The sequence below is a fragment of the Rhinolophus ferrumequinum genome, chromosome 24 (assembly GCF_004115265.2).
Source record: "Rhinolophus ferrumequinum isolate MPI-CBG mRhiFer1 chromosome 24, mRhiFer1_v1.p, whole genome shotgun sequence".
Classification (NCBI taxonomy): domain Eukaryota; kingdom Metazoa; phylum Chordata; class Mammalia; order Chiroptera; family Rhinolophidae; genus Rhinolophus; species Rhinolophus ferrumequinum.
Window position 1 is genome coordinate 39,202,470 of NC_046307.1, and position 121,896 is coordinate 39,324,365.

At 42.7% G+C, this 121,896-nt stretch overlaps 1 protein-coding gene across 4 annotated transcripts; it reads left to right on the plus strand.

The window, feature by feature from the left end:
• Nucleotides 1-60,132: 60,132 nt before the first annotated feature.
• On the plus strand, nucleotides 60,133-120,401 carry CPEB4 (cytoplasmic polyadenylation element binding protein 4). 4 transcript variants are annotated; one of them, XM_033097042.1, is made up of 10 exons: nucleotides 60,133-62,669; nucleotides 78,579-78,660; nucleotides 96,847-96,897; nucleotides 104,346-104,369; nucleotides 106,112-106,285; nucleotides 110,839-110,928; nucleotides 111,300-111,418; nucleotides 111,941-112,055; nucleotides 113,233-113,414; nucleotides 115,969-120,401. In XM_033097042.1, exons 1-10 carry the CDS (start codon nucleotides 61,545-61,547, stop codon nucleotides 116,194-116,196), a joined length of 2,190 nt encoding a protein of 729 aa, XP_032952933.1. In that variant the 5' UTR covers nucleotides 60,133-61,544; the 3' UTR covers nucleotides 116,197-120,401. The 4 variants fall into 4 exon arrangements, with proteins under 4 accessions (XP_032952933.1, XP_032952936.1, XP_032952934.1 ...); XM_033097045.1 differs by lacking the exon at nucleotides 96,847-96,897; XM_033097043.1 differs by lacking the exon at nucleotides 104,346-104,369 and having other exon boundaries at nucleotides 115,969-117,811.
• Nucleotides 120,402-121,896: the final 1,495 nt, after the last annotated feature.

Sequence of the window (121,896 nt, forward strand, 5' to 3'; positions counted from 1 at the left end):
GAGTTTGCATTAGGGAAGAGCTCCCAGGAGCAGTGGCCTGCAGGAGGGCATGGCACTCAGCTGGGTGGGGAGGCGCAGGAGGGCATCACAGGTCAAGGGAACCGCTCCCCGTGCAAAGGTGCAGAGGAAGGAAAACATGCGGAATCAGGCAGCCAGACCTGCGTGGCTGGATGGAATGGGTGGAATCTGGGTGCTCAGGTGGCTGGGGTTGGGCAGCAGACGCCAGCAGGCTGCACACTTCCTGCAGCCTAGGATTCCAGGCTGTTGACAGGACAAGGCTGTGACACCACTGAACTCCCAGGCTCGAGGAGGAGCCTGGAAGGTGGGGTGCTGGGACGGCCAGTGATGGCTCCCCTCCATGCCCAGCAGGCTTCCTGCCTCCTAGGATAGGACGTAAGAGAGGACGAGAACTGCTTTCTGAAGCAGCCTCTGTCTCTTGTTCACTGTGTGACTTCAAATTGGTCGCTGTGTTTCTCAGAGCCTTGGTTTCTAAACGTGTAAAATTGGAGAGACTGGCCCAGAGCACGTCACTTGCCTTTCCAGCTCTGGGATTCTAGAATCCTCTCGTTGTGGATTCCAGACACAAGTGTCGTTGCAAACCTACCCAGTCAATTTCTTGAAATGGGTCTTCAGGGCGATCTTCCAGCCCCAGCTACTGTGTTTCCCTGAAAATAAGACCTAGCCAGATCATCAGCTCTAATGCGTCTTTTGGAGCAAAAATTAGTATAAGATCCGGTCTTATTTTACTATACTTATTTTATTTATAGTAAAATAAGACCGGGTCTTATATAACATCACATCACATCACATCATATAATATAATATAAGACCGGGTCTTATATAATATAATATAATATAAGACCCGGTCTTATATTAATTTTTGCTCCAAAAGACGCATTAGAGCTGATGGTCCGGCTAGGTCTTATTTTCAGGGAAATAGTGTACTGTTGATCTGCTTCTGCGCCTCCTGCCTGGCCCCCTCAAAAAAGGCATCATGCTACTGCTAGGCCAGACTCCAGCCTCCCTAAGTTAATGTGCCACCCAGCCATTCCCACTGACCCTGCCGGCTGCCACCCCTTTCCAAGTGGTGGGGAACCTCCCCTCTGTCTCATTGCACTCAAAGGCTCTTGGCTGTCTCACTCTTCCCTGCAGCGTAATAACCTCAAGTTCAGGCTTTTGAAACATAAAAGCCAGGGAGGCAGCCTGTCATTGAGCATCTTCTATTCACAGCACAGGCTACCTGTGAGCACTGGAGAAAGGAAGAGTGAATATAGGAGCACAAAGCACGGAGTCCCACCCCGCTCGGTTATCTTGACTCCGCTAGTACGTGTCCCTGATGGCTGTGGCACCCACTGCTTCTGGCGACCACCTCCCGTCCCCAGGGGGGCCCAGTGGCCACGGTGCCCAGGCCCTCTACTCGCCTCTGGGTGAGTTCCCGATGCCGACAGCACAGGACCTGCTTGCTTGGAGTGCTGAGAGGTGGAGTAGCAGCCTCGGGTCCTGCTCCAGCCCACCTTCCTTGCGTGGCAGATGTGGGTCAGAGTGGGGACCCCGCAGGCTCCCCGTGGGTTGTTACTTCCTGAGAAACAGCTCCCAGAGACCCCTTTTCCCAGCCCAGGCCACTGCCATTTCTCTTGATTCTTCCTCTAAATGTACTTTTATTGGAGATGCAAATGTCCCTTTGCTTAAGCTCAAGTTGGACCTTCTCTTTCTTTGTTTAAAACTCCCAGCCGTGGGCTGAATCCCACGCTCCTCAGCTCAGGATTCCCAGACTCTCAAGCCCTCGTGCCACCTGGTCCTCGCTCTGCTGTCTAGACTCCGTCCCCACCAGCCTTGCCCTCTTCTTATCACTCTGTGCCCCACGGGCACACACACACTCACCCTCTCTTCCCCAGGCACGTGGTTGGACTGTGTTCTCTGCCTGGGACAGTCTCCCCAACGGCCTGGCTGGCCGTCCTTCAGCATCCGGGAGCAGGATCCAGCCGGCTTGGCCAGACCATGGGGAGCAAGTGGGCTGAGACCACACGGGAGGTGTGAGCACAAGTGGCAGCATGTGGCACCTCGGATGCCAGGGTGGGGGTGTGACTTTTATTCTAAGAGCAGTGGGAAATGAAACGATTGTAGCTGTGGGAGTGACATAGTCAAACTTACGCTTTTGAAGGACCACTCGGGGTACTGTGTGGCACAGATTGCCAGGGGACGCCGAGGGAGAGGGGGAAGCTGATGTGGCAGTCCCCACAAGAGGTGAGGCCCGTCCCCTTACACAGCTCAGCCCCTGACCACCTCACCCCCTACTGCATTATGGGGCCAGCGGGTCACGTGTTGGCAAAGGAAGATGAGGAAATCAGTGTTGAAATCTGCCGGTGTCTGTGTCATGGAAGAAAGGCTGTGTGCTGCTGGGACGGGGCGTGACCCAGGTGGCCCTCTGTAAGCCCGATTCACCCAGCTGGCCAGAGGAGGGCAAGGCCCAGCCATCTGAGTACAGGGGCTGAGGGCAGGCGGGCAGTGGTGTCCAGCAGAGCTGGCTCGACTCCAACCCTTCCACCAGCTGCATACCTTGGGCAAATGGGCTTACCCGCCCTCAGCCTGCTTCCTCATTTGTAAAGGCAGGATAGCAGTAGTACTTACATCGCAAGTTGTTGCAAGGATTCAATACGATAAAGTGTGTTAAGCTATTAGCACAGTGGCTGACGCAGGGCAAACATCATCATCACCATGAACTTGCTACTGAAGGTCTAAAACATTTATTCCGTCTGCTCTGGGTTCATGAAGAGACTTCCCCATCTGAAGGTTATAAGTGGAGTCCCACTGATTAATAAGGTTGGCTACTTGTTTATACTCTGTGAGCAGCTCAGGAGGCAGGGTCTGGATCTCCTTCATCTTTTTTCCTACCTTTGGTTCACACAGTAGACTGTCGCATCTGTGTCCCCTAACACCCTGGTCTTACACACTCAGAACACCTGGAATTATGTGTTCAGTGTGTGTGTTCCCTGCTAGATCTGCTCCATGAAGATGGGACCACCCTGCCCCAGGCATCGCCATGTCAGGAGGGTTAAGAATTCAGACTTCCTGTTTATATCCAAAATAAGTGAAGAAATAGACTCGCACAGCCAGGTTCACAGCAGCAGTACGCACAGCAGCCAAGAAGTGGAAGCAACCGTGTCCCCTGATGAATGAATGGATAAAACAACATGGGGTATATACAAACCATGGAATATTATTCAGCTGTGAAAAGAGGGACATTCGGACACATGCCACAACACGCATAAACTTGAGGACATTATGTTAAGTGAACTGAGCCAGTCACAAAAAGACAAATACTGTGTGGTTTCACTTACACGAGGTTCCTAGAGGAGTCAGAGTCACAGAGACGGAGAGGAGAGTGGCAGTTGCCACCAGCTCAGGGAGGAGGAAATGGGGAGTTGTTCTTTAATGGGTGCAGAGTTTCAGTTTTGTAAGATGAAGAACGTCTGGATGTCTGTTGCACAACAATGTGAGTGGGCTTAGCACTACTGAACGCTATACTTAAAGACGGTTACCATGGTCAATTGTTCTCGGTTTAAATCTTGCATCAGTTTCAGGTATATAGTACTGTGGTTGGGCATTTATATAATCTATGAAGTGATTCCCCTGATAAATCCAGTACCTATCTGACACCCTTTCCAACATGGTTGACTATATTGCCCGTACTGTATTTCACATCCCCGGGACTATTTTGTGACTGCCCATTGGTACTTCGTAGTCCCTTCACCTTTCTCATCCAACCCCCATTCCCTCCCATCTAGCAACCATCAGTTTGTTCTCTGTATCTATGAGTCTATTTCTGTTTTGTTTGCTTGTTTATTCTGCTCTTTAGAATCCACATGTAAGTGAGATCATATGGTATTTGTCTTTCTCAGTCTGACTTATGTCACTTAGCATAATATCCTCTAGATCAATTCATGTTGTTGCAAATGGTAAGATTTCTTTCTTGTTTATGGAAGAGTAATGCTCTACAACGGTAAATTTGATGTAATGTGTTTTTTGTTTGTTTGTTTATTTTTTTATCACAATTGGAAAAAAAAGACTTGGGCTTCGGAGGAGAGAGGCTTAGGTTACCACCTGGACGCCAACATAAATGGGAATAACAGTTGATTGATCTCTTAGGGTGCAAGTGAGTATTACAGGAGATGTTTGTGTAAAATCCACTGCCTGGCACATGGTATGTGCTTAACAACGGTTATTAGGTTGGTGCAAAAGTGATTGCAGTTTAAAAGGTTAATAATTGCAAAAACCGCAGTTACTTTTGCACCAACCTAATATCTTCACTTTTATTATCACAGGTGATCCAGCATCTGCTGGAATGAATGAATGAAAGAGCAAATGTTAGAAGAGGAGGCAACTCTTACTCTTCCCAAGGTGATGGTGTTTGGAGCCACTGTTGGTCTGCTCCCTGCTTGGTGACATCGCCTCCCTCATCCCAGGGTGGCCTCCGCATTTTGCTAAATCCAACGGTCCCATTTTGATTGTCAGTGGCACTTGTCACGGTTGATCATTCTTTCCTTCCTGAAGCACTTTCTTCGCCTGGCTCAGGGACACCACTCAATGTCTTAGTCTTCTTTGCAGATTTCTCCTCATCCTCCTGACCTCTTGCTAATATATCCAGAACCCAGTGATTGCTTCTCTTTTCTATCTTACACTCACTCCCAAAGGGACCTCAACCAGCCCTGTGGCTTCACTACCATTAATACATTGATGACTCCACCCTGGACCTCTCCCCTGAAATCCAGAATCACATATTGTTCTCCCTATTTGTTGCTTCCACATAGATGATGTCTAACTCTATATTGTGGTGAGCAAACAGAAGAGATCCCATTTAATATGTCCAAAATAAACATCTCATCTCAGCAAACGACAATTCCACGGGCCCACTCTGCTCTGGGCTTTCTGGCCTTCCTGCAGTTCTTCGAACACGTTTAGTAGGCCCCTGCCCCAGGGCCTTTGCACTTGCCTTCCCTCGGACTGGAACCCTCTTGCTGCTGCTATCTCTATGGTGTGCTCTCTCCATTGTTTCAGATCTCTACTCATAGGTCATCTTGTCAATAAGGCCTTCTTTATAAGGAGTAACATCTCTCCTTCCATCTTCCACTTCCCTCTATGCCTTTTACTTTGCTGTATTTTTCTCCCTAGTGTCGATCGCCATCTGACATGCTACATATCTCACTTATTAATCTTTCTCATTGTCAGTACCCCCGAAACATCAGCTCTATGAGGGCAGGGATCCCGCTGGACTCATACACTGCTGTCGTCCCAGAGCCCAGGCTCCAGCACAGGGAAGGTCCTCTGTAAATATGTCCCGAATGAATGAATGAATGAATGAATGAATGGACTCGGTGTGCCCATGTGTAAGAGGCGGTGAATAATGGTTGCGATTCACTGTGCTGTGAATTTCCTAGAAGAAAAAGCATTGGTGTCTTAATCCCCTCAAGACCAAGCTCTGGGCGAGTTTACTGGGCAATCCCGTGGTCCCACTCAAACTAAGAATGAGACTTACTGGGTTTTCTCCCCATTTCTGCAATGACCTCAAGTCCCTGTCCAACAGTCGGCCCCTCCAGCAGGCGCCTGTTCTAACGGGGATGCTGTTTGCCCAGAGTACTGGGGGGGAACTCCTGGGTCCTCTGGGAAAAGAGCAGGAGAAATGCAAATGCTTGTCCCCAGGAGGCTGGGTTTGCCAGTCGCATGCAGCAGAATGAACGGCAATCTCTTTACAAGCAGAGCACATACCTCTCTGCCAAGCTGGGATTTTTCCTTCCTGTGCATACTGGTGAGGCTGCCCTGGCCCTGGCATCTGGCAACATTTCCCTGATTCCCTGGCTTTGCCTGCACGTTGCCACAGAAATGGGGCCCTGGCACTCCAGAAAGACGTTTTCCAGTGACGTTCACTCACACATCCGGTTATCCTCATTGGGGCCCTAAACACACACACACACACACACACACACACACACACACACACACTGATCTTGGGGCAGTCGCTCCAACTGCCCTGTGACACCACAGACCTGAGAGTGAGTGAGTCACATGGCAGGTTTAAGACTCACATGGGCTGCTCACAGGGCTCATGTGCAAAGATGTGGGGAAATAACCTCAGTTCACAAATGCGATAATCTCTGCAGGAATCCGGCTCTCTCCCTCTTGATTCAGGCAAGAGGCAAAACCAGGAGAGGGGCTTCTTGCTTGAAGCAAATGAAATCATTTTTCTAGGTCTCCTGTTAGGGAGGGAAGACACTCCTTGCTCTCCTGCCGGGCCCTGTGGTCACCGTGGGCCTGTCACCAGGATGCATCTCCCATCGGGGTGCTCACGGCCCACACTCTCGCCTTAGGCGTCTTCGGCTTTCCAGAGAGGCCCGCCAGGTTGTGGAGGGAGCCTCGTGTGCTGGAGCAAGTAGGGTCACAGGAGAGCTGATGGTTTGGCGTTTACGGATGAGATGTGTGCACTTGCAGACAGCACACACACGTGTGCAAGCAGACACCATGGGGCCACCTACAGACCATTTCCCACACCGCACACACAGGCGTATGCCCGTGTGCCTGTGTGCAGCTGCACGTACTCTCTGCACGCACGGCACACCCACATACAAGGACCTTCTTCCACTGTAACACACCTACCAAGCACATACCTGTGTAGGTAGCACTTTTATGTAGCAATTTACCCAAATGGGACGCTTTCTACAATAACGTTACAGAGATCTCACCAAGCTGAGAGTTAGCAATGGGGTCGCCTGTTCTCCACTCACTGCAGTGAGGAGCGATACTCGGCCTACACAGAACTGACCCAGGTGGGGGGCAGAATCTAGCTCTCCTGCCCTGTGCCCCACCCCCACCTGAGGTATAAAAGTGTCGAGGTTGTAGAGGTTGAGAGGAAAGGCGGTCTTGGGAAATGGTGGAATGCTCCGGCATTCTCTCTTGGACTCCCCTCCAGGTAGGAGATGGGAACACTTCCTTCTCATCTTAAGCCTGTGGTCGGAGGCCAGAGGACCACTGGGAGAATGTGGCCCATGTGGCTGGAGTTTGAGGAATATGTGGGACTGGGGTTTGTCCCCCATCTGAGAGGTGTACAGAAGAGGCGGGGCTGAGGAGAAGGGAGGAGAGGAGAGCTGAGCTGGGAAGAGCCAGCGCTGCGGCATTTGCTGGGCTAGAAAATACACGAGCATTTTCCATGGAGGTGTGGACCATGCAGAAGAGACAGCTGATTGGAGGCTTTACGTGGAAAGGCCAACATGCAGTCACCCCAGTGATGAGTCCAGGGGCCAGGGAGCTGGTACACAGCCCGCCCGCAGAGACCACCCTGCCCACAGGAATCGCAGATGGGAGACCTCCAGTGACAACGGTTTCTGAGAACCCACAGAGTACCCAGGAGAAAAAGAGTCAGGCTTAAACCAGGCAAAGACAGAGGCAACCAAAGCCAGGGACCATGGGTGCCAGGGAGAAGGCCTCTCCCCAGCCCACCCTCCATTTCACCTGCAGGAGCCAGAGGAGGCTTAGGCAGTGGTCCTAGCCCTAAGCAGGCCTCAGCTTTAAATAAAATTGGGAGTTTCTTCAATTACCCAGACTGGAAATTTTAATTATGGAAATGAGACTATTCCTGGGACTACCATTGTCTAGGGAGGATTTGTTGTTATATAAGATGAGTGACCAAAGAAATTATAGCTGAGTTTCCACCACGCGAAGATTTCATCCAAGATGGCAGGGAGGAAGCAGTCTCACCAGAAGTTTACAAGGGAAGTCATAAAGGAAAACAAAGTTCCTTGCTTGGTGCATGGAACCTAAGGGGCTGGGCTTTTCTACCAAGGGCAACACCTCCAGACAGAGGCAGCCTGATGGAAAGATCCAGCAATGCGCTTTCTGTTTCTAACCCACACTCCCACCAACTCACATACTCTCTTTGTGACTTTGGGAGACACAGTGATTTGATTTCTTCACCTAAACCTCTCTCTTTCTCTCTCTCTCTCCCACCATTAACACTATAGTTTTGCTGCAAACTGACCACAGCAACCTAGAAAGAGGTTCAGTAACCACTATAAAAATACACCTTTTATTCCCTTTTAGATTCAAGGATAACATGTGAAAAAAAACAGCGTCTTTGAGACCCCAGATGATGATGTCTTATTTTTTAACATTTTATATCTTTGGCCAAAGAGTGAGTGGCAAGAGTGACCTTAGGCCCTAGATTAGGTTGAGCCATGGAAATTGCAATGACCCACAGAACTATTTCATATGTTTTGATCTCTTATTGTATCTTTTTGAGATTCTGTGTATAAATGAGAAGAATAATTCGTACCTAGCAGGGCTGCTATGGAGGTTCAATGGACAACAAATGCCATTTGGCTACAACCTGCAGCCAAACCCACCGGTTTTCAAATGCCTTCCCACATATTGGTAGGAACGACACGCCCTGCGGCCAAAGCTCGTTACCTGGTTTTCCGGTGTGTTACCTTCCTCGACTTCTGGGAGGGCAAAGGAACCTAGACTTTATTTGATTCCCTCTTTTCACAAGGGCACTTTCTTACTCTCTTACCTTTCATTTTTATAGACTTTTATCTTAGGGGCACTTCTCTCTTTCCGAGGATATTGTTGTGGTTGTTCTCCTTGTGCCTTGGCAATTTTCCTCTGCCCTCAGCATCACCTCCATCACCTTTGGGTGCCCTCTTTTCTGTTTGTTTTGTTCTAGAGTCTCTGACTGGTTGTCTAGTGGCTTTGGCTGGTGTTCATATTTAAGAGCTGAAAAGTTATTTGGAAGCTCACTGGTGAGGCTGGTGAGCTTTACTGTTGTGTAAAAAGTGGTGAATTGGTTTTCTCTCAGGCTGGTCAGCTTCCCTAGAAAGTAGTCAGTCTTCCAGTCCCCTCCTGGGGGCTGTTACCCGGCATCTCTGTATTCAGGATGGAGACTTTCATTTAATACCTCTGTAAACGAAAGTCTTTTGCTCCTATCCTGATCAGGGATAGTCTCTCCAGTTCATCTTACCCCAAAGAAAACCATCCAGGCTTTTGTTGTGATAAAGGAGGGACATTTGTCTGGTTCACTGGGTGAGGGAGGGAGGGGTGTGGGATGGTGATGGTGGTGATGGTGGTGATGGTGGTGATAGTGGTGATGGTACTTCCTGTCTCCTGCTTCTTTGGCCATTCATTCTGTTTCCAGCTCTACCCCTCAGCCTGCCTGGGATGTTCTGTCGCCCTCCAGCTTGTCTCTTGTAGCTCAGGTTAAAGCTTTCTCTAGTTGGCAAAGCTGATTATTATTCGCCCATCTGTTTTCCTTTTTCATAAAATTGACCTATCTGAGCTCCTAGTCTTTCTCTTTGTAAACGTATACCTTTTTTTATTCCGTTTTCATTTAGTGGTATTTAAGGAAGAAACCCATAAAAATGACTGGAATTGATCTGCATTTTAAAGTAGAAGTTCCATGCTGCCCTTTTAAAAACCTAGATTTTTGCTTCTTTTCATAGTATTTTCTGCCTTTTCCCTGTTTATTTTTTTCGATTTGAAGAATAGGTTCCATTTGCAAGCCCACTGAACACTCCAAAATGTGCCAAGAGCTATGTGCTTGTCTCTAGCCCATACAAGCTTAGACACCAGACGTCTGGATTTCTCAGGGAATAAAACAAGCCTGGACCACTTCAGTTTTTTTTTTTCCAGCTTTTGAGTATATTTTTTAGAAAGTAAGACATGCTGAAACAAAATTTAGGAAAATTGAGATATATTTTAAACATTTGCATTTACCAAATTAATGCCTTCAACACTGAAAGAAATTACAAAGCAATGTAATTATGCTATTCAGAAGATAATTACAGGATTTATTAAAAATATTAATTCACAACACACAGGCAGAGTGTATGCTTCCATCATCCACACATCCCAGCACACCCCCAGCCCGTACCCCACGTGATGAGATACAGTCTGGAACATGACTTATGCAGTTTCCCCCACAGGCAGTGAGCACCCAGGGGCAGGAGTGACAAGCAGACACTTGCCCCAAACTTGCCCTGTGCAGTGGGCCAGGTGGGCCAGGCTGGGCCAGCAGCATACCACGGTGCAGCGGCACTCCTACCCTGGCACTAGTCACAGGCCCACGTCTTGCACAGGACATCTCTCTGGAACTGAGTGTCCCCTGGGCCCTGACAGGTAAACAGAAAAGAACGTAACTGACCAATGCGGTTTGCTTCCCTTTAAGATATTCAGGCGACCCGGGTTCCACCCCAGAAGGGCTTGGACTCTTGGGTGGAGTCCTCTCTTTCCAGCCCACCTGCCCCCACACTTAAAAAACCTGTATACAAAACAGGAAAAAAAAATCACACACCGACTCACTGGTCGTCAGCCAAGTCAATCATCCATTTTTACTATTCCTTGATTTCTTCTTATTTATCTATATCTACACACACACACACACACACACACGTATCTCTTGAAATAAACAGAACACTGGCTCGGAAGTCAGAGCTGAACTCACATGCTGTCTCCCCTCTCTACCAAATGCGCGGTCTTGGGCTGTGACCACGCCTCTGAATTCGTTTCTCATCTGTCCCAAGGGGATAATAATAGTATTAACTTAGAAGATTATTTCAGAGTAAAATAATGTGAGATAATACATGAGAACTGCCGCTCACAATGCCTGCCACATAGTAGGTGCTCAGGAAACAGTAGCCAAAATTATTGTCACTTTCATTCAATCAACAATTTATGAAGCATTTAATCAATTTATTAAGCATTTATTAAGTGCCAAGCAGCGGGGAGAAATAAAACAGAGTGCCTGTCCATCCAAATCCATCATCTAGGGCCACGGGTGAGCATGTAGAGTCCAAAAACATCCATTTCATGTACGCCGGCGCCAAGGAGTCCTGCATTGGGCGGGATCAGGAAGGTGGGGAGCAAAGACCAGGCTGGTCAGGACTGGGTTAACACAGGCTGAGGGGTCTGGCAGACCTTGCAGAGACAGTTTGGTATTCTGCCTTTTTATACTGAACATCAAATTATAAGTACTTCTGAGCTTGCTGCATAATCTTCTCATTTTTAATGACTGCATAATATTACACTGCATCGAGGTACTGTGTGTTTTCTTTCACCTTTTCCCCTGTCATTTGGTTTTGAGGTTACCAATTTGGAGCTCTTCGAGCTATCACCACAATGAACGTGCACGTGACAGTTTTTCCTTTCAGGACTTGTTTCTGTCGGATAAATTGTAGGTCAAAGGGTACGACATTTTCTAACAGCTCATGCAACTCACTGCCAAGTTTTTGTCAAAGGATTCATGCACAGGATATTAGCATAACTTTATGTGTTTTGTCAGCGTAGGTAAACCGGGTACTTCGATGCTGTTTTAATTTCCATTTATTTGATGGGTTGTTTGGTGGCGGAGGAAATTGAATGAAAATGAATATGTAAGATGGATCTAGGGGAAGGAAGGTGCAGGCAGTTGAGACTGCAGGTTTGGGAGGCGGCCTTCCGCCCTGCCTCAGTGAGGTGCAGGAGAGGGGGCTCACCTGCTGACACAAATTACATTTCTTAATTGCACTGTTTGTATTTTACCTCTCTTCCGTGGCTTACTGAGTGAGTAATTAACATCATAATACTCACCACTGAGTGTATGTAGCAGGGGACAAAATGTCATTTCTAACCCTGACTGCCTGTTCAGGAAGGTGGTGACTGTCAAGGAGCCTTTCCGTGCTGAACACTTTGAAAGGTTTGGAAAAGCAATTGACACCAGGATGGTATCTGTGGATCTGCCATTATTGATTGGCAAGTTGTTGGGGTGGTTGTTATCTGGCTGTTGCCTGTCCATCATGGCCTTAGGAAAGGGGCAGAGTGAAGGCTGAGGCCACCCCAGGATAGAGGAGAGGATTAGACTTCCATGAAGTCCTGCCTGAGCTGAAGGAGGCGTGGAAGGGGAAGCCTGCTTCTTCTCCCTTGTGATTGTTCCTCAAAGAAAATGGCAGTGGCCAGATAGACGTGTGTCTGCTTCTGCCAGATCGGAGAGGATCTGAAAGGAGGGCATGGTGGACACATGGCTACGTAGGTGTATCCCCAGAAGTCTAGCCCTCATCCCTCCACAGGTCCGCAATGACAATCGTACAGGCTGTGCACAGAGCAAGGGCATCCAGCTTCAACTTCAAGGGCAAATGGAGCTGAAATCCCTAGACAAGATCCTTTTCCTAATATGTGTGTGGTCCAGCCCTTAGTGGGTTTGGCGGCGTGGGGTAAACGGGTATCTGGCCTGTTGGCTTTAGCCTTGAGCACTCACCTAGCTGTTTGCCCCAGGATGTTATTATCTAAGCGTGATAATTTCCTACATTCCCTGTGTCTTGACAACGTCTGGGAAGCCTTACTCTAGTGCTGCACTGTCCAATTCAGTAGCCTCTAGAAATATGTGTCTGGTACAAGTTGAGATGTGGTGTTAAGTGTACAATACACGCTAGATTGCGAAAATGAGAACAACGATAAGAAACTCATTAATAATTTGTTTTATGTTGATTACATGCTGAAATGTTAGTATTTTGAACATATTAAATATGCTACTAAAATTATTTTCACTACTTTCTTTTGACTTTTTAAATGTGGCTGTGAGAAAAAATTAAATTTCATATGTGGCTGCCATTATATGTATGGACAGTACTGCCCTAAAAAGAAAGTTAACATTTTGCAGAAACTGTAGGGAGTTTGGTCTGTCTGGAAGGGTGGCACGTGCGTGTGTGTGTGTGTGTGTGTGTGTGTGTGTGTGTGTGTAGTTGAGCCACTGAGGGGAGGCAGAGCAGACCCAGTGGTGAGCCAAGTACTTGGACTTGATTCTGTAGGAGGCAGAGAGTGATGAAGAAGCTATGAGAGGCAGATTGACCTGATCACATGGTTTAGAATGGCACCCGGAAGCAGCGTGGAGAAGGCCTTGGAGGTCTCACAAAAAAACCAAGCCCTGACAAGCAGTGCAGTAGAACTGAGAGAGAAGGAGCCAGCCGGCTATATACGGCCCACGTTCACACCCAGCGGTATTCACGTTCAGGGTAGCCTCGTGGTTGCCACTATGGGTTTTGGAGCCAGACTGCTGCGTTTGAATCCTAGCCCTTCTGCTGCGTGACCTCGAGCAAGTTACTGAACTTGGCTGTCTCTGAGTTTGTTCATCTGTAAACAGGGTTAGGTTGTTGATAACTACTGTATCGCGGGGTTGTCCCAAGGCATACTTGTAAGTGTGTTCATAGATGCAGAGTGCTTTAAACAGTGTTGGATCCGGCCTGCTTGGTCACATGCTCCTTTCTCCTTTTGCCAGGAGGACATGGTCTTATGATTGGATTGCCTGGGTCTCGTGCCCAGCCCAGGTGGACAGGCAGCTGGGTTTGTTATCCCAAGAACGGGGAGAGGCAGGGATGTGTGCCAGCACATACAGCAGCTTCCCCCCACGCCCTCTACTCCACCCTCTTGGCTCTGTGACCTTGGGCGAGTGACTCAATGGGTCAGAAGTCCAGCCTCCACTTCTGTACTGTAAAACCTGCCTAGAGACAGTGTGAGGATGACGCAGTCCTGCCCCACGGAAGGTGACCAGTAACTAATTTGAGGCAACGCTGCCTGCTGTCATTGGCTGTAAAGACCTGACTTTGGGGTGGGTGGGGCCAGACGGTCATCCGAATTTGGGAGCTGTCCTCTCTGAGGGTCAGATCATACCTCAAACTCTCCGATCAGTGCCGAGAGAGACTTTGGGACTGAGACTTGCGGGGTGGGCCCTGGCCCGAGTTTGTTTAATACACACCCCTGCCTCTGCGACGGCTTCCTTCACTCGCTCCGCAGTTTTGGTCCAACCTGTTCTTTTGTAGCTGGGTTTTGTAAGAGGCCAAATTCCAGCTGGGTCGGGATAAACACCATCACATGGCTAATGATTGGAGAGTAGGCCTAGAAGGCAATTTACTGCAGATTTCAGTTTGTCACCCCCTAGACAGTTGACAGAGAGGTTGTTGAAGCAGAAAGGGGGTCCCAGGCTCTGCAGGGTGGCTGCTTGGCCTCTTCCTCTGCCCTTCTTTAAGGAACGGAGGCACCTGCTACCGACTGGGAATTTTCCATCTGCTTTTCAAAGAAATACAAGCCTCATGGCCAAAAGCCTTAGATTTATCTAACACTTTGAGGCTTAACAAAAGATTCTCCATTCTCCCACCACTCCAGTTTTGCAGGTGGGAAAATTAGAGCTCAGAGAGGGGAAGTGAATTGCCCAAGGACACACAGAGAGGAAGTGGGAGGACCAGGTTTTAAAAGTCTTCCACAAAGCAAATCAGGCAACAACAGTGTTTATGTTCACTCTTCTCAGTCCACTTCCCTCTGTGGGGGGACACTTAATTTGAATACAACCTGGGGGTGAGGCGGGTGAGAGGGTTCCTTGTCCCACTGTGAGTAACGTCGCAGTGGGGAAAGATTTTTCCTTTTACCTCGCTCAGAATCTTAGAAATCTGCATCCTTGACCTCCCACTGTCCCCCTCAGTTCCAACATAGCCCCAGCCTCTCCTACCCAACTCTGGTGCCCACCCCATTTCTAAAGGTGGCCAGGTGATAGGAGGATATCTGAGTTTAGTTCCTAGCTTGGCCGCAACCCTGTTGCCTGGCCTTAGGCAAATCACTGACTCTTTCTGGACCTCAGTTTTCTTATCTGAAAAAGGGGTGTGAAAAGTCTAGATGAGCTCCATCCGTGTTTCTAAATCTTCTAGTCTGGCCCCTGCCTGCAGCTCTGCCACAGAGGAGCTGGGGCTCTGAGAAACGTCTGGCGCTTTCCCGCACCTTGATGCCCTGTCCTATTGGGGACATCCGTGAGTCTCCCAGGTCTCCCATGGATGGCCCTGGCTGCCTTCTCTGGAGATGTAAGGGCAGCATTCGTGAGAACTGATGGCGGAGATGAAGATAGACAGCGAAATGAGTGTCTGCCTCTGCCGCCATGTAGCCATCTCCCTCAAGGCAGCTTCAGACCCGTCCGGGGGAGGACTGGTTGCCATCCCAGAATGAGCAAAGCTCCGGGTGGGCAGGTTCCATTAGCTCATTCTCCTGATTTTTTTCTGGCTGGTTATTGTTTCTCCTGATTAATTTCCAATTAGCACAGGGGAGCCTCGCTTGGGTTTGATTCTGCCAGTTTCTGGAGCCAATATTCAGCTATTTCTGGCTTAGCCAGATGCAGGACCTTCCTGCTTGCATGCTAGCTGCCATTTGGGGAGAGTGTCCTGGGCGCTTACACCACGCTGCCACCCTCACCACCACCCTCTGAACTTGGTCTCACTGTCACCATTTTACAAACGTGGAAACTGAGGCTCAGTGAGGTGAAGTGACCGGCCCAGGTTCCCAGCAGTGAAGATGCATGCTGCCTTACTGAGTTTCAAACTCGGGGGCATTTTAGTAAAATCGTGGTTTCCATGCTCTTCTGTTATTGTACTTAACCCCACTGCCTCGCCACTGCTATACCTGAATCATTTAGAAACAGCTAATCCACAAATAAACTTCAGGCCTTGGCTTTCCAACTGGACACCCAGACGCTGGGACATTCGGGCCATTTGTAAGCTAGCCAGGAAATCTCCTGGTCGTATCAGGACTAAGCAATTTGGATTTTAATAACATGGTGAGAAAATAGTGTGACTTTCAAGTCTTTATTAGCCCTGGAATGCCTTTTCCAAAGCAGGAATTAGCTGACACAGGCAGAGTGTCAGCTGGAAAAACAAGGCCTGGGGTAGGTGGCCCAGAAAAAAACCTGCTTTGGTGCCGAGAGCCGCCCATTGATTTCAATTGCTGGTTAGCACAGGCCAGCAGAACAATTGTCCCACCAGCGAATGTGCCATTAGGAATGACCCCACACAGCTAATGGGGCTCTAATACTGGCTTGCCTGGCCCTTGGTATGGTTCCTATTCTCTGTTTTAGTAAGAAAATTACCCATCTGTCATTCCCTTTAAACTTGTACAGTAATAATTAGCCAGCCCCAAAGGGAAGCTTGTTACCCTTAACCTTGGCTAGATGAGAGATCAGTGACCCTTCAAGTCTAGGGAGTCATTTGACTCTGGCCGGCTGGGGAAGCAATGTGTGGATATTTGGTAGAAACATGGTTCTAATAACTCACATTTGTTCATCACTTTACAGTCTTCAGAACTCAGGCTAACCTTGAGGCCATGAGCGAGGATTCTCTCTTAGGGCTCAGTAAACCACAGCCCAATGGTCGAACCTGGCCCTTCCCATGTTTTTGCAAATAAAGTTTTATTGGAGTACCTCTGTGCCCGTTCATTTGCATATTGTCTGTGGCTGCTTTTGCATGACCACAGCAGGGCTGAGTGGTTGCAACAGAGACTGTAGGGCTTGCAAAGCCTAAAATGGTCACTAGCTGACCCTTGACAGGACATTTGTTGGCCTCTGTTCTAATTCACAAAAGCCAGGTTTGCATCCTGGATCAACCACTCACTAGCTGTGTGATCTTGTGCAAAGTACTGTACTCCATTCTCTGCTTTAGTTTCTTCATCTGTTAGTTAAAGGTGACAATAGGATCCACGTGGGAGACACTACTGCCAGCACTCACCACCTCCTTCAGTTACACACACTCTCTTAAACGTGGGCATGACCCTGGGCATTGCCTTGAATACTGAAGTGTCAGTGGAAATGATGTGCGCCACTTCCAGACAGGAGCATTTAGAGCTCTGTGTTTTCCATGCTCTCTTTCTCTGCCATGTTGACCAAGGAGGCCACGTGACCTGGACGTTGCAACTGCTACTCAGCAGGGTCCCTGAATGGTTAAAATGAATAGAGAATTGCCTTCAACTCACAAGGGACATTGAGCACGAGTGAGAAATAAATCTTTGGTGTTTAAACCCCTGAGATTTGAACATTGTTTGTTACTTCAGCAAAACCTAGCGTATGCTAACTAATTGATCCACTCGTCGGGTTTTGTTAGGAATAGATGAGTTAGGCATGTATAATATTTAGAATAGTGAGTACTCAACACTAGCAGAAATTACTAATATCATTATGTCAGTTATTATTAATAAAATGTATAGCTTTTTTCATAAATGATCTCATTTTCAACTTCACAATGATGATAAGGTGATGACTATTATTTTCATTTATTTATTCAATCATCATTCATTGGGCACCTGTTTTATGTTAGGTAATATGCTAGACTCTGGGATATAGAAAGAAATCAGAGAAGCTTTTGGTTAATAGAAGGGAGGTCTGTCTAACCCAGATTAGAATGGACGTGATTTTAAAGGAAGGCGTCACAGAGCTGAATCTTGGAAGGTAAGTGGGGGATTTACCAGATGGAGAAGGCAAGGGAATACGTTCTGGGCAGAGGGAACCAGCATATTCAATGACACAGAAGTTGAAATTTTACGCTTTTGGTGGGAACGTTGAGTGGATTAGTTCGCTAGAGGGACAAAATGTTGGTTAGGGATTCAGCAGACAATGTTGCTTGGTCACTCAACAGACATTTGCAGTCTGTTTCTCCATCACCAGCTTTATACTATAGGGAGAAGCGAGATACACGCTTTACCAGGCTCCCTTGCAGCTGGAGATGGCTGTGTGACATCGTCTCATCCAAAGAGCTGATATCATCTCTAAGGTGGCCACCTCCTCCAAAGACAGTGTCACAAGTCATCCCAATTTTTTCTCTCCCAGGTTCCTGAAGCCAGGCAGATTCAACTCAAACCTCAGCCCCTCTCCCCCTGAAAGAAACAGCATCAAAGACCAGCTGATAGGCAGTCAAGTTTAATAGTTAGAAGTGCAGTTCTGAGAACCAAATAGGCTGGCTCCAGCTGTGTAACTATTTCCTAGCTGTGTAACTATGGCAAAATAGTTGACCATCTGTATGTTTCAGTTTTCTCATCTGTTTCAGAAAGTACTTGTGAGGCTGAAGTGAATTAATGCATAGAAAATGCTGACATGTACTAAGCGTGTGATAAATATTATTATTGCATCAATTGTTACCATTAATAATATATTCAAGGCAGCCCTGAGGACGCTTACCCTCACTGTGGCCCCTGCAGCTCGTGGTGCTTGTAGCACAGGTACCTCGGTCTCTTCCAGACGACTCTTGCCTGCTGACGTCTAGCCTGCCAGCACCCACTCTGGATTTGGAATTCATTTTCTTTTCCCTGGGACTCGGAGCCCAGTGTTCTCCTATAGATCCTGGCTTCGTCAGCCCCTCAGGCGCCAGTGTGCCCTGTTGCCCCAGGAGGGACCAGCCCTGACACCGAAATCCCCCTTAGGCTTGCAGGCTTTCCTCCAGCAAGGGGTGCCTCTCTGTACTCTCGTGGGTGGGGGCACGAGGGGAGGGACGTGTGCCTGGCAGGAGGGCCGCAGAGCCCTGGTTGTGTATTTCTATTTTCATGCTTCGACTGCTATCACCCCTGACTCATCAGTTAGTTAAGCTCCAGAACCATCCTTCTTCCCTGTGGCACCTCGTCAAACAGCCCAGCAAGCCTGCGAGAGTGCGGGCGCTGTGGGGCGATGTCTGTGGGAGAAGTGTGCTCTTCTGTTTTTCTACGCATCCGCCCTTCCTCTCTCCTTGCTCCAAGAGCATTGCAAGGGCAGAGGCTCTGCCTTCTCTCCCCACTGCAGTTTGGGTGTATGTGCGGAAAGAATCCCAGGCCATCTGGCTGGCTGATCGGGAAGGTTATTATTTTGAAGAAGAATAATAGTAGCTCACGTTGACTGAGCACTGAGTGTAAGCCAGGCAGCCTGCGAAGCACTTTATGTGAATTGACTTGTAGAATGTCCACGATAACCTTGGGAAGGCAGGGGTTTTTCTTCCTCACTCCTTTACAGATCAAGAGACTGCAGCTTAGAGAATGTATTGTGTAAGTCATGCAACTAGTAAGTGACAAAGGTGGGATGTGGCCCCAGCCTGTCTCCAAAACTGTGCCCCACATCTGTGCTGCTCAAACTTTTGGGGACGTACACATCCCTCTGAGACCTTGTTAAAATATAGTTGTGGGTCAGAGCCCAGGATCGAGCATTTCTAAGAAGCTCTCACGTGATGCTGCCCTGCTCATCTGAGCACACACTTCAAGTAAAGGGATCTAAACGACGCTCTATTTCGCCTTGCTGTGTAGGGTGACTACAGGGTGTTCAATGAAGTTCTTTCCTAGAAGGAATTTCCTGAAACAGTCATAGAAAAGGTTTGTGGCTAGGAGTCGTGGGTTTGAATTCCAGCAGCTATTTAGTTATGACCTTGGACAACTACCACTCTTAGGAACTCAGTTTCCTTATCTGCAGGGTGAGACTGAAAGTACCGCCTGATGGATGAAGGATCCGATGTGACAACGCCCCTGGAAAAGCGCTCTGTAGACTGAACAGAAAGTATGGTTATTCAAGCAATTTGTTATTGAAGTAATGAAAACCAAAATAATACGATGACTAATAACAGGTCCCAATCGAATGGACCATGGGTAGGTAGAGGCCTGTGTCGCAGTCATTCAATTTCCCGTTCATTCCCCCGACTTTTTAATTTTGTTACCACCTGATGATCAAGGGTTAAGAGATTCATCAGTGTTTTAAGCACTAATTAGGGGCTTTCACTACCTCAGCATCTGAGTTCTCTGGGACGCTCTGTGAAGTGCTGTTTTATACCCACAAACCGATACTCCCAAACCCCTTCCGTCTTTGGCATAACAGATGAAACAGGAAGAAAGCCTGGCTCCAAAAATAATGAGGTCACAAGATCTCTAATAACCTCTGAGCTTGACTGAGCAGGACCTCTGAGCAAAGCTGACGCCCACCATGGATTCCCAGCCATGGAGGCCCAGCCTGGACGGACAGAGGCTGCAGCAAACATAGCTAATGTGACCAACAGACAGATTCATGGGATTTTTAGGTATGTCTCCTTTGGCCTTTTTACAAAAACAAGCAAACTAGATATGGTGGGTTAATGATGGCTACACATTCTTTGCTGCTCCTCCCCTGAAGGAGCAAAGTCTGTCCCCTCCCCTTGAAGCTGACCTGGCGTTGGCTGACACTAATAGCATGTGGTAGCAGTGACATTCTGGGGCTTCCAAGCCCAGGCCTTACAGGGGAGACTGACAGTGTCTGTGTTCTCCGCCCTGGAAGCCAGCTGCTTCCAGGAAGACTACTGAGGGGTGAGAAGCCAGGGTGTGGGAGAGGAGAGGGTGTCTGGGGCGCTGTGGCTCCCGGCGAGCGTCCAGTGGACGGTGGCCTCGTGAATGTCCTCAGCGACACCGTGTGAGGCGAAAGACACACTCAGCTGAGCCTAGTCCATCCCCAGGACTGTGAGAAGAATACGCTACTTTGACTCTCCTACGTTTTAGGATGGCTAGTTCCACCACAATTGATAACTATAACGCTGGCATTTCTTGAATCTAATTATTTTCTAATCTTCCCTTCTGTTCATACATCCAACAAATATTCCCTACGTGTGAAGCCGGCGGCTCTTAGTGCAGTTCCTACACCAGCTGTACGACATCACTGGAAAACTTACTAGAAATGCAAATTCTGAACCCCACCGCCGATCTCTGCATCAGAAGTTCTGGGGTGGGACCCAGTAACTTGCATTAACACGGCTTCTGGGTTATTCTGATACAACATTCAAGTTCAAGAACCGCTGGGTTAGGCCAATGGTCCCCTACCTAACTGCATCTTTAAAAATATACATTTCCCAGGGCTCACCCCAAACCTATTGAATGAGGTAAGGCCTAGGTGTGTGTGATATTTAAGACTTCCGTACTGATTCTGCTGTATAACCACATACCGTGGAGGAATTTAGACATGACTCTCATGAAGCTGGGCCCTCGAGACCAGTGCTTCTCAAATTTTAATGCAGAAATGATTCACCTGAGGCTTTTGTCAAAATGCACATCTAGTTCGGTAGATCTGGGGTGGGGCCTGAGATTATGCATTTCTAATAAAATCCCACCTGCGGCTGATGCTATAAACCACCCTTGGAGTAGCGAAGCTCCAGGGAGTCCCTGTCTTCTCTGAAGGGTAAATGGCTTAATAGGCAGTTTTATATTAGACACACACACACACAAAGAACCACACACACCCTTCTATAAATGCTTCAGTGGGAGGTAGCGATGCAAAAGGCTGTTGGTCAGACTCGCTGCCCCCACGGCGCAGTCCCTAAGCCCCTACAGGACGCTCATTGAGCTGTGCCTCCAAAGATGAAAGATGAAAGGGATTTTGTCCAACAGACATGGAAAAAGACATTCCATTTTTTTCTATTTTTTTATTATGGTAAAATAGACACAAGAAAATTTACCATTGTAACCATTTTTGAATGTACAGTTGAGTGATATTAAATACTTTCATAATTTGTGCCACCATTACCACCATCCATTTCCATCATTCTTTTCATTTTTTAAAGCTGAAGCTCTGTACCCTCTAAACAACTCGCCATTCTCCCTTCCCCCAGCCCCTGGCAACCACCATTCTACTTTCTGTCTCTATGATTTTGACAACTCTGGGGACCTCATATAAGTACGTATTTGCCTTTTTGTGACTGACTTATTTCACTTAGCATAATGCCTTCCAGGTCCATCCATGTTGTAGCCTGTGTCCGAATTTCCTTCTTTTTAAGGCTGAATAATTATTCATTGTATGTATAGACCACGTTTTGCTTATTCATTCATCCATCGATTGGACACTTGGGTGGCTTCCATGTTTTAGGGATTTTGAATAATGCTGCTATGAACATGGTGTACAAATATCTCTTTGAGTTCCTGCTTTCAATTTTTTTGAGATATGCCCAGAAGTGGAATTGCTGGATCATACGGTAATTCTATTTTTAATTTTTTGAGGAACTGCCATACCATTTTCCACACAGCTGCACCATTTGACATTCCTACCAACAGCTCACAAGGGTTCCAATTTCCCCACATCTTTGCCAACACTTGTGATTTTCTGTTTTTTTGGGGGTTTTTTTTTTGGTAGTAGCCACCCCAATGGGTGTGAACGGAGAACATTCTAAGGCTAAGGGAAGAGCCTGGTTAGGGGAGCCCAGCAGAGCCACTCGATGTGGCCAGAACAACATGGGGGGAGGGAAATGAAGCCAGAAATGATTTGTTGTGTAGATTATGAATGACCTTGGACATCAGGCTAAGAAGTCTGATTTTTATCATGGGCCGTGGGAAGCCATGGAAGTTTCTGCGTCAGGGGAGCCACACCTCTGGGCCATCAGACCCTGGCCCCACATCAGGGAGAAGGACGGCCCCATTGCTGTCGTGACCCCCAGATTTATATGACAAGTCAGAATGACACCAGAAAGACTTGGGGACTTGGAATGAAATGCAACAGAACAGCATTTTGAAACTGGTGGCTTGTCTTCCTTTAAAGAGAACAGTTCTCCAATTTCTTGGCGGAATTTTCCCAAGGAGGAGAACCAGTAAGGTTTCCACTCCCGGAGAGCCCAGCCCCACTCACATGTTGTAATAAGTAATGTTCTCCTTACCATGACGAACAGAAAAATGTGCGTGATGGAATGAAAACCCCCCTGCCCGGCTACCCGTGGGCAGCCTTGGTTACTATGGAAAATTCCTGATTAAAGTCAGCAGAAGAATTTCCTAGCTAGCTACTATTATTAACAGGAGCTTCAGCCTTGCACTGACATTCAGGATTGGGTTCTTTAATATGTCGTTGCACAAGCCAGGTGATTAAACCCCTCTGTCTTTTTTTAAAGCAAAGGGAACGCTTTTCCTGCACCCACCTTCGCCAGGCTGACTACCCTTCTTAATAACCCACGCAGTCCTGCTGGGTTAGCATGAGAACAAAACTGCAACCATGAAATGATTTTTAACAAGACCATAAAAGAAAAAACAATTTGCTTGAGTGATGTTTAGGGAGAAGGGTGGGGGCCCACCCCACCCCTTCTCTCTAAACTAATTAAACTGTACTATCTGTCCTTGTTTAGTTGCTGACATTTTTCTGGTTCACTCAGTTTGAATGGTTATATGAGGATCGGCGCCAAACTCCCAAGTGGCTAACTCAAAACAAAAGCAGGGTCTCCAGAGTATTCTGGAACATCCAGCAAATTGAGGGAAAGTTATTTTGGGTTAATCAATGTACTTCACTCGCAATCACATCTCGCCTCATAGAAAAGATGGGAAACAAAGAATCCCTGTTTGAAGTCCAATTCAGGATGAAGTAGGAAGTGACATTGACCTTACTGGGCTCTTTTTATTTCATTTTATTTTGTTATCATTATTACTATTTTATAAATCAAACCCTTTGGATAAAACCATTGACAATGATTCCTCATTTTCTATGCACTCAACCCCACCCCCCCTCATAATTTATATCTTTCCCACTCATACTAGCTGTTACCGGAAGCCACTGGCCATTTCCTTAAACATCTTTACAAGCAAGGGGTGTATTCTCAGCCTGGTAGGGACTAGACATTGATTAATGGCTGGGAACTTTCGTTTCTGGCAAGACAAGCCTCCTTTAAGCTGGAGAAGCCTTTGGGTGTTTGGTCAGGCTCTCGTGAAAGCCAAACTGAAAAGAGTCTTGGACACAGCACAATTGTGTATGTGTTAGACATGAAACCCCCTTCTGAGAAATGAGCCCGAATATTGTGTAATGTTTACCGACCCCTTTGGAGTTTAAAGAAAATACTCCCTTCTGAAAAGCTCTTCGACACTGACAAGGCAATAAAATTTGTGGAGGACCAGCTGCCTTTAAACTCCCAAGAACTGTGGAGCACAGATAAAACATACAATTTAATTCATTTCCATGTAAGCAGTGTACAGTGAGCTTCTGCCTTCTGTGAGAGACTGACAGCGTGCCATCCTTTGGGTGACCACGATGAAGCCGATAGAGGTGCTGACTTCAAGGAAATGAGACCATCCTTTAAGAGGGGAGCAGTGTGATAAGTGGGGAAGCTGCTCGTTGTGATAAGCCTGACATTTTCATTACTCTCTACAATATGCAAAGTGCACGCATGTGTGTGCACGTACCTACAAGGCCGCTCTTTCCTCCTGCAGTAGTTGCTGGTGGTCTCTGACTGCTCTCCCACTGCTTCATCCAAACCAGTCGAGGAAAAAATTGGCTGCAGTCATGGGGTCGCTGTGGAGGTGAAAATAACTGGGTGATTGACTAAGAAAGTATGGACTTTTGGAGTCTGACAGGGAGTGAATCCTGGATGTGGCACTTACTAACTCTGAGTTTGTCTAATGAGAGGCGCAATGCCCACCTCTCAGGGTCTTTGAGAACATATTTTAACCTACACTTGGTCCATGGCCAGCTTTCAATGCCTGTCCTTTCCCCTCTTCTACGAGTCTTGCTTTATCAATCCCAAGCGTGTCCTCTGCAGAGGCAGCGGGCTGTGTGAAGTTCTCCCATGCTGTCCCCTCCCAGGTTCCCTGGCCAGGGCCACTGCACATTCTGCCTCCTGCCCCAGGGCTCCATGAAGGGTGTTGTCTCTTGCTCTGTGTGTGGAACAGCTGCCTTGTCTCTCTGTCTGGAGGAGAGGCTGCCGGGAAGGGAAGCTGCCAGAAAGAACAACACCCCAAGTTGGGCTACTTCCTGTGTTGAAACCCAGGGTCTCAGTTGCAATCAAGGATGAGTAGTAGAGGGCTGGGGAAGACAGTTCCCAGCAGCCCACGCGTAGAGGGCTGCCCGACGCCTGTGGGTAGCACGAGGGGCAGTGTTCTCTCGAGCCTGCGTCTGGCTCAATGGTGCACCCTTCCTCTATGCTACAGGGTGCATTTTCTTAGAAACCCAAGATGCCACGAAGGGCAGTATTTGGTGGCCTGACCTGGTGTAGGAAGAGAACGTGTTATTTGGCCTTGTATGTGAGCCCTCGGTGTGTGTTCCTCTGCCTCTGGTCAGTGGCTGTTCTCCTGCTTCTCTAGACACATGGATACAAGGAAGCAGAGCTATGAGTACAGCTGGAGAACTGACTCATGACTCATTCCCTACAGCTTGCCAGAAGCCCGAAGACTGGATCTCCAGTCTAACGCCACAGTCGCCACCCTCTTTCCAGTCACCGTCATCTCTTGCCTAGATGCCTGCAGTTGTCTTCTAATCACTTCACGCTCGCCTTCCTGCAACCCCTAGTCCTCCTCCGTGCAGCAGACGGTATCATCTCCTAGAATATAACTCTGCGCCCCAGGCCTGGCCATTCAGAGCACAGCGTCCTCCTGGCCCGTGTGACTGGTTCAGGGACGAGCTGTAACTCAAGCCGGCGAATAATTCTAATTCTCATGGAGTACGCACTTGCTGTGGGCCAGACAGGGGACACAACACGTAACCACCAGCATCTCACTTCTTTACCTTCCCAATTACCCTGTGGGGTGAGTGCAATTATTATCAGATGGGGTAAGTAACCTGCCAAAGGAATCCAGTGAGGGCAGAGCCAAAGAATGAACTCAATTCTTTTGACTCCTGAACCCAGGCTTGCACTTATGTCTGAGTGTGGACACAGAGTGCTCTGTGGGTGATTTTCCTAAACAACAGTATTAATTGAAAGTGTTTGTCTTCTGGTGAGGCCAGCATTATGGTACAATATGGACCAAATCAAGGAAAATAAGGTCCCGCTGGACAGCTTGGCTGCCGGGCTTGTGCCCCGCTCCCTCCTACCAGCATTGTGAGGGTGATACAGTTGATGCCTTACAATAACAGGCTTTTTCTTTTTTTCTGGATAAAATGCCACCAGCTTATCCTAATCTGCTTCACCTTGGTGGATTGATATGTTTCTCCCTCTGAAAGTGATGTGGACATTTTCATGCGTTCATCCTGGGATGAAATCTTTAGTAAGATTCTTCCTTTTTGGTTTGATATGAAATACAATTGGCTTTGTGACCATTACCCATATCCTCAGTGCATTTAACAGACTCCTGGAGGGAAGAGTCTCGTGTTCCGGGCCAGGGTCTTCTTGTGTTCTATGCAGGGATCTGGGAGCAGAGTAAGCAACAGTAAGAGATGTCTGATCTCCAGCGAGTACGGGAACTAGCTAACCCCACCAGTCCGTGGGATGATAACACCACCTCTCAGAGAGAAAACTGAGCTCAGTGATGTCACCTGCTCTGCATCGTGCCTGGCACACAAAAAAGACTCAATAAATGATGGCTCTTTTTACTCATTTTTCTACTGAGAGGAAAAGTTGATTTTAAAACTCATTATTGGATTAATTAATGTATACTCCCCAACCCAAGCACATATGGTGATGCATAAGCAGCCCAATCTTTCTTCTTCCTTATGTCTCATCTCCCTTTCTTAAAAATATTCCTCTCATAAAACAATTGCTAAAACAACTGATTTCTATTTTTTTTAATTGGAAAAACACACATGACCAGTTAGTTTTCTCTCTATAAAAACCCATGTAAGGCATTTCTTTCCAATTTAGGTGCCAAGGAAAGTTTTTCTCCTAAGATATTTGTGTATTTTTTCCTTATGTGATGCAAATAATGTAGCTGGTCATGTTTCCCTTTTTGCTCCAGCCACTAGGAAGCTCAAAGCTAATTTTGTTGCATGACCTTGATAAAAGCTGAGAATCCTTTGTTTGCTTTTTATGTTTTAACTTCCTTCTTCCTCTATTAAATCTATCCCTAATCTTGCTTTGTTCTCTATTCAGAGTTTTCTAATTTATTATATTATTATGTTGCATTATATCATTGTACATACATATTTTATATATTATTGTAAGCTACGCATAGAAAAGGGTTAATTATATATAGTCATTGGGAAGATGAATTATCAAAATACTAAATTTTCAAAAATTTGCCATAATCACATAATCTGGCTAACCCAGGTGATAATGAAGGGAGGGTGGTGGTCAGTGTGTGTGTGTGTGTGTGTGTGTGTGTGTGTGTGTGTGTGTGTGAGAGAGAGAGAGAGAGAGAGAGAGAGAAGCTTGAACCACAGCATAGATCTCTCTATAGTCTGTTTGGGTCCCTGGTGGCAGTTTGTCACCTGAGAGTACTTGTGAGCTTTATCTGCTGTCGTCTGATAAGCCTGCGTGACTCATTTCTCTCTGGACCATACAGCTGTCACAGCCTCCCGGCCAGTCCATGAGGACCTTCAGTGTAATTTTTACTGGATCCCAGAGCACTTTTCTTTCTGTTTTCAATGCAAATTTGAGCCCGTGGCTCTCCTGCTTCAACCCGTCAGTGTTACTCACAAAGTCAGCCTCCTAATCGAGTGCAACCCCCTCATTTAACAATTGAGAACAGTGAGGCCCAGAGAGGGAAAGGGACTTTCCTGAGGTCACACAGCAAGTGAATGGCCCCGTGGAGACCACAACTGAGGCTTCATTCCTGTCTTCAGTCATTCCTCCATGCATACATTTATTTATTCAAAAAGTGGTTTTGAAGACAAATAGGCATCCAGTGTATTGCAGGCTCCAGGGTGACCACCGTGAAGGCTGATGCAGCACCTGCCGTGCTCGGGCTCACATTCTGGAGGGGCAGACAAACAGACACGGACAGGTCATTTCAGAGCATGCTCAGTGATACACAGATTCCAAAGAGGCACCGTGCTAGAGAGAGTGGGTTGGCATGCGGAGGTGGCAGAGGCCCTGTTAGGCAGGGTAGTCGGTCAGGGAAGGCCATTTTGATTGGGACAGTTGAGCCAGCAGCCAGCCCTGGGAAGCTCTGAGTCTGGGCACGTGCATGCGGCCCAGAAGAGGGCAGCGGCTTGACTTGTCCTGGGCTGTAAGTGAGCTCCGTGGGGCTGGGGCACAGAGATGAGTGGGCAGGAGGCCGCAGGAGAGGAAGTTGAAGAAGATGAGACGGCAGGGTCACAGCAAGGTCTCCTGCTCTGTCATCACAATGCTGGTTTCAGAAGCCCATCCCAGGCTCCGGTGCATTTTCAGACCAAAAGCCTTCGATTGAAAAATCAAGGAAGAGCCTGGGGGGCTGGGCCTTTCCTTCCATCCCCAGCCTAGGCTGACCCCTTCCCGCTGGATCAGATTTACACCCAGCAGTATTTTTAGCCTTCTCCCTCCAGCTCGGAGAATGCACCCACATGAAAGAGGAGACGAGTTTATCTCTGTGGTTGAGAACTGCTCCCATGTGAGAGGCAGCATGACAGCAGGAAAGAGCTTGGGCTTGGGAGGAAGGGAAAGCTGGGTGCGAACCTCAGCTCTGTCACTCAGCTAAGGGCGGTTCAGAAGCAAGATGACCTGTCCTCCCTACCCCTTGGTGACCCGCCTGCGAGATGGAGTTAGTCAGCACCCGTATTCGTATGGCACTTATCCCGAGCCAGGTCCTGTTTATGAAGAGCATCTCAATCCGCCTTCATAAGAACCCTCTTGTGCTACTATTATCATCAAGCCCGTCTTACTAACGGGGAAACTGAGACCCAGAGAGGGGGACCTGGAATTCACGTCCCAGCAGTCTTGCCTCATGCGTGGATGGCTGCTGTTGGGAGGCTTAAAAGAACTGTGGCCCAGCCTGGACCTTCACACTGTTTAATCATCCCTGTTTACCCTCAGGAGGCAGATGAATGTGTGGCGACCGGATGCTGCATGGTTGCAAATGGGAGGCAGCGGGGGTGGGGGGCAAACCGGTGGGCTAGTCGCTTATGAGTAGCCCCAGCCCAGCAGCTAAATGCCAGAACATTCCTCCTGCCTTCCTGCCATGGTAAAATAAATGGGTGTAACTTTCTCCCACTGCACTAGTGGTCTCTTGGCTATGACCCTTTCCTCTGGATTTCAATATTATTCAAAGACCACTGTGTCCCAGGCTCAGTGTGCTCCTCCCCACCCCCGGGCTCCCACTTCACTGTGTACCTCAGTACCACAGCCCTCGCAAAGCTGTGTGGCAATTACCTTACTTGCCCAGGGCAAGATATGCAATAGAGTCCACATATCATATACCTAAATACTAAAGTTTTAAGGCAGGCTAGCAAACTGTTGAAGAAATACGGAGGTTCTATCCAGATACCTTGACAAATGTTATCTGTCTAACGGTTTGGAAGGCCAGGATGGAATTCAGAAGTCACAGATGCCTCAGAATTCTGTGCCTGAGTCTGATGACACAGGACAGCTTGTCCCCAGGCCCAGGCCTGGCCCCTGCCCACACCTTGCTCGCTGTGCTGTGCTGAGGCAGACACCTGAGGATACCCCAGCCTTGTGTCCACGTCCCCTCATCTGCTCCTTCTCCCACCAACAGCTGCCTTTCGGCCTCTGTCGGGCCCCAAGGTTTGCACCAGGCAGCTTGCTCAGCTTTTGTGAGGACAGACCTGGGGAAGGAGGCTGTACAGTTTCCAGAAACGGGCTCGTGGCCATTTGGGCGAAGCATCCATGATCTGGAACGGTATTTTGTAACAGAAATATAATGTGAGCCACAAATGCCAGCCATGTGTGGCACACTCAGGGCGTATGGTGTGGCCCCTGAACCTGCAGTTTGGGTAAGGGGTGTGGGACTGAGGAGGTAGGGGCAAGCCGGGCTGCTCTCCCTCCCAGAAGCCAAGCTCCCCGATTTTCCTGGGCCATTTCCCTCTCCTCGGAGCCTCCCTGTGTTCTCTAGGACTACTGTTCGTTGTAAAACACTACCTGGGAGCCAGTTGTCCTCGCGCTTAAAGCACAACCAACGGAAGTTGTGTATAAATACTGGATTATTTTGCTTTTCAATTCTGAAACAAGTTTGTTTGTTTCTCCTTAAGTTCCTTTATGAATTTGTGTGGACAGTGTTGCCCCTGGAGCATTCTGTCCCAAGAGGAGAAGCAACGACAATATTTAAAATGCTGCGGATAGGAGTATAGCTAAGAAATGAGGTAATGCACATGGAAAGCCCTAGCCCAGCTCTGTGCCAGCTCTGAGGACGCAAACACTCAGGGAATTCTCTGCCTGTCCGGTGGGAGAGCCAGACATATAAACAGGCCATTACGATGGAATCTGATCAGGGCAACTCTGGAAGTGAACAGAGGGTGTCTCAGATCTCGGCGGACTGGCACCTACCCGGAGACGGGAAAACTTCTGGAGGAGGTGATGACTACATCTTGACACAAGAATCAGCCAGGCAAAGAAGAGAAGGATGACACAGGCGAAAGCAGCCGTGGGGCCAAAGGCTGGAAATAGGCAGAGCACGCGTGGTGCGTAGTGGGACCTGCCTGTTCCGGGAACACGGAGTAGGGTTAGGAAGAGGCCGGAAGAGCAAGGAGCAAGTCACTGCTCACTGTGGATTCATCCTGGAAGAATGCAGATGCCATGACGGGTCTTGAGGATGGGGTGACACGATCACACGTGCTTATGGGAATGATCACCCAGGCTGCAGATCTCCTAAGGGTGGAGGAGAGATGGGAGAGTGGATTTGCAGCCAGCAGCTACTCAGTACTATTGCCCAGGAAGGAAGAAGGAAGCTCATATTTGCCCTTCGTCTCCAGGGTTCTAGATCTCTGTAACTTGCACCTCCATCCATCCAGTTGATCGAGTCAGAAACTTGGACATCCTCCCTCTCTCCAACCTCTCTTACCCCTCGTGTCTCCAGGACGTGTAGAGTCCACGTTCTCACTCTCTCTCCAATGTGCTCACTGTCCCCGTCACTGTCAAGTTGACAATACCATCGTCACCCCCCTGGCCTCCAAACTAGCCTCCAGTTTCATCCTCTCCCAGCTCTTCACTGAGTCCCTGCAAAGTGGTCTTTCTAAAATGCAGACTCATCCTGACACTCTTTTGCAAAACCCCTTCAATGGCGGTCAGTCAAGGTTCCTACTGCAGTCAGGATTCTAGCCTATTGAAATAGAATAGAAACTAACACAGGGTGTAGAGCAGCACATGAAACAACCAGACGTTTGTTTCTAAGCTATTGTCTGGCAAAGGACGGAGGTGTCTTGTGTTTCCGGTGTCTGATGCTGTGTAACAAAGCATTCCAAAACTTAGTGGCTTATAACCACCACCACCACAGGTAATCTCTCATGACTCTGAGCTGACTGGAGAAGGGGCCATTCGCTGCACGTGACTAGGGGACGAGAGATGGGGAAGCATGGAGAGATGAGCAAGAGGGAAGCTGGGCCCCGCCCTAGGGCTGGGGGACTGAGGGAGAAAATGATGTTATTGGAGTCTATTGGGACATGCGGTCACGGAAGGACACGATTTCTGGCAGACACACAGCATCCAATAGGTAGGGGTGGGAACCAAAGGCTTCAACCTTTCTCTTCATTCTGAACTTAGTTTTCTCCTCTGCCAAATGGGGATAAGACCACTGACCTGCTAGGCTTATGAGAACTTAACCTAGTGACAAATTATAGTGCTCGGCCCCGAGGCGTGTCCTCGATAAACATCTTGTGACTAAACAATGATGAACTAAATAAATATTTTTATAAGGCACATGCACAGTTTTCTTTGTGCAAAAAGAAAAAAGATCTCAAATGATAGACTTGGCTAAATTATGCCTCCACTCCATGTCATAAAAGGTACAGAGGGAATTGTACAGTATAGTGGAGATAATTAACTCCAAGTTGAATCAGGGCTGCCAGAATGCAGGAAGGATTCCTCTAGTCAATCTTGCCCTAAAAAGGCACCTCGGCACATGTATGGGAAAGGAAAATAGAAGCCAATTAATTCAAACCATTGGGTATCTTGTAGCCTAAAGAGCTTTAGACGGAAACGCTTCGTGACTGTGCCTGAAATAGCAAGTGCGTCGGCGGCATGTGGTAGGTGGACAGAGCTGATTGGGCTGCCATCCGGGCACTCCGACTTGCTGTCCGCTTCCAGGGACTGCGGACTCCAAGGAGAATTGCAAGACGGGGCTTCCTTAGGGCCAGTGGGTTTGGAAGGGAAGTTGAGATTAAAGGGCTGTTTCTGTCTCTGGGGAACCACATTCAAATCTTTCCCCAGGAAGGGAACTGATTGGGCACCCACTACCGTGTGGAGAGATGGGCTGGCAGCCGCTGCACATTGCTTCTGCGAGTCCTCACAGCCCCGGGAGAGGGAGAAGAGGAAACACGCTCAGGGAGGGCAGGGGTCTTTTCCAAGACCCCTCATAGCTGAGTGGCCCAAGAAGAATTCAGATTTGGGATGTTTTCGCTCTATGCTTTGCACCCCACCAGGAGTCAAACATGCCAGGCCTACTTTTAAGGTCTGGTCATAACAAACCTCACAAAAACTGATTCACCATCCTGGAAAACAACAACAACAACAATAACAAAATAAACAGAAATCAAACAACATAGAAATAGAAATAGAAATAAGACGATCTGGGCTTAAATTCCAGGTCTGCCTCTGCCCCCAAAGGTTGGTACCGCCATATTTCAATCATTCTAACTCATACATATTGTTTTTTCACATTTTGACATCTCAGAAATTAGAGCGTAATTTACAGTTGACATGGTTAATCTTTCTTAGTGGTTCATGAAATAATAGCATGCCTTACAATTCTCAGTGCCTTGGATTTATGAAATCCATTATTATTGTCGTCATTTCTGATGAAGCATCAACAGGGGAAGTGATCTTGTCATAGGCAGGAACTGGAAGACATGGGAAGAGAACCTAGGTTTCCTCTCTGTCCAGGTTCCAAGATCTTTTCAATAACTTGTTACTTCTCTTAGGTGGAGACAGCGAAAACTGGGATCAGATCTCAGGGTGGCCATGAGCTGCAGGGTAACCTGGAGCATGTCACTTAAATTCTGTGAGCCTCAGTTTACCCATCTGCAGATTGGGGTGCTCAGCCAGCTTCCTCATGGGGTGTGTGTGTGTGTGTGTGTGTGTGTGTATGTGTGTGTTTCTTAGAAAAATCATGCAAAGAACACAAAAACATTAAAGCAGCTTCTCTAAGTCTTGGTTCGAGGGTCCATCTAAATCAGGGATTTAAAAACTTGACCCCTTTAAACATACGGCCTTGTCCTTAGCAAGATGCTTGACCTGAAGCCACCATCGTCTGCTTGACTAGTCTGACGGGCCATCTATCCCAACCCTGGACATCTGGTGCCTGTAGTTGATCCATTAGCTGCCCCACCTGCCCCCAGAGCACTGCGATCTGTCGTCTGCCTTGATCCAGGCCACCATGAAATATTTAAGCAGCTCTGACAGCAGATAACTTACTTTGACTGGATTCTGTTAGGAGCGGGGGTTGGGTTACAGATGAGAGGCCTGACCAGCTAAGGCGCAGAAGTCAGAGGTCTGGCGCAGGGCTGCCTGCAAAGCAGGGAATAGACACTACAAAATAAATCGCAACTTAGGATGTCACTTTTTAAACAAATGCAAACTTTGCAAGGTCAAACTTGCTACAGGCTCCTAAAGAGCTAACCAGGACCCAAGAGTCAATTCCAGACAGTGGAAGATTGCACTCTTCAGAGTCATAAAGATCTGGGTTCAAATCCAGGCTGGCCACTTTCTAGCTATACTCCTCTGGTGGATTACTGAATTGCACTGCGCCTGTTTTTCTACCTGTAAATTGGCGGGGGGTGGGGGGGGGGTGTGTGGAATCCTACCTCCAAAGGCTGCCATGATACTTAAACACGAGTTATTTGGAGGTACCTGGTAGGTGCTTACCTTATGTGTCTTCCTCCTCCCATCCAATTGGGAGCTTCTTCTATGGGTCAGCTTTAGGAATGAGACCGCCAGGCATCCCCTGATGGATAAGGGTCACCTGGCACTGGAACCATTTCCTCCCTCCAGGCCGTTAGAATGCACTCCAGACTCTTAGAATTTCTCTATCGCTCATCTCACTCCAAATATCAGGATCTGAGGCTGTTTACTATAAAGTGTGTTTATATACACTACGGTTAATACAACAGGAGTAGGAATAATGACAGTTAATGTGCACAGAATGCTTACTGTATGCCAAGTACTGAGTGAAATGCCTTACTCACATTAATGGTTTTTCAAAGATTGAAAAACAATGCAACATGCTGGCAAGCAGGTGGAAACAAACCTTCTGGGCATCATGGCCCTTTCTGGCTTTAATGCCAGCAGAACCCTGAGTTCTGGGTCATGGTTATAAAATAAATTATTTCAATGGGAGAAAAAAAGGGGAACTGGAAGCTTTAGAGTCACACTAATAAAAATAATATTTCCCACAGGAGAGCCAGCAGCAAGGATGTTTCTGCAGCTGGGAGATCATAGCCTTAAAACCTAAATGTGAGCAGCTTCTGCAGTGTGAGATCACGTGCGACCCCCTTACGGCCACCAGCTCAGACATCAGTGCAAAGCATCTGATGTACTTTTTTATCCTCTTTGTCTTTTCCAGCCAGTGTTATGATAGAGTCTCTCAAAGCAAAGGTGACAACTTCAAAGCCTTTCACTTCTTGTCCTTGGGGGATCCCTCAGGGGACCCTGCAGGGACCCTGTATACCATAAATTAACCACTGGGTTATAGTCCATTTGCATAATGGGCACTCACCCTGCAGGAGAAAAGCCTGCGGCTGAAGGCCAAGGTCTGTCTGAACTCCCTGGCAGCTCCTTCCCGTAGGGAAAGTCAGTAAGTCTGGAGGGAGCCCGCCCTCCCTGCAGGGAGCAGGCACACACGTTGGGTGCTGTTGCTGTCGCTTGGCTCCTTGGAAGTGGGGCGCCATCTAACAGGCTTTGGGCCGGATAGTTGCTTTTCACCCTCTGGCTGTGGCTTCTGTAGGGTGATCGCAGGGTGTGTCTGCCCTGCTTAGTACAGAATGCCTGTAGGATTTGGCAGACGCTGGGTTCCCATCCATCACCCCCAGAACGTGCCACTCTATCTATGCACAGATTTCATACGCTCCATGGGGACTCTGAGGGATAAGGTGCACTCACGTGCCAGATCCCGGGTCTCCTGACTCTACGTGCACTGTTGGGAGGTACAGAGAACAGGTCACAGAGCTGGGCCTCAAACCCAGGACTGTAGACTCTGAGTCCGGCACTCACCGCACTCTACCACATAGCCTCCCATCTTCCAGCCATCCATTCAGTACATTTTTACTGCCTACCTTTCAGGTACCAGGGGCTGGTGCATCTAAGGGCACAGCTGTGAGCGGGACAGACAGGACCTGTGTCCCCATGGGCTCACCTCTGCATAGGGGAGGCAGGCTATAGATAAGGAAGCTGATGGATTGACAAAACCATCCTGGTCGGGGTGAGTCTCATGGTGGAAATATGCAGGGGCTGTGGGTGTGGGGTCACTGTTTTAGACAGGAGGTCAGGGAAGGCTCCTCTGAGGAGGTGACATTATCTGAGAAATGCATGATAAGTAGGAGGCAGCTGTGGGGGAGAGAAAAAGACGGGCAGAGACCTGGAGGTGCAAAGTCTCTGTGACAGGGACTGATACAGGGTGGTGTGGCCGGAAGGTCATAAATGAAGACAGGAAGGGCTGGGGTGAAGCTGGACACAGGTGAACCACGGGCCTTTGGGGACCCAGAGGGGCTGAATCCTTTCCTGAGAGCCATGCAGAAGCCCTGAGGCATTTAGACAGGGAGGTGACGGACCAGATTTTCCTTTGCATTTTAGAAAGCTTACTCTTGGCTGGTGTGGTGTGTGTGTGTGTGTGTGTGTGTGTGTGTGTGTGTGTGTGAGGGGGGCGCCGGTGGGGGGTGGGATGGCAATTGCAGGTGCCGATCTGGGAAGCCTATGGCGGGCTGCTGGGAGAGCCCCCATGCCTGCGCCATGTCTAAAAACAAATCATCAGGACTTATCGATGGCTTCAAAGTGAGTGGTGAGGGAGGGGGCTGTGCAGAACGACTTCCAGGCTCCGGGCGCCAGCACATCAGCCAGAGAATAGGGCCTATTTTTCGGGGGCTGTTGGAACAGGACTGTGAGGGCAGGGCCTGGAGGACAACTAGGGCCCCGCAGAGACGCTGGAGTCTTGAGTCCCAGCCTGCAGCCTGAGCCCCTGCAGCAGCAGCCAGTCCCCTCCGCCCACAGAGCAGGCAGATAACCATCCCCACTGTGCCCAGAGCCTTCCGGGAGCCCCAGCCAGCCAGGCCCTGCTGCAGCCGGGGCACTGCGCTCTCTAGATTGGGTTCCTGGAAAACTGTTCAATTATTGATAAGGAGCCCTCCTGATGTCACTGAAAGACTACGAGGCTCTTTCCTCCCTTAAGTAATGCCTCGCTGCCTGCAGATCGGGGACCTGCGGCTCAACAGTTGAAATATGGGGGAGGTGAGGGAGGGGACAGTACAAGTGTTGAACTGAAACCATAAGAAAAACACTCAGCACATACTAGTAATAATGACAATACGATAATAACTAACATTTTCTGAACACTTGCTGTTCAGGCAGGGTTCCAAGGGCCCATATTCTTCTTAAGAACTCGAAGAGGGAAATCCTAGAATGATTCCCACTTTACAGGAGAGAAAACTGAGGGGAAAGGAGGTTAAGTGAGTAGCCCAGGTGATCAGCTTGGAAATGGAAGAGCCAGGTTTAAAGCCAGCAGTCTGGCTTCAGTGCCCCTGGGGACCCCAGGTGGGGAGTTGGAGTTGGCAGCAGGGGCTGCTTTGGGTCATGTTTCAAAACAAAATGAATTAATCACACAGAACAACGTAGGAAACATTTAGCTAAGCCCCCGTTAGGGGCTTATGTTCACTACTTAATCTGATTTACTAAGCCACTGTAAAATGAAGCGTCTTGTCATGCCATTTTACAGATGGAAAAACTGAGATTAAGAGCCATGAGAGGTTTTACCTAAGGCTGGGCAGCTAGGAAAGGACAGACCTGGAATTTGAACCCTGCTCATTTAACTCCGAGGGCAGTGGCTTCTAAACTGTATTGTGTAAATATTCACGTTTATTGACAAGATTCTTACCGTTACAACACACGCTCTGCACTGCCTCCTGATGTTGTCACTACCACCAGAGTGTTTCCCTCCCTTCAGAAAACCCCGTGGAGATGCTTCCATTCTGCAGCTAAAGTCCAAGCTGCTTCCGTGTTTCTGTTTCTGATCTGGGGTATGTGCCTCCCTTTTTGTGACCTTAGAAGAATGGAAGTTAGGCCCTCGACCCAAGACCCGTTTTTCTAATCTTCCACCAATTTACTGCTTCGAAATATTCTAGTATTTCTTTCTTTTTGCTGTCTTTGGACTTTTCCCAATATTCCTCCTTCTCTTCCCTTGCTTCTTTCCTGTCTTTTAACCAATGTTTATCGAGCACTTGCCCAGCAGCTGCCACGTTGCAGGACACTGATGCCCTCTACTAGCTCTGTGACCTTGAGCAAGTTCTTTCACGCCTCCCAGCCTCAGTGTCCTCATCTGTAAAATGAGCTAAGAGGCAGCCACAGAGAAGAAACGTGTTCACAGCTGTGGAGTGTCTGATGTGGGCCTTGGAGCATAGTTGGTACTTGGTAAATACTGATGGACACTCGGGCTTTGGATGTGAGAGGAGACTGAAGGATCAGATGCAGACCCTACCCTGGAAGAGCTCCCTGCCTAGAGGGGGAGATAGGGCGGAAATAAGGCTGGCGGCGACAGGGCCATAGGAAGGGGCAGGTAAAGTGTCCTAAGGACTCGAAGGAAGGAGAAAGGCTTGTCATGAAAGTGCCTTCGGTTCTACAGAACAGCCTAGAAACACATTTCTATCTTTCTCTCTTTCTCTCCAGGGGGTCAGAAAGATGTTTTTCTAGGCCAGAGCCAAATCTGCCCTGAATCTTGAGTAAAATAGGGCAGAAGGTAATGAGAAGGAATCGAGATGATACTGCCTGTGATTGAGGACAACGAGCTTTGAAGCAGTAGAAAGCTCCCTCGGGCTGGTCCCCTCCACGGGCACGCCAGAAGTCCAGCTCTGCCTTAGACCCTGCTCTGCCACTTCCCAGCAGTGTGACTTTGGACAAGTGTCCCCACCCCAAAGCCTCAGGCCCATCACCTGTAAAACACAGCCAACCATAGTTTCTATCTTCAGGGCCATTATGAAGACTGAGAAAACTATGCAAGTTCCAGGTATGTGGAACATGTGTTTTTTAGCAGCTTTTCATTTTTGTTCTCTTTTCGGTAAGTGAGGGTGTGCCTGGGTCTCTTCTGAAGCAGGTGGATTTTATTGGCCGGTTAGAATTTTGGCAGCTCCATGGTAGAACAACGAAAGGGTAGGCACTTGACAACTTTATGTTTTCACTACTCAACAGAGGAAACTGTCAGAAATATGTGTGCTTTGAATCAATGGGAGCAAGCCAGGCTTCCTGCATCCAATTTAGAGCCAAGTTCAAGGGCAGCATCCGTCTGAGCTCATCTCATGCTCATATGAGTATTGCAGGGCAGATTCAAGGTCGACGGTACAGGGAGGACATCCATGAGCACTTTAGTTGGCAGCAACCATCAAACTGAGACAGCACTGTGAGCAGGCAGCACCATCAGTGATGTTAGAGCTTCTCAAAGTGCGTGCACACACAGGCTCCTCGAGGCTCAGTCACGCAGTCAGCTCATGCATATGCATGAAGTAACTTCAATGACCAATCAAGAGACACCTTCTGAACAGGAGAGGAGAGAGCATTAGACCAGAGAAACGGAACTTGGTTCAAATCTTTCATCGCTCTGAGCCTCAGTTTCCTCATTGGTAAAAATGAGGAGAATAACCAGGGCTGTTGGGAATATTTAAATTAGAGAATTCATATGAAAATGAGCTGACACAGTGCTTGGAAAGAAGTAGAGGCTTAATAAATGCTGGTTAAATTGGAATCTGTTGAGGACTGCAGGGACGGAAAGATTGAACGAATATTTATTGGGACCCTACAGTATGTCAGCCTGTGTCAGGTTCTAGGCATATGGTGATGAATAAAACATGCCGCTGTGGGGTCTATATTTTATTTTATTTTATTTTATTTTATTTTATTTATTTATTTATTTATTTATTTATTTATTTATTTATTTATTTATTTATTTATTTTTTGGGGGGGTCTATATTTTAGACAGGGGGGCAGACATACACAAGTGTCAGAAAAGACACCACAGAAGAAGTGAAATGTGTGCCCAGGTTTGAAGAACATGGCTGAGTCTGTAGTCAGAGCCTCCTGAGCTTGCAAAGTCCTCTTTAGCTTCTTTCTGCCTTTGAAGAGTGTCGCCATAGAGGGGAAAACGAGGCTCAGTCCTTGATTCAGTTAGAATTGGTTAAGAGGCCTCATCCAAAGTACAAAGGAACGGAAGGTGACATCAGGCTCCCAGCTTGGTCAGCACAAGTCTTGTCGTGCTCCAGCCATCACACTCCACAGTCTCAGGAATGGGCCACCCTCACTGAGCTCCCCAAATTCTCTTTGCCTTTGAAATCTCCAGTCCTGGGACGTGAGGCAGTGGCCTCTCTGTGGTTCCAGTAGAGAACCAGAAATCTTCCCTTGGCCTGCCCAGACCTACATGCCATCCTCTTTCACCCTGCTCTGTGCCCCAGGGAGTCTGGTCTTGGTGGCCCCTTAGCCCTCTGGTTCCTGGTTGGGCTCACACAATGGGGAATCTGGCAGGAGACTGGAAGGAGGGAGGTGGGTGAACTCAGGTGTTTACGCCCCTGCTTCCCCTTCGCTGGGCCACTGTGGGTTGGCTGAGTTCCTCTACCAAAGGCCATAGCTCCTGCCAGGCGGACCTCTCTCCCCAGGACTCTGTCTCAGGGTTCAGGTCACCAGTCTGTCCCTTTCCTTCTGGCCTAGGGGAAGTGACAGCACTCAGCTATTACCAGCCCCGGGGAACTACACTGTCCCTGTGGTTCCCCCACGTCTTGGGGAAAGGCTCCTTTCTCGAACTGTCCTCAATACACCTAATTTGTATGTGCCATCTGTTTCCTGCCAGCCCCTGACTGACACCTCCAGGTTCTCAGCCTGGAGATTGCCTCACTCCGTGCATATATTTTCTGGACCAGTGGGAAAAAAAGCCTGGAAATTTGGCCATGATGAGGTTGTCCTTCCAAAGCTTTGCCGCATATCCTGTTTGCTGTTCAGTTTGGACCAGCCAGAAGAGTCACTTTTCCTCCCAGTTCTAAGGAAAAGTGGTTTTCGGGCCTAATCTGAGATCAGGAACCTCAGACGTATGTGTGGACAGAATTCACACAAAGCCCCAGCACTTATCCATCTACCACACATGGTGATGCCCAGAATTCATTCACAATTACACGTGCCAAGCCCTCAGGAGAACCCCTGGCACACAGCAGGTACTCGTAACCTTATTTGGTCATACCACTGACTTGACTTCATTCCCTAACAATTCCCACAGATACTGTCCCAAACATCCACTCTGCCCTGTCATTTATACATCTGCAGTGTGTAGAAATGTAATTCACACGTCTTTGAACTTCCACTTGGCGTCAGACACTTAAGTCCACGGGTAGAGTGGGATTGACACAGTGAGTAGACCTTCTTACTCCACCCACTTCCTACCTTATCCGTTTACCAGCCCGTGACCTTGAACCACTTGCTTAAGGCCCCTGTTAATGTCTCCCCATGTGGAAAATGTGGACAGTAATTGTCTCTCCCTCTTCGAGTTGCTGTGAGGGTGAAATGAGTGAGATGCATAAAACACGCGGACAGGTTTATTATGATTACGCCCTTTATCTCCTTTAGTTCTCGTTACGACCCTAGAGGTATATGTGATTGTCACGACTTTGCGGGTCTGATTCCAGTGCCTGGTTCCAGCACATTCTCTATGGCCATGGAGACTATGTTGGGGGACAGAGTTCAAGAAGGGGTGTAACAGATATATTACCAATGGCTGCCATGTGCTGAGTCATCACTGCGTCCCAGCAACCGTGCTAAGCACCTCATATACATTATTCTCTTTCAACTTAGAGCGATGCAATGAGGAAACCATTCTCGGCCTCATTTTACATGAGGAAACCGGGGCACCAAGGGTTAATTTACACGCATAGGGTCATGCATCGCAAGTGGCTCTGGCAAGATTGAACCCTGGTCTCCCCCACTCAGACATTCGTGTTCTTACCCACCAGGAAAAGACAGCGTGCCGCACTTCTCAACTGACAAAGCTCGGGGATCCCACAGAGACCTGTCTGGGGGATTCTGCACGGTGAACTGCTTCCCAGTGTATGGCAGGTTGGCACCCTCTGCTACAGAGCTTAGCATCGAGGCTGGCAAGTGCAGCATCTGACGTAATCTATTCCATTACTGAATGCGCAGTAGCTCGTGTTAAAAAAAAAAAAGGAAAGAAAGCAAAAAAAAAAAAAAGGGCTGTTGAAATGGTGGGAAGGCGGGAGGCCCAGAACCCGGCCAATTAAAATGCAGCGGCTGGCATTACCGAAGCTGATCACAGTGGCCATCAAACAGGAAGCAGGGGAGGACCCTCGCTGTCCAGGTCATCACCACCCCGCATGTAGGACAATGAAGGACGAAGGCACTTTGACAAGGCTCCGTTCAGCCAGGCTCCCACAGCCAGCCCAGCTGTACAAAGCAGTGTCACTGTCTCAGAGGAGACCATCTGGGGGACAAGAGCCCAGTATAGTCCGTCCTCTGTGTGTGCTGTCCTCGCACGGCTCTGCCTCCGCTCGCTGCCTGCACCAGGGTGGGGAGGCTGCCCCATTTCCCCCTTAAAGGCATTTGCTCCCTTCGTGGTTGGAGAGAAGGACAAAAAGCAATGGGAAAAGAAGATCTGGCTTCATCTGACATAAAAGGGAGTGGGAGAAAGGACAATGTGTGTCAAACCCAGCATGAAAGAGACCCGGGACAAGGCTGATGAGGTAGGGGCTCCCCTGAGAGAGAAGGTCAGTAGGACCCAGCAGCGGGCAGCTGCCACTATGGAGGGTGGAAGCGGTAGGATGAGATCTTCTGACCCTACCCTCAGGCATGTTTGACTGGGCAACGGGAAGAGGTCAGCTGACCCAACATAGACCAATCAGAATCTCACTGGAAGGGACGCCCCTCAAGAGCAGGGTTTGTTTTGTTGTTTTCTATTTTGTGCACTGCTATATCCCAGGTGCCTGGCACATAGTAGGTACTCAGTATGTGGTTAACTGATCTTTCTCTGCCCTGCGAATCAGGATTCAGCCAACTGGTCTCAGCAGGGATGGCACTGAGTGTCCCCAGCGCTCGAGCTGAGGCAGCCACGTTCTGAAAAATGGACTGAGAAATGTGTGGAGGGAAAGGAGGAATAAGAAGCAGAAACCAGAGGGATGGAGGCAGAGAGTCCCGACAGGCTTCCCAAATGCTTCCCTGGACCCTTAGGAGAATGTTCCCCTCCTTTCTCCTTCAGCTAGCTTGAGTGGGCCTTGATATTTAAAACCAAGTCATTCTTACCAAAACAGCATGTCTCCCTCGAGTCCTTCCCCCAGGGGACTGGTGAAAATTCCTCTATGCTCTTGAAGTATTTTTAGCCAAGTGCACTTGGAGGCGTGAGGACAACGTTAGCCCTTGTCTGATCCGCCCACTGACACGCCGAGATGGGAAGGTGGCGTGGGCTCTGGAGCCTGACTGCCTGGCTCCCAGGCCTGGCACCCTTCCCACCCATCCTGCAACCTGTGGCAGGGTGTCTAGCTTTTCTGAACCTCAGTTTCTTGCTTTGCAAAGTGGGAATTATCATGGCACGCACCTCTGTGGGTTATTTTGAATATATAAAGTGCTTTGCACGTGGTTAATGCAGGATCAGTAATAGTGAGGTATCCGATACAGGGAACAAACAGGATTCTTATAAAAGCAACTTAATGTTTGTCTCCCATTTCCCTGTAAACCTATTCATCGTGAGCAACCTGTTCCTTGATCCAGAATGAGAATATGAATTTTCTAGTCACTGTTAGGTAATGAAAGATCCCGTGGTCACTTTAAGTCAGGGACACCGCCTCAATTCATTACTTGCCTTTTATCCCCTCTTCCCATGAGAGCCTGCTGCCAGCAGAAACCTGTGGGTTTGCTGGATCTGCTCCTCTACTAGCTTGCTAGCCTAATTTCTGGTCCCCCCAGGGATCTCACGGATATGGAGAGGGAAGGGAAGGAGGATGGGGAAGTTCTCAGTTGTTTGGTCCCATCAAAGACTGGCTGTGCGCTCTCTGAGCCTGACGGATGTTTGAAGTTGACAGTTTTGCAGCCAGGTTTTCTGGACACGTCCCTACTGGACCACCTATGATTACAACTCCTGTCTCCCGTACCTCTGACCTCCCATCACAGGGCCATGTCCCTACTTCCCCTCCATTGCGGCCACCAATCACTGTCGCTTCCTTGGCATGAGTCAGCCCAGAGCCACCATCCCTGAGCGGCAGGACACACAGAACAAGCTGTCTGAGAGTCCAGATAAATTAGGGCACGAGGGGGAAGGTCCAAGGGCCTTTTCTGAAGAAGACATCACAGAATCTTCCCTAAATTTCAACAACCCAACTCTTTTCTACCGTCCCAAGTGGTGAAGAGCTTTGAGAAGTGTGCGATGGATTTTTGGCTTTTTCTTTTGTAAATTCTGCACTTTGCTGGCATTGCCCCTCCGTGGAATGTAGCAGCTATCCTACTTTGGTGCCTCCACCAACACTTCAGCTTTAGCTTCCAGTCCCATTAGTAACAAATCAACATGTGCATTGATCCTTCCCGTTCACAACATGTGATCAAGTGCATTATCCCACCTACTCCTCACAGCATGCTACTGAGGTGGCGAATCTGTTCTCCCCATTTGTCCGATGAAGAAACTCAGGCACAGAAAGGTCAAGAAGCTGGGCCAAGATCACACGGCTGGAAATTAAGAGCCAGATTTGAGCCTGACTCCTTTTCACTGCAGCACACCGCTGCCCTTGCTTCGTACTGCCTGGCACTAGGGCAGTGGGCCTTCCGGGGCCCACGGCACTCCTGATTCAAAGGATGTCCTCGAGGCCTGCCTGGAAAGGCAGCGGCCTCCTCAGTACAGGCTGGAGGCTTCCTTGAAGCGGATCGAGGCGGCCAGCCCTGTGCCTGGCAGCTGGGTTCGGAGAACCAGCCAAAGAAAAGCCTTGCTTCCTTTGCACATAAAGCGCCCATTCTCAGCCACACACACTGGCACGGACACTCACAGTGCCGAGCCTCAAAGGGTCGGACAGTGAAACAGACACAGGCCAGGGCGAAAGATTTGTTTTTCTTTCCAAATGCAAAACCCAGATCATAATCAACACTTACATACAATTTGCACATGAGCTGAAGTTTTTAATAGGAAAGGTAGGGAATTCTGTGCCAGAGTTTTGGGGGCAGGTGCCTGGGGGAGGTGTCTATACAGACAGCTTTATGGCCTGTGGCCACTTCTTCATGGTGATCAGCACATGGGCCAAAAATACAGCAGCTCCCTTTCCCGCCATGTTTCTCACCTTCTACCCGTCTTCCTCTCTCTGTCCCCCTCTCCCGCCATTATTGACCCCTACTAGTGGCTAGCCCTGGGCTAGCTGCTGAGCTGAGTGATCATCCAACCTGCCTGCCAGGGCTCCCAGTCAGGTAGGGAGACAAGAGAGGAAAAGCAACAGGGAAAATCTAGGATAGCAGAGTAAAGACGGAGGCACACAGAGAGTGCTGTGAGACCACACAGTGGGGAGGGGACAGGAGAGATCAGAGGGGACCTTCAAGATAGCTCACCACTTCAGCACTGATGGATCAGGCAGCATGGTTGCCTGACCCATCAGAACAGACCCCAGCCTTCACGCGGAATTGGGTGAATGTCAGCTCGTGGTGGATGAGAGAGAGCTTCACGCAGGAGGCGATGTGCGAGTCGTGAGGGTGTGTTCGTGAGGCCGACAGACTTCCGGGGTGGGGGCGTGACTCCGGGGTGGGGGCGTGACTCCGGGTCCAGGGAGCAGCAGAGGCACAGGGGCAGGAGAGAGAGTCCACTTGGGGAACTCCTGGGGCCTCTTTGTCTCTGATGCCTTAGAGGCGCACAGTGGTCAGCAGACGTTTGTTGAATGAATGATGAGGAGTCATGGATGAGCCTGACGGGCAGCCACGTGGCAGTGAGCCAGCTACGCCCGTTTGTGGGTGTTGACTGTGTATGTGCCGGGCCTTCGCACAGACGATTGCTCCAGCTTCCTTGTCAGCAGTAGATAAATTGCCAAGACTAGAAGAGAGATCTTTATAAAAAGTCCCTAACGCATAGTAAGTGTTCCATAGGTGTTGCTTATTCTTACCCCAAAGTCGCAGATACACACATGGAAATTCAGAGAAATAAGGTAACAGTTTGGACAGCCAGGTCTGTCTGACACCAAAACCCCTTAGTCCATACCGTAGAGGGGAGTAGGACTGTTTAACTATGTGAATTCTACTACACACACTTGGAAAACAATGAAATTTTAAGACCCTGGGCCATTCTTCTCATCAGAAGGCTCAGCAGCCTGCACCTTGGAGTGGCTGTGGGGCAGAGGTGTGGCCCTGCAGTTCCCTGCTCCCATCTCTGTTCCCACGGCCTCTCGTGGCCACAGCATCTCAGTGCGTTGCATGTGATTTCCACGCAACAAGGTCCCCAACTGCCAGCCTGTACTTATTATGAGGCTCAGTCAAAGAAACAGTGACCTGGTCCAACAATGGAAGCTAAGCCATCTTACTGTGCCACACACATCAGACAGGCGAGTGACGGCATTTTCGAGGGTGGCTTTTACAATACACAACGTAGAACAAGCTGTAGGATATAAGGCCCCAGTACAGTGCAACTGAGCTGTGGACAGCCTCCCAGGTCAGGAATGGTCAGCTAGCCTGTGGGTTCAAGGCCCCTGGCGGTCATCGTTATTCACCTTTGTCCTTGAAGTGTCTAGAACCTTCTGATTCTCAGTGGCCAAAGCACCCAGATATTATCCAAAACCCAGTATTGGTTTTCCCAGCTATGGGAACACAATGAAAATCTAATAGGTCCCACTCTGGTCTTGCGGATGCAACTTCCTGGTTCTCCACCGCCCCTTCTTTCTGTGATTAACCTTTGGGTCCCAGAAATGAAGCCTCCATACAAAGTTGGAAGGTCCTGGCCAGGGCAAAAAGGAGTTTCTCAGGTGAGACTTTTTCTCTTGACAATCTGAACAGCAAAACTCAATTGAGTATAACAGCCATTGCTTGGATCCTTATTTCTAAAGTGACCTAGACTGACAGGCACAAAATGACATCCAAATTTCACCCCACGCAGCAAGAAAGAAAGAAAAATAAAATCAGGCTACTTCATCGTTTGTTTCTCATGAACGCATCTTACGAATATTTTTCTTTAAAAGACTCAGGTGCTGAGGACTTGGGAAGATCTATTTACATGTATTCATTAAAGCTCCAGCTTCCATTTTTTAACTAACTAATCAGCATCTTTCATTCATAAATTGGGATTTATCAGTATAGCACATGAAAGGAGAGAACATATTATTATTTTAATTTGGTTAATATGCAAAGACGCGCTGTGTTTGTAATGACCTGCTTTCACTGAATAGAGGCAGGCTGGAAATAGGAGCGGCTTCCTGTAATACGGGTGTTGATGCCCCGGCCCCCGCTGTTCACCACCAGACACTCTGCTCCCTGACCCATCAGTGCACGTGCTCCTTGGGTGAAGAGGCAGGAGCGATTTCCTCACAGCAGGGAAAACTGGACGCCTGGTGTTTGTTCTGCGGATAGAACCAGTTCCACCCGCTTTGTCAGTGGGAAGAAAAAGCTTAAGGCAACGGAGGTGGAGGGGGCTGGGAAGGAGTGTTCATTTTTGTTGGCTCTAAGACACACACACACACACACACACACGCACACACACACGCACACACACGCACACGTGCACACACACGCACGCACACACACACGCGCACACACACACGCACACACACACGGAACCCGTCAAGAGTTGGGCCCAAACCCATTAATAGAAGATTCCTCTGTAATCTAGTGCTTCTTGTCTTCTCTCACCCTATTGCACCTGCCATCCCATGTGCAGCTTGTCTGCCACGCAAATAAATCCTCTGTTCTGAAGTCCCCTGATAAAGGGATTTATTTATCAAGTCGATGTGCTCATCCCATTTGTCCCTGCAAATGAGTGGCTCCTTCTTGCTCTCTCGAACCCAGATCTAGAGCCAGGGCCCCAGGTTCACCTGGCTTAGCCGGAACCTGGATCCTCTCCCCACCCCCTCCAACCATCAGGCCCGGCTTTGAACCACAATCAGCTTGCTACTCTGGCCTGCAGAACTGCTCTGGCCTCACCTAGACGTGGGGGGAGGGGCGGGGGCAGGAGTCAGCACTGCCCTTCCCAGTGTACACTGGAGCAGGGTCCAGCTGCATTCTTTCTGTCCAGCCCTGGTGCCAGCCTGCCGAGGCCTCTGCCTGGGGCCATTCTGTGGCACATTCTAGAGCCTGGCTCTGCTTTTGTGTGTTAAAGGAAGATATTCCCTCTGCTGGTTTTTTTTGTTTGTTTTTGTTATTTAAATTTTGCTCTAGGAGCTATTAATATTTTTAAATTATGAAAACATATACATGCTCATTGTAGAAAATGTCAAAAGGAGAAAACTATCCATTTAAAAAATCTAGACTCCAATCACCAAGAGACAACCGGCATGCACACTCCCACTTGGGGTATCTCCTTTGACCCTTTGTGCCTGTGGTAGAATGGGTCCTCAGAGCCAAATGGAGGCCACCTGGGCTTCCTCTAGCTGAAGTGATTCTAAAGCAGGATGGAAAAAACAAAAGTACTGTGTGTTAAATGTTTACATGCAACAATCAGAGTCACGTGATAAATGGCAGGCGTATATCTGACTGTGCGCACCCATTTAGGGCATCCCTGCGGTGATTGGCATAACTGTATTTAGAGATCGTGTCAAAAGTCTAAAACTGAGACCTTAGCTGAACTTGACGCTCTCCTGGGTCTCCTACCCCACCCCCACGGGTCTTGAGTATGTGAATTTGTGCTTATATCATATATGGGATCTTACTACCCTCACATTTTTATATTCTGACAATACTAGTTTGTGAACATTTTTACAAGTCAATAGAAATTCATCTGCAGCCAGTTTTCCATGGCTCTCCAGCATTCCATTACGTAAACTTACCACTGAAGCTTTCACCCATCATTGAACATTTCAGATGACTCTTAAGTTTTTTCACAATGATGAACAATACCTCAATGAACATCTTCCTGTGAAAATCTTTGCCACTCTCTGGGGTTATTTCTGTTGGACGGACTCCTAAAAGGAAAACTATTGGGTCACAGGGTAGGAACATTTTAGCGTCTCGTTTTACATTGCTTAATTTGTTTCTAAATCGGTGGTTCTGATTTACCCTGAAAATTAGAACATTTTCATTGCTTTAATTAATCTTTCATTGCAAAAGCAATTCACAGAACACATGCTCCTTGCACAAAATTTTAAAAGGTAAGGCCTAATTTCTTTTAACCACCTCCTCCAGTCTCTGAACCCTTCCCTCAGAGGTAGCTTTTCAGTTCAGCAAAAGTCCTCCCTCAATGCATTTAATTAGTTCTCTGTGTACTTACGAGTACATAAAATATATATCTACAAGTATGAACTATAACAAGAACTTGCATATCTCTGTAACTATAGAAAACATGTTATTTTTCTGTGATTTTTTTACATGAATAATAGCACATGGCACGTACATTACGTGACTTGTTTCTTTTCCTTCAGCTGTCTGTCTTGTGTATATATAAATTTACCTCTTTCTAACTTTCCATACATTTCCGTGGGATAGCTATAGCCTAGTTTTGACAGCTCTTCATCTGTGCAGCAATATTTGGGTTGATCCCAATTTTTTTCCCTTTTGCAAATAGTGCTGCATGCATACCTTTTTACACAAGCAAGTGGTTTGAACAAGTTTTTTTTTCCTACAGTAGAAATCAAGAAATAGAAGTTCTGGGTCATGGGGTATCCACATTTTTAATTTTAATAGATAACTGCCAAATTGTAGAGGACAATTTGAATTACTTTTATTAGGGATATTCTAGACTGCCTTGGACTTAAGCTTAATTATCAGGATGTGGTTCGGAAGTGTCCTGTTAGGTAGGATGTCACCCAAAGTTCTGTTCATGTATTCATTCATTAGCCCACCCATGTCTATCTTCTGAGGACCCAGCATGGTCCCGGATCCATAGTACACAGTCAATGAATGTGGGTTAGGTGCTCTGCTCTTTACCAGCCACACCATCCAGGGGCCTCAACCCGACACCTGATTCCTTTCCCCACCTGCCAACTCCCAGCTCAGCTTTCTAGACAGCGCTCAAATATCGCCTCTTCTTGGAAGGCCTCCCTGGAGCCCAGGCTGAATAAGAAAGCCTCTCTTCTGTGTCCCCATGGCACCCTTAGGTATTGTCTTGTCATGCTTATTGCAATTTGGAATTTCGCAGTCTCTCCCCTGTTTCACTGGATAGTCTCGGGGTTTCAATGGTGCCTGGCTTTGGGGCGTCACCTGATCAATGTTTGTGGACTGCTGACCAAATGACAAGCATGAATGCATGGAAGTCTGTCAGCTTTGAGAGAGAAGGGGCAAAGTGTATGCAGAGTATTTCTTACAGAGCTTACCAGAAAACGGCTGTACGAAATCAGGTGGCTAATAATTGACCCTTGATGGTAGTCATGGTGTTGATCAAAATGAGAAACGAAAAAATAAAGAACAGTCAGTCATAAACTCTCACGCACACAAAAGTTTAGAACCACGTCATTCACCACTCTGGAAAGTGTTTATAATACTCCTCACTTCAGTCTTTTGCCATGGAATCTAGAAGATTCTGAAGCAATTTGGCTTTTAAAATGCATCACAGGGCATAACAAACAGGAGGAAGAACACTGTTCAAACAGTTGGACTATGGCAGCTTCTCATCATAAACCTCTGGGTAGGGTCTCAGCTCTGAAAAGAAATGGATGAAAAAAAGACTGGAACTCAATGTATCAAAATGTTCCAAATTGTTGCACCAGTGGCCTTAGAGTGATGGGTGATGTTCTGATCTTCTTTTTACTTTTTTTAAACCTTTCAGATTATTTTACCATGTACATAAATTCATTTTAAATAGGAAAGATAGAAATAACCAAAAAAAGTCTAGCCATTAATGAAGTTTCTCAGAGAAATTCTGAAAATTGTCTGTGATGTGTGTACATATATGACAGGAGAAAAGCATTCCAAGAGGACTAACCAGAAATATGAACTCTCAGATTACATAGTCACTCGTTCAATATGAATTGGGGGCCCTGGGAGGTGCGAAGGACTGTATCTGGGCCGAGAATACAGTGGGGAACGTTAGGTCCCCTCACAGAACCCTCAGTCTAGTGGAAGCCACAAATCCAAGTACTAACGGAGACCAGGCAGCAAGGAGAAAGGGGTGAAATCCACCAGCGGGCCGGCTCCTAATCTTTGCTAAACATGTGCAGGCCCAGGGAAGGAGTATAAATGGAAGTTCATTTACTATATGTCTAAATATTTACACGTTATAAATCGAGTTAATAAATTGAAATACTCTCTAGTCTCCTACCTTGACAAATAAGCCTTTATAATGGCCTGGAAGGCCAAATTTGAAGCTCGAATTCTCAAACACTCCTCAGATGTCCTTACCTGAGGAAGATGACCTTGGTTGCCTCTCCCCAACACACAGCATCTACTCTTCTCTTCCCAGGCCTGACTGCAGCTCACACAGCAAGGGGTTTTGTGCAGGTGCGTGGACACAGCCAAGCTTCTTTCCCTTGCCTCCCTATCCATGGACTCGTGGCTGCGTAGGGAAGGGTCCATTTGGAGTGGGGCCTCTAAGGTGGGGCCAAAGGCAGGCGCCTCCCTTACCTGGGTCTTAGGGCAGCACTATATTCTGGGCAGGGAGGGACTCTCGTGCCCTGGAGAACGAATGCCCCATCTTACGTCAGCAGCGGCTTTTCCAGGTGGCCACATCTTCCACTCTTGGAAGAGAAGCCACAAGTCTGGGTTTTGTTATGAAACTGTATTATTTTTACATGTTAGCAAATAATAATTTTTAAGAAGGTAACTTGCTCTGCAGGTCAAACCTAAAGTATCTGTGCACCACCTGTGACCTCTGTGGAAGGAGAGAAAATGAAAATTCCTTTTCCAGGTTGCTTCACCACTATTTGGTTTTGAAAATGATATTCCCCAATTCATTAATGTTGTTAAGCCCATAAATTGATGATGAGATGTCTCCATTGTTGTATATGTGTTTGAATTTCATGCATCTTCTGTTCCCCAGCAGAAACCCAGTGTAGTTGGTACCTTCCAGTACTGGTGTATGGCCTCCTATGCCATCAGAAAAGGCCTGATGTTTGGATGTGAACATTTGCTTCCCGGAGGCTGACTGCCATCATGCCCTCCTCTCGCCTGCCATGATAACCTAGGCACATACCTGTCATCGCACTGCCCGTACACTGGCGTCATTAGTTCTTTACATGTCGGTCACTTCAAGCATGATCTCCATGTCCCCAGGGCCTAACACAGAACCTGTCATTTGGTACATGGCCAGTACATTTTGTTTGTTCTGAACTGAATTCATTGCTGGTTGGTTCTCTTTGATGACCCGCATCTCCGCCGTCACAAATTAATAGTAATCATAGCTGACATTTCTTGGATATTCGCTGTCAGTTAGGCTCTGTGCTAAGAGCTTTACATGTATTACCTTATACAATCCTCTCAACTCAACAATTTTTGTCCCCATTTTTCAGAGAGACAAAACGTCCTGCTGCTGAGTCATTCAGCTGGCCAATGGTAGAGGTGGGACTTGAAGCAATCCTGCCTGGTTTGCGAGATCTGTGTTCTTAACCAGTAAGCCAGTGCTTCCTTAAAAGTGCCACTGACAGTCCTTGAGATGCTTTCAGGTAATACACAGAGGAGCTCTTATTTTAATTACTAGGCATTTGTTTGACTCAATATGTATTTATCTCAGTGTGTGTTAGAGAAAAAAAATTAATGACAGCATATGTTTTATGGCACGACATATTGATTTTTCTATTTACATCGGTGATACAAAATTTTCCTTTTAAACTTATTGAGTTAAAGTCTAAAAAGTTGAGTCCATTTACAGATGATGTTAGGTGAATAATAAATAAGATAGGTAATACAACAACACAGCAAAATGATGTGTCTGAGTATATTAAAAAAAAGACTAGAATTTATGCCTCATAAACCACCATATTATGGATTAAAAAGAAACACACACACACACACACGCACACAATGAAACTAATTTATAAACTCTTACCATGCGTTCACAAGTTTGTAGGTTGTTGTTTAAAAAATGCATCCCAGACCTGCTTAACAAGAACTCCAGCCTCTAAACTTCCAAATTTGAAGTGTGTTTATTTCTTTTTCCTCTTTCTATTTTTGGAACTTAAATGGCCAAATGGATTTTTAAAAATTGCCTCTAAATAAAAAATGAGCTAGGGGCCTGGAGCTCTCCTCTGCCTCATTTCGAGTCCAAGCCAATGGTGAATTACAACACCCCTGGCCATAGTGGTCTCTAACTACCAAGCTGCCAGGCTTTTAAATAACAGCAGCACAGAAGTGTGGCCATAATGCTACCTATTTCCTTTGCTAAATTATTTATGCGTTTATTATATTTTACATGGGCTGTTGAACCTGAAGGTACTTCTGTGGGGGCCAGGTCATTTCAAGAAACCCATCACTGAGAATCAACTCGGCTACATTAGAAACTGGCACATGCCATTGTATGCAATGGAGCTCATTAATATTATATAATGACGGCCTCTGCAGTTGTTTCTGGGCGGTGATAGTGTGTGTGTGTGTGTGTGTGTGTGTGTGTGTGTGTGTGTGTGTGTCAGGCACTATCCAATGGCTTCAAGGCAATCCACTTCATTAAGAAGCTGTTTAACATTGAGGCTGTAGTAGTAAAGACTGGCTTAATGCAGTCATGGAACTGGATCTAAGATGACTCGGCCAAATGAAGCTCTTACCCTGTTTAATGTGTTTTACACAAGATTGCAGTGGTTTATAAAACCACTCTCCAGGATTCACGGAGTCCGATTTGCCAGCAGATCAACAGCGTGGTAGAAGTTTTCTGCCACTAGTAATCTGATGTACGTTATCAGGAGATTGCTGTGTTTCCCCCAAACACCACCAAACAGCAACAATAAAACCTACTGAACTCTTTGTAAGACTTTCCAAAGTACGCTTGTTAGCTAAATTCAACCTAACATTTATTACTTTTGAACTTTGTGACTTGTATATAAAGAAAAAATGGATTAATTCAACAATAATTCGACAAATACTCTTTAAAGGCCTACTACTACTGGGCATACTGCTGGGTCCAGGGGATACAAACAACAAAGAAAAGAGTGCGTGACGTGGAGGAGCTACTCTAATGGGATCGGAAGAGTCAATTATGTGGCCAAGTGTCTCTGCCAGCCAACCTAGGAGAAGACACCCACCTCTGCTGGGGCTCAGGCAAGGCCGGCGAGGGTCCTCGAGTGGGAGTCCCTCTAGCCAAGCAAGTCAGTGCTCTTGGCAGTCTGACACACATGGAAAGGCCTAAGGAAATTGTGTGGGGGGCGTGGGAGACGCTTGCCATCTCCTCCAAAGACTTTCCGGTCTCCTTTGCGAGCAGAATCTGGTTTTGTTTTATGTTTCATGTTGGGGTCCTTTGGTCTCAAGGAAGGTGGTCTAGATCCAGGCAGGTGACTCAGTTCTGACCAGAAAAATATAAGAGGAAGTGTGCTGGGGGCCCTCGAGAAAGACTTTTCCTCCCTGATCACAGGAAAGCTCACGACCAGACACTCTCAGCTCTTCGAAGCCCTCGGCTTCTTGCTTCTGAATGCACTGTGAGAGGACTAGGGCCGTGACGGGTACCTTAAGACCCTGAAGGGAAGGCCGAGAATGTGCAGAGGTCCCAACCCAGGGCCTGACATTGCTGACCAGCCAGCACCCGCGACCGCCCCCCTCCAGACTTCTTAATGTCTGAGAAAAATAACCCGACTGTGTAGTCACTCTTACGCACCCATTCGGGTAACTTGCAGTAAACAGTATTTATGGTTGATTGAAGGTTCATGGAACCGCAAGTGTTTCAGGGTGCTTGGAACAGTGCTCTCCAGAGTGGCAAGAGATGATGCTGAAATGTCATGCAGGTGTCAGGTCAAGTGCATGGCATGCCACGTTCAGGAGGCTGGCAGGGCTTCTCATGTGCACCACCAGCGTCCTTTCCTGCTGGTGTACCTTCCATGACAGCAGGTGGCACACCCACAGGACACTACATTTTGAATCACACATTGAGAAATGTAGTTGCTTTTCCATTCTCTTTCACTCCTTCTAGCTACAAAAAGAAAACCTTTCCAGATTGGGCCGGTAAGTCTTTAGCACCTCTCTAACTTTATTAATCTTCCTTTTTAACAAACGGAAAAAAAGGCCACAGATGTAGGTCCTTTGATATACATACAGGATCTAGGAGAAATTCAGTGCCATTATTATTTAGTTTTCATTGTTTTAAATGTGTTTACAGCCACTGATGGTGTTTAAGCACTGGATTAATATAATTAGGCTCTTTATTTAGAAAGATTTGGTGAGCACGGCCAGATATGAAGCCTGAAGATGGCTTTTGCCAAAAAATCCAGGTGAGAAAGGATCAGGCTTGAACGAAAGCAGAGATGGAGAGACAGAGGAGACACTGAGGAAAGAATATGAAGAAAACCTGGGGTCCAATTATAAGAGGATGGAGGAGAGGGAGGAGTTTAGGATGACTCCCACATTTGGCTTAGGCAACTGAGAGAATGAATCATGGCACCAATGGGTGAACTAGAGAACATGGAAAGCGGACTTGGGCTGGGAGGGAGTGAGGGGTTCAGTCGGCCACACTGAATTGAAGGTCCCTTGTTAAACCCAGGTGGAGTGGCCTGTGGACCACTGGCTCTCAAACTGTATTATCAAACCAGCATCATCAGCCTCACTGGGAAGTTTGTTAGAGTTGCAAGTTCTTGGCTCTATCTCATACCTACTCAATCAGGAATTTTGGTTTGCTTTAACTAGCCCCCCAGGTAATTCTGATGAGTGCCCAAATTTGAGGAACACTGGGTAGAGGAAAGAGTTCTGAGTCCAGATACCTAGGCAACATAACTGAGTTATTTTAGACAAAGCCCAGGAAACTGGACCTCAGTTTCCTCAACTGCAAAATGAGGGCATTGATTTAGCTATAAGACCTCAGGTAAGTCATGAACCCAATCTGGGTCTAAGGGCCCCCCCGACCCCCATACCCACCTCCCTTTTCTTCTTGGGTAATAAAATATCAGCTTTTAACTGAATACTTGAACGTGAAATAAAGACCGTACTCCCAACCTCTTTGCCAATAGATGTGGCCGCATGGCCAAGTTCCGGTCAATGGGAGGAGAATGAAAGAGATGTGGATGTCATCTGAAAACTTTTCTCAAAGAGAAGAGTTATGTCCTCCTCTATCTTTTCCTCCTGCTTTCCATCTAGAATGCAGACATGAGGGTTGGAGCTTGATCAGCTATCTTAGATCAAAAGGTAGAAGTTACATTCTATGGTGGGAAAAAGATGAGATAGAAGGAACCTGGTTTCTGATGACTTTTGAAAGTAGCCTGCTCGTAGGTTGACTCTCCCAATCTTCTTTTATGAGAGAAAGGAACTTTTTTTTAGCCATTCTTATTCTGGTTTTTCTGTGCTGTTTATTATTATGAGAAAATCTCTTGTACTGTATAACTTTATTCGAAAAGACTGTGAAAAAGCTAAATCAGGATTCTTGGCAGCAGGGCCTGGGAATCTGCATTTGTTGGGCTCCTGTGGGGACTAATGCACATGAAAGTCTGAGGTTGGATGCTTATGAATCAACTCTTTCAGTTTTCCTTTAGTAATATATATACTCCAAGAATAAGGAGCAGGTGATTTGGACATGTAAAGAAAGGATCATCTTTAGTGTTGTCTGTTTTAATATAGATGACTTTCTTTGAACATTTATTGCTTAAGGGTTAGTCCTGAAATGAAACTCTGGCCGAAAGGAAATTCAGACAAACTGGACCAGTGCCTGTGAGTTGGTGGCTATGTTGGGGCCACAGTTTTGGTCTCTGACTCCCAGCTCTCTGGCCTCTGGACCCTGCAGCTTCCCTGCAAGCTCTGAAAAGCTATTTTTTTTTCCAGCATCGCAGGTGACAATCCTCCGGCCTAGCCACAGGGTGTGAGATGGCAGCTGTTTGGCAGCATGGCCAGGGTTTTGATACAGGGAAGTGAAGTGTGTCCAATCCAAACAGCAAGGGGTCATCTAGGACAGCAGCCCGTCCACTTAGGTGGCTGGCAGCACAAAAGAATCCAAGTCACGCCCTGTGATGCATGTCACAGGGCGGCCAACCCCCGTTTCAGCTCACCTGAATCTTTGCCAGAATACAGTGATTTCAAGTGAAGCATATTTGTGCCCTGGACCTTTCCAAAGCATTTATTTGGTAACGATGCATTGGAGGAACTGGCTTCACCACTCCCTACCAAAGCGGCTTGTTAACTGTGGACTTTATGTTAATGATAATATCTTAAATGGGAAAGGAGGTGGAAAACAGTGTTTAAAATGCACAGGGCTTGCTTGGGGTATGAAACAACTAACAAAAAGAGAAAATGTAACCCAGCAGTTAACTGTTAAAAAAACAATGGTGCTTTCTAAGTAAACATGCACACTTTCCAATATTGAAACAGAGGTAGGGTTTCATAAAACCTGCTTTCGGGACTTGGTTTTGTTTCTGTCCAGCTTGCCTTCTGGTAGTGAGCTTCTAGGCACTCTTGGAAAAGAGGGTATTCCAAAAGTAATTCTGCGCTTTTCCCCTATCTTCACAGAACCTGCCTTTGAATATCATTATTCTATTTCTTTAGTTTCAGTAAAATATATATTCTACCACTTCATTAGAATGCTTGTTAGTGCTGCGAGGCAAAGTAACTGCTGCGTGTTAATCTCTTAGGGGACTGGACCATATACCTGCCCAGACTTGTCACACAGCTCAGTACCCAAAACAACACCAAGGACACCATGTCCTTCAGTTCCATTACGGAAAGCTCCTAGGCCACAGACTAAAAGGATCCATTGCTTTAAATATTCCTGCATGCGATGAGCACGTGCTCGTGCAATTCCTGGTAGTACCTGGTGGCTTTTTTGGTTTGGGTGTCCATCCCATCATGTGCCTCTGCGTCTTGTGGTAATGACTGAAGCAGGGCTGCTGGTGCATTGTACAACTCCAGGGGACGGGTGGCTTTCACATCATGGTGCCTCGTGGAGGTGCACAGCCACAGCCCGGGCCGCCTTGGGTGGTGGCCCTGATTGCTAAAGTCATCAGACCGGCCTGTTGAGAGCTTGGGTGTGTACTGTTGGGAAAAGGCTGACGATGTATGCTTCAAGGGCAGTGGTGGAGGACAGTATAGCTGGAGTGGGGCAGAGTTCACTCGGTGTGATTATGGGGTGAGATTTATATCACCTGCCAAGCTTTAAGACAGGCTAGTGAAGGAGATATTAGGGCTCTGCTTCCTGGGAGGCTCTGGGTTTGGGGTGTGGTTGACCTCAAACCCCAGCGGGGGCTGGGCAGTAGCCATCAGGGTCCATGCATTCACCAACCTACAAGTTCTCTGAAGGTGTGTCAGCCCTTGCTAGACAGGGAGGGACCTTTTTCTTTTTTTCCCTTTTGAAAAATCTGGTAGTACCTTAATATTGGGGCAGAGATTGCTTTCTCTGTAACCCAAAAGCTTCCCAGTGAGCATGCTTCATGGGAGGGGCTCTCTTCTGCCTGCAGTGTTCAAGCCAGCACTCATCTGCAACTGTAGATCGGTTTGGAGATCCTAAATGGAGCTGCTGAATTGTTGTCATGGTTACCTGGGACAGTTTCTGAGGCCAGAATGTTTTCAAAGAGGGCAGCCCTGAGCTGAGTAAGATTTCTGAGTAGGCAACTGAGCCAAGAGAATTGCTTTCCTCTTCCTTCTCCCATGCTTCTTTCTCGTCCCTAGCCAGGAGCCGGATAGCTACACTTGTCAGCCTAGCTTCAGCCCAGCCAAACCTACTGCTCACGCTTGGTGCAGCCTTAAAAGATCAGGCTGAACTAGCAGCACCCTGACTATAGCTTAGGGGTGTCTCCTCCCTCTACAAACCGACACAGGTTCCTGGATTCACTCATGCCTGCAGCTGCTTCTAGGTAAAAGACATCTGTGAAGTAGTTCTCTGCACTTAACATATTAATAAGGAGCTGACATTTTAAAAAATTTCCTCTGAGCCCAGCGCTTCACATGTATCTCAGGTAATTTACCAACCTAGTGCAGGAGGAAATATCATTCACAATTTGGTTCCTATGAGGAACCAGAGACTTGTAGAGGTGACGCCTGGGGCTGCACAACAGGAAGTGGCAGAGCTGGGATTCAAATCCAGGCTGGTAGATTCTAAAGGTAGTCCTCTTTCCTCCAACTTATGGCTGCCATTTTAGCCACTGAGAGTTGGTAGCTCCAAAAGGCTCTCAACCACCTACGGGGCCATGAACACTCATTCGTTCATTTAATAAACATGTCCTCACTCTGCTCAATGCCAGACCTTCTGCTGGCTACTGGAGACACAAAGATAAATCAGATACAACTTTTGCCCTCTAGAAACTAGCACTGACAACCAGCAGTAATTATCAGAGAGTCATCTGCAAGACGCTAGAGAGAGCGGCAGTCAGGGAAACCAATTTGGAGGAAATGACACCAGACTGAACCAGCTGTGTTTCAAGGTATGTCCAGTTGTGGGGAATAAACAACAGAGTAACACCCAATCCCTATACTCAAGGTACTTGCAGTAGAGTTGCAGAGATAAGACTCATGCCCATGACATAATGAAACAATAAAATCACTAAGGCCTCAAACAGGTATTCTACATGGGTGTGTAGTAGGATTGGGAAACTGAGGCAGCAGAAGTTGGGGCCATTGGCTACAGAAATGAAACAGAAGCCACCTTTGTTCATAAGGTTAATCTTAAAGATCTTTGACCTCTCTCTCTCTCTCTCTCTCTCTCTCTCTCTCTCTCTCTCTCTCTCTGTCTTTTTTCCCTCCTACTCCTTCCATAGTCACTTCTGGCTCTACTGATTTTTTTTCCATTTCCTACTAAAGGAAAACACTTATTCAACGTCTTTAGAGCTTGAGCTGAGAGCAAGGCATTAATTATCCTAGACCTGATGGTGGTCATAGTGGGGTACAGAGATGAGCAAGACAAGCCCTTGAGCAGCAAATGAATAACCCAAATGATGAAAATTTGAGAGGTGTGAGCTCCAAACCAAGTGGCGGAAGGAATGAAATAATTCGGATTTGGAAAGGGGACTGTCATTCAGGAAAGACTTCAGTGAGGTAGATTTGTTCATCCATTTCTTCAGCATTCATTCATTGATGCCTCCTACTTGCAAGGTCCTCTCGTCCAAGAGCCCACAGTTGAGCACAGGTCCTGCAGACATACACAACCATTACAATGTATTGTGATAAACAAGCATGAGATGTACACAGGGCCATGGATGCCCCTAAGAGAGAATTCAGAAGACAGAGTTAGTAGCTTCTGAACTGATTCCTAAAACTAACAGGAGTTTTCCAAGCGGAGAAGAGAGGAAAGGGAGGTAAAAATGCAGAGAGTATGTTTGAAGCAGCTTGGTGTGGGGCCTTTGGAGGGAGCTGGGTGTTACGATACACTACCCACAGAGTGGAAACACGTGAACCCAGACTAAGGCGAGGTAATAAGGCAGCCGTAGAAGAGATCTAAGCAGGCGAGGACCACAATAAGATTTTCGTTTTGGAAATGTCCTTCTGGTACAGTGTGTAGGGGGGACTAGAACAGGATAGAGATGAGGGCTCAGCCATGGGCGCCTAGCAGCTGTATCTTTGTGCCTTGGAAGCCGCACCAGACAAGAGCCTAAACCAAGCTGGGGGAGTAGGGGCTGGTGGAATGGAAGGTGAAGGGAGAGTCCCGCGTGAGGTCTACGTTCAGGACAAGAACATACGCAGTTCTGAGCACTGCCCAGCTGCTGGGAAGACCCACCTCCCCTTCCAGAGCCCTCTGGGGCGGAGCTCGGCCGAAAGCACGTGACGCCTAGGGACCCACCTTTACTGTGGGCAGTCGTCCGCTTCATCCGCGGTTTCACGGGTCGCCACTCCGTTACCCAACACCTAGACTCTTTTCCTTGGTGCTCACGGAATCCGTTCTCTATCGTGAGTCCCTATACGCTCCTCCTGCAAAGCCTAGTTAAGGGAGATAAACAGCCAAGGAGGCCTCTGCCCATACTAAAGATGGCGACGTGCCGTGCTCACGCTGGGTGGGGGAGCGGGTTCCAGGCGCCTGGCCTCACTGGGCGAGGCGCAGACGGAAGGGGCGTCTCTCGAGATAAGTTTTCGACCTTCCTAGGAGGAGACCTGAGCGGGGGGCGTGGCCTAGCCTAAATTCTAACAGCTGATTGGTCTTTCGTCAGGGGGGCGGGGTGTCCGCGATACCCCACCCCTCCCTCTTCGAACCGGAAGTATCTCTCGGTCTTTCCAGCTGGTTGTCATTTCACTCGGCTAGGTCCTGAGGAGAAGGACTCAGCCGCGGCTGCGGGACCCGGGCACCGGGCGGAGGCGGCGGCGGCGGCGGCGGCGACAGCGGCGACAGCAGAGGAGGAAGAGGAGGTAGAAGGAGAAAAGAAGAAGAGCCAGGCGGAGTCCGCCACCACAACAGCGGGGACTGTGGGACTAGGGGAAAGCGACGGCGGCGACGACGACGACGGCCCAGCAACCGTGAGGAGAAACAAAAGCCTTCTAAATTATAGTTTTTTAAAAACAGAATCTTGGGGAAAAAAGAGAGAGAGCGAACAGGGGGGAGGCCCTTCTCTTTTAGGATAACTACACTAGTGGGTGTTTCCTTTTTTCCCTCTTTTTCCCCCTCTGCGGAGAATCGAACTGAGAACTGAACGAACCGCCCCTGGGTCCCATGAGGGAAAAAAACCCCGGAGCCGCAGAGAGGGGAAGAGGCCGTAACCGCTGGACCTTCCAGGTCGCCCCCTTGGTCCCCGCACCCCCAGGCCGCCGGCTCGCCCTCGTCGAGTCTCTCTAATCCCTCCTGGTCGCGACCCCCCTAAGAGGGAGACACGAGTGTTTCCAACCCATTTCATGGGGGAGAGGAGGCCGGGGGGAGCCCGAGAACAGCGACCGCGGCAAGATCTGCACCCAGAGCCTCAGGAAAAGCCCCAGAGGCCAAAACTGCACCCGGTGAAGGAGCAGAAACAGGACCAGGAACAGCAGAGACCTCCCTGCAACCATCCTTCCATTAGTCAACGCTGATTTCCCTTCCCGCAACCAGGAATTCACCGCCCACCCCAGATAACCTAATATAATCTATATATATAAATATATAATATATAATGTTCTTAAATTATTCCTGATTTTTTTTTAACCAAGCTGCCAAGAAGAGAACGTGTTCTCCCCTTAGCCCTATTCTAATTTTTATGTGAGTGAATCTAAACTGCTGAGGAAGACCATATGTGATTGTTAAATTATATATATATACATATATATATATTTTTACTTCGCGCAATGCTTATTCTTCTACATCCATAGAGAAGCTGTGTTTTTGTCATTCATGTACATTTTCTTTTGGAAAAAGAAAGCGCCTATTTTACTAACCAAAGACTTGATTTTTACCCTCTTTGTTTTTATTCCCTCCTAGAAATAAGCCCGGTTGGATTCATGTTCATGTTTTAAGAGATTTTTTTTTTTTTAGTTATTTTATTTTTTCTTTCGGAGACCAGAATTCCAAATCAAAACTATTTAAAGTGATAAGCTGCGATCTTTGAGCTAGTTATACATAAGACATTTCAAACAAACAAACAACTTAAATTTGGGGTAGAGGATACAAAGGCGTGAGACATCAAGTTGTCGTTTTTTATTGTAAGATTCTGCTCGTAAAAATAATAAATGGGGGATTACGGGTTTGGAGTGCTAGTGCAAAGCAATACTGGGAATAAATCTGCGTTTCCAGTCCGATTCCATCCACATGTGCAGCCTCCACACCATCACCAAAATGCCACCCCCAGCCCTGCTGCTTTTATAAATAATAACACAGCTGCCAATGGCAGCGGTGCCGGGTCAGCTTGGCTCTTCCCTGCTCCAGCTACCCACAACATTCAGGATGAGATCTTGGGGTCAGAAAAAGCAAAAAGTCAGCAACAGGAACAGCAAGACCCTTTGGAAAAGCAGCAGCCCTCCCCCAGTCCAGGTCAGGAAGCTGGAATACTGCCTGAAACTGAGAAGGCAAAATCGGAAGAAAACCAAGGGGACAATTCTTCAGAAAATGGCAATGGGAAGGAGAAAATCAGAATCGAATCGCCAGTGTTGACAGGGTTTGATTATCAAGAAGCCACCGGGCTAGGTACTTCCACCCAACCCTTGACATCCAGTGCGTCATCTCTTACTGGTTTCAGTAACTGGTCAGCAGCGATCGCACCTTCTTCCTCTACAATCATCAACGAAGATGCCAGTTTCTTTCACCAGGGAGGGGTCCCGGCTGCTTCGGCTAATAACGGTGCTCTGTTGTTTCAAAATTTTCCCCATCATGTCAGCCCTGGCTTCGGAGGCAGCTTCTCCCCTCAGATCGGGCCTCTCTCACAGCACCACCCTCATCACCCTCATTTCCAGCATCATCACAGCCAGCATCCGCAGCAAAGGAGGTCTCCTGCCAGTCCCCACCCCCCACCTTTCACACATAGAAATGCTGCTTTTAACCAGCTGCCTCATTTGGCGAATAATCTTAACAAACCTCCTTCTCCTTGGAGCAGCTACCAGAGTCCCTCTCCTACACCCTCTTCTTCCTGGAGCCCTGGAGGTGGCGGATATGGTGGCTGGGGAGGTTCCCAAGGCCGTGATCACCGCAGAGGGCTAAATGGAGGAATAACACCCCTGAACTCCATCTCGCCTTTGAAGAAAAATTTTGCAAGCAATCATATTCAGCTCCAGAAGTACGCTCGCCCCAGCTCTGCATTTGCTCCTAAATCCTGGATGGAAGATAGCTTGAACAGGGCTGACAACATTTTTCCTTTTCCGGTAAGATTATGTTCCACTAATAGATTGAGACGAATAAGGAAATGGTATGGTGTAATATCTATTTAACTAAGAGAGTTGGAATTATCTATGTTCATATCAGAGCTCTTCTTAGAATTTGAGTTAATCACCAGACGTTATTCTGGCAGGAGAAGAGTGTAATTTGAAATAAAATATTCATCTGTTTCTTTGGCAAATTTCTAATTGTAATCTTCCCCTAGATAATTGTATAAACTGGCATAATTATGAGTACCAGGTAGCTAGTGATGTCATAATTATTAACTGTAGTACCTTTCTAGCCTGACAAGAGAATCAGTTGGTGTTTCCCTATTTATTTAGGTGAGAGTGAATAATATATGGAAGTAAATATCTTTCCTTGTGGAAACTGATGAGCATTTTCTGCCCATATGCAGTAACTATGTAACCAAAGAAATGGTACTGAATCACTGAAAACCAACTCTTGGATTATAGTTCTTCACTGGTTATGTTTAAACCTGGAACCTCTCTGAACCCTGGGTCTGAACAGTCTGAATTCATCAATTTCCTCTTAAACTTCTTGCAAATTCTGTCCTGCCCTGTGTCAGTAAGGACTGCTAAAGAAATGATCTAAATGTTGTCTTCATCCCCATTTCTTTTTGAATACTATGAAACTGTAGATCTCAGAGTCACTCTTTTATGATGTCTTTCACCCATTTGTTTATTTTCCAGTGTTAGCACTAGGGGTGTAGATAATTACACCATGCCTAAAAATAGATCCAGGCGAAACCAAAATCACTTGTCTTTCTTGCCACCGGTGTATTCTTATTCTGCAAGAGTCACATTGTTTGATGTTTTTGAATTAATCAGCTGCCAGTCTAGTGCATAGATGCAAGATAAAGGGAAATTTCATAGTTAATTGGACATCAGATGCCCTACTACATTTGTATATTTTGGGGGTACGATCATTTATATGTGTTTAGGAAATTTATATGGATTAGTAAGCTTACGTTGAATCAGTCCTCACAACAACCACACAAGGTAAGTTCTGTTATCATCCCATTTTACAGAGGAGAAAAATTGAGTATCAGAAAGATATAATAACTTGTCCAAGAGCTACACAGCTGATAAGAGTATAAACTCTAGTTGAAAAAAAAGAGGATTAAAAATATATCTGTATACATATATGTGTACACATACACATGTGCTTTATTTTAGAGCTCTTTCTGCAAGGGCTAAAACAGATTATAAATAGTTGTAATGTCCCCAAATGTGATGTCAGCACAAGCAGAATTATCTGTTTTAATTAATGGTTTGCTTACTGGTAGGGGAAGTTTGCCAAGAAAACACTGTGTCATTCCAAGGAATTTAATATCCTTCATCTAAGGATTCAGGTGCAATTTTTAGATGTATCTTAAAATATTTGGTTAAATTAAGTTTTGGATCATATATATATATGTATGTATATACGTATATATACATACATATGTGTGTGTGTGTGTGCGCGCGCGCGCGCGCGTATGGGGATTTTACTCAAACTGAAGAGGGCAATTATTGTGTTTTATTGGTCAGTTAAAAGGATGTTTAAAACACTGACAATCCCATGAAATCTGTTTTTAAGAAGTACTTTTGATATTTCTTTGAATATAAATTTAAGGGAAATTTAATGCAAAGATGGCTTTTATGAATTATTCTATATTGCTAATTTTAAAACTCTACAATGGCATTTTATACATTTTAACTAGATTAAGATTGGCTGAGAATTGAACACACTATTCTTTTTCATTTTGCTACTATACATTTATGGAATAAATTTATGTGACCTCATGGTTTATTTTTCCATTCTCAGTTTACTTACTTTTGCTAAAGGTTTGCTTTGGGAAAAATAAAAAATTCAGAAGATGAATAAACTATACATGTATGCACATGATTAATATTTTTATGGGGCTAATGGATTGTATTTAACCTGTGATATCTTTTCAATCAGATGGTTTCTTTAGAGATTAAGCTAGTTTATGAAATAATAATAAAATAGACTAAAATTGATAGTAAAAGATGTTGTTAGAAACTAACTCTTCCCTTAGAATTGTTGTCTGTTTTGCTAGGGATGGAAAAAAGGATGAGTCAGTACACCTGGCTCAAATATGGTAGGATTAGATTGGAAAGTGAGTTGTTGATTTCTGCTCACTGTCCCCACCATTTTTTAGGGGAGGGAGGGAGGGAGAGAGAGAGAGAGAGAGAGAGAGAGAGAGAGAGAGAGAGAGAGATTGAGTATTAGGGTGATTTGAAAGTCAATAAAAATAAATGACTTGAAAAAATCTTTATGATGAGAAATTCCTAATTGGGTTTTGAAAATGTCATAAGAACTTAGTAAACTGCTGTGGTGCTTACTTAAATGAACATAATTGTGTGTGTGTGTGTGTGTGTGTGTGTGTTTTAACAATTATTCTTTTGAATTAATTTTTTGGCACAAAAATTCAATAGTTTTGAGTTGATATGAATCGGTTAAATTTGACATGAAAAAACCTAAAGGAACATTTATTTGACTGGGAGCCAGGAGACCTGGCTGTGGTCTTGGCCCTGTCAGTATTGCATTGGGGTGGGGGACGCGGGGCTCAGTTTCTTCATAAAATGTTGGGGGTGACCTAGGTGATTCCTAAATTCCTTTTGATCCTAAAGCAAGCTACTGTGAAATTTAAACTACTATCACAGTCCACTCTTTTTTTTTAAATACTGCTATCTTATTTAAATGTATTACCTTAAGCACTGTTCATTTTAGGGAAGTGTATAGATGTTAGTAATTCAATTTCAATTGCTATTAGAAAAAAATTCCTTAGTTGTAAGAGAGATCTTGAAATTTACCACAGAAATTATAGAGCTTACATAGCTACATTATACATGGCTAGAGCTTACATAGCTACATTATAATATTAGTATCCAATCAAAGGCTAACGTGGTATTGTTATATTAACAGGAAACAGTTTACCTGAACTATAACTAATACTGGGCAATGTTTATTTTAATTTGAAGTGATCAGAATGCTTTTTACATTTGTTGAGTGCAGGTGTGGGTACATACAGTGAATTAAAATGAGTGCTAATATTGTTAATTAGGTTTCTTTTCAGCAACCTTCACATTTTTTTATTAATGTTATGGAGCAGGAGCAAAGATTTCAAATATGTGAATAATCCTCTAAATAACTGATACAACAAGACATTCATTATAGTTTGGATATTTTTGTATTAAAATTTGTTTCTAAGTTATTTTTGTTTAGCTTAAAGTTTTCATTATGTAAATTCAGATAACAAGCCTAAAATTCAGTTTTCAGATACAAGTAAACTAATATATATTTAATGATAGCTAACATGCTTACGATATTCTAAGTGTTTTACATGTATTTACTCATTTAATTCATTCAACAGTCATATAAGGTAGAAATTATTGTTATTATCATTATTATTATTAACAGATAAAATTCGGTTCTTAACCACTAATATGGCAGTGCCGCTTCACAAAGACATACTATAGGTGAGAGGGACGGAGGGAACGCCTCCCGGAAGCATGTAAGATGAGAGGAAACATCTTACAGTGAATAACATACCTGATGATCAAAAGCTGATTATAGATAACATTTTATAGAAATGTTACCATGGAAAGTGGGAAATAATACAATATATTTATTTGTCAACATTCAAATGTTAAACTTAGTATTCAAGTCAATATTTTTTTGTTTTTAGCACATACTATATACCAGGCACTGAGCTAGTGCTTTCACATGTGTTATCTCACTTCCTATGTGGGATTTCGCAGCCCTCTGAGGTTTAGTTTTATTGTCCCAATTTTAAAATGAAGAAACAAGGTCCATATTCATGTGACTAAAGGCATGATTTGACCTTTACATTAAGCGGGGGGAGGGAAGAATCCTCCCCATCCTGACAAGCACATCCTGGAATTCTGGTGTCCAAACCAAATATATTGGAGGTACCGGCCAGTAATTACATTTGACTATTGCACTTCTTTGGAGGGGTGCTTGCGTCTTCTGTCCTTAGAGGAAAGTAAAGAAGAATAGTGGGGTATATATATTCTGGTACTCTCCTGTCTTCAGCTCAGTTATGCTCCCACCTCATTTAGCCAAGAACCAGGAAGTAGGCAGGAAAAGAAAGGGGCAAAAATCTGTCACAAAGATGATACTGAAATTTGGTTGATAGGGACACATTTTAGGACTTAGAGGTCATGTGCTTTTACTTTAGACACAGTCCCCATGGATTTGGTAAGTTGTCTTAACCAGGCAAATAATTCATGTCACTTCAGTAACTCTCCTTGTGTTGTCAGTTTATTGATCCTTAAAATTATATGTCATCTTATATTTGAACACAGAGTTTACTGCATTGCTTCAGTTCTGAAAGTCATGGTGAATTATTAAATTGTCTAAAGTACAACCTTATTACATTTTTTGTTTTTTAATATAGTCCCAAGAGGGATCTTTGCATAAGAAACATTGTCTTTGACTTTGTATTTATTTATATTAGAAGAGGGGAAACTAATTTTTTAACTGGAGAGTATGGGTTGGATGGTTCTGGCTCCAGCAGAATTGAAATACTGGAAGGACTTTGGGAAAAGCCAACCAGAAACAATTTTACACCTTTTTGTAGAAAGCCTTTTAACTAGGTCTCATTGCTTTTCTCATGGAATAGAATTTGGGTGGGGTAGAGTTTTTTGATTATTTTTTGTTGTTGTCTTCAGAGAAGCCATGGAATATGATCATCACGTCGTTCTGACATCTCTCAGGAAAAATCTGTTTATTGCAAGTCTAGTGAATGTGGTTGTTGCTAGTTGCAACTAGAAAGATGCTATTTACTTAGTTTATGAGTTTATGCTTTTAAGAACAATCCTTGTTGGTGTTCATGAGAAAGGAATGGAAAAGTAGTCTTAAAGTTAACATAAGCCGAGTTTGAATTTTACAGTATAAATTTATTTTTCTTCTGACTTTTCTCTGTCTTGTTATAAAAAAATTAAGCTTGAAGATCCATTATCACATTTTTCAGCACTCTGTTGTACCTTGGTTTTGGTTCCCATCACAGACGAGATAATGTGTGTAATGTATTTCTCTTTAAGTCAGGGAGGGAGCCCATAGCTTGAGCATTCATTTTAATTTTGCCTGACAAAACTCATTTTATATTTAATTGTTCAAAGAAATTTGCTCTTGCAGAAATTAAGGTATATTTTATAGCAATATATAGTTTTTAACTTCAAATTTAGTGTAGATTCTCATCACATTTTAAGTTCTTGAAATAGAAGGAGTTCCACTTTCGGGTTTTCAGAAAATTTTTAGTAGATAGAAAGATAAATGTGTAGATCCTATTTTTAATCTGTTTCTGAAGGTGAAACTTGAATAATTACTGAGAAGCTATTTTGTGTGTCCAAAAATGTAGCAGAGTGCAGCACAGACTCTGGATCCAGACTTCAGTTTGACTCTGAATTGTAATTAGCTGTGCGACCTTGAGCAAATTGCTTAAATTCAGGAAGACTGTACTTCATCAAGATAATAATAACTAACAGTGAAGGGTTATTGTGAGGGACCTTAAGTGTGTGGCCATATTAGGCAGCTTATTTTTTTTTTAATTTAAAATATGGATTTCTAATATTGAGTAAAATTATGAAACTGTGGTAATTACAAATATAGCTTGGGCATCTGTGAAAGGCTGGAACAATCCTTAGTATTGCTTGTCTCATTATATACGCTTTACTTCTCAGTGTACTCCGTTTGAGTCATCTAGATGCAACCCAAGATAGATAAAACATTTAGCAGAATTGTTAATTTTCTTGAAGAGAAATTTTATAGTTGTATGTATACCTAAACTTTCATTAGTTAGTATTGGTAGCCTGTATCTTCAGTATTTGAAAGATTTTGCTTACAATTGTTATTATAAGAAATGTAGAACGTGTGTGTGTGTGTGTGTGTGTGTGCGACTATATTTTAATGGAGAATTTGTGATTTTTTTTGCTAAGAGGTAGGAAAAGGTACCATAGATTTGAATTGGGTATATATTAGCTTTTATGCTGGAATTGAGTTTTGTTTTTCATATTTTAATTAATTTATCTCATATTCATTGAGCACCTGCTATGTTAATCTAGTCACAGGACTAGATAGCTCATAAAAATTGTTTTGATTTGGTTTATTTAATGTATTTATGATCTGTGCTATCATCTTTGGACAATACCAAACATGCATTTTTTTTCTCATTATAAACAAATTAGCAACTAGCCCAAATATTTTATTTTAATCCATGAGCTATTTAAGGCAAACTAACAGATTCAAATTTAGGTATAACAAAAACAATGTGTAAATGGCATTTCTAAATATTTTATTAATGGTCACATTTATAAGTACACAGTTATACAAGCTTCCTTGTACACAGACGTTCTTGTTTTAAGTTTGGTGACAAAATGGTATCACAAAAGGCAAACTTTAAATTATGGATAGCAGAATGCAGGTCCCATTACATGTCAAAGAAAAACTGCATCCGCCACTTACAGGTCCTCTGCCGTGTTTACAAACTGAATTATTCAAGTTCAAAGCCTTAAGCTGTACAAGTACTTTTCATATTGTATAGTAATTAGATCGGACAATTTCAATTTGATGAATATTTACCAGATATATCCCAATCATTATATCATAGATCTAAACTAAGTTAGTTAATCTCTCAGTATTATACATTTCAGAGCCATATTTATATTTAAATATTATGTAACATACTTTTAATAATAGTTCTTCTAGTTGTTTTTGAGGAATGTATCTAGTGCTAGTCAGTAAAATAGCTATCATCTTACTCTCCTTAGAACCTTAAAAAAAAATAAAACGAAACCAAAAACCCTCAAAACAAAACTCAGGATAAGAACATTGCTATTCAGAAAAAAAAAATCTCCTAATTATACAATGGAAGTCAGATCTGGGCTCCAAATATGGCTCTTGCCACTTACTAGTTATGTGACCTAGGGAGCAAGCTATTCAACCTTCCTGATCCTTCATTTTCTCACCTCTTTCGTCTGGTCTTTTTGAAGATGAAATGAAATAGGTCTAGTATTTAATCTTCCAAAAGATTCTGTTCTTATAAGAAAGCAAGTCACAAATTGAAGTATTCAAAGTCTTGCAAATAGCACCATTTCTCCAAATGTGAAAAACATTGTATATCTGGCGTGTAGTAATTGCGCTTGATTTTAAAGAACAATTTTATAAACTGAACTATTATTTTTTTAAAATAAAGTCACTGTAGTTAAATAATAGTGGAAATCAGCTTAGATGATGCTCTCATTTTCTTGAACACTGATGAAAAATTTAGTGACCAACTGTTTTGGTATTTTTTTCCCTCTTTTGGTAAGGATTTCCCCCCACGTATTTAAAATTTCTTATTATGGAAAAATTTAAACATATTCAGTAGTAGATAGTACATATTCAGCAGATCCCGATGTACGTGTCACCAGGTTTCACCTGGAGTAGCTCCTGGACGATCCTCTTCTATATTCCTAATTCTCTCTCCCCCTTTCATGTTATTTTGAAGCAGTTTCCAAATATTGTATCATTTCATCTGTGGTTTAGCGTGTGTGTCTCTAAAAGATAAGGAGCCTTTTTTCCCCCTTAAAAACATAAAAATGTTTATTCTAGTTGTTTTTAGAAGAAAGATAATGAGTAACTGAAGCAAGGCCCACATTTCTGTTGCACCCGCTCAGCCTGTTTCACCACTCAGCCTGGTGCTAGTCTGGAAGGAAACCACTGTCGGCCTCCTGTCCTCCCTTCTGGGCGGAGAAAGATCGTGGGGGTGACGTGGCCATCAAAAAAAAAAAAAAAAATAGGAAAAAAGAGAGAGATCTAGCAAAAGCACCAAAACATCAGCCCGTGACCCAAATCTGGGAGGAGATTGGCCAGTTTTCCTCTCCCCGTCTCAGCCTTCCCCAGGTTCGGTCTTCTGTGGACTCATGGGAAGGATCCCTGAAAGGAGATGGAACAGGATAAAACTGAGAGCGTTTTGTTTTCATTTTTGTTTGTCTGTTTTTGTTTTTAAGAGGAATATAGAGGTTGGGGTCTTTTGCAAGCCTTTGGACTGCATCAAACTTTTTCATCTTTCTTTCAACCACAGATGTTTGATGCTTTCTTTCAGTGGCTCACGGTTGGGAGTTCACGGCCAAGGGGAGCATGTTCCTTCTCCTCATGAAGTGTGCCGTCTGGTGACCTCTTGCATATTGCCTGAGTGTTGAAATGCCTTCTGCTTAGGAGACTCGGGAGAATTAAGGATTGGGGAGCGGGGGGAGCTGTGAGGGCTAAGGAAGCCTGGCGCTGGGCACAGGCTGCTTTGTGACAATTCCTGTCAAGGCTAAAGAGATATCATGGGTGACAGGACACAAGCCTCAGTTTAGGAATAGAGTGTGTGTGCATTTGGGTGACCATTCTGACACGAATGGCCAGAGGGTGCTCATTCTGTCATTCCTTAGGGATGAGCTTGGGTAGTATTTACCTACTTTATTTAATGACCTCTTGCCCTGGGTAGCTTATTATGTACAAGAAATCATATACTGGTATTTTTGGGTTTATAGGTTTTGGTTCGTTTTGATGATCTATTAAAATGGGAAATATCACAGCCAAATTATTCAGATATAAACAACACCTAATTTAAAATGTTGGTTTCAGGTTCTTTTACATAGCACCAGAGAGAAGGGGCAGATGGAATGTTTATTGAAAAGGTCTCCTAACGGCCAGGCGTCATGCACAGGTTGTCACGTACCTTATCTCATTTCTCCTCACCACAGTTTTTTAAATGAGGTGTTACCCTCATTTTGCTGATGAAATCATGGTTCAGAGACACTGCAGTGTCAAGATCACTTGTCTAGTAAGTGATTTAAATGCAGGTCTTGGAATCGATTTTAATTATTTGTCTGCTGGGCAAGGTGAGAATAACCAAATAGTCAACAAGAAGGAGTCTATTGATCCAGGAACTGAGTAATCAAGTCTAGAATGCCGGTTCGTTTTTTCAATACAGTTAAGTGGTGACAAGAAACGTTTACCACTTTAAGGATTTCTAATGCTCAAAACAAGTGAGGTTTATTTAGTGAATGTGGAATGAAAGAAAATTTTCTCCCAGGCCTTCTGGAGAGAACTGATGCGTCACTTCACCGGGGAGGGAATGGAGCTACTGATATAATCAGGGTGATACACCAAAGACATTCATTCATTCCGTTATAGTTTATTATTCTATTAGGAAACGCTTGGTAGTCTAAGATCTGTGAGACCCCTTGCCTTCATTATAAAATAGTCATCATGAGAAAGCACTGACCGAAGAGGGAACCTGCTGGGGAAGATGAGAAGCTACTAAATGTGCAGATACTTACCTCTTTGACTTCACCCTCTGACAGTTCTCTGAATTCAGGCCCTGTGTACGATGAAGGATCTCATGCCTTGCAGATGGTAATAGATTGAAATTTCTAGGTCATGACAAGGTTCATTTAAATGGACCACTTTTCTGAGCTTCTGCTCTCAAGTCAGACTTCTCCACTTACTGTGTGACTTTGAGGGCAATTATTAATATTAACTTCTCATCGCTTCATCTGCCTAAAATGGGGATGATAATAGTTCCCACTCCACATGATGGTTTTGAGGAACTAATTTATGTAAATGATACATGATTCATGTGAGACACACAACACAGAGCCAGGAGGAACATGTTAGCCACTTTCATATTGATGGTGACAATGATGATGGACTTACGGTAGGCTACATGTATGCCACAGTGTGTGGCCATGGAGATGAGTGGCGTTTGTAGTCCAGTGGGGACACTGCTGTAAGAAAGCTTGTTACTATCACGTGGGACGTCAGCGTGCTAGGGGGACACGGGGAAAGGGACTTGTGCCGCACAAGGACGTGTGGATCATCTGGAAGTGAGATCTTACAAGTTGACTATGTAGTCAACTGTTGATGGCCGTGGACTTAAATATTTAATCCAAGAAGAATATTTACACTTTGGAAAACCTTGGATTAAAACTCCCATAGTTACCTTTGATTAACTACGGGCTTTACTGTCATATATAACTTCTTGTTTATTTTGGCACATATTTGACACACTGGCATACACTTTACTTTCAAAACAAAATATTTTGCTTTCCTTTCTTCTCCAGGGAAAATTTAAGCCAGAAAGAGAAACTTCCATAGGCTGATACAGGTATACAGCGCGGTCTGACAAGTGACAATCACAGCAATGTCTGTCTTTATAGGAAGGGAATGAATAAAGGGAGGAGCTGAAGTTTGGCTTTGGTACTTAATGTGGTTACATTCAATTAATTACATTTTGTGATTTAGTCCCAGTCTAGTAATGCTTAAACATATGAACTCAAGTATAAAAGGACAAGAACCAATAATGTAGTGGTCATGGTGGTTGATTTGTTGAAATTGATTGTAATTTTTTTCCAAGTTATAACCTTAAAGCTTGGAACAGAGGGCTTTATTTCAGGTTTTGAGAACAAAGCCCTTCTCTTTATAAGGAAACCTTAAAATGGTTCATGTAGAATATTCAAGCTGGGCTGTATCATGACCGGCCAACCAGGATATAAGCTACAAATCACAGCCCCAACCACCTAATGAAGTTAACCTGTTGAATGGAATTGCTCAATTCAGTGATCCTCAAAGTGTGGTTCTTGGCTTCACTTGAAAATTTGTTAGAACTGTGAATTCTTGGACCCTGCCCAGAGCTACTGAAAGGGAAGCTTTGGGGGTGGACTCAGTAATCCATGTTTTGGCAAGACCTCCTGATGGCTCTGATGTCGTCTTAAGTATGAGAAACACTGGCTTAGATTATCCATCTGAACGTTAACAAAAAAAACCCCAAACCAAAAACCACGAATGATGATTTCGGTTTGTGGCCTAATTGCAATCTAGTTCTTTCTGATCGTAATAGACCAAGAGGATCATGTGCTTCTTGTGGCTACTTCTGGAATGCTATGAAAAGCCATGTCATGTCATCAGTTATATGCTGATGTAGGTCTTTCTGTATTGCCGTGACAGTGAGGACTATTCAGGTGTGCAATAAAAGGATGGGTCCTGCTCTTGGAAATACTAATTTGTGCTTTCAGAAAGTTATTTTTTATCAACTTTGATGTTCATAGTAACTTCTATGATTTTTCCTTTAGAAATTGTGCTGTGAAGTAGAGATGACAGAAACTGAAACCAATCAGTTAATGACATGCAACTCAATATATTAAATACAACAATTAAAATTACAAAATAAAAGGAGGTCTAAGCATTGTAATTGAGTTTGCTTTGCTGAGCCTTGTATATAATTGTTCAAGTTTCATTCATGATTAAGCTCACATGTTCTAGAGTCAGAAGGCCTGGTTCCTCCTCCAGATTCTTCCATCTCCACTTATCTGCTATTGATAAAGCTATTTATCACTCTGAGCTTCAGTTTGTTCATCTGTGAAATGGGCTAATAACTGAACATCCCTAGTTGTATAGGATTTTGTGAGTAATCAGTAAGATTAGACATGTAAAGCATTAGAGCTAGATAAACGTTAGCTGCTGATTTTATTATTACTATTACTGTTACTATCACTTCTACTCCTGCAGTTGGCAGTAGATAACCTAGAGATAACATTTGTGATAGGTCACTCATTTGTGCACCACATCTATCTGTCATCTCAACAGAGAAAAGGAAAATAAGGCTTCTCTTTCTCTTATGTTTTAGTATCTCTGATATCATCCTATATTACTCTCATACATACATTTTGTTGTTTCTTTCATTTATTGAGTGATATTTGAGTGCGTACTGTTTTCTGGGCCCTAGTGAGCACATTCCTGCCCCTTGGACTCTTACAGCAGAGTGTTTCATTTATTCAAATGTGTGTCGTAATTAGTGTGGTCCCTTGACTGCCATGACCGTGACCTTACCCAGGGAAGCATCGCCGGATTTGGAGTGAAACTTGGGCTTGAATCCTGACTGAGCCACTGAACTATGCAGTGACCTATCTGTGCAGTAAACTGACTCTTCCTCAGTCTTAGTTCTTGTCATTAAATCGTGAATAACACAGTCTAACTGATGAGGAGGTTTGAGGATTAAATAAGACAGTATTAGTAAAGTATCTACTTAGTAGATGCCCAATAAAGGGTAGTTCTGCTTTTCTACCTTTTCTCCCTGTCGGTTACCAAGAGATTTACAGCAACTTGTTGTAAATCTAGTAATGGTGGGTTGAAGCAAATAGAGTTGTCGGAGTTTTTTGTTTTATAATAGATTCTTTGACGTTTTTTTCAGAGATAAGGACATCCCCCTTCAATGAATTGTTTGAAGTAGATTTTTTAAAAAGCTTGTTATTCATTCAGCTGTCCTTGACAACCCCCCCTTTTTGTGGGCAAAAAGTGATACACTTGGATTAGTCATTCTCATTCACATTTTTGGTTCCTGCCGTAATAGTCACCGTAAGTTAAGCTGTAAATCTTGGAAGAGCACAAACTAAGGATATCGGAAAGCTAGACTACAAATATATTTTGGAGCTGAGAAGGGAACATTAGAGATCGAACCAAATTCTTTCCTTTTTCATACATGACACGCCAGTGGCAGAGCTGGGGCGTCCGAATGTCTAACGACCATTCCATTGATTTCTGCTGAGGTTCATGTTTTGGTCATCAGCTCAAGTTGCAGCAAGAACTGTCATTTAACAAGGCTTCTATCTTACAGTTAGTTTACTTTCTGGGAAATGGGTCCTAGAAAATAGATCAGTGGTTATGATATTTGGCCCAAGAAGCAATCAAAAAAGGCCAAATTGAAAAATGAACTATGTAAATCAAAGCACTCTTGATTTGACACGTTGTTTGTTGGGTTAGAAAGCCAGCTTTGTGCTGTGCTGATTCCTTGGGTTTTTAAATTGGGGTCTACTCTACCTACTTCCTAATGACACTCTTACATTTGAATTTTTTTTTTTAATTAGAGGTTCCATACAAACAGAAAAGATCAGTGAGAGGGAGTCAATCAAGAAATGATCAACTTGAGACCCTCTCTGAGAGCAGAATATTCATTCGACAAAATGTGTGGTTGTTGAACTCTTTGAATTACCAAAGCATCATAAGAAATGGTGTTATACAAATGTAAAGTAGTCTATGATAATGTTAGTTGCTAATAAGGTTGGATTGTGGGGAGGAGTACATATTAGTCCAGGACAGGCAAGGATGGGAGGCTGTGCCATTGGGTCCTGGACCTCGTTCTTGGTGAGCATCAGCCATCTGTTAGACCGTTTCCTTCTGAGTCCTAGAGCCTGAAAATTCTTCTCAACACATTGCATCTGAGATCAAGACCAGTTTGTATATTGGTAATTTATGTGTCACCCTTGTATGAAATCATGACAAATGAAAGCAAAGTACCAACTTTCCTTGTAAATTAAATAAGTCTAAATAAAGGATAGAAGGGCTTTTTTTTTTTTTTTAAGTCCCATAAAGCATTACTGAAAATTTTAAATTTCGTTTAGGATTCTAGTTTGAATATACTCCACCAATTAGAAGTCAGTGGTGGTTATTTTAACAAAAATCTTCGTGTTTCAAGAAATATAAAGGAGTGGGCGGGGGGAGTATGAAGTGGCTTCGCTAAATTTCAGTACCACAATTAGCAACTTATAGGTAAAAGGGAGACTTCTTTACATAGTGGAAACAGCTGTGATAAAACAAACCAAAAACCACTGTGTAATATTCTTTATCAACTGCGTCTTGGTGGTGCTCTTGTCCTTCAGTGATGGCAAAATCCAGCTTCTGGAAAGTCACAAGGTTGTGTTAAAAAAAAAAAAAAAGGCTGAGTCTCCCCACCCTCCACCCCATTGCAGTTATTTTGGCAAAAGAAAACCTACAACTCTATAGTGGGAAAGGGAAATGTAAAAACAAACCTAAGATAAGGAAGTAGGAGAGAAGAAATATTTTAAACATTTAAAAATTGCTTGAAGGAATTCATTCATTCATCGATTTAGCAAACATATGCCTGCGTTCCACCTGCCAGGTCCTGTGTGAGGCCCAGTGATGCAGAAACGTAGGGCAAGGTTTCTCAACCTGTTTCACATCGTGGCACACATAGACAACAATAATACTGAAACAGAAATCATCTGCTAGCCAGTTCCTGCCACGTCAGGCCCTCTGGGCAGTGTTGTGGGCTGAGGAGATGAATATAGGAGTCATCTTTGGAGTTATACACACTGGGAACATTTGATGTGAGACACACTTCCTGCCAGTGGGAAGCAAACAGAGCCCAAGAATTACTGCCTCCAAAACTGGTTTTGTACTGGAGGTGGAGATAGTGGACGGCCCGGTTCTGGGTGTGGTTCATAGATTGCTGAAAAAAGGGTAAGTCCAGCTACTGTAGGATGAACTGGTAGAACTTTATAGTAACTTCTTTCTCAAGTTATGCCCCAAGTCCACTTTGCTTCCAAAAGAATGCCTCTGATTCTGAAAGAATATGCAAAAAGAGATTTGATTTACTTCAGTGCTTGCGATGAGGAAAGATAAAAACAGGACAGTCTCTTTTGTGAACAGCAACCCTTCAGAACTCTAAGGTGTCTTCCTGCCTCTCTATGGACCATGTTGAGAAGATGAGGATGACGAGGAGAGAATTAGGAGGAAAATTGGGAAAGAAAGATGTGCTGGAGTGTGTCGTACCAGCCTAGAGCAGAGTAACATGATGTAACTGACACCTGTAATACTCTCTACTTTAAATACTAGGTTATATCCAAATGGAACTGCCCTTGGACTCCTCAAGTTGCAGGGGTTAAAAAAGGCTTATATCATAAAAGAATTCATCCAGTGAACATCACTGACTACCGGGGGGCGGGGGGAGACGTCCCTGTTTCCGGGTAGTATAATAATAGTGCAGCGTGAGTCGTGCTATGGAAGGACAGAAGAGAAAAGTCAAGTTGATCCAAAACAATGCTCCCTGAATAAAGGACGTGCTTAGAAGCAGTCTAAAGTTTCTAAGAAGATAGCTAAGAAAGTGGAAAAGGGAAGATCCCCCCATTTTTTTAAGGAATAAAATTAGGTGAATTTTTTTAAAAAGCCAAAGCTTTGAGTTAAAAAATAATGCAAGAGAAAATACCACCGCAGAGAAGGCTGTGGACTACAGGTACCGCTTGTCAGATCCTCTGGGAGCCCCTTTTCTCTAATACTCTGGCGATGGTCTCTGTGTGCTGCTTTACAGGGTGACTCAGAAGCATGCATTACTGCTTTCAGTTGAATCTGAAAATGTTTTCATATCTTACTTTGCACTTAGCAAGCTAAACTTTAATATTATTTATCTCTAGTCCTTTTTATCCAGAAGAATGCCAGCGCAGTTGGGTCAGTGTGTATTTTAGGATTCCTCACCCACTCCAGCCAGGCTTGCGACCAGCAGTGTTCTCTACACACCCTTTCTTCCCCTTAATTGTAATGGCAGAAAAATCATGGCAGAAGAATACTTTGCCACCTAGAAGTCTTGCAAACATTTGATGACTGTTTGCGAACCATGTCTTGTAGGAAGATACATCTGTTGTGAATAGCGTGCGTAAATGCTACTTTAGTCAGTCACTGCTGGGACCAGTTTGGAAAGCTCTGGCAGATACTGCAACCGCAAGTGGCAGAGGATTATGAATTTTATATTTATTGAATGCTCTTAACTGTGTAAAATTAGTTGTAATTGTTTCTCCTTTATTAGTAAAACTAATGGTTTTATTGAAATTATTATTAGAAATCACATCACTCTTTGCTGAGCCTGGGGCACTTACTTTTGTGGTTTTGATGTTTTGTAAGTGCTAAAAATAAAATGTAGTAATAGTGTACCTTCTGCAGAGAGGGAAGGTTCCCTTTTTAATCTGTGTCCCGTTCAGTGTAGCTTGTTGTCCTCCTTTATAATTAAAAGCTGTTTTAAAAGTGGTCTGTGGCTGTTTGTGTTACAGGATCGCCCCCGGACGTTTGACATGCACTCCCTGGAGAGTTCACTCATTGACATAATGAGAGCTGAAAACGATTCGATTAAAGGTAATTTTTAAAATGTAACTCTTTGAGTTTAATCAAAGTTAAAATTATGTATTACCTGTGTAATCTGATGAACAATATGGCAAATGTTATGGATTCATATTTTGTATCTACTTCCATCAATTTTATGCATGTACCTCTTTTTGTTAAAAAATCAAACATATTCGATAGGCATCCACTGTAGGCCCATCATAACATTAATTAAGAGAACTATAAGAGTACTTACTAATTGCTTACGGTGGGCAATTAACTGGAAAGACATGAATCATACATATCCTTTTCTTATATCTCAGGTAAGACCTGCTTAGTGCCTAAAATCTTGTCTGTCCACTCATGACAATGACTATACACTGGGAAGAGTTCAAATGTTGATAGTTTTTTGTCCTAGTTCACATTTTTTTAAGTGGCCAACAGTTTCAAAGTTAAAATGAAGTTTTGTGGTTCTTGAAATATTTCCTATGTATTATATTAAAAAAAGAATAGTGCTATTCCTACCTGGATTCTGGCCCTAATTCTGTGACTAACTAGCTGTGTGATCATTAATAAGACATTTAAGTTTGAGTAGGCCTCCGTTTCTTCATCTTTCTAACAGGGGATTTAGAATCACTTTTACAATAAGGGACTTATAATGGGGAGCTTTAAAAATAAAAGACAGATGCCTGGGCCCTGTCCCATGTGTGGGTGGGGCTTGGCATGTTATTTTTTAATGTATCTATTGATGCTCATGTGTAGCCAGGGTTGAGAATGACCAGGCTAGATGTTTTCTAAGGGCTCTTCCAGCTCTGATTTTGTGAAAACTACTCCATAAAATATGTTTGCACAAAAATTATATTTTACTTGAAAGCACTTTTAAAAAAAAATTTTGAGTTGTTTGGTATATTTAATTATTTCACATAAGTTGTTTGTGCTTCATTTCTCTGTTCGTTCATTTCATTCATTCATTCATTCATTCATTCATTCATTCATTCATTCATTCAATGTTTATGAACCTGTTTTGTGCCAGACACAGCTTGCACTGGGGTCAAAGGTGGCAAGGCAGCCTGCTGCTTCAAGTGGTGACCAGCCTGGTCCAGTTTTTCCTTGAGTTTGGTTTATCATATTACTGATACAGTAAAGCTAAATATTTTTCAACAAATGAATAGTGGTTAATTTTTTAATGAGGAAAGCTTTTTGGTGTCTGGAGAGATGAAAAATGATACATGAAAAAAATATGCATCCATCTGATGAGGTAACTTTGAAATAAGATTATTTTGAAGGTCTTGACTGATTTCCTCACAGAATTCTGCTGGTTGACTAATTTGGATGCCTGTTCTGTTTCTGAGAGGGGATCTCTCTCTCCCTCAGAGATCATCTGGCTCTGCTTTTCCCACCTCTTAGCACTCGGACTTTGGATTGTCCTTCAGCCTCTTTGACCCTTCTTGTTTTCTCATCAGAAAAATGAGGAGAGTCTAAGGCCCTTTCTAGCACCAGAAAAAACTGCACACGCTTAAAAAGTAGCTAAAGGAGAAATCTGAATAAGGTCTGTGGATTGTACCAATGTCAATTTCCTGGTTTTGTGCCATACAGAGGGTGCTCCAGAAAATCTGTACACATTTTAAGAAAGGAAAAAACTGTATTAAAATTGTAATACTCAATATATACTGATAACAAAAGATCAATACAAGTCATGTGTATACATTTTTTCGGCACCCCCAGTAGTTATGTAAGATGTTACCATTTAGGGACACCAGATAAAGGGTATATGGTACTATCAGTACCACTTTTTGCAACTTGCTGTAAATCTATAATTATTTCAAAATTAAACGTTAAGTACAGAAAAAGAAGCTAACGGACATTTGTTTATTCTTAATGTATTTGACTCCAGCAACTTTTTTTTTTTGAGAGCATTTTATGTACTAGATACTAGGAATAATAAATAATTAGAACTCATTTTTCTTGATATTTACCTATTCTTTTATTAGAGAGAGCACAGTTTACAAACAGCAGCAGATGTAAACAATTGATTACGTGATGCTCTAAGATGCAAGCCTCTGATTAGTCCTCAGTCAGGTATAAGAACTTGCACACGTTATCCTCAGGATAACTAGTATTTCCATGGTTTCTCAGACATAGCAAGGACATCTCTCTCAGGTCTGTTTCTTGTCTTGTATTGTTGAATTTTTGTGTAACGTTCTGCCTTTATTCCATATTCCCTTTCTAATTTCCTCTTACCAATTTTTACCTAAATTATTAAGTTTCTTCAACCTGATTCTGCAGAGATAACCAAAAGTTAAGTCTGATGACAGAAAAAAATTAAATCTGATTGGCATAGTCTGGGAACATAAAGGTTTTGTAAAATTGTGGTTTATAAGAGGAAGTGTGGCAGAATGGAAAAACCAAGGGTTTGGGAGTCAGATAGATCTGGATTTAAATTGCCACTCTGCCACCACAGTTTGTGAAGATTAAATGACATGATGTATCTGTAAAACCCAGCATGCTGCCTAGTTCATAAATGACACTCAGTAAATGATATCGATTATTACTAAACGTCTATTAAGTCTGTTCTCATGCTTATCAAATGAGAAAGCCAGTTTCCATTTAAGTTGAAGTGCCAAGGTGACAAGTATATTAAATGAACTTTGTATATATTTTCCTTCAAAGAGCAATAAAGAATTCACAGATGAGTTATGGTCCTAACATGCCAGATTATAGTTATGCTTGAAATATATATATTTTTTAACCAAGATAATGAGCTTTATATCACTGTAGTCTAGCACTGCCAAAATGTAGATTCGCTCGGGGTTAATACTTTATTTCTCGGCAACTCTCTTCTGATTTAGACAGCTAGGAAAACTAGGCCTGCTTTTAACAGTGGTTCTGCTTGTTTTGTGAGGTTTTGTTTAAAGTGATAATAAAAGTTGAATATCTTTTTTTTAAAAAAAATAACGCCTTGTCCTTGTAAAATAAATATATAAAACCTGACTATCCATTTTGAAGAGAAATTGCCTCTCCATGTGCTCTGCATCTTTAGAAATGGAGAAAACAGAAAATGGGCATTAACTCTATGAGACTAATCGAGAATAATATGCCTCTCAGAAAAAAAGTGTAAAAATTCAATTAAAAGAATTAATTTGAGAGTTGTTTTAAAAAGACTCCATCATATGAAGGCAAATTCTATATTTGGGTTCATTTTATCTTAAAAATAACTTCATAAAATATATTACAAATGGCTTCATTTATTTTTATCTTTCATTTGTGGTTCCTCATAGAAATGCTATTTGTATGTATGTGTTTAAATAATAAAGCCTAAAATTGATACAAGAACTACGAGTTCAGTGAATTGATATGGCTATATTACTTCCTAAAATTTAAAAAAGAAAACAGAAAACTGAATTTACTTTTCCCTTTTGGGGGAAAAAAAATCTTCTTTAACATAATGGGGTTTCAATTTTTTTTTTTTTTTGCCATCAACAGATGGCAAAATGCTTAATATGCCTAGAAACCTTCAAATATACTTTTTGAGTTTCTTTATAAATGTGTTATTGATTGCAACTGACTTGTTGGAAACCTTTTATTTATTTTTTAAATATTTTAACAAAAGTGCAAAATGAGTACCTAACTTTCATTTCATAATTTATATTCATTTTATTTTACAGTTTATTTAAATACAGTTTTTCTAAGAATTTTAAGGCTAATATTTTTTCCATGTGCAGAGGTTTAACTTTTGGGAAGGAAGAGGGTCCTCCCTCTACTTTATCTCCATGTCCTTTCTCTGATCAGCTGGCATGTCTGTATGTTATTTTTATCTGTGAAATTGTGTGTCGCCTTCTGTATAACCAAAGCCAGTGACAGACCACAGACGCTTCTCCCCAAAGGCCAACTTTATTTTCTTTCCCGCCCAATCTCATAAGCCAAGAGCCCGAGCTATAGACCGAATTTGAATTTTGATCTTCCAGGTGTGCATTACTAAATATTACTAGGCTTATCAAGTGTTTTCTTCCCCTATACAGGAAAGTCTTTTACTATTGTAGATGCTCAGATGATTGTTTGGGGAATATTGTATCTTACTGTTATTTGTGTTTTCGCTTGTCTGTAAAATTGGGACTTACTGTTTAGTCATGGCAAGGCATGAACCAGGTGAAAGCCACATGTGAGTATGTCTGTATTCAGGCTTCTGAAGCACAGGTTGGACTCAAAGAAATAGATTCATGAAGCGGCATTATATTCAGTATATAGTAGGAAAGACCTTTGAAAATTAAGGAGCCTTTTTATCTTTCCTGTGTGTGAAGGGAATGAAGGAATATAGATACCAACCAAGAGGCAGTAGTTTGTGCAGTGGAAGCAGAGGGACAAAAGCACTGGAATAAAGAAACAGAAAACAGCACTTGAAAATTAGCAGATGTCAAACAGAGTAGAACCATCCACAATTTCATAAAAGTGGTTGAGTATTTTATATCCTATATATGAAAATAGTTTAATGTCCAATTTACTTCATTTCTCTAGAAAGCCAAATGAGACAGCAAAATTACTGAGAGAATAAAGGCAATCTGTAAATTGTCAAAACATTATAGTTGTCCTTCAGATATTAATTACCTAAAGTATGAATCAGAATATCATCTTATTTTTCCCCAGAGCATTGTGAAATTGGAGTCTTTTTCTCTTCATATTGTTACAGAGTGTATCTTGCTTTCAGTTTTTGAAAGGGGGACCGCAACACATCCATCCCAACCCCTCTGTCAGACATTTTAAATACTTAATTAGAATGTAAGCAGTAATGATTGCATTCAGAAAAGCAAGTTATTTAAAGTGACAATCTTTTACCCATCCCCAGAGTGCCCAAGAAACCTATTGCGTATGTCGAGTCAGTAGTGGGAGTACGTTATACAGTTAGACATTACTGCCTCACTTGCTTCATGCGTTCATTGAATAAGAATTTAAGGGCTGGATCTGCTTCAAAAATGCTCTGTATTTAATTCCTGACTGCCGAAGGTATCGTGACCTTGCATTTTAAAATACTTTTGATATCTTTTTCTTTCTTTATTTACACATTAAATTGGGATGCCCTTTCCCCCTCTGTATTTCATTGCTGTGGGTTTGAAACAAATGCATCAATGAGAGGGCAAGTGAAAATTCCATCTGTGCCTCTTTTCTTTGTTGCTTAGCAAAACAATTTATAATAATCTCTCTTAGAAGATCATGAGGCTCATTTGAAAGTTTAGTACACAAAGTCTGTTTAATTAATTTTATATAAGATATTTTTATGTCACAGTAAGAGAGTGACTATTGGGATAATTATTTAAATTTTTATCTTTACAGTAGGAGAATGAAGTTAGTGCTTGAAAAAAGATGCCATAAATAATAACCAGGAAACCTTACATTTTCCTTTGATCCGCTATTAATATTCCTGTATTCCAAATTACAGTCACGTATTCTATTGCAGTCACTATTTTAAAGAACACACGTTGTGTACTGACACAGATGTTTAAGAATGGAAAGTGCATACCAACTTTATGTAGACTGAGAGAGCTCTAGAAACATTCTATGAGAGTTGCTGAAAATAGGACTAAATTTTATACCATCGAGTTGTGAATTTGAATTTCAGAGTAAATAAAATTTTTAAAAGCCAAAGGAACTCTTACTAAAATAGTTCTGTTGCTATACTATTAAAATGATTTATTTCAAATGGTGGATTGCCGGTATCATTTCTTACAATATTTAACCTTTTCCTACTTAAGTCAGTTTGCCTGTGGTGGTTTGAGAAAAGATTGCTACGCACTCCTCTGCGCTCTACCCCTGTCACCTTTTCCGAGGACCAGGAGGACATTTTCCTTTAGGGGAAATTTATGGAGCCTGGTACAAAGTGCCATAGAAAAGAAATGGATAATGCAAACCAGCTAATTTTACTTGGACTCATAATCAAATATCTCCTTCCAAGTCAGTTACCATTATTTGGTGTTCAGATGTCTTCTGGCAAATTGGGGCATCTTGAAAGACAACAAGTCTTAAGATTCAGCCAGCCAGGCAGCTGCCCCGGGAGCCAGGCTGGAGCCTTCCTGAGCCTTCCTGGGCTGGTTCTTTCTTGCTCTGTTTGGATGATACCAAATGATTTGAAGTCACGAAGCAGGGGAGTGGCTGCAGTCTCTGGGGAGTAGAAACTAGCCCTACTTCTAGAAGCCTTATAAGTAGTGGAGTAATAAGGTACATAGCAAAGAATACAATTTAAACTCGGCGGCAATGAACTTTTTTGTGTGACTGTTTAGAAACTACACGCTTTCCTCTCCTGCACTCTCCCTTTCCTGACTGCTGACATGGAACATCCTAAAATAGCCTTTCTCTTTTGCTTGGCTTAGTTGTGCCAGAGGATGGGACCTGGGCTTCTGTGTTGAGGTAACTTCCTTTGTGAGGAAGAAGAGGGCGAAGTCGTGGGGCACGATTTTCTTTGTATTACTGGTGCAGGATGTATTCTGAATTCCGAACCACTGTCCCTTTCTGGTTTACTGATGATCAGGATTTGGTAGATTCCTCCCAGCTCCGTGGAGGCAGAGTTTTCGAAAGTATGGAGTTTGAACAGTGTGACTACACTTTTTCAGACTGGGGGTGGCTGTTGGTGTCGGTTTTGTTTTTGTGTATTGTTTGTTCTGTTTTTTTAAGAGGAGGAGGGGAAAGGGAAATGCCTGGGAGAACAAAATGTGATGTTTGTGAACACCGATGTGCTCACAGTATTGGGCTGAAGTCTTCTTTACTCTGGCCTCTGAACTGAAACCAGCTGGGTTCATGCTAACCATTCCTGTCCCTGTGCAGCTCCTCGTCTGCCCAGTTTATTTACGTAACATGTTCTGGTAAGTAGGAAGTAGTGATCCTCCGCCCTCTACCCTCCACATGTGTGTGATAGAATAGTGACCCTGGGTTTTCCTTTGTTCTGAAAATCATACAAGCAGTTGTCTGTCACAAAGGGGGAATCTGTATTAGGTCATCCATGATGTAGGTCCGTATTAATAAGCAGTCTTCTTATCTTAGTCCTGAACATTGAGCACAAAGAATCTTATTTTGGGTCCATGATAATTGAGTGGTCATCTTAAAACTTTGTTGCAACTCTGAATTTTACCTGAGTGACAGGTGAGGGAAAGGTAGGCAGAGGAGAAAGTGACAGGAAACATTTTATGTTATTAGAAGTTTTAAAGATCCTAAACTTTTATTTAAAAGAGTCTTTTAACTCATTACCTTTTTTTTTTTTTAACAATGTATTAAGGTTAACATATCTTATGGCTGTTGTGACTCAATTTTGATTGACACACATTCAAGGCAGTAATGGGTAAAGCAATGAACTATATGTGACACTTAGAAATAACAAATCAGAAAACAAGCAGCAATCAGGTAGCAAATTAACAACTGCTTTTCTGTAATGTTTTACATTTCAGATTAAGTATTGTGTATAACTCAGTAAGTATAGGTATTACCATATGGACACACAGGAATAATATTGCTTCCCATTGAGAAATGAAATCTGAGCACTAACATTTAAGTAGTAAGGTTTTCAGACTTTGCCACCAGTTCGTTAGTGTTTTTAGGGATCAGTAATTTTAGGGACCTCACTGCAGGACAAAATGTAGGAGATGGTCCAGCACATTTACAGAGATCCTTTTGTCCATGCTCCATGTCCAAATTAGTAATAGTATATTGTGTACCTTTTGATAGTGTCACTTGTTATTTTTCTGTTTTTTCTTCTGTGTTATAAAATTCTGTAGAGAGGTGACTTGCTGTCTCATTTCCTGACAGCTACTGAAACAGTCCTACAGACTAATATCTCTGCTTAATGAAAGCCCTTTTGATTATGGAGAAATACAATAGGGGGTTGTCGAGAAAGTCTTAAGACTCCTCGATCCTGTTACATAAGCCTGGAACATGTTATTTGCTGACTTTGACGGAAGGGAAGCAGTGCCACCTAATTCATAGCTGTCATAAAAATATCCAGGATTCTCTTTGCTTTCAATTTAGCAACAGGAAGGACGGGAAAAGTTGCACAGTTGTGCCACACAATTATTTCTTCCTGATGCCCATGGAATTTCTGCCAGGATATTGTGTGCAGTTGATTGATTTATCAGCTGTACAGGCCTGATTTCTGAATTTCTCTGCTCACTGCTCCTTATTTTTTTCCCTTGTTATTGCCACTATCCTCACTACCAAAGTTAAGAGAGAGAAAACTCAGTGAGTTTGTTGCTGTTAAGCAGTAAATATTTGCAAAAGGAATACTTTTTAAACTAGTTTCTACTTTTTGAATCAGATATTGAGATGGCCAGGCTGCCTGTGGGCTTTATTATTTTGTCTAAATGACTGATTCTGAATGTAGTCCCACACCAGTGCACTCCATTCTAAAACCAAGGCTTTGTTTTATTCCGGGTATTACCTGGTAACCAGTCAATTAAGAACATCAGTGGAACTCTGAAGGGAAAGCAGTTCCATAATCTCTTTGGAATCCAGTTGGGTCGGTGCTGGTTGCTGTACATTGGGAAAGAGAAGGAGGAATCGACCAATTAGAAGACCCTTTTGTAATTCTTGAGAAACCAACAATAAAGTGCAAATCTTAATTCTGAAGAGCAGCCATGATTAACTGAAGTATAATGAACCTAAAAAAATATTATAACTTTTTCTGGCTATAAGATTCCAAATAACAAATGTCTGGCATGGTTAATGAAATAGAGATATTTAAATCAGGCACTTGATCTCTTTATTGTAAATGATTAGACGTTGTTAGCTTATAACAGACTTTCCCAAATCTTAAGAAATAAAAAGAGAAGCGTTTAGGATTGTGTTCACACCTTGCTCTGCCATTAGCAGTTATGTGGCCTTAGATCAGTCACCTCTCTCTAGATCTTGGTTTTCCTCACCTATGAAAAGAGGGATTGAACTTCACGAGCTTTAAATTCCCATCAGCAATCCCATACAGTCTCTCTAGCATGCTATTCCTAAGTGACAAAATTGAAGGTTTTGGTAGTTTAATGACTGAAAGTGGTATATGAAGTTCATGTGAGTCTGGGTGTGGCAGGATTTAATATTGAGTAGCTTGTAAAAAGGATCTAACCAAAAATCGAATTTAGTTGACTGAGTGAGGGCTTTGCTTGTAGACTGCATCTTGCCTTTTTGAGTCAGGCCTAAGAATATTATGTTTCGGAAGCAGGTGTTAAAACTTGGCCTCATGAAATGTTTCTGTTCTCAGTTTGTGCACCACGGGCCTCGTCACTGGTGGGAATTATTTGATGGGGCCTATGAACCCATTAGGACCAAGCATTCCAGTTAGATGATAGGTCTGTCCTTTGGGTAGGCATGATGCTCTTCCCAAAGCATGTGGATGCTGGTGTAATGCAATTAAAATACACTTAAAGGTGTTGCTGAATTCACAGTAGCCTTTTATTATTAAGGGTTTTTTGTTTGTTTTGTTTTTTGTAGTTGTACTTACAGTATTCACTGGAGTGGGGGCTTCACTTGTTATCATGGTGGGCAGCCTCGGAAATATTTTGATCAAAGTAGATCTTAATAATTATAGAAGATTATGAAACACTGCTCTAGAGAACTTCTCTAATTGTTCTGCTTTAACCTCCTACCATTAGAATGGTCCCTATGACCAAAAGGAACACAACATAAAAAGTTTAAGAGAGTAAATGGTGAGGACAGAGAGGAATGAGGAGGTCACTTACCCTCGCCTCCATTATGATCTCCACCAGATAGCATTTTGGAATTTTGTCTCTGACATCTGAAGACATCTTTTTGCCCTTTGAGGCAGGTCTAGGATTGCGGGGCTTTAGGCGACATGGCAGGGTGCAGGGGCATCATATGACAAGAGGGGTGCACCCTGGAGTTGGGTAATGTGGTAGCTGGTTAGGAGGGGGAGCCAGCCATTTTAAGCGACATGGTTTGTGGGAGTATCCTACATCTTAGCTTCTGCTTATATTCCAGTTCCACTAACATTCGAGCATGTTCCATTACCAGGCAGTAGTACATCAGAGGACACATTTGGTGCTGGTCTCCACTTTTCTTTCTTGAGGAAGACCTGGATATTCTGTATAGGAAGCAGTTCCCAGTGAAAGGACACTTACTTTTGTCTCTTGTTCTGTGCCCCTTCTGAGAATTATCTCTAACCTAAATCCTTTTATGTGAGTTTTGTGATCTCCATTTTACAATTGAAGAAGTTGAAGTTCAGAGCGATGCTGCAGCTTCTATAAAATTGATCAACTAACTGGTACGTAGAGGATCAAGATAGGAACACACAGCCTCTGGCTCCTGGTTCAATAGCTTAGGTACTTATTGTGTAGCATTTAAGGGGGAAACAAACAAAAAAAAGTATACATTTTTGTCTTAGTATGCTTTAGACAGAGAATAGGCATTCAAGTTTGTTAATTTTTATTTACGAGACAGGGTACAGAATTTAAGACCTGTATTTTATCATAATCTTCTGTAAAAGAGTCAGATCTGACACCTGCTGGTTTCTTACAGACAGGTGCCTTATTGAGAGTAGAGGTCAAACTATAATAGAATCACTGAGGAAACTTTTCCAAGCGGGCTTATTCTTTTCCCTGATTCACATGTGTATTCCTGAAGTGATTCAGGTATACTGCCCTCCCTCCCCACCGCTCTTCACTTCAGACATATACTGTTTCCCCAAAAATAAGACCTAGCCAGACAATCAGCTCTAATGTGTCCTTTGGAGCAAAAATTAATATAAGACCCGGTCTTATTTTACTATAATATAAGACCGGGTCTTACATGATATGATATGATATGATATGATATGATATGATATGATATGATATGATACGATATGATACCGGGTCTTATATTAATTTTTGCTCCAAAAGACGCATTAGAGCTGATTGTCCGGCTAGGTCTTATTTTCAGGGAAACATGGTATGTGAAGCCGAAAGCTGTGGGTGGCCATTCATACAACAAATGTGTATCAAGCATCTACTCTGTGCCAGGAACTATTTTATATATTTTATATATCAGGGAATAAAAAACAAAGACTTTTGGCCTCAGGCAGCATATCCTCCAAATAATTAGCCGATGTCTATGAACAGCCTGCTAATTATTTAGTTTTGAAGGCTGATAAATAAGAGGAAGACTTGGTGTCTTGAGTATCAGTAGGAGAAAATAGGAAGGGGGCCTTCTGAGAGAAATAATTAAAGGTGAAATTCGATCAGGTATGAAATTCAAGCACATTCTTGACTAAGGTTTCATAAAGTCATCAGAATTTATATGAAATAAGTGATTAGAGCCGATGACAGGTGTGCGTGGAAAGCCAACTAGTGACTTTGCAGATCGCCTGTTGGGGTTTGGACTTTAGAGACCAGTTTAAAGAGTGGCTTCTCTTCTCTCTGAAGTTCTAAATCACTCGCTTATGGTTCCTAGAGATTTCATAAGTGTGTCTTGATCTTCTTTTATGTTCGCATCAGTGCAGAAAGCCATTGCTCAAAACCATTTTTACCTTGGGGCTGGTTCTACGATTCTTGATATTTATTCACTGGTTCTTTTAAAATGGGTCTCTTGTTACACATGCTGTTTTTAATCAACTTTTTGCAAGGTAGGAGAATATAAATTTACTGCCTTGGCTTTTTTTAGATTATTTCAAGCTTTTCTATTACCTGTTAGTCTCTTTTTTCCACTTTTCTTTCCATTGTATTATCCTTTTTTTGTTTTTGTTTTTTTAAACTGGATTTGGCTGGTGTAATTTAGACGAAAACTGTGCCATGTTTTTTTTAAAGCTTAAAAAACTGCCATTTATCACTGATATCATAACATCCTCTTAAGGCAAGTTATCTGTTGCTCTGTCCTCTAAATGTAGCATGGAGAGTCAGAAATCCTCGGGCAGGGATAAAAATAGCCTTCCTGCGTGCTGGTTTGTTATTGGGTTTACTGGCAGTGGGAAATCTTTGGAATTCCTTAATTAGGTCAGCTCTGCTGGTCTCTCTCTAGACATTCCCTTCTGCCTGCCTGAAGTTCTTAGATGCTTTTAGATCTGGCAACTTTGTACCTGCCCTGAGTAGTCAAAGCAATCCCTTTTATATGAAACCTTCCACAATCTGTAGGAACCTAGCCCGTTGACCTTACTTGCAGATAAGTGTTTTCTTTTGCCATTATTACAATCTGTTTTTCAACTATCGTATCACAACTGAAAATTTAATTTGAGCTTTTGGTACAAAAAGAAGATCCTCCCAGGCCTTATTAAAAGGAAAATTTTTAAGTTGCATTTTCTAAGTTTTCATTTCCTACAAGACTTCTGCTGCTTTGCCAGTTTGGCTGTAATAAAAAAAGTAACGAATTAGGTATTTTTTCTTCCTCTCCCCCAGAGAAGAATTATATCTCTGTTTGCAACCAAGAACACTTAACAAACTCTCATTTCTCTGAAGCTGAAAAATCCCCCAGATGACCACTCCCTTCTCCAGCTTCCAGTTTGGGTCTTATTTGGCTAAAAGGAATCTTTCCTCTTACTTTCTCTCACAAGTGGAAAATTGTTGGTTATCTCTGATGTATAGTTGGGGAGGGGACAGGAATTAATATTAATTGAGTACCTACTCTGTACTGGGGATTTTTCTAGGCAGTCTGCAAAAATTGTCTCCTGAGTTTCTCATAACAGCCTTGTGAAGTAAATGGAAATTTCCCTGTTTTACTGAGGTTCAGAGAAGCTAAGTAATTTGACCTTGGTCACGAGATGGCACTGGTCTGACTCTCTACCCTTTTCACTGCATGTTCTATGGCAGAGAGCCCACCAATTGCTGGCTTTGCTTCATTCATTCATTCAACAGCTATCACTGAGCACCTTTCTCTGCTCCAACCTCTGGGATGTAACACCTCAAAATCTGTCCTCAAAGATCTGGTTGCCCTAAAGGAAGAGACAGTTTAGGAATAGATAGTGTAAATACAGTGTAGTCAGTGTCAAGTGTATTGTATGGAGCATGCTGCTTGGGGTAGGGAAGACTTCCCAGAGGAGGTGAGACCTGAGAGAGAAGCTACCTGGGCAAAAGGGTGGGGAGCTTGGGTGGTAAGACATTGGGGCAGACGGGGAGGGGGGCATTCTAGACAGAGCGGGGAACCCAGAAGGAAAAGTTAATGGGCCAGTCATTCTGAATGTCTGAAGTACCTAATGTGGGAAGGGAAATGGCAGTGTAGAGAAATGGACCTGGAGAGCTAGGCAAGGAAACAAGTATTTTTATAAGTCCTGGCTTTTAAACCGAAAGCCAGTTCTGTCTCCTAGAGGGGTTTCGTTTAGCCTAAACTCTCTGTGTGTTTATTAATTCAAAGGGCTCTTTGGGAGGGGGACAAGTTGTCAGTCCCAGCCAGTTCCCCCTTCGTGATACTGCATGCAGACATCTTTCCTGGAGCTTGGTTGTATCACAGGCAGGTCAGGAGGTAGAATATGAATACAGATTTTGATTTGGGGTGTTATTTTTAGATCAATAGAATAAATCATTACAGATAGTTACCTTTATATCATTTGGTGATAGAACATATGGAACACATTTTTATTAGTTCATATTGATATGTGTTCTGCATTTGTATGAGCATAAAGTTGGTGTTCAAAAACTGAATTGATTGCACATCTCTTGAGCTTTGCTCTGCACCGTCTAGGTCCCCACAGCACCATCTTGCTGCAGATCTCAGGCAGCGTTGGTAAAAATAGATGTGGAAAGGCCGGTGGAGCACCTTTAAAAAGTGATTTATGGCTTTCTAGCTTTGACATCCTTAGTGACCTAAATAAAATGAGCAGGAGCAAAGGTAGTAGGAGCATCTCTAGTTAGATAACCACAACGTGTGTGTACACGTGTGTGTTGTGTAAATCTTTGATCTACCTTAGCAATGGGCCTAAGTCCCTACTTACCCTTTGCTATCAGAAAATTTTAATAATGTTCACTGAAGACCCCTCCTTTTCATTGGCGTATCGAAGATTTTATAGTGTGAGTCAATAAAGAAAACTAACTTAGAATTTCATACTTCTTGTCACTGTATAGGGCTGCATGACTTTATTTCGGACAGCCTCGTAGAGTTATGCCCTGTTGTCATTCCTTGCCCTGCACCATATCAGCAGCAAGCTGGCCTGACTATGAAAAACAGAAGGTCATCGCGTGAAATCTAGTATCACTGTAGAGCATTTGGTATTTTTCAGTGTTTGCGTGTTTGTAATGGCAGCATTTATTGTATTGTTTCCTGCCGAATCATCAGCAAGAATATCTGGGTTACTTTTTATAAAATAACTTACCTAATTTTGAAAGTAGTGTACACATATACTGCTAATATATTAGAGTATTTCCTTCTCGTCCTTTCTCCTTTCAGCTCATTGACTAGGGTCACTTTAGTTAGTGTGTTACAAGAGCACGATAGTACATACTGTTCCTTTGAGCACCTCCTCCTCCCAGCGGTTAATTCTTAGTCCGATTGGTAAATACTGGTTCTGTCCAACTCGCAAATACCTAGCATAGAATCGCCTAGTTGGAGTGTGATCTTTTCTAGGCTGTAGAATTTGGTAGTGTAGTTCCCCAGAGTCGCACTGTATCAGTTGCCTATATTTGGCCAGGTTGAGTCATGTCACCAAATATAGTCTCTGCCTTCTGCATGATGTATGCCAGGCTTCTGACTCCAAATGCCAGCCTGGCCTCCAGAGACCATTACTTTCCTGTCATAGCGTCCCTTAAGACGAGGACTGCTGATCAGGCAGTATTTCTTTACATTTATAACACAGTCAATACCAAGAGCCTTCAAAGATTGAATTTTCTCCAGCAAGTAGTTTCACTTGCCTGAAATCCTAATGCCCTCCTGCTCCCTTGAGGAATTTGATTCTAACTGTGCCAAAACCTGGATTATGTTTATAGATAGATATCAAAAAACCATCAAACCAAAACCACAAACACTGGGTGCCAGTCATATTTAGATCCATCAGTTGTTTTTATTTTACTTCGCTTTATTCATTTGTGAAACGCTGGTGTTTTAAGCTCAGTGGAATGAACTCACTGAATGCTTACCTGGTGCCCAAACAGGAAACTCAAGGTACTAGGTAAAAAAAACAACAAAAAACTCTAGTTCCTAAAGGCAGCTATTATGTAAGCGAGATCAGAAAGTTAGCCAGTAGCCGAAATGATTACCCAAGAAGGTTGGCTGGTGCAACATAGCTAGAAATAAAATTTGGTAAGTTAATCTGAAAAAGGGGGGGGGATACCTTTTGGGGGACGGTACCCTGAAAAATGGTGAATCTGGGGGGAAAAGCACTTGAAAAATACCCTCCATTGGGACAAAGAAAGAGGGCCGCTGTCTCAGATGAGGGAGGGGCTTGTTGTAATCTAGCCCTGGACGAGAAAAAGCAGAAATGCCGGTGATAATTGCCTTCCACACCCCAGTGAGCATATTAGAGCAGAAATGCGAGGAGGAGAATGTGAAAGTGCCATGGCTTTCAGAAGATTTCCAGAAAGGAAGTAATAGGTATTATCCGTGATAGATGTCATGAATGGATGACTCTAGATATTATAATTATAGAAAGAATTTACAGCAGGATAGGGCACACAGGTTAGGGAAACATTAAGAAAGTTTTTCAAAAAAAAGAGGGGTTTTGTTTTTTGTTTTTTAAATGTCACCGCTTATATTCTACTTGAAGTAGAAAGCATTACTGATTAACAAAACGTCACAGATGCCTTTGCTGCTCAGAGGCCAGAATTGATCCCCGCCTGGCAGGACTCATAAGACTAGGTCAGAAAATGAAAAACAAGTATCACTTTACAGAGTTATACTATGAGCCTTGCCAGGGATTCTTCAGTGCCTTATTGTCTTAGCTGCAGGCTAGAATTACTGCATTCAGAAGTCTGAAAAGCAGAAAAAATACCAAAGCTCACCTGCCTACCTTGGGGGTGGAGGGTGGGGTCTCTTTAGGAGACATGTTGTGAGGCAAACTCAGAACTGAATCACGGGACACTTTTGTGCCTGTCAAGTTGAAATTCTCTTCTCCCTCTCTCTCCTTAAAAGATACCCAAAAGGTGAGTTTCTGATGAGGTAGAACTTGACTTGTTAAACTGGACCGGCCTGTTTGGTGATTTGTCCTTGGATTCTCATTGTTAATCTTTCTTGCATGGCATCAAAGAAGAGGCATTATAGTTCTTACGAAACAGCCATGATTTCAGCTGGTATGTTAGCATTAAAAATATTAGAATCCGTGAATATCCACTGAGAAATAACCAAACATGTCCTTTTAACTTCAGATAGTTAAATATTTTTGTTTCTGTATTGACTTAGATCATCTTTTAAAAAATGCCTTATGATAAATAAAAATGGTATGTGTGATGGCTGTTAGTTCATTTATTAGAGGGTTTTACAGTTATAAAATGGATGCTGTGTTCTGTTACAGAAAATCAGCTGCTACTTTGACTTCAGTGATTCATAAACAATACTCCCAGGTTTTTAACTGTTAAGGTCATGTTCTTATTCCATCATCTCAAGTCTGTGCTTTTTAAAAAATATACTTGTGACAGGTCATACAATCTGGGGTTGTCGTTAAAGCAATTCAGATGGAATTCACTGGATTTGGGTACTTTACATATTAGCATTAAATAATGAAGTCAATTTTTAGGAAGAAATTGAAATAGCAAAATTAATTTTTACCTCCTCCTTCCCCATCTCCATCCCTACCTTCACTCCCTAAATGGGAACAAGCTGAAATTTTAAGTAGAACCATTAACAGTAACAACAAAAACAATCTTTATATTTGATTTTAAATTGTAGGAAAATTATTAAGTTCAGACTTTGTTTCATACTAGACTCCCACATTTTGGATATGGATTAATTAACTCTATATTAGCAGTAGAGAACAATTTTCTTTTTTCACAGCATGAGTTCATTTCTGTGGAGACTATTTAGAGTTGTAAATATATGGCTATTGGATTGATAGGACCACATTTTAGCTCTGGTTCCCATAGTGCTCAGTGGAACTAGGAAGTGTCTTCCTGGAATCTTGGAAGGCTTGCTCCAGCCTCGAGCCCTTCGAGAACCTCTGCTTCCCCACTTTCCTTTAGCCTTGGAGAGCCTACTGTGGTTCTTTGGGGTCAGAGGTTAGAGTGCTGTTTCCTAATGGGATGTTTGTAATTCTGAGTCAATTTGAAATTGTCACACTACTGCTGATTTATACGATGCTGGACTGTGATAGATAATTAGCAGTCCTGTTGCCCTGTCCAGTCATTCCTTAGCTGAGCAAGAATTTGTGGAGGGTTCTTTACCATTCTTACGAAGGTGGGTGTCTGTGGAATATGGAGACTTCAACATGTTGCCAATAATGATTTTTATAACTTACAACCTAGAATTAGGTGTATGGTGTGCATTCAGGAAGGATTTATTGTCTGGATACCCCTCAACTTATGTACAAAAATTCTTCCCAAACAGAAATGGTATTCCTCTTAGATGGAGCCATCCCAGGGCCATTTACCCCCCCTTTATTTGTGGTTGGTTACCAATTTGGAAGATGCCGCATCCTCCAAAACTTTTAGTACCTTCACAAATTCTTTTTTGATGGGCATTGTCAGTGTCCACTTTAGGTCCAAAACTAGATTTTGGACCACTTAAAAATTCAAAGGAAACTAACCGAGCATTTATTGAGTGCCTGCTCTGCTTTGGCCACTGTGCTGTGTGCTTTTGTATTTTCTAGAATGTGTAAGTGCAATGATAGGTCGTTCTTTACCTTCTGTACTGATTTGCCCAATTGCAAATTTAAACCCATTAGCATGTCTGTACATGTAGGCATAAGCCCGGCACTTTTCTTACAAATCATGTAGAAAAATATTACTGCTAATTACATACTTCTAAAAAGCAACAAAAACTATACACATGAAAATTTTTTTCACACTTATGGGGCAAAAAAAATATGAAGGTTGTTATGAGTTGCTATTAGAACGTACTGGTATAAAGAAAGTGACTCTGGATAGGGATTTAGAACCTGGAATGACCGAATAGTTAAATATGAGGGATATTTTATTTTCCTACTTTCAAACTTTTCCCTTTTTCAATGTTTGTGAATATGCTGATTGATATGTCCTCTGACTCATTGCGTTTATTAGCACAACAAAATTTTATCCCATAATAGAATTTTTAAAATACCTTACGTATTAAAACAGTTAATGCAGTTTGGTATTGAATACGCTGAAACCATCCATGAAAAAAATAAATTTAGTAACGGCCTTCTTTTACCTTCAGGTCGTCTAAACTATTCATATCCAGGATCCGATAGCTCTCTGCTTATTAATGGTAAGTGCTCATTGATTCACCCCAGTGAAGTTCCCGGAACTGAAACAAGCTAGTTAGTACTAGGTGAGAAAACATAGTAGGTATGCTTCAACAAGTGTAGACACGACTTGAGTTTGTTCTGTAATGATAATTGCAAGTTGCTATTACTTTATCAGATATTTTATAAATAATTATTGTGGCAAGAACTTGTTTTAAACTTTGAGAGCCGTGATTCTCTGTCTTGAAATTGGTGACCCTGAGAATAAATGAGAATCCCATAATGATACATAAATGATGGCTTGATCTAACTTAAGATTCTATAGAGTGACCTTTGAAATGTCAACATGAAAGCCTTTTCCATGTAGTTGGAAAACTGTTCCAGGAGAAAGGGTGGGTAATCAGAAATCCGAAACCAGAAAAAGCAGCCTGAGACCACAGGGCTTGACTTTGCAAAGGACAAGGTCATTCACTGTTTGCTGTCTAATGAGAACAAGAAACATGAAGTTTTACTGGCCTCTACAGTGCCTTCAGGAAAGTCTCCTCACCTGTTCTAAATATTCCCAGTGTGCTGTTGAGCTCTGTTTTTACTGTATGAGCTTCAGCTGAAACAAACTAAATTTCACAGGGAAGGAGGAAGCATCTATAGACAGAAGGAATTAAAGAATCTAAAAGTTTGATAATACTATAGTTTAAAATAATTGGGTGGAATACAGAGGTCTTGTGTACTTCTTTTCTACTCATTTACTATTAAGTGGATTTCAAATCTTTGCGCTCATGGTGCTTTCCATTTGCCTAAATGCATCTTTAGTGCCACAGCTTCTAAGTGTTCTTGACTTAGTAGCTGTGGTCTCGTCATTCCAAAGACAAAGCAAAACCAAAAAAAAGAAACACAAAACATCTACTCCTTGTCTGTGGTATATTGTGAATGGGGAATTAAAAATTATCTTTATGACTGGACCTCTTTGGGGTTCGTGTTTGAAATCCGTGTTCCGTAGAACGTAGGTAAAGCCAGGAAAAATGAGGAGATTTGATTTATGCGAGTGGCTGTGCGTGCAGCAGGTCCTCTGAAGACTGTGTGGTTGACAAAAACCTCACTTGTCCATCAGACTTTGGTCTTTTCCTGCTACAGCTGCCAGAAATAAAGCCAAAATATAATATTTCAGCATAAATGTGTGTAGACTGAAAACTAAACCCAGTGGTGACAGTGGCATCGAATAAGGAGGAATAATTTGTAAGGGTTGCTATTGTTGCTGGGCTTTAGCTTTTCCTGTGGAACAAGTTCCAGAGTCAAGTCTGGGTGTGTTGGCAATTACAGTGAACCAGGCTTTCAGATACTGCTGTGTGATCTTAGGCAACGTGTTCGACTCTTCTTTGTCCCAATTTCCTCATGAAGTCACTAAATTAGATCAGTTGATCCATCTTTGTTGAGGTGAGAAAAATAAACACTAGTGGGTTTTCCTTAGAACTAAATTCACTCAATTTTTTAAAAAATCTGTTATGAGATTGTTTTTCCTTCTCCCCCGTAAATATCTTTTTTATGAATAGATTAGTTTTTAATGATCCTCACTTGGCAAAGAAAAAATAAGTAACTTGTCTACCTAAATGTTTATGTTTTGAAATTTTATTAGTCCATAGATTCTAGAAGGGGATCAGATGGTTTTTACCATTGCATACATGGAAATTTTATTTATTATTGAAGTTGTACTGGCTGAGGTTAACATTGTCTTAAGCCAAATGATAGGAAGATAAAGAAAGAACAAAGAATTGTCAAAGAGACTCGCTGGCTCCTCACGCAAGACCCCATGACTGCCACTGTCTCAGATCTAGTATTCTTGATCCAGGGCCCCAGAACTTGATTTTGTCAGATTTGATAAAGTGTTAGTTCCTCAAAACCAAGTAAGTAGGACCAGATGTCAATTTCTGCATTTATATAATGGGGAATAAAGCTTCTAGGTAGACCAGATGCTGGAGTTGACTGACAGACTTAGTGTTTTTCTAATAGCAAAGTCTAGATTATAACAGAAGATTGTTTAGAAATTATGAAATTAGAACAAGTTGGGGATGGAGAGGCGTTGAAATAATTTCTTAGTCACCTTGATTTAGGCATATACATAGCCCATTTTCTTCAGTCCAATTTATGAAACATCTGTGGTGGATTGCTTCTGTAAATAAATTAATCTCATTCATGTATTGATTCTGAGTAGCTTTGCTCTCATTTTAGCTCAGGTTTTGGGAGTACTCATATTGCAAATCTAGTGTAATATATTAATTGTGCTTAATGAAGATAAATTCAGAAATCACCAAATACTACCCATCTCCTAGGATTGGGGTGAAAACTAAATGCATGTAAATCATTTAGCTTTGCATTTAGCACATAATAAAATTAAAATAGAATGTCATTTTTGTTGTTGTTGTTGTTAGGAATACTAGTGCTAGAGTTTTGTAAGAAAAAAGACTCAAAATAAGGGATTAAGATGAATTTGTAAAAATTGTCTGTGGTTGAACATGCTTTCTTTGGCTGTTATTAAGAGAGACAACCTAATACTTACTATATCCACTTTTAAATGCAGTCCCTTTGCATCTTAATCCATGCTACCTTTTTAAAAACTGAAAATAAAAGCCTAACACATTGTGTTGCTTTATATTCGTTATTTAATTTTAAGACTTTAAGGAACCATAAGGAGCTGTTCTTCCCTGTCCAACATAAATAGTCTATTCTGGCTTTTAAAAGCCTTTAGAAAGGTGATTATATAGCTGCTCTACTTTGTTTCAACTGTAACTTTCAGAGCTTTTTCTTCCAAGCCTCTTTTGAGTTGAAAGCCATTTCTTGTTTTGTTTGGACAAAAAGATGGAAGAGCTGTTTATTCTCTTTCTCACATGAACATTTGAATTTCGACTATGATTTTTATTGTATAACGTGTTTTGAAAATTTCAAGCAAACTCAAAGCCTTTTGGAAAGAACTGGGTTTAAATCCTGAATAAATAAAAATAAAAAAGATTCACAGTAGTTCTATCCGCTTCATCAGTTTATGTTGGAATGGTGTTGGAATTTGCGTGTATGAAGATAAAAAGGGCTGACTCATCCAGTTGGTCAAATTACATTTTGGGGGTGGGGGTGGCACTCTCAATTATCAGTTTTCGTACTATGCAGTGACCTTCATATATCATCATGTCTTTTAAATACATTGCCAGTATAATTCAACAAACAATAAACCATAACTATGCAAAGAATATTGTAGTGCACATTCTAGGGAATTATTCAATTTATTGCCGGGTTATTAGTGGTAGAGATTTTTTTGAGAGGGAATCCTTGGATCCTAAATGTATATATATAAAAAAACAGTTTAGCTCCTTTTTAGATACAATGTCAGTTTGCTAGGGCTGGCATAACAAGTACCACAGACTGGGTGACTTAAACGGAAATTAATTTTTTGTCCTGGAGGCTGGAAGTCTGAGTTGATGTCTTCTCAGGCCTCTCTCCTTGGCTTATTCATGGCTGTCTTCTCTTTGTGTCTTCACGTGGTCTTCTCTCAGTGCACGTCTGTACCCTAATCTCCTCTAATAAAGACACAGTCATAGTGGATTGGGGCCCACCCCACTGACCTCATGTAACCTTAAAGACCCCTCCAGATACAGCCACATTCTGAGGAATGGGGGGTGAGAACCTCAGCAAATGCCCTTTGAGGAGGGGAAGCAGTTCATCCAATACCATTCGTCTTTCTACATAATGAGATTTCTTAAATCTTAGGTAACAGGCATATAGTTATAATATCCGTTTCATGGTTATGGAAACAAGCCTGGAATTTACTCCCGATTCTCAGCTAAGTCAGAAAGGAGTGCTAAGCATAGATTGGCTTACCTCAGCTTCCTCTGCTGTGTCTTGATTTAGCTCAGAGATGGACATCGTATTAAAACATTCATTTTCCCTTTATCCAGCTTGGAGCTTTCTTTTGCCTAAGAAAACTAACATGCAGCCACTACCACCTCTTTATAAAAGTGCTTATGTGTTGTACTTTTTTCTCCAACCTCCTGTTCCACTGCTTTCACCCTCATGATTAGCTGCTTCAAAAAGGAACCTTGCAGCAGGAAAAGTTACAGAACAACAACAAAATATATTAAGTTTTAACAGACTTGTGTGTATTTCCTTTCCTCTGTAGATGTCTTTCACTTAGAAGCATCATGTAAAATATTTGCTTGTCTCAGAGGAGATTAGTAAGAGATCTTTTAAAGGTTAGTGTAGGACAATATCTCTTAATTATAGTTCTTTGGAATGAACGGAGGAAGATTGTTCACTTAAGGGTTGAGGTGGAGGGGAGAAATTTATGAAGAGGGAGGGTATAATTTACCAAGGAGAAATGTAGATTATAGTCACTGAAAATGTATACAAAATGGTTCTAGTTGCCACATAAGGAGCACGTTGAAAGATCCCTTCATGAAAAAGATAATATGAAAACATATTGTAAATTCTAAAGTGCTTTACAATTGTTAGCCTTAGAATAATAATGAAAAGCTGAGAGTAACTGTTGAAGACCAACCTAAGAATATATACATACAAGTTTACTTTTGAGAAAAGGGAAAATTACTATTTATTGACCATCTGACTGACCATCATATATACATGTGGTATCATTTATTCTCTCATCAGCTCTCCATTTTTATAAATAAGAAACTGAGGGTTAGCAGTTATGCAGAAACTAGTTATAGTCTCTGCCCTTCTCTATGATAGCTCTTTGCAAATAATAGTCTCATATACTTACTATATCTCATCAACATTCTGTGAATGTTGTACTAACAAGCAAGTATAAACGCAAGCCAATCTGACATAGGAAATTCTAACTATTAAACATAAATCTAAAATAATTTTGTGACAGTGATTTCATTAAATTAGGGGTTGATGTATAAAATAATTTAAAATAATTCTTTGCATCTTTGTTGAATTGTATGCCCCGGTCTTTGTGATGATTGTCTGTGTTTTGGTTCTAACATCTTTATTCTTTTGTTTACAGATTCATTCCTTTTAGCTTCCTTCCAGCCTTTGATTTATGTGTTTTTAACCAATTTACTATTTTGACTAATTCCCCCACATACTTATTTTTTTTTAGTCCTACAAGAAGCATCAGTTATTTGATAATATCACCTAATCTGAGCGCTACCCCCTTGTTCTTCCAAACAGCCCTGCTGTCTGCCTTCTCAGCCCTGGAACAATGGCGGAGGGGGGGGGGGGGGCTGAGGTAGGCCCTGGGCGCCCGAATGGGAGCAGGCTTTCGTGGCCTCCGAAAACCTAGGAAATTTTAACTTTCAAGGCCTACAGTCCTGTTCTTTACAGAATTAGGAAAGGATACTTTTCTTTAGTACAGCATTTGTTTCTAATGTAAGTACCAGGAAAACCAAAAAGGGTCCATTAAAAAAATATAGTAATAAAGTGTACACAATAATAATACATTTAAATAGTACAAAAAAAATAAAAGGATAAAACAAGAAGTGAAATCTTTTCTTTCCCTGTTCCAATTTCTCTCCCCAGAGATTCTTGTGGTTGTTTCTAGAAAAAAAGATTTGTGCGTATGCCCACATATCTATTTATATGTTCTTTATTTTCAAATTTACACGGTAAGAATCATACAGTAGACACTTAGGCACCTCATACAAACAACATCGTAGTAGTACCAGCACATGTGCCATATTTTTTAAATGGCTGCAAACTATGTATTTCTTATGGATGTATTATTATTGTGGATAGTTTGTTTCTTTTTTGATTGTGACAACAAATGAGATGTTGTCAATGTTACAACAAATGAGAAAAGATCCTTTTTAAGAGATAAATATTTTCATTTTTATAATGAAATATATATATAGTATATAAAAAAAAAGCATGATAAGTCTTTCTGTACTTTCTTTGCAAGTCTAGCAGCCCAGATTAGTGGAATATTTTACTAGAAGGAATTTAATGATGAATGGAGGGCATTTGTAAGCAGTCCTGTAAGGACATTTTGAAAATAAAGTATTTATTAATAGACCTAATAACAACATGCATTGAGAAGTTATAAAAATTTATAGCCATAATGTTTCCAGCCCATTTCGCACATTCTTGAATCATGTTAGTACTGAACATTACATCATTGAGGACTTTATGAATCAAAACTAAGAAATAAAAATAAAAGTAGATAAACATATAAATAGTATTCATTTTAATTCTGATGGGGACTAGAAGATTTTTACTCAGTAGCAGAGAGATGCATTTTTGAAATCTCTTAAGTATACTCTGGTACTGCTTATAATTCAGATCTGAGATATGCTTATTTAGCGTTTATCTAGTGGGCTAAGAATGAAAACCCTGACCAGTTTGTGTAATGACTTCTTAAAGATGTTATTTTACCTTCTAATTCGAAAACCTATCTCAGCTTCCTGGTTAGACCTAACCTCCGGCCAAGACCCCACCTGTTCCATGCGCTTCTGTCCTGAGCACTGTTCACTGAACATCACAGCAGCTCTGTCTGCGGTGTTGTCACCCTGCGATGCCCTTTCTCTGTTTTTCTTTTAAGGTCCACCTCAAATGCCACACTCTCCTCTTGCTGATTCTTTCATCAAAACCAGTTGCTCTCTGTTCCTGTTGCACCCATCGCATAACTATGATAGCAAATAGGCATGCCACATTGTCATTATTTGCTTATGTGGCCGTGGCATCAGGGCATGTGCTATGTACGTAGAGTGCCTAGCAAGATGAGGCGTGGAAGAAATGTTTGTTGGATAGAATTGAGGTATTGGAACAGCTGGACTTAGAAGGGCCAATTTATTTCAGGGAAAACATTTTCTCAACTGTTTTCTGATTTAAAGTTTATGCTGCCATTTCTTGAGTATTCAGTGAAATACATATAATGAGTATATTTACGTACTTCTCTTCTTGGCTACAGCCTACTGGGCGATACAATGCCAAACCTTTTATTTTCAACATTTGGAGCATAGTGGAAGATTTAATTATTGACAAGAAACCTTTGGCTAAAAGGAAATTTATAAGTTGCCTAAAGATTTCATTTGTTGATATTCTTTATTACGGATTAATTGAGAAATGATTCCTATTTATCCTGTAGTGGTGAAAAAGCCAAGAATGAAATATTGTAATATTTACTGAACTGCAAGGTAGCAGGGAATTCTGAGAGAAAATAAGATTAATGTGGTGTAGTTGGTTTAGATCATGTCCCATTCTCCCTTAGTTTCATACTAGATAGGATCTGAGTGACAGTTACAGCAAAAGGCTTCCCTTAAAACAAATAAGGTTCAATACAGCTTTACAGTGTCCTTGAAGAACTTTAAAAAGAAAGTATTAAATTGACCTCTCACCAAATTCTTTGTTTTTGAGACAAAATTATATATAGCCAAATTTTTTCCGTTTCAAAAGCTGGTAGATGAAATCACAGTTGATTCTTTTACAATGTTTGAAAGGTTGTGTTTTTTTTTTCTCATTTGACATGCAGCAAGGACATATGGGCGAAGGAGAGGTAACATTATTGTTTTTAACTTTTGAATGTATAGTTATATTTGGAGAGGACCCAAGTTTGCTCAGTTTCTAACCCTGTGGGGAAGGGAGGAGGGGGAATGAAACATAAGTTTGATCCATGCATATTTGACACGTTGTAATGGACATTATAGATGTTCTAATTACAAAGAGTCAGAATGATAGGATTTAGATTTGAATCAAAATACTTTCCGTACTGTATTATAAACTCAACTCATTTATATCTAAAGACTTGCTTACTTTTATATTTCTGAAAGGAATTTTGTAGGAGAAAAAAATTAAGACTCTTTAAAAAGGAAAATACAGTCTGACTCATCTCAAAATACCTAATTATGTTAGAGGTTCAATTATACTTGAATACTTTGTGTCTACTTTTTTATTTTTAATCAAGTCAGCATAATACATTTGGTTTACAATGAGATTAGCTAAATAAATGATGGATCTATAAATTTCAAACATGGGGTCGGGTGGGAAGCTCTAGAAATTTTAGAAAAATTTAAAGTATCGTTTCCTAGAGGTGCCTAAGTAAACCTGATTTTTGCCGTGTGTAATAGTTTTGCCTTTTTTAAAAGAAAGTTAAGACAGTTAAATAGTTCAGCTTCAAAATGGAAATTATTTTTGAAGATCATTCAGGAAATAGCCTCCAATTTTATAGTCGTTTTTTTCATCTTCATTATATAACTCTTTTGAGCTGTGGTTTTACAGGATAAATTCATAACAAATATACTGTTATTATTCGTGTGTAGTAATGAAAGTTGAAAGGAAGACAAGTGTGGCAGTGAAAAGACATTGGAATGTTTCAATCATGGAAGAGCACTTAAGATACGGTTCTGGAGGATCCATTAACAGATTCCTTGTCTAGTACCTAAAAGTAAATTGGCTGCCTAAAAGGGACAAAAGAGTGCTTGGGAGATTCTGCAGTTATTTGTAGCTCTGGGTTTTGCTTCTGATTTAAAAGTTTGCATTTTGCTGTCAGGGCAATATGGGAAGACTAGTGATTACATTGGCACGTCTGGGCTTTTCTGCTTATGTATCCTACATGACATGATTTTCAAACAGCAAACTTTATGACTAATTTTGAGAATTAGCACCTATAGCAGCTTATTATTACTCAACTGAAAACAAATAGATCTTTAGCATGCCTAAAAATCTTAACTTCTAGGAGACGAGACAGTGAAGTTAGATAACAGCATGAAATGGGTTTTGATGATCTCCCATTAGTTAAGGTAAATTAAGATGAGTACTCACTTTAAAATTGGACACGTTCATTTTAAGGACATTCTTAGAGGAAATTGTACAGGCTATGTTATTTGATGTTTTAAAAAAATGTTAAGTGATCTAGCATCTGACAATCAAACCCAATTCTTAGCGTGCACGCCTAGATTGCCAGTGGCCATGGGGCCCTGCCTAGGCAGTGCAGTCTGCTGCCAGCTGCTTTCAGAAGAGTTCTATCTGCTGTACTTCCATTTTACTCACAGAAGTTTCTGGATCCCAGTGGGAGAGCTGAGCAGCCCTCTAGTTAGCCATTTACTTTTTCTCTGACTCAGTGGGACTTTAAGGGGATAGGGATTCAAGAGCATATGTGTAAGTAATCCTATTTGTTATTCAGTGAGAAATACAAAAGCAGCAGTTTTGTTGAATAAGCTGTCCTCCTTGTTTGTTGTGCAAGATAATCAGTGGCCAGGAACACTTTCTGTTAGCTCTCTCTGCTGCTTTCTCTTCCAGGTCAGTCTTCACTGTTCCCAATGGAAGATGGATTCTTGGACGATGGCCGTGGGGAACAGCCTCTCCATAGTGGCCTGGGTTCCCCTCACTGCTTCACTCACCAGAATGGAGAACGAGTGGAACGATATTCTCGCAAGGTGTTTGTGGGTGGATTACCTCCTGACATCGATGAAGGTATATTAAAAACAAGTATTAATAGCACGGTACGCAGACTGTGGCACACAGTAGGTGATTCGTAGATAGTGGTTACTGGAATAATGGCTGTCTTACCTGCTCTAGGTGCTCAGTTTTGATTGCATTGTGCTCTTTTCACGTCTCCCTATCCTGGTGTATGAGATTAGTTCACAGAAGGAAGGGGAGCAGTGAACCAGCTGAAGCAAGTGGCTGGACTAAATGAAAAAGCGTAAACATTGTGAAACCTTCTCCAGGATTCTGCGGTGGGCAGACGGAGGTGCTTAACTGCATTTTTGTCTGTGTGCCTCCTGGGCCAAATCAATGATGTGTTTTCCTATTTCTTTCCCACTTTTTTAAGAGTGTTCCATAAATGTTTAAAAGTTTGCAATCTTAGATTAAGCATGAACTTTTGAAAAACATGGCCTACAGTTGTACTATGAGCGTTACATTATTTTGTGTTTTTTTACTTGTCAAATCTTTCCTGCATCCTAACTGCCATGCCCTGTTCTTAGGCTTGTACAGTAGTGGGCAAGGCAGACAGTTGCTGCATGCATAGACTTTACGTTCTTGTGGGGAAGGCAGATAAAAACCATGGACGCGTGCAAGAAAAGAGTAGAGAATCAGTTTCTAAAAGAAAACAGGGTGGTGTGATACAACATTGTAGGGAGTCTTCTTAGAGTAGGCGGTTAAGGAAATATCTTTGAGGAAATGATATTTGAGCTGAGACCTGAATAAGGAGCCAACCATGCAAAGATTTAGAGGACTAGTTGTCCCTAAGTATTTTATTCATCTGTGGTTGTAAGTGACCCTAATAAAAATCAAAGTAGCAGACTGTGTAGCAGCTATATGTCTTTGATTGCTTTTTCCCTTAATCTCTTTTGTCTTGGTTTCCTGAATGGAAATGGAAGTAAACTAATTAATGTTACAGAGAATAAAAGAGTTTTCTCTCAAAATCTATAAGGTCTAATAATAAGGTTTAATAACGTCCCATTTAGACTGAGATTAAATGTATTGAGCCACTTTATTTTCCTTAAGAAAATCATTCTTTTGGAAGGTTGAGACAAAAATCATTTCAAAAAGCCAAAGATTGAAATAAACATAGGTTGTTTGTTTTTTTTTTTTTTTAATGTACAATAAAATGTCTTGGTGGAAGCTGTGCTGAAATTTCCGGCTAGCCTGAATCAATCTCCTCCTTTCCTCAAAGGGCAGAGCGTGTGTTCATAGTCTTCTTCCTGGGCTGACATCCCATCTCAGTATTATCCACTCTAGCAAGCTCCTCGGGTGACCTTTTCTTTTCTGTGACTGGAATCCTCATGTTCCTTAGTATTTTGGATTCTAGGGTTTTTCTCCCTTTAAGGTCAACTCTTTAGCACTTCTGAAACGCACATGGTCTTTGATGAATAAATTATATGCCTGCATACAACAAGAGGAGAGAAGACTGACTCTTCCCTGACCTTGCCTGGGATAAACTCCTCTGGCCTAGATAACCCACACCTTTTTGGAAAATTACTGAACAACCTTAAACAGACAGTTCCTAAGATTCTTAGAAGCACAGGTAAATCTGACAAATTTGTCAAAGGAGGTGGCTTAAACTGAGCAAAATTAATAGGAAGTGTGCTAGTCGTCTTGCTTTATCCTTAAGACCAAGTATGTTGATAAGTCAGTAGCAATTTAGGTTGGCAAGCCTTTCTACTGTGATGTGAAGTATGTATTCCTAAAGAACATTGTGTTCTGCAGAATTATGCACTAAAAATCACAGGGTTTATGGGGAAAATAGTGTTGGAGGAAAATCGTTTAAAACCCAATGAACTTTGTTCCAGAAGCACTAACAAAAAGAGAATTATAGTTGACCTTTGGACAACGTGGTAGGGGCAGGTAGGGGGTGCCAACCCTCCCCTGCCCCCCACACTATCAAAAATTTGGGTATAACTTTTGATTCCCCCAAAACTTAACTACTAATAGCCTACTGTTGACTGGAAGCCTGACCGATAACATAAACAGTCGATTCACACATATTTTATATGCTGTATGTACTGTATTCTTACAATAAAGTAAGCTAGAGAAAAGAAAATGTTACTAAGAAAATCATAAGGAAGAGAAAATACATTTACAGTGTTCATTGAGAAGAAGCTGCATAAAAGTGGACCCTGCAGTTCAATCCCGTGTTGTGCAAGGCTCGGCTGTGGTCCTTTGGAGAAAACTTGGACAGTTCATGTAGCAGAGGTTAGAGGCTGCCTCAAGGAACATTGCAAATGCATCAAACCGGTAGAGCAGAAATACTGGCTTGCAAGCTTGGAGACAACACAGGTGGAAGTGGGCCTGTGAGCACCTGAGAAGTACGGACTCTCAGGAGATGAGAGCCCGGCTTGGTTGGGGTCCACCTGGTTGGCAGGAGAGCCCTGGTTGCTGTGTTCAGTCTTCGTTTTCTTGTTAAGAGAACCGAGAGGGTGTCCGCCTACACATCCGACAGCTCGGGGCTTTCTCCTCACCTGATGAGCCTTATAACTCTGCCCCCACTGCCAGCTCACGCAGCCCAGGAAAAACCATTTGTGGACCAGTAACTTCCACGGTACACTGAAGTCATCCCCCGCACCAGTCTCACATGAGCTAAACAGTTCTGTGCAACAGGTGTCAGAGCACAACAGGCTATGCTTTCAAAATCGGTCCACCAGACTGGAAGTTCAACATATTCCCCGGCTCTTTTCTGTCCCTCTGTATTGCCCTACTCCCAGGTCCTATCCAGACGTTCCTTGGGAATTTTTTTCCTATAGTCTACTCGTTAGTTGTTCAAATATATAGTATAACATAAGTAGTACTTTTAAATTAATAGTAAAATGCGATCAAGTCTTCCTTGCCTTCCTGTCCCTTCCTCGCAAGGCTCACATATACGGCGTCCAAGGAAGTCGATTGGTGAGGGGGTGTGAGGCTGTGTGTGTGTGGTTGGGGGGGCCCGGGGGGGCCGCCTGCTCAGAGGCTTGGCAGCAGTGTGCGTGCTGTCCAGTGAGCCAGGACAGCAGGCGCTGAGGAGAGGCAGAGGCAGCAGAAACTCCTGGGGCAGCTGCAAGATTGGTCACATTGAACAAGGAGGTGGGTATATTGAGGATAATGGGAGCTAGTGTTCTCGCTGTGAGAAGGGCGCTTACAAACATGGAAGGGGGTGACGAAAGAACCCTGAAATGTTGGAGTGGAATTGCAAGTATCAATATGAGCTCATTTTTATAAACACACAGAGATAAATAGTTATAAACGTGTCTGTGTGTATATATTTATATATTTCCTAGCTTTGTCCACTGAGAAGACTTAGAAATAATGAATATTCACTAGCAACGAGCACATGGAGTACCCAGACCTTAGTTTCTAACGATCTTTAGTCACTGAAAGGACTTCTTGAAGAAAAACAAACAAAAAAAGCTGATTCTAGGGCTATGCAGTCAAAGAACAAGATGAGAGGCTGGAGAGCCTTCTTGGGTCAGAAACCCTGGAATGGTGGGGCTACTTCAGAAGGACATAGAACTCCCACTGGCCACATCAGGGACAATTTGGGAGACAAACTGAGCATCAAAGTAAGTAAGGAGAGAACTCGATTATAGCTCATTGAATAAAACAAGTCTGTGTTGATACAAATACGTGACTGAATAAATGAGTGAGAAGAGAAAGCTCTTTCTTATTGTATACTCGTAATACTAACTGGTAAATGTAGAGGGAATGATAAGATTGGATCATCACCATTTGGCAGCTATCACTGTGGTAGCTGGTACAGGCAGGAGTCTTCAGTCCATGCCAAAGCTATGGGGAAATAGGATATTGGTGGTAACACAACACCAAGTTGGCAGATACCAACATGACCAGGTGACAAGATTCACATGCCCAGTTAGGACAGGATGGCATAGCATCATTAGGTGGTAATCCTGTTTCAAATGCATAGCATGAGTCTGGTCGTAAGGAAGCAGAGTACACACCCAGGTTGAGAGCCATCCTACAGGATGAATGGTCTATGGACTTTAAGACCGTCAAGGACATCAAAGACAGGACAGAAGGAGGAGCTGTTCCTGACCGAAGAAGACTGAAGCCCTAGGGACATGACATCTAGATGCAGCAGGTGTGCTGGATCAGAAAGGAGAAAAGAGATACTGTTTGCATGGGTTGGAATTTGGATGGAGTCTGTCCTGTGAATTGGGTAGTAGTATTCTGTAAGAATTGACTTCCTGATTGGGAGGGTTATATCGTGGAATATAAGGAAGTGACCTTGTTTTGAGCAGGTACCAGCAGTTATGTTTTGGGTTATAAAGTGTCATGTCAGAAAACGATGATAGGTAGGAAGGTAGGTAGGTAGACAGAATCACGCATAAGTATAGATAGAAGGAGGAAGGGAAAGAGGCAAGAGAGGGGAAGGCAAATGTGCAAAATATTAGCAGTTGAGGGAGCTAGATGAAGGGATGTAGGAGTTTTGGGTCCTGTTCTTGTAAATAGTAGGTTTGAAACTGCTTTTTCTAAACTACTTACCCAAATGATCATAAAAATATTTAAATCTACTTTTTTGCTTTGTTCATCAGATGAGATTACAGCTAGTTTTCGTCGCTTTGGCCCTTTGATTGTGGATTGGCCTCATAAAGCAGAGAGCAAATCCTATTTTCCACCTAAAGGTAATTCTCAAGATTCAGTATACACATACAATTTATCCTTATATTGTTTAATGGTTAGCCTTTTCATAAATGTCTATCTTCACTGGAAAATTTGCCATTGTTATACTTATATTTTCCCAAATGTGTCTTTAAAATTTCTACCTAGCATATGCTTTCAATTCAAATTTAATTTTGCTCTGAAAGATGTTTCAAGATATCAAACTGAACTTAATGTTGATACTATCAGCCTTTGGGTAAGAATATTAAGTTTTAATTCTTGTTTATCATTTTTTAACTCCTTTCCCTTCCTTAATTTTTGTTTATACTACCTTTCTCTTGAAGAATTAGAAAAAAAATTAGGAAACCATATAAGCTTGTTTCCTTTTCATCAGGCTACGCATTTCTGCTATTTCAAGACGAAAGCTCTGTTCAGGCTCTCATTGATGCGTGTATTGAAGAAGATGGAAAACTCTACCTGTGTGTATCAAGTCCCACTATCAAAGATAAGCCAGTAAGTGCATTCCAGCATGAAAACAGCTTCTTGTTTTGGCCTCCATCTCTACTCTGTTAGAAAAACCCACAGAGAGCTTGATATTTCTGTTAATTGACACGTTTGTGAGTAGAATAGAAATCAAGTTTTGTTACTGTTGTCAACTCCTAGCATTGACCTTCTGTATATTTGTGTGTATTATTCTGACATTGAAGTTTCGGTTAATTAAAACATTGGTAAATCGTTCCTATTAAAATACTTCACTTGATAATGCATTTGATAAAGTAGCTGAATTGCTTCTGTAAAATAGATTTAGCTTATAATAGGCAATTAAATTTCCACTTTGGTTCAGCTTACTCTTAAAAATGAAATGAAGGGTTGGAATACATTCTTTTTAAGTCTTCTAGTTTTACAGCTTTATTGCTTTGATGTAATGATGTGGATTATTGCTTTTAAAAATATAAAATACTCTGCAACGTCTTTAAACTTCTTTCCCTATAAATTGTTCTGAGAATGAGCTGTTTTGGTTTGCACACTTCCTAGGTGCAGATTCGACCTTGGAATCTCAGTGACAGTGACTTTGTGATGGATGGTTCACAGCCTCTTGACCCACGAAAAACTATTTTTGTCGGTGGTGTTCCTCGACCATTACGGGCTGGTATGATTAAAAAAACAAACAGAAACTCTTCTTTATCCTTTAGCATAAGAAATATTTTATAAAGGTTTTTCAGGATAAATTCTCTGTAAGCATTTGAGTTAATGTCTGCGTGTGAGAGTTCTAAAATCAAAGCGTATGGGTTTGAATTCGTGTGTTCTGCTCCCAGTTAATAGTTGAGTGACCTTGGACAAATTACTTAATTTCTCTAATTCTCAATTTCCTCATCAGTCAAATGGAGTAATAGTGGATCTACTTTATATAGAGCTTCTTGGAGGGTTAAATGAGGTAACCAATACCAAGTGCTTTGTGTGATGTGATGTATCAGAATGCCAGTAATCCTCTCTCATCATTTGAAAAGGAGACACCACCCTTCAGGAACAGATTGTGTATGAGAAGTTTAGTGCTTATTTCCCATGTCCTGATTTGCTTTTCTGCTGTTTACTGAGCTCTGCAATATAATAGGGTTCTTAGCAGTGTATTGTGTTTTTAGAGTAGTACTTACAGAAGAATTTCATCCCCAATCAACTAACTTGAGGTTTAATAGTCCTAAGTGTGATAAAGAACATAAAATGAACAAGAATGCAGTTTCAGAATTGTACCATTTCATGTAGAAATGATACATTCATTATTTCAAGTTTTCATATGAAAAACTGGTGAATAGCGAGACTATCTGGAAAGGTAACAAAATTTTGATGGAAATAAGCTAGGAGGACCTCCAAACAGAGAGTCTACCAATCAGTTTTCTAGTGTTCAAATTATTATTTATATTAAACAATACCTTGTTAACTGGTAAATATATGGTAGCAGCATGGTACGGAGCAGACAGACCAGGGTGCCAAGCCCAGCACTGTCACTTAACCACCTGTGACCTGGGACAGATTGATGATTCTCTCTGTGCCTCAGTTTCCTGAAGAAATCACTACCTACTTCATAGGGTTGCTCTGAAGATTAAAAGGGAACATATGTAAAACACCCAGCACACCCCTGTCTTTATCTTTTGTCTAAAAGATAAAAAAAATTAAAACAATGGACAACTGGTTATAATAACGTTTGATTTTAAATAATTGTTATAATGACGTGAGCTCAGAGTATTGAAGACCTGCTTTTGATGAAAGCTCTGGTGAGGCAGGTAAGTTTTCCTGGTTTCAAATACCTTCTTTGCTTCTCTCTTATTTAGTGGAGCTCGCCATGATCATGGATCGGCTGTATGGCGGTGTGTGCTATGCTGGGATTGATACCGACCCTGAGTTGAAATACCCAAAGGGAGCCGGGCGAGTTGCATTCTCTAATCAACAAAGTTACATAGCTGCTATCAGTGCCCGCTTTGTTCAGCTGCAGCACGGAGAGATAGATAAACGGGTAAGTCCTACACTACATTCTGTAAAGTTCTAGAAATGGCCCTCTAAATGTGCCATTAACAAGACAGGAATGGGGGAATTTTATATGACAGTAAACTGACAGCTGACAGTTACGCCTGAAGGACCAATTAGATGTATGTTGTATCATGCATGTAGGAATTTCCTGTGAATTTCTTCTATCTCTTAGTTTTTTGAGTAGCCTGAGCAGAGCACTGTATCAATTTACTTGAGTCAATTTTTCCTACACTATCACCTACATCTATTCATTTATTCAGTTAGTCATTCAGTAAATACTTACCAAATCCTTTGTACTGAGTTACATCCCTATACCGGCATGAATGCCCTTGAGGTCTTCTGACCGTTTTTTTCACCCTGGGACATGATGAGCACCTCAGTAAGCACTATTTTCCAGTGCACTGTGCTACAAATGGTTGAATAAATTCATGTCTAGGACTGCATATCTTAGAATTCTCTCATTAGAACACGTGAAGTAGAAGAAACCATAACCTCTTCACTTGTAATCTGTCCTGCTGCTGGAAATGAGGTGATAACTAGTCAGCGCTCCTTCCCGCACTTCAGATTCCTCTTTGTTCAGTTTATCCTCTGCATCAAAAGATTGCAGAAAACCTCAAAGAGAGTCCTTTCCTCTCTTTCCTAATGTATTTGAAACGCTGTGTTCCATTCTGTATCTTGGTTCTTTGCATTCGCAGATTTATTTCTTGTCTTTGTGTCCCATGCATTCAACAAACGTTTTTGTGTTGAGGACAAGAAGTCCCAATCCCCGTAAGTTTATGGCTGGTAGATGGGACTCTGTCCTACACTGGCACTACTCAGAGTCGGTCTGTGAACCGACTGCCAGTAGGCAAACCGTTTGTTCCTAGTTTGTGGTGAGATCAGAATTTTCACCATAATGTGAATCAACTACCTTAGGAAGCTCATTGTTCAATTCGGCTGACTTTTTCTTTCCTCATAGAAAGACCTTCTTGATATGAAGGAGGGAATGCATTTATTTACATTCTGGTATTAGCTCCTTATTTCATGGGAGACGGGCTCTTTCGTTAGGACTGACTTAGCTGTCCATTGCTATGAAGCGTTGTGCTCAAAAGGATTGATTGTATTGTGCTGTTCTCAGTTCATCATGTAGAAACTCTCAGGTCAATAATAGTTGACACGTGCTGCTTATTTTTCATTTCATGTATATTCTACCTCTGTGACAGTACAAAGTGTAAGGTCATAGCGGTCATCGAACCATATTGCGAATATACTGAAGAGAAAAGTGTAGATTCCATTATAAACATGGAGGGATGGGGCAGTGTTAACTGCCGTGTACATAAACATGCCTCCTTGTCTTTTATTCACACTTTTTTTCACAAGTTTTTTCACACTTCATTCACACTTTTTTTATTCACACCTTGTCTTTTATTCACACTTTTATTCAGTACAAAAAATATGTACATCTGACTAAACAGCCTCTCATGCCTCATTGCCTCATTCTAGAATAGCCTTCAGAGTTGTAACGTTAGTCGTTAGAAATTCTGACTTACTCCTCTATGATCAAATTCTTCGACCAGCGTTCTTGCCACTCAGTAGATATTATGGAAGGGCCTCGGGGCCAGAGCCCGAAATGTCCTAGTCATGTTGCTCTTCCTATGTTCCGTGTCACTCTTCTCCTCTTGTTCATAGCTAACCTCTGTCAGGCCCGCTTGTCAGAACTGGATGGCACCAGTGATAATGATAGTCTGTGTAAGGGAGTTTCAGCCATGAGCCTCTCCAAAACTAAAAATAACCAGCGCTTTTCTCACTGGTGAATTAATAGCCAGGTTATTTTTAATGCTCAAGAGGCTCAAATGACAGTTTGGCCTGTGAAACACCGGAACAGGCCCACTTTATAAATTCACCTTTGACTTTTAAACTCAAGTAAACCATTCCTACTGACAAAGAACAGCGCAGGGTTTTAGATTGTGAATATTATGGCTGCATCTTGTTTTCCCAGAGCTCCAGCTTTGTGATTATAACCCAAGATGTGTACACTGCAAATAGAAACCATGCCCCAGGCTTTATTACAGCTCAGAAGCTTGTGACGCTGAAGCCAGGCCTCTGCCCTCTGATAGGAACATTGAAGTGCTGTTTTATGGAACTGGGAAGCTCTTAGTTGGTTTTGTTTAAATTATAATTCCACATATGGTGAACACAGAGGTCCACTAATTAAAATGACGGCTTGTGTCTATGAAGAAGCCTCTCCTGTGGGTTTGATTTCATAATGTACTAGTCTAAACAGTTGCCCTCACTTTTTAAAAATTTCTGGTGGAATCCTTTTGTCCTTTGAAAAGTGTTTATTTAATAAGACAAAAGTGTAGAGTGATGGGTATAGAAACCTCACCAGGTTCCTAAAAGATGGACTCTCTTCATTTTGGTAAGAGGATTATTGGGCCTTCCTAGTGGGCATCTTGGCACAGAGTCATTCAGACAGGAGATGGAGGTGTGTATGCACAGTAAGAGTTGCCTGGTCCAGTCACTGAAAATGTAAACCCCTTTTTTAAAATTTTTGATTGCAGGTGGAAGTGAAGCCATATGTCTTGGATGATCAGCTGTGTGATGAATGTCAGGGGGCCCGTTGTGGGGGGAAATTTGCTCCATTTTTCTGCGCTAATGTTACCTGTTTGCAGTATTACTGTGAATATTGCTGGGCTGCTATTCATTCTCGCGCTGGCAGGGAATTCCACAAGCCCCTGGTGAAGGAAGGCGGCGACCGTCCTCGACATATTTCATTCCGCTGGAACTAAAGGGCGTCTGCAGTGCTCGTTTCCAGGCCCCAGAATAAGTGCACTCTTCTGTTAATTCTCACCCCTTCCTCAACCTCTTCACGCTGGCTTGCCCTTTTGTAGCAGTCTGTAATTTAACAATAGTATAAGGAAAAGAATGGCCTATAGTATAGGGGTTTTGTAGATTCTCGTGTCACTGAAAACAATACGTATGGACTCCTTTGTCGTATTGCCATCCTGTTGCCTGGAAGTTTTATTCTCTTGGACAGCAAGAGGATCCAAACTGCCTGCAACATTTTCTTAGAGGAGAGAGAAATATTAAAAGAGAAATGAAACAATAGAGTATTTTGGGTTTTTTAATTAAATTATTGTTAATAATATAACATATAAGAATACTTTTATTAAAATAACCATGCACCAGTAACACTATCAGTCTGCCCTGACACTGTGCCCCAGGGAAGCTTTTGCCTTTTCCTTCCTTTTCTCTCCTCCCTCCCTTTTTCCATCCCCTTTCTATTCTTTTGACAGCAGCGGAGGAAGTTAACAATTATTAACAGGAAAGAGCATGAAAGCAAACACAAATGCATGAGCAAGATTGAAGCAGCATTATCACTCATTTTAAGGGTTTGGAGGCTGAATATAATTTCATTCTGCCTCAGAGTTACTACATCAGAACAGGAAAAAACAAAACAAAACAAAAAAAACAAAAAAACACAATAAAGTAGGCAGAGCTAGGTTTATTTTCTTTGAAACAATTTTAAAATTTTAGAATGTAGAAATTGGGGAAATTTACGGCTGAAGGAGTGCACTTATTTATTTTTAAACTCACTTGTCTGGTCACAGCCCCAGGAAACCTACCAAAGCTAGAATTAACTACAACTGGTGGGAAAACTAGCATTTCCTCTCCTGAAGAACAAATGTATAAATTTTATTTTTGATGTTATATATAAACTCTATATCCTAATTTACTAACACTCATCAGGTGTCAGCCTTTGCTCTCCATTTTGACATTTAAAAAAAAACAACAAAAACCCCATCTAGAGATACCTCAAGGATATCGTTTTTTGATTTTGTGTTATAGTACACTCGTAGCCAAAACTGGAAGACAAAAATCGATATACAAATTGGCTGCTGATTGGCTTACTTTTAGATTTAAAGTTACTTTGGGTATCCTGTAATTTAGTTGTAACATAGAAAATGAAAAAAAAGTTTAAAAAAAAGTTAAGTAGTTGCAAAGTGTTTTGCACTGTTGAACTAAGTAACTGTGTAAATCTGTGCAAAGGTACGTATGTTTATCTTACTCTTCCTATAAAATAAAATAACATTACAGTTTCAGAACTTAGCATGGGACATAGTCGGTGTTTGAAGTGCCAACTTCATCAAGTAATGCATGCTTTACTATAAATAAAATTCTAGCTTTGAAAGGCGTTATTATTATGTGTTGAAAAGTATGCTTCAGGGGTAAATTTAAAATAGTCTCTTGAAGCCCTGGTCATGGAAGTCATTTTCATTTTAATTGACTTTCTCTTATTAAATGCCCTACCAACCATTAAAAGGATTATTATCAGTGTGCAAAACATAAAAAAAAAAAAAAAAAACAAAGCCTAATGGCAATCTTGCTAGTTGTGCTACCTAACAGAACCATCTTAGATCCTTCAAAACCAAAGACTTGCCCCAGCATTACGGTGGAACCACCTGGCTGATGACCCCTACTGATTAGGAAAAGCAGTCCTTTATTTTTAATACAGGCTTTAATGAACTATATACCTGTTAAGTTCCAAAGGTCAAAATGGAAGCATTTGCTGTCTAATAGTCCAACATAGAAAGGGAGCTGCTTTTAAAGAATTCCCTGCAAACGTTGAAAGCAGTCATGCGAATGGAGGGTGCTCTTGTGTAGCTGGTCAGGGACTTTTTTTCTTTTCTCCTGAACTACATAATTCTAATTGGAATGTCCATTTGCCTCTTTTTCTTCTTTTCAATGCTTGTAGGTGGCTTGGGGTGTGCTATTGTGCTGTTCCCACTCAGTAAACAGGTGTGATGAAGAAATAACACTGTTTGAGAACTAGCTTTGAATAATAATTTTTCCTTTTGTACATGACCTGCTGAATTTCGGTACAGTGTTTTTGTAGCTAACTTATTTTGTCATGCACATAATGTATATTTGTTATGCACTAGTTTTGTATATCTTGTTTTTCCAACAGTGAACATTTTTAGGCACACTTTTCACTGACGGGATATCTCTTTATGCAATACCTCAATTTTTCATATTGCAAAGAGTAGCTTTTTGTACTTTTATTACTGAGAGATCTTCATATACTTCATTTTTTAATATAAATAATTTTAATAAATTTTATTTTCTTATATTCTGCTTTTTATACATTTCAGTGCTCTGCATACATTTTAAATTATGGATGTTGTGCACTGGCAATGCTATTTTAGAGTCTGCAGAAAAGAGAAAGCATGTTGCTTAAACAGCCTTCCCCAGCACCAGCTATTGGTGTTCCTATAATTTAAGAAAATAGTCTATGTAAAGTCACAAATTAATGAAAAAAAAAAATTCGCATGAAAGTGACAGATAACACTGTAGTTCCTAAAAAAAAAAAAAAATTAAATGCATAAGCATAGGGTAGAAATTTAAAATAACAAAATTGTCTACAGCTTCTTACTGAGTTTTAAAAATTATTCATAACGCAGACATTTTTGGTGAATGTTTAGCCATTTTTAATATTAATACATTGATGTTAGGTGTTTGATTCAGAGATGTCTGCTCTTTTAAATTATATATAAAGAAAAAAAATAACCTGCCGTGGGACAGGTATGTAATGTTAGTATGCATGACTAATGTAAGAAATCGTTATTCTACTAATATTTACTTGTGATTGTGTGACAAGCGTGTTTACAGATTATTTGGTTACACTTCAATTTACAGGGCATAACCAATTATTATCTATTACTCTGAACTTTCTTGATTACATGTCCTTCAGATTACATGGGATTGTAGTTGGGAGTTACCATGTAACTCAAAACAGAATTAACATGTAATTAGTTTACAGATTTTAGGGTATCACTTCAATTTACCAAGCATGTAGCTTTAGCGCACCAGCATGGCACCAGCCATGTATTTACAATGTAGTTACAGAGTAATTACATGGTTATTTTTGCAATGTAAAATAAAGTGTTTCTGATTATTTTCTATGTAAAGGAACCCTCGCCCCTCCCCCCTTCTGGTCCCCATGCTTTGGTATAATATATATCCTTCTCCATACACAGACCTCTACAGAATGCAAAATAAAACTTGCAGTGAATGAATTGAGCATTTTATGAGAGTGCTGTTGGAAAGACTTGATAATTCACCCCTTTTGTTTTGAAGAGTTGAATCTTCTGTTAAAAGGTGATTTAAAACTTGAATGTGATGAATTGTGGCAAGTTAACTTCAAGTTATGTGCAATACTTATTTCAAACTTTTGAAAGATCTTTGCAGTGTAATTCTTTGTTTTTAATTGCAGACATTTAAAAATGTCATTTTCTACTGTTAAGAGTAATCCTCTTTCTTGCTGGTGTTTCTAAAGAAAAGAATCAGAAATCAATCTTTCTACTAATGTAAATTTGAGATTATTTTTAAAAATGGAATAAAAGAGGTTTTGGTCATTTGCTTTATTTTATTATTTTAAAGCTACTGTGATTGATAGCATTGTAAGAATTGGGACAATATTGTATTCAACTGTTTTATTTTTTATATTTTTAAAATTTAAAGTATAATTAGTTTTTATAATTTTCATCAGATTTTTGTTATATTTTTTGGAAGTGAAACTTTTAGCAAGTGGGTGTCTAGTTTTTACTAATCCCTAATGTGTTTTTTTTTCCAGTGTATTGCTCATATTATCAGAAGGAAAAGTTATTTAAGTATGTCAGTTAATTGTACTACTTGGCTGAATTTCCATATAGTTTTTACTGTGTATGGGGAGCTTGTAGTATTTATTATAGCATTTTAAATAAGGGTAATTCATTTTTTATTAAAGTCATTTTCACGTTAAGTTCCTATTTTTGTATGTTCTACTCTTAAGTTATATAACACAGTTCCTTTTTTAAAAGAGTTCATTTGTTGAAGTGCTAGTGGAAAGTTAATGTTATTAAATAGTTTGCAAATGACTATTTATACCAGTATGCATATAATTTTTAAATATTTGTAATGTGAGATGTTGAATGAATAAAACTTTTAACTCAGATTTCTTTTAATATACTTATTTATTTTCACCATAAGTAGGTTATGCTTCCATGGTTGAGGAAATAACATTTAAAAAATGTTAAGAATATATTGGTGGGCCCAGGCAGAACAAACCCATATGCAAAGATGTCCAGTCACATGAGTGCTAGTGGTGAAGTGTGCGTGGCTTACGTCAGCCTATGGATGCCGCTGGCTTACTGTCTTCGGCCTGCAGTGTGAGTTCACATGCTGCCCTGCACAGGTCTTTTTTTATTTGTAGTCTTTAGTAGTACGTTGTCAAGGCCTAAGCCCAGGACCCATGCTTTCAGTCGTCTGCTGAAGGCCCAATGTCCTATAAAAGTCAGGGAACAAGTATATATTTAATAGGGAAGGTCGGGATCTGGGAGGTGTAGTTTGGGGTCTTTGTCAATAAAGCGTCTGGATTTCCGGCCACTCAACCCAAGGCTCTTGGTTAGCAAGCCTCTTTTGACTTCCAACCCCCAGTCCCTCCCTAGATCCTAACATCATAGGATGTGGCCTCAGGGAGTGTAGTCTCCATAGCATGTGAATTGAAAGTATTATCTGTGATTTGGTCCATTAATCATGTGGACAACTGAGTATTGTAATGTCTTAGTATTTATAGTCTAAACTTTATTTTCAAACTTTCAGCTTAAGGATTTCTCATAACAAAACATAACACTGAGAATATCCCATTTTGTCAAATTTAATTTCTGCCTTTTTGTTACCTTGAATGTAGTATTCTTTTTTTTTTCTTTTTTAATTTCAGGTGTACAAAACAATGTAGTAGTTAGACATTTACACCCCTCACAAAGTGATAACCCTCCTCCCCCCATCTACTACCCCTCTGACATCGTATATAGCTGTTACAATTCCACTGACTCTATTCCTTATGCTGTACTCCACATCCTATGACTATATATGTATATATTTTATATAATATATAAAATTATAGTTGACGTTTAGTATTATCTTCAGGTGTACAGCGCAGTGGTCAGGCATCTACACCTTGAATGTAGGACCCTTAAGACTAGAAGCAGTAGTTGTCCTGAGACCAATGGACTTAGAGACCTTTTGCTTCTCAATTTTCTTTCCCAGTATGCAATTCTGCCAACTACAGGGGTTCCTGAGGGTTGAACCACCGGTGCTTAGGCTCCCCCAGGAGGACCAAGTCACAGAAGCTTTGGCTGGCAATAGCCAGAACTTACCTGGCAGTTCAAAGAGTTCAGTGAAGGGCCCCAGGGACCCTGGAAATGGAGGTGGCATTTGGTTGCCACCTCTGTAGTATTCCTAGGCATTCAGAGATGGTTTCAGCACTGAGAGAGAGAGAGAGAGAGAGAGAGAGAGAGAAGGTTCAAGTAGATTTAGTCTTACTGCAGAAAATACTTATTTTAGGCAAGTGCTCTATCAGCTGCAAGTGATGTAACAACTATATCTTGAAATTCTATGTAAGTGTTTGAAATCACAGCATGGTGAATCTGGAAAGTCTATAAGATGCT

What these genes read in the sequence shown, in the direction of transcription:
- CPEB4 (XM_033097042.1), top strand. Translation starts at nt 61,545, where the DNA reads ATGGGGGATTACGGGTTTGGAGTGCTAGTGCAAAGCAATACTGGGAAT. An exon ending in ACAACATTTTTCCTTTTCCG is followed by an intron (nt 62,670 to 78,578) that starts GTAAGATTATGT and finishes TTTGTGTTACAG; the next exon opens with GATCGCCCCCGGACGTTTGA. An exon ending in TCCTCGACCATTACGGGCTG is followed by an intron (nt 112,056 to 113,232) that starts GTATGATTAAAA and finishes TCTCTTATTTAG; the next exon opens with TGGAGCTCGCCATGATCATG.